Genomic DNA, 129,450 nt, shown 5'->3' on the forward strand with positions numbered 1-129,450 from the left:
GCCTGCGCGGCGGGGACGGGCGGCCGGCTGAGAGGCCTGGCGGAGCGCGGTGCTTCGGTGGCGGAGGTGACGGCGGCCTCCATCCTAAAGGGCTACGGGCGTCCCGGACGACGGCCCCAGGCCCTGCTCACGCTGCTCTCAAGTGAGACCTGGAGGAGGCGCGGGTGGGCCCTCGTAGTCCGCGCCGGTGCCCGCGCTCCACACCGCGGCTTCCCGCGCTGGGCTCCCGCGGATGTCCGCGTGGGGTGTTTTGGGGATTTATTTATTTTTGTACATTAACCGCACTGGAAGCGGCCCCAAAATAGGCTGAAACGTGTAGTGCTGAAGCTGCCACCTAAATTCCCGAGAGAGGCGCCGTTTCTCCTCCCTGGCTTCTCGCCGACGCCCTCGCTGCTCGGTTGATGAAAGGACTAAATGGTGACGGACATTTTTAAGGCGACTTAAGAAATGGCAAAAATACATTTAGAGGCGTGAACCTGAACACAGTCTGCCGCTTTAAGCCCCACGAGAGCCGGGGCCGCCCGCTCCCGTGCGCCCGCAGCTCCTTTCTCGGGTCCGGGATTCTCTGGTGCCAGGGACGGAAACCTCCTGCCTTCTTGGTTCATGACCCTTGTAGATGAACTTCCCCTGTTTTCTGCACTGCTTAGACCAGAAGACGGGAAGCCGTGACTGCCGCACCCTCTGACGGGTTAAATGTACCCTTCCCCGAAACAGGCACTGCCCGTCACCCATCAAACGCTGTGACTGCGCCCACCTCGTAGGAAGGACGCCGCGATCCTGCTAAAAGCCCCTCGGCCTCTGCCTGCCCGAGGGCACCCTTCCCCTGCCTGCTTCCGAGGGCGGACTCCATTCCTCTGGAGTTGGTGTTTCCGGGTGGGCCAGCCTCCAACCACCTTTGAATAAACCCCCCTTACATTAGATTCTGACTCTGTGTGATTTTAGGTTGGGATCTGGGCGCCTGCAGATGGGCCCGAAGCCAGCCTCCTGTGATCCGAGCCACTTCTCTGGCACTCGGAGCGCTGGCACCCGCGGAGCGGCCTTGGCTCACCCGACCGCCTGGGAACTGATCGGGGTCTCTGGCAGCCTCCCAGGGCTGAGGTTCAGACTGTTCCGCCTACCCAGGTCCACACCTGATGGGGCTGGAGTTGAAGCTTGGTTTTAACGCAAAGAGTCAGCTGTTGGCAGGTGTGTGGTTACACTGCCCTTCGACGTTAAGGTTTTGTTCGTCTTGCTAAAGTTTGCAACCTTTTTTCTCCTTCAAATTTGGAGAAGGGGAAAACAGTTTCTCTTTGAAAAGAAGAAACGAATCGTGGCTTAAGCAAAATTTGTAATCTTTAAAACTGGCCAGGCTCTGGAGCTGAGTTCAAGTGACATGTCTAAACTTTCTTCTTGAGTGACCAGATTTTCCCTTACAGGCTTTTGTCACTTAAGAAAACTCATGTTATAGACAATCGTCCATCCAAAACCAAGTCTTTCTCCTTCAGGAGGGACCCATCTTTGGCAACTGCAGCTGGATTCCTGCGCAGTGCTTATGGCGCCACCTCTTGTCATGTTTAGAAAAATGGTCTCACATAACTTGAGAAAAAACAAAATTTCAGTGACCAAAGCCGGGTACCCTTGGAATACCAAGCTCATTTACTTGTTTGCTCAATTGGAAAACGCTGGCTCTAGGATCACACAGAATCTTTGGGAGAGTATTTTTTATGGTATTTGGAAGCATCCAAAAGAAGTTCTAATAAAGGTATTTCTTTATGAGAGAAAAACAAAAATTATCTAAAATAATTTCTGAATTTAAAAAGACTACTGAAATTTCTCCCCCTCCTTCCTCAACTCCTTCTCTTTATCTTTTATTGTCTGAATGCACTACCTTGCCCAGACCCACCTTTCTTCCCCCTCCTCCTTCTCCTGTTCTGAGGCCATTTCTCAAACAGCCAGTGTCTGATAGGGGACAACTACGTGCCCCAGTTAATCAGTTATGGTCAAAGGTAGAACTTAAAAGTATAATCAAGGAATTTCTTGATGCTCACCAGGACCCTACTGGTTTTTCCAGAGAATTTAAATACCTGAGTGTGTGACCCTGGCTCTACTTTGGGAAAAATAATTTTTTTTTTTTTTTTTTTTTGAGACCGAGTCTCACTCTGTTGCCCAGGCTAGAGTGCAATGGTGCAGTCTTGACTTACCGCAACCTCTGCATCCCAGGTTCAAGCGACTCCTCTGCCTCAGCCTCCCAAGCAGCTGGGACCACAGGCACGCACCACCATGCCCGGCTAATTTTTGTATTTTTAGTAGAGACGGGGTCTCACCATATTGGCCAGGCTGGTCTCGAACTCCTGACCTTGTGATCCTCCTGCCTCGGCCTCCCAAAGTGCGGGGATTACAGGCGTGAGCGACTGCGCTGGGCCATAAAAATTACTTTAAATAGTTAACACAAGTTCTCATTGCTGACATAAGCTCTTGCTGATACAGCAGCCGCATTGTCTGTAATAAATTCCACCTTGTTACAAGGTTCCATTCCTTGGAGTCAAAAAAAATTCAAAGGGTAGGTATCACTAATACTCCTGTAATGGCAAGTAAATCTCAGCCTATAACTTTTCAACTAGGTCCTTTACAAGGGACTCACATTTTCCTTCTGGTTCTCTCAGCTACCATCCATCTTATAAAAAGAGACTTCTTAGAATTATAATACCCACATTTTTTTCTCCCGAACGGGGACAACGTATTTAGAATTAGATGAGAAAGCTGAGTTACTAGACATAAAAAAAGTTTCAAAATCTAACCCATTTGCAATCCATATTGCCCTAGAAGACACTGAATTATTGAATAATGAAGAATTACAAAACCTACTAAAGGCAGTACTTAATCAAATATGATCAGAGTCTTCCACTGATACTGGAAGAATCCTCTTGGCTACCCTGATCAAAGTATTTTACTGTAGTGGACTTTTGTAGCACATCCTTTAGTAGTTCTGTGGATGAAAGTATTGATTTCTCTTTACCTTTACTTGGGAAGGCAGACGATACACACAGACAGCTATACCCAGGGCCACACTGAGAGCCCAACTGACACAAAAACTGTTCTTTTAGATACTGACTTGTTCCTTTTTTTTTTTTTTTTTTGATGGAGTTTTGCTCTTGTTGCCCAGGCTGGAGTGCAATGGTGCCACCTCGGCTCACTGCAACCTCTGCCTCCTGGGTTCAAGGGATTCTCCCGCTTCAGCCTCCTGAGTAGCTGGGATTACAGGCATGCGCCACCACACCTGGCTAATTTTGTATTTTTAGTGGAGACAAGAGTTTCTCCATGTTGGTCAGGCTGGTCTTGAACTCCTAACCCCAAGTGATCCGCCCATCTCGGCCTCTCAACATGTTGGAATTACAGGCCTGAGGCACTGGGCCTGGTCTTTTGACTTGTTCTTAAAAAAAAAAAAAGTATTACAATACATGGGCAGTTTACTCCTCTGCTCAGAAGATGAGCAAGCTTTTATAGAAGATGGGATACATTCATTACAACAGCCTAAGGGGACATAAAATTTCTAAAGAAAAACTTCAGTTTTATAAAAAACAAAGTACTTGGGCCACTTATTATCTAAAGAAGGACTTTCTATTAATCTAGATAGACTGAAAGGAATTTTAGCTTTCCACCACCAACAACCAGTAAATAAAAGGGTTTGGGGGACTGGCAGGATATTATAGAAATTGGATTCCAAACTTTTCTTTAAAGCTCAGTCCTTATATGCGCGCTTAAAACAGAACATGCCAGGACTTTGGAGCGGCAGAAGAAAATCCACCAACATTCGAAATGATCAAATGTGACCTTGCTAATGCTCCGCCTTTGGGACGTACAAATTATAACCTTCCATTATTATTTGTATAATACATGAAAGTGGTGGAGATGCTTTAGGGGTTCCTAAAACACCATGTAAAAATGTTTATTTAGGAACAGAATGCTTGTTCCCTGGTGCTGCAAAGAAACAGCATTCGAACATAAATTTAATCCTCTCAGCAAGGCCATTTTTACTTTCTGCAGAAAGGGTGCTCATCGCAGATGGAACAATGGCGAAAGCACACCTGAACAAAAGAGGGAAGCAATTTTTATCCCTGATGTAGTTTGTCCCTGCTACTGTGTTCTGTCTCCATTGGCTGGAGCCAGACCTCACAATCGAAACTAAAATTTGATTGGCTAACAGTTTAAAACTTTTCTCAAAGGTAAAAGTAATGGAAAGACAAAAGAAAGAGGAAGTTGCTTATGCCAAATAGGGAAGGGGCATAGGCTGCGAGCTGGAGCGTGCCTGTGAGCAGGTCCAGCACAGATACCTTGGTTAAGGTTCTGGGACGTAGAATGTACTACATGCCTGTGAGCATGTTTAATAGCCACATAGGACAGGGCTTAAAAAGAGTTATTAGCACAAAGCCAGGAGGCTTGAAGGAAGTTAGTTTTTTGGGGGTTTTTTGTTTTTTTTTGAGACGGAGTCTCGCTCTGTCGCCCAGGCTGGAGTGCAGTGGCCGGATCTCAGCTCACTGCAAGCTCCGCCTCCCGGATTTAGGCCGTTCTCCTGCCTCAGCCTCCCGAGTACCTGGGACTACAGGTGCCTGCCACCTCACCCGGCTAGTTTTTTGTATTTTAGTAGAGACGGGGTTTCACCGTGTTAGCCAGGATGGTCTCGATCTCCTGACCTCGTGATCCGCCCGTCTCGGCCTCCCGAAGTGCTGGGATTACAGGCTTGAGCCACTACACCCAGCCAGGAAGTTAGTTTTTAAAAGAAACTATTATTTTTAACACTTACGATTTATTCTTTAACAAGAAGGGAAACTTTGAAGAGGAACTTTTCACTTTCTACAAACACAAAGATCGAAATAGACAGTCATTGCCACAGTTGCCTAAAATATAATCCAGGAAAACCATTATAAGGACATTTCCCTTTACCTGAGGCCCTTGTGAGGTATGAGCATTAGATTCCATGCTATTGCCAGCCTCAGAAACATGCAAACATGTTCTGGTAATGATTTACGTGTTTTTCTCACTGGGCAGAGGCATTTCCATACAGAAGAGCAGTGGCCTCAGCAGTGAGTAAAATTGCTGTAGAAAAACGTATTGCAATCTGGGGAATTCCTCTGGAACCTGTAGCAACAGAGGAACTCACTTCACGGGGTGGATGATTCAATAGGTATGTAAACTTTGGCCCATCCTCCAGCATTTCCATTGCGCTTATCACACCCAATCATCTGGGTTAGTGAAATGCACCAATGGAATAATCAAAACTCAATTGGCAAAATTAACCAACCCTTTTTAAATTCCTTGGTCAGAAGTTCTTCTGCTGGTTCTGCTTAATCTGAGGTCGACACCTTTAGGTAAACACCAGTTATCTCTGTTCGAAATTAGGCAGACCCATGAAATTATCTCCAAGGAATTGTACATCTATGATATTAAAGGGAGACATATTAAGCTATTGCAGTGCCCTTGCAAAATAATTAACAAAAATTATAATTGACAAAAATAATCTTTTCACAGTGAGCTCCTGGGAAACAAAAATTTGAAGGACCACAGACTTCAGCCAGGAGATTTTGTCTATTGGAAATGACATTTTTTTTTTTTCTTTTTCTTTTTTTTTTTTTTGAGACGGAGTCTCGCTCTGCCGCCCAGGCTGGAGTGCAGTGGCCAGATCTCAGCTCACTGCAAGCTCCGCCTCCCGGGTTTAGGCCATTCTCCTGCCTCAGCCTCCAGAGTAGCTGGGACTACAGGCGCCCGCCACCTCGCCCGGCTAGTTTTTTGTATTTTTAGTAGAGACGGGGTTTCACCGGGTTAGCCAGGATGGTCTCGATCTCCTGACCTCGTGATCCGCCCATCTCGGCCTCCCAAAGTGCTGGGATTACAGGCTTGAGCCACCGCGCCCGGCCGGAAATGACATTTTTTAAAAAGTCTCTGCAACCAGCTATGGAGCTTATCAGGTACTTCTGACCAGCCTTCACCGTAACATTAGAAGATGACTCTTGAATTCACATCTCCCATCTAAAGAAATCTGAGGCTCGGCTGGGCACGGTGGCTCACTCCTGTAATCCCACCACTTTGGGAGGCCAAGGTGGGTGGATCACCTGAGGTCAGGAGTTCAAGACCAGCCTGGCCAACATGGTGAAACCCCATCTCTATTACAAATATAAAAATTAGCCAGGCTTGGTGGTGCACGCCTGTAATCCTAGCTACTCAGAGGCAGGAGAATTGCTTGAACCCGGGAAGCAGAGCTTGCAGTGAGCCGAGACTGCGCCACTGCACTCCAGCCTAGTGACAGAGTGAGACCCCATCTCAAAAAAAAAGAAAGCTGTGCCTCCTAAATGGATTGTTGTACTGGAAGGTGATACCCTGGGACAGCTAGGACAGTGTTCTTTGGGTTGTGCCCAGTCACAAGGTCAAATATGTCATACCGTTTCACACTCCCCAATCTTCCTCATCTACAGTCTTGTCAGATTCATTCTGTATTTCACTGGTATCATCATTTAGCTTCTGTCTTTCTTCCAGAACTGAGTATCGAAGGTGTTACTTGACATGTGAAGGCCCTCACCAGTTATACACAAAAGGCCTTAAGTTATAGCCAGATGGGTATCTCATTATTAAATGACAAACTTACCTGAGAAAATCTGTATTATAAAACCATGTGGCTTTAGACATACTCACTGCAGCTCGAGGGTAACCTGTGCTATCATAAAACTGAAAGCTGTGTCTATATCCCAGATAAGCCAAATGATATCACTAAATTCATAGCTGATAAGAAACCCACATAAACCAACATTTCAGAGCCAAAATCTCCTCTAACCAACTGGCTAAATAGCTGGTTGGGATCTTGGCAAACTTAGCGACAAAAAATGTTAACTTATTCTAGAAATTACAATCATTTTTTATGTTTGTCCTGTTTGCTTGGGCTCAGCATAAAGGGATAAAGTGGCTGCACAGGGTCCTTAGTGACAGCAAACTGTCTCTGACCCACGTCTTCCAGTTTGAAGACTTTACATCTTCATTGGGATCTTCTATTGTATCAAAGATGTTTAAAAATCCATTTGCAGGCCGGGCGCGGTGGCTCAAGCCTGTAATCCCAGCACTTTGGGAGGCCGAGACGGGCGGATCACGAGGTCAGGAGATCGAGACCATCCTGGCTAACACGGTGAAACCCCATCTCTACTAAGAAATACAAAAAATAGCCGGGCGAGGTGGCAGCGCCTGTAGTCCCAGCTACTCGGGAGGCTGAGGCCGGAGAATGGCGTGAACCCGGGAGGCGGAGCTTGCAGTGAGCTGAGATCCGGCCACTGCACTCCAGCCTGGGCTACAGAGCGAGACTCCATCTCAAAAAAAAAAAAAAAAAAAAAATCTATTTGCAGGTCGGGCGTGGTGGCTCATCCTTGTAATCCCAACAGTGCGAGGCCAAGGCAGATGGATCACTTGAGGTCAGGAGACCAGCATGGCCAACATGGTGAAACCCTGTCTCTATTAAAAATCCAAAAATTAGCCGGATATGGTGGTGCACATCTGTAGTCTCAGCTACACGGGAGTCCAAGGCAGGAGAATCTCTTGAACCTGGCAGGCAGAGGTTGCAGTGAGCTGAGATCGCACCACTGCACTCCAGCCTGGGAGACAGAGTGAGACTACGTCTCAAACAAACAAACCAAAAAAAATCAATTTGCAGAAACAGAATAAACAAAAATCTAATTTAGAACTATGCCCCTGAAGCAACTTTTTTTTTCCATCCTTTTTTTTTTTTTTTTTTTTTGAGACGGAGTCTCGCTCTGTCGCCCAGGCTGGAGTGCAGTGGCACAATCTCGGCTCACTACAAGCTCCGCCTCCCGGGTTCACGCCATTCTCCGGCCTCAGCCTCCCGAGTAGCTGGGACTACAGGCGCCCGCCACTGCGCCCGGCTAATTTTTTCTATTTTTAGTAGAGACGGGGTTTCACCATGGTCTCGATCTCCTGACCTTGTGATCCGCCCGCCTCGGCCTTCCAAAGTGCTGGGATTACAGGCGTGAGCCACCGCGCCCGGCCTTTTTTTTTCCATCCTAACAATACAACCACACAAAGCTAATTTAATGGTATTTGAAGGACATTAAACATGTAGGGACATGTAAACATTAACCGAAACTCAGTGAATACCACTACATTTTAAACAGTGCCATCCACAATGGCATTTCAAAATATAGCTAAGTTTTGGGACAATTTAACAATGCAGAAGTTCAAAAAATACGTGGTATAACCCAAGTTCCTGTTTTAACCGCATAGAAGTCAAGATTTAAAAAGAGGAAATGGGGGGCATTGTGTAATTTAACATGTTCGGAATCCAAAGATACATATTCAATTGTCAAAGAGCTTCAAGCTCAGAGGAATGACCCAACGGCACATTGTACAGGAAGTACAACCATAATGATTCTTTTCTTTTTTGAGACGGAGTCTTGCTCTGTAGCCCAGGCTGGAGTGCAGTGGCCGGATCTCAGCTCACTGCAAGCTCCGCCTCCCCGGTTTTAGGCCATTCTCCTGCCTCAGCCTCTGGAATAGCTGGGACTACAGGCGCCCGCCACCACGCCCGGCTAGTTTTTTTTTTGTATTTTTTAGTAGAGACGGGGTTTCACGGTGTTAGCCAGGATGGTCTCGATCTTCTGACCTCGTGATCCCCCCGTCTCGGCCTCCCAAAGTGCTGGGATTACAGGCTTGAGCCACTGCCCCCGGCCAGTACAACCATAATGATTCTTTAGAGAAACAGGATGATTACTTAGAGCAGTCTGGAATTAAAAGTGCATATGTCTTTCCATGAAGAAAGATGGTTACAGAATTAAACTGATAGAATCACAATGGTACCAACTTAGGAGAAATGACAGCTGAGCCCCAGAGCCATGGAAAAGACTGTCCACAGGCACAGACAGCCACAGTGGGCTGGGGCCAGAAAGGGGAAATTCCAGGGCCCCCACCCAATTGTGCATATTGGAGTCACCTGCTGGGGATTTCCACCAGAGTTTTTATTTGGTGGTTAAGTGTCTGTGCAGTTGGATTTTTGCTTTTTTGGTTATTATGAGTACATTCCTTAGTGGGTGAAAGAGTTACTTCCAGAGAGGCTGCATAGAAAGAGTGAACCTTCTGGCAGCACATTAAACCACCAGATGCTTAACACTGGGGAGAACAAGGAGAGCACCTGAAGGTCCCAGACTTTGGACTCACTTTGGAAGGGGCTAGACAGTGTGGAGCCTGGGTCTGTGGGAGCCCTTGGACAGGCAACAGTCAGCAGGGTCTGGGGTGAGGCATCGAGGGAGGGAGAGAGGGCTGTGCTCACAGGCCAGAGCCCATGTCCCATGACGGGACCAAGCAATGATGCGGAACCTGCACTCCTGGTATGTGGGAGGGTTGCACACGGTCGGCAGCTTCACGGCTTCAGAGCTGGTCTGTGCCATGCGGGGTCTCTTGTGCTCAAGAATTTGTCCTTGACCAAGGCACAGACAGTTCCGGTTGCCTATCCCTTGCAAGCAGTTACGATTCTCAAAGCACTTCCTGTGCCAGCCTCTCTGCATCCTACCAGGGCCAGGCTTTAGTGATCCCTCCACCTGTACTTTTGACAAGACAAAACACAGCTTGTTCCAGGTCAGGCAGCCAGTAAGAAGGAGAGCTGGACGTGGACTGGGGGCTCACCCCTGGAGTCCGTGCTTCTTTCCCATGTCTCAGGAGCTCCCCTCAGTTCCCTGGAACAAGGTTGGAATGTCAAAAAGACCTGAAAACTGGCAGGAAGATGTCAGAAAAACCACAGAATGGATTGAGGCATCTGACAGTTTGTCTTGCTAGAGGCACATGGGGGGGGGGGGTGATCCAGGCCCTTGCTGCAATCACCAAGATGGATCTCGAGCAGGGGCACGTGTGTCCTAGGACCCTGGCTCAGGGCCTATTGCCCACTGCGCGGTGATATACCAACCCACCGAAACAGAGGGAGTTGCCGCAGAGAAAGTCTAAGACGCATGGGGCAGCCAAGCGAGGAGATGGGAGGAAACCTCAAACCCACCTACTGAGGGGCTTGGGGATGGTGTTTTTCAGGGATCTGGGCAGGTGATGGGGTCTGAAGCATGGGGATCACTGATTGGTGAGTATGAGGGGTGAAATCACGGGATGGGGGATGAAGAAAGCACATTCCTGAGCTGAGTCGGTTCCTTGGTGGGGGCCTTCAGACCAGTTGGCGTCGGCTGTTTTGCTGGGATTCGGGGTGTGGAAAACACCTTAAGCATTTCTTTGCTTTCAAGGTCCAGGCTCAGAGATTCCACCTCCAGGAACAGGGGAGCAGGTGGTCCATGTGCCGGGTGATTCTTGTTAAGTTAGCAGCTGCAGTGAGGCGGGTGATGGTGCCTGCCACACCCTGGTCAGTGCCCAGCTCCAATTCTGCCCAAAGCCTGACGGAATTCTCAGTAACACTGTGAGGAGGGTTTCATGCAGGGCTGGTATCTGATCTCGGCCGGACGTGCTCCAGGCTAGGCCCTCTGGTTGCCTGGTCACCTGGGGTCACCCTCCCCCATCCCTCCTTCCTGAGAGGGCATCACCACACTGCACACACCCCTGTTGACCATTCCTTGATGTCGACAATTTTTTTTTTTTTTTTTGAGATAGAATCTAGCTTTGTTGTCCAGGTTGGAGTGCAGTGGCGCAGTCTCAGCTCACCACAACCTCTGCCTCCCGGGTTCAAGCGATTCTCCTGCCTCAGCCTCCCGAGTAGCTGGGATTACAGGCATGCGCCGCCGTGCCCAGCTAATTTTTGCGTTTTTAGTGCAGATGGGGTTTCACCATGTTGGCCAGGGTAGTCTTGATCTCCTGACCTCCTGATCTGCTCACCTTAGCCTCCCAAAGTGCTGGGATTACAGGTGTGAGCCACTGCGCCCAGTCAGTGTCAACAATTTGATCTCCATCTCCTAGCTTTGCCCAATCTACAGCGTGCATTGGTATCCCTGGAAGACCCACAAAGCCCAGATTGTTGGGCCCACCCAGAGCGCCGCTGACTAGCTGGTCTGGGGCCAGGCTGAGAATGCGTCTCTGACAGGCTCCTAGATAAGGCTTGTTCTGCTGCCCAGGCCAGCCTTGGGGAACTGAGGCTCGAGGCCAGCGGGTCTCCACCTTGGCTACACAGCAGCCTCCCCAAGGAACACTGAACACCAGCCACGGCAGCCCTTCTCCAGCAGGGAAGGTGCATTTAAAGCCCCAGGCGCAGGCTGGGTAGAGGTCACCTGAGCTGGGAAGTGGGCAGTGATGGAGCATCTGGCCATTTCTAGCTCCTCCCACCTGCCCAGGTAAAGGCTCCCAGGCATGTGCAGTAAAAGGTTATCACGCAGTTAGAAGCTTGTTTTTTGTTTGTTTGTTTGTTTGCTTTTTTTTTTTTAAGCTAGGATCTTTCTCTGTCACCCAGGCTGGAGGGCAGTGGTGCAATCACAGCTCACTGCAACCCCCAACTCCCAGGCCTAAGCCATCCTCCTAACTCAGCCTCCCGAGTAGCTGGAACTACAGGTACATGCCACCACACTACTAATTTTGTTTAATGTTTAGTAGAGATGAAGTCTCAATGTTCACAGCTGGGTCACCAGGTGTGCCGTGTGACTCTTGTTAAGTCAGCAGCTGCTAACTTAACAGCCTCAGGTTCCAGGCTGACCTCGAACTGCTAAGCTCAACCAATCCTCCCACCTTGGCCTCCCAAAGTGCTGGGATTACAGGTGTGAACCACCGTGTCTGGCCACAGTTAGAATTTTAAAGTAGGGGACCTAAAGCAGATGCTGACCACATGTGCCCATTTGCAGGTCTGCAGTGGCCCTGGCAGTGTGGCCAGTTGTGTGGCTTGCCCAGACAAACTGAGGGGTTTCCCAGGACAAGGGCCTTCCTGTGCTAACACCGAGACGTTCACCAACTGCAGCCGTGGCCGGCAGCCTGCTTGTGTCCAGAGCTCTCAGGCAGGGTCTGTGTGGAGCTTGGTGCTGAATTCTGCTCTGGGGCTGTGAGCAGCTTTAGCACAGCCCAGGGTTGTTTCTACACTTCCCCTAAAGCGGTACTGGCTCCCTCCCCTCTGAGTACCCCAGTGGGAGGCAGAGGGGGCTCTGTAGACAGCCAGAGGGCAGGTGTAGACACAGTTGGAGGAGAGGTGTAGACAGCTTGCTGGGGGAGATGTAGACAGCTGGAGGGAAGGAGTAGATGACTGAAGGGAAGGTGTAGACACAGCTGGAGGGGAAGTGTAGACAGAGGGGAGGTGTAGATGGCTGGAGGGGAGGTGTAGACAGCTAGAGGGGAGGTGTAGATGGCTGGAGGGGAGGTGTAGACAGCTAGAGGGGAGGTGTAGATGGCTGGAGGGAAGGTTCAGACAGCTGGAAGGATGGAAGGTATAGGCACAGCTGGAGGGGAAGTGTAGATACAGCCAGAGGGGAGGTGTAGACATAGTTGGAAGGGAGGTATAGATAGCTGGAGGAGAGGTATAGACACAGCCGGAGGGGAGGTGTAGACATAGCTGTAGGGGAGATGTAGACACAGCCAGAGGGGAGGTGTAGATAGCTGGAGAGGAGGTATAGACAGCTGGAAAGGAGGTGTAGATGGGTGGAGGAGGAGGTGTAGACGGCTGGAGAGGAGGTGTAGACAGCTGGAGGGGAGGCGTAGACGGCTGGAGAGGAGGCGTAGACGGCTGGAGGGGAGGTGTAGACCGCTGGAGGGGAGGTGTAGACCGCTGGAGGGGAGGTGTAGACGGCTGGAGGGGAGGTGTAGACCGCTGGAGGGGAGGTGTAGACGGCTGGAGGGGAGGTGTAGACCGCTGGAGGGGAGGTGTAGATGGCTGGAGGGGAGGTGTAGACCGCTGGAGGGGAGGTGTAGACGGCTGGAGGGGAGGTGTAGACCGCTGGAGGGGAGGTGTAGACGGCTGGAGGGGAGGTGTAGACCGCTGGAGGGGAGGTGTAGACGGCTGGAGGGGAGGTGTAGACGGCTGGAGGGGAGGTGTAGACCGCTGGAGGGGAGGTGTAGACCGCTGGAGGGGAGGTGTAGACGGCTGGAGGGGAGGTGTAGACCGCTGGAGGGGAGGTGTAGACCGCTGGAGGGGAGGTGTAGATGGCTGGAGGGGAGGTGTAGACCGCTGGACGGGAGGTGTAGACCACTGGAGGGGAGGTGTAGACCGCTGGAGGGGAGGTGTAGACGGCTGGAGGGGAGGTGTAGACCGCTGGAGGGGAGATGTAGACCGCTGGACGGGAGGGCAGACAGACACTCACTTTCCTGCTTTGCTTCTGCCCTGGCCAGGCTCTGCCACAGGTGCCTCCTTGATGGGGCCACCACACCATTTCTGGAAATGCACCTAGGATTTGGGACGGGGCTCAGGATGGGGCTCTGTACAGACCAGCAGGTGAGGAAGGAAAAGGGGCAAACAGAATCTGCCCATGGTCTGAAGCCAGCCTGTGTGGCCAAGGTCAGCAGGCAGGACAGGGCCCCCGTGCGCCTGGCCACCTTGCCAGTCGGGGGAACACAGCAGACACAGTGGCCAGTTTCCATGGACAGCCTGTGTTGAAGTTTTATTTTTTTTCTATACACATGATTGATTAACAATTTAATGAATGGGATGTCATTTTATACCCTGACAAGTTTAAATGTAAACAAATTGGCACCACCTTTAACCAGACTGTCCTGACTTGAACAGGAGACACGCTCCTCACCTCAGCAGCCTCAAGCCCTCCCTTCTCACGTCTCCATGCAAGGACTGTGCAGGTCAGAGCAGGGCTGGCCCCCCTGATGAGCCCCTCGAAGCACCTGGCTGGCCATGGCTGTCATTTTGAGGGCAGAAAATAACTGGATTTCTGGTTAATTGATGACATCCTCGAGAGCTGTTGCAAGCCACGTCTCGGCCGCGTGACGGGGCAGACGTGGTGGGCCCGATGGCCTTGTCTTCACCAAGTGCTCCTAACTCTCAGCAAACTTGGGGTTCATGACCGTCGTGGTGGCGCTCTTGAAAAGGGGATTATCCTGGTGGGAAACACAAACAGGCTTGTGAGTGTGGGAGGTTTTCAGAGCAGAATCTTTACACCTGAAGATACTCCCCGCATGGAAGCCGTCGCTTTGAGGAAGAGCTGGAGGTGGGGCAGCCCTCCCAGGGTCCCAGCACCGGCGGCCAAGCTCACCCACAGCGGCGGATGCCCAGAGGACAAGCTGCCCGGGGAGGCCGAGGTGCAGCCATGCGTGGGTGTCCATGGCCTCCCGCAGCAGGAGGTCGCAGAGTGTGGGACGTACACGCCCCTCCGCGTGGGACCCCGGAGGATGGCAGCTTACGTTGTTCCACTGGGACTTGAGCTTCTCCTTCTCAAAACGCCTGTACTCCCGGAGGTCGCTCAGGTGGGTCAGGGCCTTCCAGATGACCAGCAGGAGGACGCCAATCAGCACGATGCCTGCCACAGTGCCCCCGACGATGGCGGCGATGTTGGGGCCCGCCACGCACTCTAGGAAGAAGCAGCGCACCGAGCATCAGTCCAGCCCCATCTCACTGGGCCGTGTGTGCCCACAGGTCCGAGGTCACCGCACAACACAGCACTTAGAGAGACGGAGGTTCCCAGGGCCCTGGCTCACCGTCCATCACCACGGCCAGGGGTCAGTGAGAACCTGGCCGAGCCCCTGCCGGATTCAATGCCAGGCCCCATGGTTCCAAATGAAATCTAAGGGCCACTGCCACCACCCCTGCTCACAGAGAAGAAGGCAGGGCCAGGGTACTGGGCAGCCAGGGCAGAGCACTAATACTGGGAGGTAGGAGACAGTGTGAGGGACCCCACTGTTCTACATCAGAGTTCAGAATAAGGCTCAGGGTCCCTGCTGGCGTTCGCTCCCCCTACTGCGAAGGTGATTTATGGTCGTCAAGGACAGGCCCAGATCTGAGCTCAGCAGGTGAGGCTGCTACCAGGATAAGCAGCGTGAGGTCCTGGTTCCCGCAGCAGCTGTGCTCACCTCCTGAGCATGGGGACTGTGGCCATAGTGGACCAGGCCCACAGCTGCTGACCCTGGGACAGATAGGCAGTCCCTGGCCTGACCTGGCACCCTCACTCCCCATGCCCCTTCCTGCCTTCCTGACCTGCACCCTCACTCCTTGGGCCCCCTCCTGCCGTCCCGACCCGCACCCTCACTCCCCGGGTCCCCTCCTGCCGTCCCGACCCGCACCCTCACTCCCCGTGCCCCCTCCTGCCATCCTAACCCGCACCCTCATTCCCCGTGCCCCCTCCTGCCATCCTAACCCGCACCCTCACTCCCCATGCCCCTCCTGCCATCCTGACCCGCACCCTCACTCCCCGGGCCCCCTCCTGCCATCCTGTCTTTCCTGGTGGGGGGGTCTGCCTTCCTTCACCTGTCCTCAAAGGTGAAGTGACTTGACCGGGATTGCACAAACCAGACATGACCCAGGTCTGTCCCTCAAAGTGGCCTGCAGGGGTTCCTGCCCTGGCAGACGGGGGTCTGCAGCCCCAGGCCCACGTGTGGGTTGTGAGCTCCAGGCATGTCAGAGCACTGGGCTCAGAGCACCCCACTGCCTGCCTTGGGTCCCCTCCTGGGGAGGGAGGAGCTCCCAGGTCTCAGTCCTGCAAGAGTTCTGGCTGGCTGCTGGCCATGCCTGATGGAGTCCGCCAGCGGCCCCCCAGTCCCAGCCCCTCTGCCTCTCGGGAGCCTGTGGAACATGAGACCTGAAAAGATAGGGTCAGTGCCACCAAGGTCACCGTGGGGCTGGGCCTGGTTCCGACTGGAGCCAAATGAGTGACGAGCAGAGAGTGTTGGGGGATGGCAGTGCCTGGTGCCCCTGGGCCCTTCCAGGGCTGAAAGCCGAGCACCAGGATCTTTCAATCCCCTCAGGGGAGCTTCACTCAGCAGCCTGACCTCAGGCCACCCCTAGGGACCTGCAACTCCAAGCCTGGCCCCATGAGGCATCCAGTGGGAGATGACCTGGCCCGGGCAGTGTGGCATGCTGGTGGGCCTGCCCGGTGTGGAGCAGCGGTGCCCCAGGGAACAGGCCATCTGCTGCCCAGCTTGATGCGGGGTCAGGTGAGGAGGGGATGGAAAAGGGAGGCTGCTCGGGGTTGGGGGAACTGGCCTCTGGCCTCCTTGCAATGCCACCAAGGGCATCCCGCATGGCTCACCCACCCTCCTAGGCCCACACCACTGGAGGTGAGACCCTGCTTCTGCACCACCCTCGCCTCTGCAGAGACCCCGCAGTCGGAGCTCTGGAGCCGGTCCCCGCTACACCCCAGTGGCCTCACCTCGGCTCTCATCCACATAGATGATGTAGTGATCCCACCCGTCCTGCTGCTCCAGCATGTACGTCACCCAGCAGCCCTCTGAGTCCCTCTCCTTGCAGGTCCTGCCCTTCACGGGGTTGTTCGACAGCTGCAGGCGCCGACACGCCGCGCTGCAGTTCTTCCCGAAAGGGCCTTTGTCGAACTTCAGGCACTCAGCACAGGAGCTGTGGGGAGCCAGGCGTGAGCGTGGGTGCCAGGGCGTGCGGGGGCTCAGGCATCAGGGGCTTGGGCTTGGGTGTGTGTCCACCAGGTGGGGCAGGTGGGGTTGGGGTGTCCTCAGGCCAAGGAGGGGGCCCGAGTGGGGCAGATGCGGGGTGCAGTGGGTGAACTGGGAGCCTGATCCCAGGGCCCATGGCAGGTGCGCACAGGAGGGAGGGGGGCACAGGGGTGCAGCGGCAGCTGAGGGCTCCTCAGTCCAAATGCACCCGCAGAGAACCCTGAGGTGCAGAGGTGCTCACTGGGGACCCTGAGTGAGCCCGGCTGCTGGGGAGGTGGCCGGGGAGCAGGGATCCCTGCCCACCCTGCCTGCTCCACCTGCACTCACATGTGCTCGCCGCAGGGCGAGGGGCAGCCGGGGCACTCCTGGCACAAAGGAGGCTGGTAATTCCTTTCGCACTCACACACGTTGCAGCGGCACCGGCCACGGCCGCTGCACTCGACGCGCCGCGCGTTCAGGCAGCCCTCGGTGGTCCTCTCGCACTGGCACGCTGAGCCTTCGAAGCCCTGGAGGCAGCGGCACTTCCCGCAGAAGCAAAGCCCCCTCGCTGGAAGACGGGGGCAGCACGACTAAGCTCCTGCTTGGCCTGGGGACCGAGACCCGCCCGAAACCCCACTGCTGTCGCTCCCTCCGGCCCACCTGCCTCCTCCAGCTTGGGGGATGTGCCTGAGCAAAAGGCACCGGGCCACTAGCCAGGCCTTCCAGCCCCTGTCAGCCACGTGGCCACCTCCTGGCCAGTCTGGGCCTGCCCCTGCCCTGCTGTGAATGGGACCTCGGTAGGGCTGTGATCGTTCCTCCTGTGGACCCTCCCCACAAGGACCCCTTGCCCTCATGGAGACAGAAACTGAGGCAGGGCGGGGTGCAGGGTTGTCCAAGTTCCTGCTGACGCCCAGTGGCCGGGCGAGACTTGCGCTGTCTGTCCTCAGGATCCCCCCTTTTTGTTCCACTCGTTGCGTGTTCCAGAATGCACCCCCCAACGCCGAGTCTGTGCCGCAGGACGGCTGTTGTACAGCAGGGACCTACGGGCTCACCCGGGCCGCCGCAGACCTGGCCGTTGTAGCGCTCACAGTTGACGGTGTCACATTCGCAGTACTGCCCGTATATCATCTTGCCGGGGACGTCGCTGGTGTGGCACAGACACTGCCCGCAGACGCAGTCCCCCAGCCCTGAGCAGATGACGGAGTTGTTGTCCTTCCGGCAGCTTCCTTCCAGCTCCTGGCTGCTCCGGCCCTGCGTCTGGCACTCACAGGTTTTCCCAATGTAGCCAGTGTCACACCTGGGGACAGGAGGAGCTCCAAGGTCAGGCTCCCCACAGTGATGTGAGACGGCCGCCCCGTCCTCCAGGCCCCTTGCCCTTGGTGGAGAACACCCCTGTGGCACACTGTCTGTGCCTTCCTCGAGGCCTACTGAGGACCTGCCATGTACTAAATGTGCTCAAAACGTGCGGGGGCCCTGGGCTCCCTCCCCAGGATGTCCCGAGGGGAAAGCAGACACCTGGCCTCGGCCTGAGCATGCAGCGGCTCGGCAGGCTCACTGTGCAGCTGTGTTGCTGCCATGCACATGGCCTGTGCTGCGACACCGGTGCCCTGTGAGTGGCTGGTGTCTGCTCCTGCATGCCCCACGTGGTGGCCAGCGGGGACTTGGCACTGCCACCTGCCACAGCCCCGCCCTCTCTCCAGCCAGCTGCCGCCTGCGTTTGTGCACTGACCGGCCAGGTTGTGGGAGAACTCAGGGACAAGTGGTTTTGTCAGATGTGGAAGCTGTCACCAAGACGCGGGCAGACAGGAGCCCCTGAGGCATCCTCAGGGACGGCCCTGCCATGGGCTGTCTTGCTCCCCAGAGGAGGAAGCCACAGGACCGAGCGTCTGATTACCTGCGGCAGGGCACCCCGCGACACCTGCCAAGTGTTTCGACTGAGTCACCCCTACAGTCCCGTGAAGAGGCCGCCCCAGGACTGCACACCCAGGATAGTGGGCAGGGTGGGCACTGAGGCACGGGGACAGCCAGAGACCACCAAGACCACAGAGACCATCACTGTCCTGAGAAATGGGAGGAGGCTGGGGGCAGCAGGGACCTGCAGGTCCACTGCCACCAGGGCGTGGACTGGCACAGCAGTCTGGAGAGGGGAGGAGGTGGCCAGAGCAAACGGGGCAGAGCCCTGGGAGGTCAGCCCAGCAGCTCCGCCAGGCAGGCAAGGAAAGGGGGAGAGCCATCCAGCCCCAGGGTAAGCTTCCTGGCTGAATGCCATGTGAACCTCCCCGCTGGGTCCACCTGTCCCCAGCTTCTCCCTGAGGTGGGGTGCCCACGCCTGGCAGGGGGTGTGCACTCCCGAAGGGAGGCCTATGGGGCCCAGGCTGCCAGAAGCAGTCACCTGTCCCAGGAGGCTCTCTGGCCTCTCATGCCCCAGGGCTGCCAGCCTGATAGCCTTGGGTCCCCAAGGACAGAAAGAAGCCAGCTCCGAGGGTCAAGGAAGGTCAGGCAGAGAAAGTGACCTACTCAAGGCCATGGGCACGCCCAGTGGGGACTCCTTGTGCCCCTGACATGGGCCTCTATCCTCTGGTGAGGGGGTCCTCCTGCCCACCAGTCCCCTGCCTTGGGTCCTCCATGGCCAGAGAGTGTAGAGTACAGGCTGGCATCGCTGGTGCCCTGGCTCAGGAGCACGGGGGAGGGCTTGCCGAGGGTTTCTGGGTTCCAATCCCAAATCTCCCCACCTCCTGCAGAAGGGGGCCCCCAGGACGCCCGATCTGTGGAGTGGGGGTGGGGATGGAGCCACCTGTGCCCACCTTACCTGCTTACACCTGCCCTGTGGGGTGGGGCTGGGGGAGGCTTCATGGGAACCTGCACCCACCTCACCTGCAGACACCTGCCCTGTGGGGTGGGGCTGGGGGAGGCTTCACGGGGACCTGTGCCCGCCTCACCTGCAGACACCTGCCCTGTGGGGTGGGACTGGGGGAGCATTCACAGGGACCAGGGCCCACCTCACCTGCAGACACCTGCCCTGTGGGGTGGGGACCAGGGCCCACCTCACCTGCAGACACCTGCCCTGTGGGGTGGGGACCTGTGCCCGCCTCACCTGCAGACACCTGCCCTGTGGGGTGGGGACCTGTGCCCGCCTCACCTGCAGACACCTGCCCTGTGGGGTGGGGCTGGGGGAGGCTTCACGGGGACCTGTGCCCGCCTCACCTGCAGACACCTGCCCTGTGGGGTGGGACTGGGGGAGCATTCACAGGGACCAGGGCCCACCTTACCTGCAGACACCTGCCCTGTGGGGTGGGGACCTGTGCCCGCCTCACCTGCAGACACCTGCCCTGTGGGGTGGGGCTGAGGGAGGCTTCACGGGGACCTGTGCCTGCCTCACCTGCAGATGCCACACTCCAAGAAGCCCTTGCCATGGCAGAAGCTGCGGTCTCTGCTCTGGTCCCGGCACCGGCACTCACACTGGGGAAGGACCCGTACGGTCACTGTGTCCGTGAAGCCCAGTGCCCGGATGACAAACGACTGCTCCTGGATACACTCTGTGGCCGTGACCTTCACCCGGAAGGTGACCTGCAGGGCAGTGCTGGGCTCAGGTGGGGACCTTCGGCGGCCAGGGTCACAGCCCGGCTTCCAGCCCTCGCCTGCTGGCCTCTGCAGGGGTCGTGGGGGGTTCAGCGTGGGGAGGAGGGGATGACTGGGAGCAGGGAAGAGCTGATGCTCAGATCCGAGAAGCCAAAGTCAGCTGGCAAGGAGGTGCTCTGCCCGCACTCCCGCTCTGACCGGCACCAGGATCTCCCAGGCCGCACATCGGCAGAGACATGTGACACGCAGACAGCAAATCAAGATAAGCTGAGCACACTCCCACTCAGACCACCCAGCATGAGGGAATGTTCTGGTGAGAAGCCACAGGCAGGCCAGGCGCCGGAGCTCACGCCTGTAATCCCAGCACTGTTGTAGGCTAAGGCGGGCAGATCACCTGAGGTCAGGAGTTCGAGACCAGCCTGACCAACATGGTGAAAGTCTGTCTCTACTAAAAATACAAAAAGTCGCTGGGTGTGGTGGCGTACATCTATAGTCCCAGCTACTCGTGCGGCTGAGTCAGGAGAATCACTTGGATTGTAGTGAGCCGAGACAGTGCCACTGCACTCCAGCCTGGGCGACGGAGTGAGACTCCATCTCACAAAAAAAAAAAAAAAAAAAAGGCCGGGCGCGGTGGCTCAAGCCTGTAATCCCAGCACTTTGGGAGGCCGAGGCGGGTGGATCACAAGGTCAGGAGATCGAGACCACAGTGAAACCCCGTCTCTACTAAAAATACAAAAAATTAGCCGGGCGCGGTGGCGGGCGCCTGTAGTCCTAGCTACTCAGGAGGCTGAGGCAGAAGAATGGCGTGAACCCAGGAGGCGGAGCTTGCAGTGAGCTGAGATCGCGCCACTGCACTCCAGCCTGGGCAACAGCGTGAGACTCCGTCTCAAAAAAAAAAAAAAAAAAAAAAAAAAAAATACACGGGCAACATTTAGGGAGAAACGTGTTTGAAGGAATTCCAAAGTCATATTAAAAAAGTGCAATGAAAGCAAGTGTCTTACTGAATATTAGTTCGCAGCTAGCAAAACAAAAACAAAAACAAAAAACAAATGATTGGATAATAAACTTCAACCTGAAAGATTAGGGAAGGAACTCAGTGTCCATTTCTAATCACCTGTATGGCCCATGCCTTAATGTGTCTGTCAAAAAACAAAATGAAACACGCAGAAAATCATGAGAACGAACCCAACCCGGTTTGCCATTTGTGCCTGTTCTGTGCGTCCGGTGTCTGCCCCCAGGGGGTGCAGCCATCACTCCATCCCTCAGTCTACACTGGCCTGACCCAGGGATTTGGGGTTCCAGGTTGATGAGTAGGACTCTTGGGCCAAGGCGTGTGTGAAGCACCCTCTCAGCGCCCTCTCGCTGACATTCATGACACCAGCTCCACAAGGAAAGTGTCTGGCCTCAGCAGAAAGGGGGTGAAGGAAGGAAACGGGGACCTGCCAGTGGATGCCGCCTGCCCCCAGACAGCATCTGATGCCTGTGTGCCCCTCCTTGCCCCCGTCAGAGTGCTGGGATGGGGACCTTGGCTCCTTCTGGCTGTCCCCGGAGCCCCTCCGTGTGCTGGGATAGGGACTCTTGTGGTCAGGCTCACCGGGACATTGATCTGCACGCCGTCACAGTCACCTCTGGACTGGTCCTTGAGGGTCACTCCATTGCTGCAGAAGGAGTCATAGGTGACTTTCAGGGTGTCGGGGAGGGCGTTGTGATCCAGGAAGACCCTGGAGGAGAGTTTCTGCGGGCAGAGAGCGGCCACTCTTAGGGGCGAGTCTTTCTGCTGTCCTGGCCCTGCCTGGCCCAGTGGTTTAGACCCGTCTCCACTTCTCCTCTCCCTGCAAGTCCCCAGTTTCAGCTAATGACACAGAGGAGAGAATGGCAGGATGTGCCGAGGATGGCGGGGCTGCCAGGGCCACAGTCCTGACCCCAAAACAGCCCGACCACAGGAACCAGCATGGAGCCAGGGTGTGAGCCTCAGAAGTGGGAGCTTCTGCTGCTCCTCAGCCTTGAGTCCCCAGGACCTAGCACAGGGCAGGAGCTGGATAAATTGTTCAAGCGATAAGAGAGATGGGGAGAAACAGAGAGGCAGAGACAGACAGAGATGAGCAGAGCCAGAGACAGAGAGACGCAGAAAAACAGAGAGAGGCAGAGACAGAGACAGATGGGGCAGAGACAGAGAGAGACAGAGAAAGACAGAGACAAAGACTGAGAGACAGAAGGAAATTGAGAGGAGGCACAGGGACAGGTTCATAGGGGCATCAGGTTCATAATGGCCAGGGCGGTGGTGTCACCTGCATCCTCTGTATAAGGACAGAAACACCTCGGGCAGTGGCTGGTACCCAGGAGGGTCTGCTCTGGGGGTTTGGGGCTCACAGGAGGCTACAAGAAGCCAATGGCACCTCCTCCACAGACCTTCAGTTTAATTCAATGACCCAACGTTTGTCAGAGGCGCTACCGTATTGGGCTCCCTCAAGCCAGCAGGACCTTTGGCCTAGAAGGATCCAGGCCAGAATTCTGAGAACATCTCTCACCGGGGGGTAGATTTCCAGAGCAGTCTGGGACCTCTGGTACCTGGGGCCCTGAGCGGTGCCTAGTGTGCACTTGTGCCTACCTATGCCCACCAGGGCCCCGGGCTTCCCCGGGGAGCAGCCCAGGGTGCAGCTGGGCCATGCACCAGGAAGAAATTCAGTGGGTGAGGGCTTCTCTGGGGCTTGCCCAGGACAGGTGTACAGAGCAAGAGGAATTCCACCCCCCAGGGTGTCTTCCCAGGGCCCAAGTCCACCGTGGGGGTTTCCTGTGGCCTCCTCCAGCCCCAGGTGCCCTGTCTACCACCAGAGTGTCCACCCCCCTTCCCCATAGAGACCCACAGAGAAGAGTCCTGCATGAAGAGGGCCTGAGCTTGGGTTTCAAGGAGCATCGCCCACACCATCAATGAGAGAGGACATGGAGCTCCCCGTGGAACTGCCAGGCCAGGGTGTCCTGGAGGCTGCAACCAGCCCACAGGGCAGTGGCTCTCCTCTCAGATCACCCTCCTGCTGACCTGCAGCAGGAGCTGACCTGCAGTGGGGAGGTTGCTGGCCACCCCATGGGTCCCGGCTGAGCGGTGTGGGAGACTCACATTGTAAGCGTTCTTAATGAGCTGGACCACATTGCTGGAGTCGTCAGACAGCTCCCCCACCGCTGACTTCGGGATGATCTCAGTGAGTTTCTGTTGGGCAAGAAAACCAGACACGGCATGGCTAGGACCTGTGCCATGGCATCTCCACGCACCGGGCTCACCCTGAGGACCTGTGCCATGGCGTCTCCACGCACCGGGCTCACCCTGAGGACCTGTGCCATGGCGTCTCCACGCACCGGGCTCACCCTGAGGACCTGTGCCATGGCGTCTCCACGCACCGGGCTCACCCTGAGGACCTGTGCCATGGCGTCTCCACGCACCGGGCTCACCCTGAGGACCTGTGCCATGGCGTCTCCACGCACCGGGCTCACCCTGAGGACCTGTGCCATGGCGTCTCCACGCACCGGGCTCACCCTGAGGACCGGTGCCATGGCGTCTCCACGCACCGGGCTCACCCTGAGGACCTGTGCCATGGCGTCTCCACGCACCGGGCTCACCCTGAGGACCTGTGCCATGGCGTCTCCACGCACCGGGCTCACCCTGAGGACCTGTGCCATGGCGTCTCCACGCACCGGGCTCACCCTGAGGACCTGTGCCATGGCGTCTCCACGCACCGGGCTCACCCCAGGGGCTTCTGCACCTGCAAAATGGCTGGGACGGTCCTCAATGCAGTTTCTCGCTTGGTCCCCAGAGTGTGTGGTCAGCGATATGTGGTAAGGGGGGGTAAAAAGCCCTGAGCTGCCCGGGGCCATGCCTGGAATCCCAGCACTCAGGAGGCCTATGTGGGAAGATCCAAAGCCAGTGCTGAATCCCAGGGCTCCATTTGTTTGGTTTGGCTCCTCCCATTTGAGGCATTTATGGAAGGCTTGTCTCCATCAACATATGGCAGAAGGGTGTGTTCTCTGTGTGCACAAGCGGTGGTTTCCCTCAGGAGGTGGCCTGGTTTCTCTCCTGTGCACCTTTGACCTTTAGTGACTTTTGTCTGTATCCTCCCACCTCGGGCAGCGGCTGGCACCCAGGAGGGTTTGCTTCGCAATAAACCGTAACTGTGAGTTTACTGGTTCCTGAGCTCTGCAAGTCCTTCCAGCAAATCACTGACCCTGAGAGTGGTCTTGGGAACCCCGACAGCACCTGAGCGACTTGAACACACGAACCTGCTCAGGCCAGGCTGAACACATGGCACGAGCGGTGGAAATTCGGGATGAACGTATTTCACTGGGGGCTTCTGCTTCTAGGAGCAGAGCTGGTTATCGGCTGTGCTTCCTTTGTAAAACTCATCCCACCCCACGCTCCAAGCTTGTGAACGTTTTTGTGTAATTTTATCTTCGTGGAGAGTGTTGACATTCAAATGTATGTGAGCATAAAATAAGCATGTTTCCATAAAATAAAGAATTGTGCTATATTCCAGAAAAGAACAGAAAATATCACCAATGCCAAGACACGCTGTTAACACAGCTGAGTTTCGGGGATAGGGAGGAATTCCTCCTTCTATCGACACGCAGGTGTCCTGTCCTGGACGGGAAGCCTCAGGCTCCTCACCCACGGGCATCTGTGACCCAGGCCGGCTGGCCCTCACGTGCCCAGCATGTGGAGGTGGCACTCAGACCTGCAGTGGCGCTGGGTGTGGCCTGCGGCTGAAACGTGCCCCTGCCCAACAGATGCTCAGGACCCAACAGCACTCACCTCATACGTCTTCACCATCTTCCTGGTCACCGCGAAGATGGGCTGGATGTTGTTTTCGGCCAGCTTGTGCGCCAGCTGGCCCACCGATGGGTAGTCCTGGAGAAAGGAGGCCCTGCTCAGCTGGCCCCGAGTCTGACACAAGCCTTCCAGGTGCCCGCCCCTGTCTGCCCCACTCAGCCTTAGCCCTGCCTGTGCTTCGGACCCTCTCGGGGGAAGGCTGGAGAGGCAGAGGCTGCCGCGCAGGAGTGCAGTGCAGAGAGCCGCCATGGCCTCTGGGCAACGTGTGCATAGACTTGGGCTTTCAGAGTCCAGGCAAGAGCAGCATTTGAGGCGTCTCACCGTGGGACTGGGGATGTCCACGGGGCAGAATCCCAGCCTGCCCCACACGGTGGACCTGCTTTCGCACTGAGAGGCGCTCAGTTTCAGCAGAGGCCATGAGGGTCAGGTGCGGCTCTCCCTACCCAAGTTCCAGGATCCGACGGCCGTCCCTCCCCTGTCTGTGGCTTCGGCAGAGGACCTGAGTTTTGCATCTCTAAAGTCCTTTGCCGCCCCCAGAGCCTATGATGTCAGGCCGCAAGAGCATTGCACCATGGCCAGCAAGGACAAGCCCCTGTGACCGGTGGTGGCCTCTGGGCCCACGGCTGATCCCAGCCAGAGGTCGTGGCCCCTCTGAGCCATTGAAATGCCTCTGCAGAGACAGGCTCGTCCTAACCCTGTGCATCCTGGGTCCCTCCCCGCATTTTCCTCATGGTCCCCGCAGTCCCTCACCCAGCTCAGGCGCTGGGGACAGGGAGGGGCCGCACTGGAGGAGGCGGACTCAGGGGCAGCAGGGAAACCACAGAGGAGGCCAGGAGGAGGAGGAGGCGGATGCTCCAGGATGGGACTCTGGCCAGCGGCGGGGACAACAGGGCGCGGCTGTAGCCTGGGGGTTACTGTACCTCCACAGCCGCTGACAGCCCAGGTGCGGGGGCAGTGGGGCTGGAGACCAACAGGGCCTGGGAGTGCCACAAGGGCGAGGCCGGGGCTCAGCCTGGCTGCCCCCACCAACCCCACCCTCCCCTGGCCTGAGGCCAGTCCTGGGAGACCCCACACTGCCACTTGGGGCTTCCAGAAGTTTCCTCGGGAATCTGCTCCTTGGGTTGGAAGGAGGCTCTGTAAGGTGGAGACCCCGCCTCGTTCCCTCCGTCAATGGTGTCCTGCCAGGCGGTGCCTGGGTGCCTGGGGTGGGGACTTACGAACTCGTTGCTCCTCTTGTACATGTTGTCCTCCAGGTGACAGCGGCCGTCATTGGGGGTCAGGATGGCACCCAGCTTCCCGTCGCCCGCGAAGTGGAAGCCGTCGTCGGTGGCGAACACCAGCAGCCGTGTGACGTTGCGCCAGCCGATTTCCTCCTGAGAGGAAAGCGTGGGGGGCGGGGTTACCTGCCTCGGTTTCCCAAACTGGGCCCTCTGGAGCAGAGGAGACAACGCAGAGCTGGCGGGGTGGCCCGGAGGCTGGCGCTGGTGCCCCTTTCCCTTGGGTCTCAGGGACCCAGCCGTGTTCCCCCAGACGCCACGCCCAGGAGGAGACAAGGGCCCTCAAATACCCCGTGCGTGTGTGAGGCGCAGGGAGCGCAGGCACGTATGGAAAGGCAAGGAGAGTCACATGGTTGTGGTCCCTGCACTTCAGAGCTGGGAACAAACCCTCAGGAAACCATCCCCAAGGGGGAAAACCCTGGTAGACACGTGAACCACGTGCAGAACCAGCGCAACACAGAGGAAGACGAGCCCGAGGGGCCTGGCAGGCCTTGAGCCCACTATGGACAGCCTCTGGCAGGCGCGTTTGTGGGCTGTGCATGTCCTAGGCCGTGACCCCACACCTGTGAGCAGTGTGTCTACGCTGGGCCTGCAGGGAAGCTGGAGAGCTAAGGTGGGTTGTGAGAGGAGGACGGTGCACAGCCTCAACACAGCCCAGGGACCGTGGCTGCTCCGTTAGGCTCACAGTCACAGACTGGGTGGGCAGGACGTGGAGAGACATGCACTGGGCAGCCAGGGCCCACCCGGCCTGGAGGGAGGAGGGAGGTTCCACCCCAGGAACCACGGGACCAGCTGCCTAGCGGCCCTGTTCTACCCTTGGCCACTCGCAAAATGTTTAGGCTTCAAAAGATTTGCCCAGGGTCACAAATTTAGTTCACAGCAAACAATGAAATCTGCGCATGGTTTTTAAGCCCCCATGGCCACTCCCTTCCTCCTGCCCTTTCCTGCATGGGCAGCAGCAGGGTGAGGCGCTGCCCTCCCCAGGCCCAGGCTGGAGTCCCTTAGATGACCTGCCAGCCAGGGTACCCCACTGCTCCCCCACAGTGACTGACAGAGCCCCCAACACTGGGGGAAGCCGGGGACCCAAGCAGGGGCAGCGGCCTCACCAGGCAGGCGGCGACCTGCATCATGGCGTCCAGCCCACCCTCGGGTGCATCCAGGTTTCCTGAAATCAGCTGCTTCCCGACCTCTCTCTGAAACTGGTTGGAGTTGCTGGTCAACTTCAGCACGTGCCTGAAGGCAAACGGGGCCTGGCACTCTTTCTCCTTGTCAGGACATGGGTTTCGCAGCTTATCGGGGTGTGTGTTCACGAACGGCAGCACGGTCTTGTCCACGAAGGACCCGAAGCCTGCAGGGCACACGGAGGGGCTAGGGAGGCGGCAGGCTGGCCCCAGGTGGGAGGGCCAGCTTCAAAGGGGCACGAGGGCGAGCCTGTTTCCTCTGTCCTAGCAGGGAAGGGGAGAAAGCAAGATGGCACATGTGGAGTGTGTGTGAGCATGTGTGTTGTGCAAGCGTGCATGTGAATGTCTGTGGGTGTGTGTGTGCAATCATGTACATGTGTGAGCACAAGTGTATGCATGTGAGTTCCTGCATGTATGTGTGTGACCAGGTATAAGTGTGGGCATGTGGACATGTGCGTATGTGTATCTGTGCGTGTGCAGCCATCTGCATATGTGAACATGAGTGTGTACATGTGTAGCACAACTGTGTGTGCACATATTCCTGTATGCATGTGAGCATGTTCAGGTGTGGACACACCTAGTTCACATAGGTGACCAGGTACATATGTGGACATGTGTGTTTGCATATGATTTGTATATGTGAGTGAAGACATACATGGGTGATCAGGAGTGTGCATGTGAGCATGTCTGTGTGTGCATGTGTGTGCACATGTAAGTGTGTGAGCATGCATTTGCATGTCTGAGTGTGCATTTTTACGTGAGCATACATTCGCGTGTGTAAGCATGCAATGGCGTGTAAGCATACATTCGTGTGTGAGCATACATTCACATGTGAGAGCATGCATTTGTGTGAGTATGCATGTGTGTGAGCATGTATTGCGTGAGCATGCATTCACATGTGTGAGCATCCATTTGTGCGTGTGAGGATACATTCATGTGCGAGTGTGCATTTGCATGTGTGAGCGTGCATTTGCATGTTTGAGCATGCATTTGTGTGTGTGCATTTGCATGTGTGAGCATGCATTTGTGTGTGAGCATGCATTCACATGTGTGAGAGTGCATTTGCATGTGTGAATGTGCATTTGTGTTTGTGTGTTGCATGTTTGAGCATGCATTCACGTGCGTGAGCGTGTATTTGCTTGTATGAGCGTCCATTTGTGTGTGAGCATGTATTTTTGTGAGCATGCATTTGTGTGTGTGCATGTGTGTGTGTGTGTAAGCATGCGTGTGTGCATCCCTGCATGTAGGGAAGTTGGCAGAGTGCTGATGGGAGGAGACACGCCTGGCGGGGAAGACATGTGCTGTGACTGACACACACGTGTGCTGGAGACTTGCTCTGTGGCGAGGCAGTGCTGGTGGAGAGTGGAGCCCCTGGCCCAGCAGAGCTTGCTGTGTGGTTTCTTCAGTGGTGCTGTTGCTGTACCATCTATGTGCGTTGTGGTCTTTAATGTCTAATAATTGGCACTGTCAGACTTTTGTCTTTTAAACATACCGAGAAATAAATAAAGGAAGTAGAAGGTGGAAGGGGAAGTGGAGGACTGGACGATGTCTACAAGTCTTGGGGAGCCAGGGACTGGGTGTGGCTCCTGGCAGGGAGGAAGGCCGACTGCAGCTCTGTGGATGCCCTGGGGGGACCTGCATCTGGGGCCCCCTGATCTGCCCTGGGGACCTGTGCATGAGGAGGTGCGTGGGCCACAGGCAGGAGTGGCCAGGGTCTGGGAAAGGACTGTGTCTCATCCTGCAGCGCCTGAGCCTCACCAATGCGGCCGGACTCGGTGATCTCGTTGAGGGCCTGGAGCAGGTCGCCACCCAGCTTCTTGACGTTCCTGAGGTCGTCGAGCATGGAGTAGGAGAGGTCCATCAGGTAGTACAGGTCGATGGGGTAGCCCTTGGCCCGCCGGAAGGTCACGGTGAACTCTGCTGCCTGGCCTGCCGGTAGGGACAGAACACCATGAGCCACACCTCACGTCTCACACAGGGTGTCTGGGGGCGTGTGGCCCCGAGCGGGCTGTGCACTGGCACCCTTTTCTCCAGCCCCTAAATCCTCCTGATCTCTCCTCTCCCCACCTGGCAGGAGAGCTGAGGACCAGACACAGGACGTCCAGGCAGGTGTCCATGTCCTTTCAGAGGAAGGACATGGCTCTAGGACGCAGGCACGTGCCACGCAGTGACACTGAAACCCTTGCCTGGGGTGCATAGAGTTGACGTCAGTGACATCGGGGACACCTTTCATTGAGAGTGCCAGTGGCTCACCTGGGCTCACACGTAACCCGGCCCCGTGCCTGCAGTCTCACGGGCACCCTCATCAGCGGCCACGTAGACAGGCATCACACAAACCTGGCACTTTCCAGCAAGGCCCACGCAGGCCGTCCCCAGGATGCCCCTTTCTCCATCCCAGCCCTGGACTTCCGCTCGCCTGCATCTCAGTCACACCTGCGGTTGTGTTTATGTGTCACCGCAACCAGCCTGTGTCCCCGCCTCCCAGAACCGTGCCTAGCACAAGTCAGCTTTCCATAAACACACATCACGTTAATGATTGAGCAAGGCGGGAGGGTAACCAGACCTGTCCCCTCTGCCCAACCCTCCAGCCTTCAGCCCTGGGACAAGTGCAGGGCCTACCCCATCCCCAACATGCCTGCTGCCACGAGAGAAAGGGTATGTGCGCCCCCCCCCAAACACACACACACACCTACACATAAATACACCACATGCACACACAGTCACACATGGCATACACACCCACATATATGCACACAGACAATACTCACACACAAATATACCTCATGTACACACAGTCACATATAGCACACACACACACCCACAAATACACGCACATAGCACCCGCACACAGCAAACACACCACAGACAAATATGCATACACACACCACAAATACCAAACACCACACATGCACACATACACACACACCACACACTCATACACAACACCAGACACATAGCACACATACTACATGTACGTGCTCATATACACAAATACACCACATGCACACACACGCACTCACACACACATACACCAAACACACACACATGCATGCCACACACATATACACACACCACACACACATGCACTCACACCCATACACACACGCACTCACACCCATACACACACGTGCCACACATATACACACACACTCCACACAGAATGCTAAACACACACACACAACACACACCATACATACACACACACCCCACACACATGCACTCTCACACACACACACACACTCACCCACATTCACACCCAGCGATCCTGGCCCTGGCCCTGCTGTGCCTTTTAGCCCTCGGAGGCGTCACTTGGCCTCTGGGCCGGGGACCAGCAAACACTCTCTGCGGAGGGCAGACAGTAAATGTGTGCGGCTTCGGGGACCTTGCGGCGTCTGCAGCGACATGGAGGAGGCAGCCAAGACCATGCGCCCACAAGCGTTGTGGCTGTGCTGCAGTCAAAGGGCACAGACATAGGCCTTTGGTGGCTGACCAAGGGGCCCCGTCCCTTCCCTTCCAGAGTGCCAGGCTCAGCGAAGGGCCGCGGGCTGCGGGGGTAGGGCCGGGACCCCGAGAGAGGACGTTCCCCTCCCAGATCCTACCGCCTTGCTCTGGGAGCCTATGGCCCCGGGGTGCTGTAGGATCTGTCCCTGGTGCTCACCTGAGCCTGCCTAAGCTCACCTGTGCCCACCTGAGCTCACCTGTGCCCCCCCAGAGGCAACAGCATTTGCCGCCTGCACAGTGGAGATGCATGCCAGGCCGTGGTCAGCCACTCCCTGACCCTTCCCCACGGCACAAGGATGCCCCCGTTCAGGCGCACCCCCACCCTCCAGGACGATCCTTCCTGACACCTCCAGCACCACAGAGCTGCACAAACTCTGGCCACAGGCAACACCCCTGCCAGCCTGTTCCTCACTGTGAGGTGGGACACGGGGAAAACACATCAGAGCTGCCTCCAGGGGCCACAGGGCCAGGCCCTCGAGTTTGAGGTCAGAGGTGGAGGTTCCAAGGCGAAGGGGCTGTGCCTGCTCACGGGGCAATGAGGGGCCGGCCTGATCCCCCCACCAAGGTGGGGTTTTGTCCGCTGCTGCCCCCAGGGACACCTGGCCCCTGCTCGTGTAGGACCTCCCCACTGGTTTGGCCCCGTCCCTCACTGTCTCCCAGCCACCTCTCACCTGGCTGCTGCTGGCTCTCACCTGGCCGCCTGCACCCTGGGCCACTCTGCCCCAAGGCTAACTCAGTGGCCGCTGACCTGGGCTTCCCTTGAGGGCAGAGCTCTGAGTCCCAGCCTGTACAACACCAGTTGGTTCCTCTAAAGTCACCCCGGCTCTGTCTGCACCCCCTCCCTGGGAGATGGCTTCCCCTTCCTTCCCTGGCCTCACTGTGGCCTGGGAGGTCACAGGTTGGTGGCCACACTAGGCCTTCTTCTCCCATCTGCTGCACCACCACACACCCGCCTTCCTGGAGCAAGGAGGGCGCTCTCTTCCCCTTCCCCTTTCCCTCCCCTCCTCTCCCTTCCTCTTCCCCTTCCCCTTCCCCTTCCCCTTCCCCTCCCCTCCTTCCTTCCTTTTCATTTTGAGACAGAGTCTTGCCCTGTCGCCCAGGCTAAAGTGCAGTAGCACAATCTTGGCTCACTGCAACTTCTGCCTCCCGGGTTCAAGTGATTCTCCTGCCAGCTGAGATTACAAGTGCACATCACCACGCCCGGCTCATCTTTTTTTTTTTTGTATTTTTAGTAGATGGGGTTTCACCATGTTGGCCAGACTGGTCTCAAACCCCCGACCTCAAATGATCCACTGCCTTGGCCTCCCAAAGTGCTGGGATTACAGGTGTGAGCCACCGATAAGGAGGACGTTTCTAAAGTGCTGACAGGGGACTGTGTTCTGAAACTGTGCTCTGGTCAAGTCAGTTTGGACAACACTCATTTAAACAGTGACTCAGGTCTCTTGGCTGCAAGACTTATCAGACCCTCTACTCTTCTAAGAGTACTGTGGCCTTCTGAGTGTGTAATGGAATAGTGTTTTCCAAATGGCTTGGTCTCCCTTTAAAAAAAAAAAAAGATGCAGAATGTCGGGTTGTGAGAGAGCCGATGGTGAGGGCTGGGGCAGCTCCACCTGGGGACGGAGCGGAAGGGCGCTGAGGAGCTCAGCTTTCCAGCAGCCTTGGAGCTTCACTGGCCCACCCAGCCGTCCAACCTGGACATATGCCCCTTCTGGGCAGCCCTGACACCCCAGAGCAGGGCCAGGCTCCTAGCCAGAGCCAATAACCAGCACAGAGGGTGCCTGGCACCCCCACCGAGGCCAAGCCTACCTGGTCGCAGGTAAAGAGTCACTTTTTGTGGGGACAGCTGCGTCTGGCCCCCATCGTGGTCTTCCTGGGTTTCGGCGAGGCTCCTGGGGTCCATGATGTCGTCCGCGGGACAGCCCCTCATGAGCAGCTGTGGCCGGGTGTCACAGCGAATGGAGTCAGGATCCCCTGGCCCTGTGAAGTTCTGGGGAGGGGGAGTCAGGGGTCAGGAGGGGGCCACACTGCAGGACCTGCAGGAGGCTGACTGGCCATCAGGGACTGAGGACCCACCCTGTCCCCTCCTCCTCTGTACCTGGAATTTGGGACAGAAGTCCCTGTGGACAGAGACAGGGAGCTCCTCCGGCCTCCCAGACAGCCCCTCGCTGAAGGCTCCCGGCCGCAGCAGAGCCCTGGGGGGCGGGGTATCCCCTCGTCCTCTGCCTCTAGCAGCAGAAAGGACTCAGGACCCGCTCTCCAGCCCAAGGCTGACCCGAGAGGAGAGGCCTCCGCGTCCTCCAGCAGCTGGCCCAGGGGCTTCAAGCCCTTCATCAGCAGAACCTTTGTCCAACGGAGTTGTTCTGTCCCGAAGGAATGTGGCAGTCCCTAGGCCCCCAAGGAACCCAGAACATGGGCAGGGTTCTGGGCCAAGCCCCTCAAAGTTTAGAAGAACGGAAGCTGGAGGGGAGCCTGGGAGGCCTGGGCCCTGGGTGCTTTCCTCTCAGCCACCTTGTCCCTGCAAAGCCCCTGGATTCTGAGGAGGGCTGTGTTTGGTGGGTCCCGTCACTGGCCCCGAGCCTGCTGCCTCTACGGGAAAGCGTGCTGGCGATGCGGGGCCAGAAGCGCACGTGTTTCTCTACTTGCTTTCACAGAGGGAAGCTCAGGAGGATAAGCCCGCCCCCACCTCAGGGCTGGTGAGTCCCGCGGGCAGGGGGGCAGGTGGGAGGGGAGGGCGACAGTCCCCAGGCTGCCTCTTTGTATGGCTCTGACTTTTGAAACCACAGAAGTTTTAAAGTCCTCCAGAAATTAAACTACATCAGAAACAAACAAATCCCACTGGAGGGTATTTATTTCAGATGAGCTGACAACCTCCAGAAAGGGGAGGGAGAAAAACCCAACCTAAGCAAGGTGGTGTCACCTGGGGCCTGGCCACCCTGCTCAGTCCGAGGACAGACAGGAGCCACCCAGCTTCTCATCCGCGGGCTGCTCGCCGCAGTGGCGTGGGCTGGAGGCCCCGAAGCCACTCCCCGTGGGCCGCAAACTTGAGAAACGAGGAAGCCGCTGACGGTAAGAAATGAGACACCACTTCTCCTGCTGCCCTTCCCTTCTTCTCCTCCCGCTCCCCTTCCCCAGTTCATAAGACAGGAGAGATGGGAGAAAGCGAAAAGTTGGAAAGAAACAGGAGTAAGATAAATAGCCAGAGCACCTTGGCATCACCTCCTGGCCCTGGTGGTTAAAATAATAACAATAATATTAACCCCTGACCAAAACTACTTGTGCTAGCTGTAAATTCCAGACATGGCATGAAAAAGCATTGTAAAACTTTCTGTTCTGTCAGCTGATGCGTGTAGCCCCCAGTCACGTTCCCCACGCTTGCTTGATTTATCACAACCCTTTCACGTGGACCCCTTAGAGCTGTAAACCCTTAAAAGGGCCAGGAATTTCTTTTCTGGGGAACTTGGCTCTTAAGACGCAAGTCTGCCGATGCGCCGGGCCAAATAAAGCCCTTCCTTCTTTAACTGGGTGTCTGAGGAATTCTGTCTGTGGCTTGTCCTGCTACAACAGTGCTGGAACTCGGACTCGCAGGGAAAAGAACCAGAGCCCTCAGAAAAACATCCGATTCCAGGCTAGGGCAAGGGACACGAAGATGGGCCTGTGGTGTCATGTTGCTCCAGAAAGCAAGAAAGTGCTCAGAAAAATAGGATGGGGACCCATGGACAGGACGCGGAGCCAAACCCAGTGGATTTGGGCATCTCGGGGAAGAAAGGACAGTCACAGATGATGCACTACTGAACAAAATAAAACTGTGGAGAAGGAGAGACCCTTCCTCAGGTTGGGAGCCGTGAGAGGAAGGCAGGGACCAGCACCGCACCCAGCCGCAGCCATTGTAGTGATGGCGGCTTCAGGTGGGGACATCCGCGGACGCTGAGCCTGCCCGTGTGATTTGATGGGAGCGGAACGTCACCAGCCCACAGGGGACTGTGCAGCGGGGTGGGGAGGCCGGGCGGATGCCATCTCAGCAGAGCCGTCCACACTGACCTCACCAGGACTGGGACGGGGCAACAGCAGTGCCTCTCACGGGCATTTAGGACACCGTCACTGAGGGGCTCCTGCCAAAGCGCACCTGAGTCCAGGAAGAGGAAACTCCAGACAAGACCCCCGAGTCATGCTACAAAGCTGCTCCCCGAACTCCTCGGAAATGCCCAAGGACAGGAAAGACAAAGAAAGCTGAGGACCGGTCCAGATTCAAGAAGCCCAAGGAGACGGCTGAGTGTAGGGTGAGCCTGGGTTAGGAGGTTCGGGGCCTGAGATGGCTGAGTGTAGGGTGAGCCTGGGTTAGGAGGTTCGGGGCCTGAGACGGCTGAGCACAGAGTGAGCCTGAGTTACAAGATCCACCAGGAAAATATGCTCGCGAAGACATCACTGGGACAACCCATAAAATATGTGTACAGTGTGTCGGTTTGATCATAATGAGATACCAATGCTGAATTTCCTGGTTTTGGTACATGTATTTGTCAAATATAGATATACATGTATCAAAACACATTCACACATTTACATCAAAATACATTTCCTCTCGGCCACCTTGTCCCTGCAAAGCCCCTGGATTCTGATGAGGGCTGTTTGGTGGGTCCCGTCGCTGGCCCCGAGCCTGCTGCCTCTACAGGAAAGCGTGCTGGCGATGCCGGCCAGAAGCGCGTGTGTTTCTGCACTTGCTTACACGGTTTTGTAAGTGAAAACCTGGTTCTTAAGAAAGACCTCCCTTGAAGTACTACGAAACAAAGGGCTCCATGTCTACAACCTACTCTGAAATGGCTGAGAAAAACTAAAAGTATGTGTTCTGTGTGTGTTTCCAAATACACCACACATCAGAACCTCAGGGGCCCCTTGAGGGGAGGGCGAGGCCAGGGTCTAGGGACCCCTCAAGAGGAATGGAGTTGTTGGTCCTCTGGGTGCCACTGGCTTCAGGGGCAGGAAAGGGCCCCCACCCAGGAGCTGGGCAAGTGGGGAGGGGCCCAGGAGGCACTTACCAGCTTCTGGCACCAGGTGCAGCCGGGCCCCGACTCGATGCACTCCCGGCAGCTGCTGACCTTGAACTTCGTGCACTCCTGAGAGAGGACTGAGGGATGAGGCCGGCAGGTGAGTGGGTGCTCTGGGCCGCCCTGGCCCACACCCAAGGGGGCCTGTGAGTGACCACAGGTCCGCACCCAAGGGGGAGTAGAGCAGGAGGGTCAGAGGAGGCCCAGAGAGACAGGGAGGCAGCCTCCAGGAGACCCCGCATCAGCCACCACCCCCAGGTGCAGAGGGGGGCCCTGGGGAAACAGCACAGCCACAGCTTCCTGGCGTGTGGGGGGACGAGGCCTGAGTCCCCGACCTGCCCCCAGGGGCATGATCCTTCCCCAGCCTCCCGGGAACTTCTATCTGTGGGAACACGAGGGCAGGCCCTGCTCTCCCTGACCGGAATGTCACGCATGGAGTCCCCTCCGTGGAACACAGTACTCACCGCACCCGAGGGAGAGCAGCCCCACCAGGGCGAGCAGAGGGGGGCGCAGGCCCAGCATGTCCTGTGGAGGGAAGGGGTCTTGGTGACGGTCTCAGGCCCAGCCCCTGGGGCTGACCACCCACAAAGCCCGCCTCCAGCTGGCCTGAGACAAGGAGCTGGGGCCCTGTCCCTCCTGCAGGGGGTGGGTTAGAGTCAGGCCAGCACAGCTGCGCTGGGCCCAGCTTCCAATAGCCAGGGAGGGAGGGAGGTCGGGCCCGGCAGTGCGGGCAGCACACCTGCTCAGCAGCCAGGCACCCAGGACAGCTGCAGCGGGTCCCTGCAGAGACACACAACACAGGCACACACACATGCAGACAATACACACACCACACACCACACATGCACGTGTACACGCATACAGATGCATGCCTGACCGCATGTACATACCACATGCACGCACACACCACACATACACATGTATGTATCACGCCACACATACGTACACAGAGAGATGTATACACCCCTTACCCACACCGTACTCCCCACAAGACACTACACACCACACACAAATATACATGCACACGTACACACACGCACACACCACACAGGCACACACACCACACACACATACCATACACACGTGCAAATGTGCACGCACACGCACACCACAACCCCACACACCCAGTGTGTGCACTCTGCCCTTGTGCACCCCAAGTCCTCCGTGAGCAGAGCCTGTGCTTGGAGCAGAGCTGGGCTTGGCCCTGTCTCTCTGTGGCAGAAACAGGGCCAGGAAAAGAAAGCTGGCTTGATGCCCACGAGTGCCAGGCTGTGTGCAAGGCCTGCCCAGGAGCCCTGCGGTCCCTGCCAGGTGGGAAAAAAAGTCACCTGACTTGCCCAAGCCACCAGCTGCCAGGCTCCTGCCCTTTGTTTCCAGATACACACCCACCCCGTCCTTAACCCAGTCATCCACAGCCAGGGCAGCTCTGTGGTCACTCACAGGCCCTCGGCCCCAGAGGCAAAATGACAGAACCAGGCCTCAGCCTGGTGCTGGAGGCTGGCAGCACCTTCTAGCAGGTGGCAGGGCCGTCCCACCCCTGGGTTCCCTTCCCTCCATCCTGGAGGTGCCCCAAGCAGTCCTAGGTCGGCTCCTTGGGGGGTCCTAGGGCTTCCTAGGTGGGGTGGGCCTCTGGGTCTGACCTCCAGGACCTGAGAATGTTGGGTCCTGGCTGGGACCCTTTTATCTGGCACCAAGAGGTGGAGAGGTTCTGGGAAGGGGGACCCAGGAGCCTTCCTGCCATAGTGGGCAGGAAGACGCTTCTGTTACCCTGGGGCTGTTATCAGAAGCAAAGATGAACACACCTCCCCCAGCAAACGCCGGTTCCTCTCGCGGCCTCCCAGGCGCCTGGGGCGTTTCTGTCCCACCCACTGCCCTCAGGTGGTGCTGGCAGGGTCACCCAAGGTTCAGTGGGCAGACCCAAGCCAGCAGAACCCCAAACTAGGGCCTGCTCACTTTGAAGACAGTGCTGGGTGCTGTGCTGTGGCCGGGGAGGCTTGGGTGCCCTCAGCCACAGGCCCTGGTTCCCCTCCATCCCCCAAAACCCCTGCACCTGTGCCGGGGGCTCTGAGGCCAACGGAACACCCACCCGGGCCCATCTGAGCATCCCACAGCTTAGAGGCCCCAACCAGCCCCAAGGTCCTGTCGTTTTGGAGGTGACCTCGTTTCCTGGTTCCCAGCAAAATTACAGTCAGAATTCCAAAATGTCAAAAGGGAACCCTTGATCCTTCCCATTCTGGGGTCAAAAACAGAACCTGCACCTGCTGTAACTTCCTGGAGGAGGTGGTTTGGGTTCATATCGGGCCCACCCTGTGTCTGAAAGCCCCTGTGTCTCTGATCCTTGGGGGTTGTGGTTCAGGCAAAGGCCAGTTCCAGCTCTCCATCTGCGCCCCCCCAAAGTCTCGCGCCTGGACAGACCTCGGTGCCATGAGTGCCCACCAACCCCTCAGCTGACCGGAGACCCTGTGCATGCTGGAGCCACCCCAGGGTGCAGGGTCCAGCTGGCTTCAGGACACCCCCAGTTCGCAGCTGTGCCAAGTGGGGAGGGGGTGCAGCCTTCCCCCTGGCAGCCCCAGCCAGGCTGGTAAGGACCCACACCCCAGCTCCACACTCTCCCTGGGGCCGCAGACTTGACGTCTCCGCCCCTAACACAGTCATGACCAGCGGCATGCAGACACTTCGTACCCTCAAATGGGGAAACTGAGGCCCCCAGCAGCAGCAAGATATGGACCTGGAGCCCAGTTACCCTAAGCAAAACCCCTGCCCCTAGGGAGAGGGGGTGCACATTGATTCCAGCAGGATTGGCTCAGAGACCACAGTGCCCTGACCATGACCACAGCAAGGGGGCGGGCGGGGAGCCAACCTCTCCCCACTGTTGCTCCTCCATGAACAGCCCTGGGGGGCTCAGAGCTGGGGGCATAAGAGAAGCCAGGCCCTGCCCCACCCCCTGATGCCAGTGGCTGAGCCCAGATAAACAGCTGGGGACGAAGGTCGGCTCCGGGAGGTAAGGCAGTGCACTGAGCCTGGCAGCCAGCCTCCCTTCTGTGGGAGAACAGGGCAGGGCAGCCCCTCCACCCAGTAGCCAGGATGGCCCACGGAGGTCCAGGGCCTCACCTGAGGCCTAAGAAACCAAGACCGAATCTGGCCTCTCTGCGTCCGTTTCCTCCGTGTGCCTGGAGGTGGTCGAAGGGCCTGTGCCAGCTCCCTGGGGGACGGGAATGGGTAAGGCACAGATGTAGGACAGCATTCAGGCAAACAGGCAGGTACCTGGGCCACTGTCACCTCTGGTGCCCTGAAGCTAAGCCGGCAGAGCTGCAGGGCAAGCAGGGAGGAAGAGCACAGAACCCCCCGTCCTGCACCCCCCCCCGAGCAGGCCCCAGAGCTCCAGCCTGGAGCCTGATCACCCTGCCGCCCTCCCTGCTGCCCCACACTGGGGGCGGGCGCCCTCCTCGTCCTCCAGCTCCTGGACTTCCCACGTCTAAGGGCAGGCGGGTCCCCTTACCAAGACCTAAGGTGCAAAACCCAAAGCTGAGGCTGCTCAGGAATCCACAGCCCCACGGGCCTCTCAGAACCTTGCATCAGAGTCGCCCTTGACCTCAACTCTGCCCGAGAGGGAAGTGCTGGTGCAACCCCAGCCCAGCTGCAGGAAGTGGTATCTGTCACCAAGTCCCCTGCACAGGGGAAGCGGGGGGCTGAGGGGCGGGACCCGGGGGATGGGGTCATCTTTCCCCGGAGAACCCCTCGGGGGCCGGGCGCCCTTCCCTCCCGGGCACCAGATGAACCCTACTTCACGGCGAGCAAAGCTCTGAGCATTCAGGCTCTGAGACACGAAAGCGGCGTCGAAAGAGACCTGCAGCAGATCCAGGCCAAATCACACGCACTCTTCCACAGAAGTCAAAGACAGGAGAACAGGAGCAAACACGGGAAACGAACAGGCCGGCGTGGTGGCTGATGCCTGCAATCCCAGTGTTTTGGGAGGCCAAGGCAGGAGGATCACTTGAGGCCAGGAGTTTGAGAGCAGCCTGGGCAACATAGTGAGACCCCTATCTCTACGAAAAATAAAAATAGAAAATAAGCTAGCCGTACATGGTGGTATGCATCTCTAGTCCTAGCTACTCGGGAGGCTGAGGCGCGAGGATCACTGGAGCCCAGGAGGGGGAGGCTGCAGTGAGCTTAATGGCACTACTGAACTCCAGCTTGGGTGACAGAAGGAGGCTCTGTCTCAAAAAGAAAAGAAAAGAAAAGAAAAGAAAAGAAAAGAAACTTTAAAGTGAGACAGCAGAGAGAGGGCAGAGCCTATGCTGGGAGAGGAATCAGCAGGGTCAGGCTTCCTTTTTGCAACCCCGTAAAACCCTAAGATGAGACTGCCTGAGAAGCCAGAGGCCCCACAGACCCATTAGAACTTTGCATCAGAGCTTGCTCCTGCCTGTGCTGGGGTCAGGGAATAAAACCCACCTTATGCTTCTTAGAGGAGACACGCTCACATCAAAGTGACTCGGAGGTGCACGGGAAGCGATGGACGATGCCGGTGGGGGACGAGGTTGGACGGAAGAGGAGGTGGGAGGGAACTGAAGGCTCAAGGGATGATTATAAACTAGGCATCCACCTTCTAAGCCAAAACGCCAGAGCATCAAGATGGACTCATTTCTGCTTCGTAGGAACATGATAAAGAACTGGAGAGAAGTGCCATTCAGGTGCGGGCTGGAACGCTGTTCTTGGATCACAGACGCTCCAGGAAATCCAGGGACAAAGACAGGTCAAATCAGATCGGAACAAGTCGGAGCGGAGAGGATGCAGGAACCCCCAGCCCATGTCTCCTCTGACCCTCCAACCCTGCAAACGTGTATTTCCCCAAGGGTCAGGGAGATGCGTTCCGACCATTCGTTTTACTATCTGTGAAGTTTGATAGCACTGGTTTGTTTTTTTTTTTTTTTTTTTTGGAGACGGAATCTCGCTCTGTTGCCCAGGCTGGAGTGCAGTGGTGCGATCTCAGCTCATTGCAACCTCCGCCTCCCAGGTTCAAGGAATTCTTCTGCCTCAGCCTCCTGAGTAGCTGGGACTATAGGTGCGCACCACTAGGCCCAGCTAATTTCTGTATCTTTAGTAGAGATGGAGTTTCACCATATCGGCCAGGCTGGTCTTGAACTCCTGACGTCGTGATCCACCCACCTCGGCCTCCCAAAGTGCTGGGATTACAGGCATGAGCCACTGCGCCCGGCCTGATAGCACAACTTTTAAAGGCCACAATTTCTGGCCAAATGAAATAAAACAAGACACCCCGTCCCGCACACACACACATATTAATAAAGAATGCTAAAGTACTCCGCTAAATACCTCAAGTCAAAGGGAAATCCAATGATATTTACAGCATTTTAGACCAGGGGACACCACTCTTCCGTCTAACACGAAGGAGACTGTCTGTTCCCGGGTGGCAACGTGAGGCTGAGGCCCTGGACGCTCTTGTTGTGGACGTAAAAGAATGGCCACAAATGTGTAGGACTTCGGTTTTAGGGAATAAAACAATAAAGGAAATAGAAGAATAGGTATCTAAGAGTAAGGAAACCTCAGCATGAAAGCTAAGGGGAGGCCGGGCGTGGTGGCTCACGCCTGTAATCCCAGCACTTTGGGAGGCTAAGGCAGGTGGATCACCTGAGGTCAGGAGTTTGAGACCAGCCTGGGCAACATAGTGAAACCCCGTCTCTACTAAAAATACAAAAATTAGCTGGGCCTGATGGCTGGCACCTGTAATCCCAGCTACTCGGGAGGCTGAGGCAGGAGAATCACTTGAGCCCGGGAGGCGGAGGGTGCAGTGAGCTGAGATCACACCTCTGTGCTCCAGCCTGGGCAGCAAGAGTGAAACTCTGTCTCAAAAGAAAAAAAAAAAAAAAAAGAAAAGCTAAGGGGGAAAATAACAAGAAGACAGACTCTAAAAATGACACATGTTGTACATAACAAATTGCATAGAGAAAATACCTAATATCTCTCTAGTGCAAAAGGTAACTGGTAATCTTCCCCTCTAAAGATATCTTAGAAATTAATAACAAAAAGGTAAATACTCCATTCAAGGATGTTTCAAGGCTGTAGCACCCTGAACAGGTAATTCACAAAAGAAGAAAGAAAACTGAAGAAAGAAAACTGCCTAAGAAACATACGAGTCACGCTAGGAAAGAACCAGGGATTTCAGCCAAAATATCTTGATTCCCTGTGCAGCCATCAACCTGGAAGACGCTTTGGCAGTTTTGATGCCCGCACTGTGGAGTCCCACACAGCAACAAAAACATGCGAATGGCTACTCAGGGCAGCTTGGCTTTGTGGTGAAAGTGAATTTGTGGGAAAGAGGAAGAGAGACAGTACCAAAATATTCTGTGTTTCTCTGGGTGGTGGCACTATGAGTATTTTCAATTTTCATTATTCCTGTTTGTATTTTCCACCCTTTCTGTGATAAATGAAAAAAGGACATTTTAAAAACTGAATTTCGGCCGGGTGCGGTGGCTCAAGCCTGTAATCCCAGCACTTTGGGAGGCCAAGACGGGCGGATCACGAGGTCAGGAGATCGAGAGACGATCCCGGCTAACACGGTGAAACCCCATCTCTACTAAAAAATACAAAAAAATAGCCGGGCGAGGTGGTGGGCGCCTGTAGTCCCAGCTACTCGGGAGGCTGAGGCAGGAGAATGGCGTAAACCCGGGAGGCGGAGCTTGCAGTGAGCTGAGATCCGGCCACTGCACTCCAGCCTGGGAGACAGAGCAAGATTCCGTCTCAAAAAAAAAAAAAAAAAAAAAAAAAAAACCAAAACAAAACAAAAAAAAAAACCTGAATTTCATGGTGGCCGATGCATTGTGCTGAAATTGCTCCTCCAGATTCCAAAGCCACTGGCTTTCTTGTTCCCACCGTGACGTTGCTGAGGACACTGCTTCACGGCGGTGGGACCTCCCTGCTGGCATGGGCTTGTCGCCACTGTCACTCACCCATTCACCCATCCATGGGATGGGCTTGCCAGCCTCTCCTCTGGGCACGGCACATGGGCTCCAAGCTGCGTTCCAGAACTCCTGGACTCTGCCCTCTGCTGAGACTCTCAGCACCTCTTTCTCCCCAACCCCTACCCCAAGTTTCCATCACTCACAGAAACCTCCACCACTCCTAACACCAACATGTGTTCCCAGCAAGGCTGTTTACCAATCAGCGAGGCAGGAAGCTGTTCCCCTGCGGCTAACTCTTCTGCACTCTCGGTCCCTGGATGGCCAGAGAGAACACGCAGCCCCGGGTGGGCAGGGGGTGGGCAGGAGCCTCTGCTCAGGATAGCACCAGGGCCCTCTGTGCTCACTCAGGGCCTGGGTTCCACACACATGGGCTCAGAGTCGAGGAGTGCAACCACCTAATCAATGTCCCATGTTAGTGCCAGTTTGTGCCAAGTAGGATATGAGGGATCATTGCTGGCACCAGGTCCGCCTTGGGGTGGGTGTCACCCACATCACCATAATTGCCAGGCGCCCACTGCAGAGCCCCCTGAGTTGGGGCTTCCCAGCGACCTGGTCTGTACCCGCTGGTGAATGCCTGTGTTACTGATCCCTGTGGCTGCTGGCATTCTCCTCCGGGAACAGGAGCCAGCCTCCGGTGACATGGCCTCAGGCAGAACCATGGTTCTCTAACACAGGACAGGAGTGCAGCAATGGGGGCCACACAGGACCTGTTCCATGGAACCACCACAGGCGCCATGCTGCTCCATCCACACAGGCAAATGCCCCACAGCCCTGGTACCTGGTGGGGCCTGGCCTGGGCCGGAGTGGACAGAGCTGGGCCTGGCAGGAGCCCTGGGGGAGTGAGTTCAAATTACATGATTGACTATAGAGACAGCTGGAGTGTGCACAATTGGCCAGACCACCCCTCCTGTTTCACAGATGGGGAAACTGAGTCCCAGGGGACCAAATAGCCTGCTCACCCCACGTCCCTTCCAGACAGGGTGCAGACAGGGTCCCTCCCATCTCCTGGGTGGCGGTGGTCCCTTCATGGGCACCTCGCAGTGTGGGGGCCTCTTCCCCAGGGAGTCCCCCGGTGGTGACCGTATTGCCTCAGGCTCACTGTGCACTAGGCAGGTCACACTGATGCTGCCTGAGGGGCAGGGGTTACCACCCGGTGGTTCAGGTGAGAAGCCCGAGGCCCAGGGGAGGACTGTCCAGCTGCCTGTGCAGTATTTGGATCTCATGCCAGCCCCTGCCAGGAGGCCCAGCTTCTCCAGCCCAGCCCATGCCCACCAGGAAATGCCCGGATTTATTCCCCTGGGGCAAAGGCCCTTGGGTGGCTGAGCGTCTCCTCTCCCAGCACTGGAGGCGCCTTCAGTTGCTCGTCTGTTCATTTACTGCTGGGAGTGGAAACTCATATGCTGAGTGGCAATGACGCTGTGGAGCTGAAACCAAACCCCACGCCCGCCCGGTCACCTGCTTCACTGAGGGCCTCAGCCCTCCGGGGTCAGGCGGCCACAGGGGTCCTGGCCATTTGGGGAATCTGCCCTGTGACCCTGCTCAGGATGGCACACCCGGTGGGGACTGGCCCTGGGGCCAAGGCTCAGCCACCGCCTGCAGGGGTCCAGCTAGGGACCTCTTCCCAGCAAAGGGACTCCCCCACTCATCCCCGAATACCAAGGGGAACACTGGGTGCCAGGCCGGCAGGGACCCGGGGACTCTGCAGTCAACTGGGTGGGGTGGGAGTTCCTTCCTAAAATGTGGAGTCTGGAGGCCACTCTCAGTGAGGCGCTGGCCCCCGGGATTCTGCAGTGAACTGGGCGTGGAGTTGCGAAGCCGCTCATGGTGAAGTGCTACAGTGACGGTGGACGGCCCAGAGCTTCTAGCAGCTCGTTTCTGTGAAGCCTCCAGAATCCAGCCTCAGCCCCCAAACCCGTGGGCGTCGCGCCACCGTCACGGGGAAGTTGAGTGACAGTGAGTGTCCCCTGTGTCCCCACAGCTTGCTCCCAGGCTGTGCTCTCAGGCCATCTCCCGCTTCCCCATTGCAGCCGTGCCATCCCTCCTTCTCCCCACCCAGGAACTGACAGAGGAGAGGGGCCCCAGATGGACGGACGGGGACAGCAGGGCAGGATCCCGGCCCCCAGATCCGGGGGAGAGGGGATTGTGTGTGGGTGTGGTGGTGTAAGGGGTGACAGGGCGGAGGATGCGTAGGGAGGGCTGGCCCCAAGAGTGCAGTATTGGGAGAAGGGGATCAGGTGGGCCCGGGACCCAGGGGCATGGCTTCAATCTCCCTCCCACCAGGACCTTGGGAACGGCCTCCAGGAGCCTGTCGTGGGGAGGCCAGGGTCACCAGCTGAAACATCTGGACTAGAATCGCACAGCAGCGCCCGCTCCCCTACAGCAAGACCTCACCCAGGGGTCCCCACAGAGGAGGCAGGGAAGCTTGAGGGTCCCAGAGGAGCATGGAGCATGTGCCACACCACACCATGCTACACTACACACATGTGCATCACACATGTACATACAACAGACACCACACCACATCACACACACACTCGCACACCATACATACACACACACACACCACACTACGCTATGCTACACACAAGAACCACACATGAACACACGTACATGCACGCCATGCCACACTACACACCACACACCACAAACCACACCACACACTGCGAGTTGATCTGGAGATGGAATCACTGTAGCCTGGCGGGGCGGCAGGCAGACAGGAGGGCCTAACACAGGCAGGCGCAGCAGGTTCACAGAGGAGGCCCCAGGAACCCTCTTCCTGCCCAGCCCGGAGCGCCAGGACCCCCCAGCCACCCCCTAGGCGCTTGTGGGCCCAGCCTTCTCCTGGCCTTGCCGGCCTCACAGTCCCTTGTCCTCCCATGCCGGCGCCACCCTCAGTCACAATCGCTCCCAGCACCCCGTGTGACTCTGCGCGTAGTGGCAGGCACTTCCCTTTGCTGGGTCTTAAAGGGGACCATGGAGCAGATGGTCTGGAGACCCCTTCCTGCCAGACACCCCTGGGCCGGGGCCATGAGCAGGGTCACCAGGGTCACTCCAGGCCAGGGCAGGAAAGTGCTTCCCTCCAAAAATCACCGTGGACATGGCGGGGCCTCTGCACACTCACCCTCGGTGCGCTGGAGGCCTCGGCGGTGCTCCTAGCTGGGCGTGGGGGCTTCACTATCAGTCTGCCCTGGATCACGTCTAAAAACCTCAGCTGGAGGCGTGGGTCCTAAAGTCCCGACACTTCCTGTTCCTCTCAGCTCCTCGCTGGAGGAAGTGGTGGGTTGCACCACCGTGGCCCTTCACCCCTGCCCCTCTCTGCTCTACAGCTGCTCCAATGTCAGAGAACAACCCGTCGAGACAGGTGGGACATGTCATTTCTCACATGAGGTCCCCGTAAGAAGGACCTGCCTCCATCAGATTCGCACTTGGGAGAGGGGCCTGGCCTCCAGGAGCGCCAGGCAGAGGAGAGGGCATGCATCAGGAAGAAGAACACAGAGGCCATGGGAGTGAAAAGTTTGATGATGGAAAGCAACAGTAACACATTCTGCTAAAGAGCAGAATGAAAAACCCTGGAGAGCAAATTCCTGAGCCAGAGAACAGAGCAGAGGAACCAGCCAAGGAGGATAAAGAGATGGGAACAGGCAAGAAAACGTGGCTGCGTGCACGCACTGACATCCACCTGCACGCGGGGGTGGGAGGGGAGGGAACAGGGACAGTGAGGAGGAGACGCTCAGGTCACAGGAGGAAGGCTGCAGATCTGGGCGGGGACATGGATTGCGAGGCCACTGAACCCCTCAGGGATGGATCAATGAGGTCCCGTAACTAGGAACATGAGGATGATACCACAGAACACTAAAATACTACAGGCTCAGAGAGAGAAGGGAGAGAAGGAGGAAGAGGAAGAGGAGGGAAAGAGATTATACCTAGAAAAAAACCCCCAAATCAGACATCTTCAGAGCAAGGACTCAGACACATTACTACCCTAAGCTCTGTTTTATTTATGTATTTATTTTTTGTTTTCAATTTTTTTTGAGACGGAGTTTTGCTCTTGTCACCCAGGCTGGAGGGCAGCAGCATAATCTCGGCTCACTGCAACCTCCACCTCCCGGGTTCAAGCAATTCTCCTGCCTCAGCCTCCCAAGTAGCTGGGATTACAGGCACGTGTACCATCACACCCAGCTAATTTTTGTATTCTTAGTAGAGACAGGGTTTTACCATGTTGGCCAGTCTGGTCTCAACTCCTGGCCTTAAGCGATCCATCCACCTCTGCTTTCCAAAGTGCTGGGATTACTGGCATGAGCCACGGCGCCTGGCCCCCAAACTCTGTTTTAAAGATGTCTTGCAGAAATAGACATGAAGAAATCCATGAGAAATACAAGAGCAGATGATACAAAGTTGGGCAAAGAAATAAGTAAAAATTATGATATCATAACCCATTGATTTAAAAATAGTGGTAAAAATATTAACACTATGAAACAAAATGCCTAGAGGGCTGGGTTGGGAGGGGCCAGAGAGCACACTGTCATTCCATCCTATCTGGGGAGGAATACAGATGCTCGTCAGTGGGCATTTTGCTAAAAAAAATTCCAAGTATATATGATAACAATTCAAGAGTCTCCTTAGGAATAAAAATAAAATGTATATACCTGAAAAAAATATGACAAATCTTTATTTTGGTCGTGGTGGCTCACACCTGTAATCCTAGCACTTTGGGAGGCCAAGGTGGGAGGATCACTTGAGCCCGGGAGTTCGAGACCAGCCTAGGCAACATTTGGAGACCCAGACCCTCATCTCTACAAAAAAATGCTCTGAAAATTAGCTAGGCATGGTGGCACCCAATATGGTCCCAGGGAGGCTGAGGTGGGAGAATCTCTTGAACCCAAGAGGTTGAGGGTACAGTGAACCATGATTGCACCACTGCACTCCAGCCTGGGCAACTGAGCAAAAAAAAAAAAAAAAAAAAAAAAAAGAGACAAATCCTTTAAAAGAAAAAAGTAAGGGAAAATAGAACAAACAAGAAAGGTAAATAAAAACCAAACAATTAGACATTGGGAATAATTTCAAACCCAGCAGGAATCACAGCACCTATGAATGGGTTACATTTTCTCATTTTAAATCAACAAGGTCTTGCATTGGGTTTTAGAAATAAAGAGACAAAACAAGTTCCAATTAAATGTTCTCTGTCAAGGGCATCTTCTCATTACAGACTTAGTCTAGAAAATAATGAAGAAGGACAGAAAGAGAGTATCATTCTACTACACCCGCTGATGACTTCAAGTCGTCAATGACCATCGCTGGGAACATCACAGATGCACCAGACGTTATGCACACACCTTTAATGAGTTAGTCTTAATGAAATAACAATAGAAATTAAGATAAATAGAAAGAACAATGGTGACTATTGAGGCTGAATCAGGTCGAGGCTTTTAGATCTACAAAGAAGCGTCAGGGGGGATGTGTGAGATGACATCGTAGGGATGCAGTTAGCAAAATCCAAGCTGAAGAAACCCCCATGAGGCAAACGGCAAAGTACAAGAGGAGAGAGGAAGGGAGAGAGACCCTTTGGATTAGGAGATTTAATCTCAATATGAACCAATTGCCATGCAAGGAGCATGTTTTGAAATAATTGTTAATCGTTTTAGGTGTGACAATGGTTTGTGGTTATGTTTAAAAGTCCCCATCTTTTAGAGTTACATGTTGAAATATTTGCAGATGGTGCAGTAGGATGTTTCAGATTTATTTCCAAATAAAGAGTGGTGGGTTGGGTGCGGGGAGAGAGGTGTTGATACAACAAGGTCACCTGTGAGTTGATTATTATCGAAGCCACTGTTGGGGACATGGGGCTTCACTAAACTGTTCTCTCTACTTTTGTAGATGTGTGAAATTTTTTGTAGTAAGATTAAAAAAAACATTTCAAGGAAGTGCAAAGTTATTATTTCACGGGTATAAAGTTTCCGTTTTGTAAGACGAAATGGTTTTGGAGACAGTTGGTGGTGATGGTCACACAGTAATAAGTGTCCTTAATGCCACAGAAATGCATACTTCTAATGGTTAAAATGGTGAATTTTATGTTATGTATATTTTATCCCAATTAAAAAGTAAAAAGTGTAAAAAAGGCTCTCTATCAGATACATGGTTAAAAGAGAACAACACTGAAGGCTGAAAATAAAGAAATGGAAAATACACATATGTGCTAGAAAATACTAACGAAGATATCACATAACGTCAAAAAGATATAAATCAAAGCAAAATGCATCCAATGAACAAAGGAAGATGTAACGAACAAGAGTTACCATCCACAAAGACAGTTCAGCAGTCATAAACCTTTATGTACCGAACTTCAAAATACATAAAACAAAGACTGACAAATATATGAGCAAACCAACACAGCCCCAAACGGCAAATATCTTTAACACATCTCTCTCAGAAATAAACACATCAGGCCAGTCGCGGTGGCTCACACCTGCAATCCCAGCACTTTGGGAGGCTGAGGTGGGTGGATCACCTGAGGTCAGGAGTTCGAGACCAGCCTGGCCAACATGGTGAAACCCTGTCTCTACTAAAAATACAGAAATTAGCTGGGCGTGGTGGTGGGTGCCTGTAATCCCAGCTACTTGGGAGGCTGAGGCAGGAGAATCACTTGAACCTGGGACAGTGGTTACCTCTGAAGACAGAGAAGGTTACAGGCCTGGGAGATGGAAGCAGAGGGCTTCAGTGTTCTATTAAAGAGTTTTCTTTACTAAAAAGGAAGAAAAAGTTATGGGCAAAGTCAGGCAACATGTTAAGATTTGACAAGATGAGAGGTAGGAGTCTAGGCATTGGTACTAGTGCTCTCCATGCTTTTCTGTGTTCTTAAAATAGTTTATATCTTTTTTTTTTTTTTAAAGGAACTAGAAGGAAGTGACTGCAAATGAGCAGAAGGATCTTTTAGGGGGTGGAGATGCTCTGAAATTAGATTGTGGTGATGATTGCACAACTCCGTAAATTTTCTTTTTGTTGTTGTTTCTTTCTCTCTCTCTTTTTTTTTTTTTTTAACAGAGACTAGGTCTCGCTATGTTGCCTGGGCTAAGCTCAAACAATCCTTTCCCCTGAGCCTCCCAAAGTGCTGGGATTATAGGCGTGAGCCACCACCCCCAGCCCACAGCTCTGTAAATTTTCTAAAAATCATAAAATTGTACACTGAAAAAGAGTGAGTATTGGCATGTAACTTCTACTTTGATGATGCTGTTAAACAATAAAATTAAATTCAAGATATTTAGAAGAACAAAAAGCTCCAGTAGCTTCTAGTCCCAGCTAAGACAGAGTAAGTGGAGTGCACTCTATGTCTGTCACCAAGCACAGCTAAGACACCACACGGAATAAAATAATAGCAGACAGACTGTGGAGAGAAATCAAAATGTGAGGGCGGACTGACAGCGTGGTCGTGATCAGTGTCCTGCCTCTTGCCCTTCCCTGTCTCCTGGCTTTGATGTGCAGCAGTCTGAACCTCAAAGTAGCACAGTGAGTACGGCCAAGAGAAACCCTCCTTTCTGGTCAGTGGTCTGGAAAGGGGTTGCCCCAGAGGAATGAAGAGAGTTGGGGGAGATGTGCTGTTTTCCTTCTCCTGCTCTTGTCCCAGAAGCAAACCCCTGTCCTGAAACTGCACTCCCAAAGTGGCGATAGCAGCAGCCACAGCAGCAGAAGCAACTGCAGGAGCCAGCAGGAAGCATATGACAGTGTCCAGAGGAAGCATGTGACATGCCTGGAGGCGAGGACCAGGAAAGGGGGCTCCTGGAAAGCCACAGAGTATGAGAAACCAATAAGGAGGGGCTCAAGAGAGGCATCCCATAAAGCTGTGTACAAAGTTCCAGACTCAGCCCTGAACCAAACCTGTGTGGAAATGACCCCAAAGAGCAAGTCGAAGGCTTTGAGAATTGAACCATGGGGTAGACCACTGACTGCCAAGGTCGCAGACTGGCCTCGGGGATGCGAGTGTGAGCCAGATGCAAATATGACACACAGACTTTGAAAACTGAACTCATGGCTCACGTCTGTAACTCAACACTTTGGGAGGCTGAGGTGGGCAGATTGCTTGAGCTCAGGAGTTCAAGACCAGCCTCGAAAACATGGCAAAATCCCATCTCTACAAAAAATACAAAAATTAGTCAGGTGTGGTGGTGCATGCCTGTGGTCCCAGCTACTCGGGAGGCTGATGTGGGAGGATAACTTGAGCCCAGGAGTTCAGGGTATGGTGAGCCAAGATCATGCCACTGCACTCCAGCCTGGGTGACAGAGTAAGATCCTGTCGAAAGAAGAAAGAAAGGAAGAAAGGAAGAAAGGAAGAAAGGAAGGAAGGAAGGAAGGAAGGAAGGAAGGAAGGAAGGATGGAAGAAAGAAAGAAAGAAAGAAAGAAAGAAAGAAAGAAAGAAAGAAAGAAAGAAAGAAAGAAAGAAAAGAAAGAAAAGAAAGAAAAGAAAGGAAAGAAAGGAAAGAAAAGAAAGAAAAGAAGGAGAGAAGGAGAGAAGGAGAGAAAGAGAGAAAGAGAGAAAGAGAGAGAGAGAAAGAGAGAGAGGAAGAGAGAAAGAGAGAGATAGAAGGAAGGACGGAGGGAGAGAGGGAGGGAGGAAGGAAGGAATGAAGGAAGGAAGGAAGGAAGGAAGGAAGGAAGGAAGGAAGGAAGGAAAAATAAAAAAATAAAAACTGAACTCACATGGGAACCACAGCCCACAAGAGGCAGGTCTGGACTTGTCGTCTAACTCTAACCAGACTGACTGCTAGCAAAACAAAAAGATCATTGCTGTCCAGAGGATTTTAGTAGAATCCAGAGTCTTATTAAATAATATTCAAAATGTCCATGATACAACCGAAAAGTACTCAAACAGCAACAAAGAAAACCTTGAGAACTTGTAAGAGAAAAGATAACTAACAGATGCCAACTCTGAGATAATCCCAATGCTGAAATGATCACATGGAGCATTTAAAACAGCTGTTATAAACATGTTCCATGAAGTAAAGGCAACAACTCTTGAAACAAATGCAAAGGTAAAAATGTTTAGTAAAACTATAGAAGCTACAAAAAATTAAAAATGATAAATACAGTAACAGAAATTAAACAAAAATTCAGTGAATGGGATGGGCTCAATAGGAGAACGGTGAAGACAGAGGAAAGGGTGAGTGAACTTGAAGACCAATAGAAATTATTCAATATACATGACAGAGAGGGAAAAAATAGACAAACAAATAAGAACAGCACCTCAGAGACCTGTGGAATCATATCAAAAGGTATAACATTTGTTCACTGGAGTCCCAGAAGAGGAAGAGTAAAAGATTGGCACAGAAAGAAGTATTCAAAGAAATAATGACCGAAAACTTCCCAAATTTGGTAAAAACATGAATTTATAGATTCAAGACGCTCAGTGAATTTCCAAAAGATAAACTCAAAATAAACCAAGCCTATATGCACCATGTTAAAACTGCTGAAAACCAAAAGTAAAACACCTGAAAAGCTTCAACAAAAAATGATATTCCATAGAGAGAAACACCCATTTGAACTGCACATTTCCCATCAGAAACCATGGTGGCCAGAATACAATAGAACAACATTTTAAAGTGCTTAAGGACAAGAAATGCCCACCCATAATTCTATATCCAGTGAAAGTGTTCCTCACGAATTAAGGAAAAATAAAGACATTCTCAAATGAAGAGAAACTAAGAACATTAGACCCCAGGAAACATGCTCTAAAAGGAATCTGAGGCAGAAGGGAAATAATACCAGAGGGCAACCTGGAAATTCAGAAATGAAGAAAGAGCAACAGAAATGGTAAATATCTGGGTAAATAGAACAGATTACTTTCCTCCTCTTGTATTCTTTAAAATATGTTGAGAACAAAAATTATATCGTTGGTGGGGTTTTCAATGTACATAAATGCAAAATATGTGACAGCTACAGCAGAAAGCAACGGCGGTTGGAATTTCTACAGTTGTGACGTTTCTCTACGTTTTACTTGGAGTGGTAAAATACTAATTTTATTATAAGTAGACAATGAAGTGTTTCATATGTCTATTGTAATTCCCAGAGCAATCGCTGAAGCCCGACATAAAAACAGGCCGGTGGAGGGAGGCCGGGCGTGGTGGCTCATGCCTGTAATCCCAGCACTTTGGGAGGCCGAGGCGGGTGGATCATGAGGTCAGGAGTTCGAGACCATACTGGCTAACACAGTGAAACGCTGTCTCTACTAAAAATACAACAACAACAAAAAAATAAGTAAAAATTAATAAATAAGTATAAATAAATAAGTAAAAAAAAATAAGTAAACATAAATAAGTAAAAATAAATAAGTAAAAAAAAAAAGGTGCCAGTAGTCCCAGCTACTCCGAAGGCTGAGGCAGGAGAATGGCGTGAACCCGGGAGGCGGAGCTTGCAGTGAGCCGAGATGGCACCACTGCACCCCATCCTGGGCGACAGAGTGAGACTCCATCTCAAAATATAATAAATAAATAAATAAATGAAAAGAGGCTGGTGGAGGGAGTGGAGGGGAGGGGTAGGGACTCTGGGGCTTCCCAGAGCCGTGACCTTGCTGTGGGAGGACCAGGCCTCCATTCTGGGGACTCAGCACTCCTCTCACTGTCACCCATCTGATGTGCCTATCGCACAAGGCTGGAAGTCAGAGGCCGTGCACGTTCTTCTTTGTGGAGACAAGGGAGTAATTGGTGCATTTACTGTAAAAATATCAGGTGTGGCTGCACGGAGTGAAAATCACAGGCTCCAAGGAGCCGGGAGGCCTGCTGCCCTGCCCTCTTGCTTTGATGAGGAAATGGCGACTGCAGAAGGAAGCGTAGCAGCACCGGCACTGGTGGGGCCATGCCGGGCTGCTTCCCAGGGCCCTGCCAGCTGAGCGGCTGCAGGAGAGGGTGGATGCTGATCCCAAGCTAGGAATGAGGAGCCCAGCCCTAAGGGCCGAGGAAGTCAGGTGGGTGAAACTAGCCACATGTCCGGGTACAACTGCTCAGGGTTTCTCATCTGCTCAACCACTGAACGAGGTTCTGAAGCCGGGTGTGAGTGAGCAGAACTGGAGCAGGATTCTGAGAACAATCTTTTCCCTCGAGTCAGCCCAGAAATTCCATTTGCAGTCGCTTTCACTTACATCTTTCAGAAAACCACCTGATGTCATCAGAGGTTGGTTGAGCCGTTCCCTGTGCTGGCCTGGCAGAGCTGCGTGCTCTGAGGCTGCCAACCCTGCACTCCAGACAGTCCATTGAGTTCAGGAGACAAGCACGTCAGCCATGACACAGGGTGGATGAGAGGGACCCCCAGTGTCCACGCGTGGAGGCAGCGGGGGCAGCTGGCAAGCACAGGCGGGGAAGGAGATTCAGAACCTGAGGGTTGCTCTCTTGCCCTCCCACCCTGGACGCTGGCCTGGGCCCCCAGCTTCCCTTCACCCAGCTTCCATCCCCATAACACGTAGCCCCAGAGCTTGGGAAGGAGGTCTCTTTGTGACAGGTGGGATTCTGGAAGTTTCCACGGAGGAGACCCCATAGGAGCAGGGTTTGAAGGTTAAGAAAGATGCTAAGGATGGAGAGGGCCAGTGGGGAGGGGGTGGTTCCAGGCTCACTTCACAGAGGTGCTAGGGGAGCTGCAGTATTTTGACAACACCGAGGGAAGAGGGTCAGGTCAGTGGAGTTCATAACTGAGATGATGAGAATGGGGTCTACACCAGCCGCGAAGACCCCTGGGGTCTGGCCCCAGCAGATGTCCAAGTGGCAGAAAGCGCCTTCCTGCCTGGAGAGCACCCCCGTGAGGACCCTGGGCACCACTGGGCTGCAGCTGCTCCCTCCCAGTCACTCACCACACTTCTCTCTCCCGCCCACCCTCCAACCTGTCTGCAAATTCCCCTGCAACCCAACTCTGGTCTCCTCCCAACCCTGCCCCCATGTAGGCCTATTTTTTCTTTTTTACTTCTTCCCCCCAGTGACTTCCTTCTACAGTGTTGATTCAGCTCCCTTTGCAGGCGAGTGAGGCCCTTTGCAGGCAAGTGAGGCCCTTTGCAGGCGGGGGCCGGGGGCGGGGGCGGGGGGAGGGCTGCAGGCAGTGCTGGCGGAGGGGAGGAGGTGACACACACTCCCTGGAGGCGAGTGGGGAGGGCATGGGGCAGGAAATGGAGTTGGGTGCCCCAGGTGGGGTGCTCCAACGAGCTCTTTCTCACGGGATCCGCCACGGATTCATACAAACAAGCTGACAACCAGGGCTGGTCTCAGGCCACCCGTCTGGGTTCACTGCAGAAATGGAGATCTGCCCTGGGCAGCCAGGTGAGTGTAGGAAGGAGGCAGGGGTGCGAGAAGCTGGGGGCAGCCTCCATCCCCCTGTGGCCTGGGTGGGCCTGTGCTCCCCCTGATGCAGCTTCCCACGCTGGGAGCACAGTTCCTCCCTCCTCTGCCTTCCTCTGCGTGGCGTGGCTCCTCCTTGAGAGAGGGAGATGAGGATGTGGCATTCTTGCTTCCCTGACTCACCCAAAGGAAGATTTCACAGCCCCTGGCAAGGGCTGCCAGACAGGCTCACCTGTCATCCCCTGCCCAGGGACAGACTGACTGGTAGCCTTGGCTTCGGGGGGGGGAGTTATGCTGGGGGAGGAGTTATGCTGGGGCAGGGGGAGTTATGCTGGGGGGGAGTTATGCTGGGGGGGAGTTATGCTGGGGGGGGAGTTATGGTGGGGGAGGAGTTATGCTGGGGGGGAGTTATGCTGGGGCAGGGGGAGTTATGCTGGGGGGGAGTTATGCTTGGGGGGGAGTTATGCTGGGGGGAGTTATGCTGGGGGGAGTTATGCTAGGGAGGAGTTATGCTGGGGGGGAGTTATACTGGGGGGGAGTTATGCTTGGGGGGGAGTTATGCTGGGGTGGGGGAGTTATGCTGGGGCGGGGGAGTTATGCTGGGGGGGAGTTATGCTGGGGGGGAGTTATGCTGGGGGGGAGTTATGCTGGGGGGGGAGTTATGCTGGGGGCGGAGTTATGCTGGGGAGGGAGTTATGCTGGGGGGGAAGTTATGCTCGGGGGGGAGTTATGCTGGGGGGGAGTTATGCTGGGGTGGGGGAGTTATGCTGGGGGGGGAGTTATGCTGGGAAGGGTCTTCCAGGCCCCCTGGGTGTGGGAAGATGCTCGTTGTTCAAAAGAGATGGAGCAAGGAAAACAGTTAAGCAATGATGGACTCTGGGGGAAAACCAGAGGAGAAGAAACTGTAATTCCAGTCCGTCCACATGGCCTAGCAGTGAACGACAGTTCCATGGTCAGAGCAAAAGCACCAAGCCGATTGAAAGCAGCTCGAATGCGGTGGGGCAATGGGAGGTAATGCCATCATCTACCAAAACAAGGTCTGCCACCTTCACAGACCACTAAACCTCATTCCTCCACCCACCTCCCCATCCCATGAAGGCTGGCTGACCAGAGAGCAGGGCTCCCGAGGGTCAGGTTGGGTCAGATCGGGTGGGTGCCCTTTACCCTAACCAAGGCTCTGCCCCGGACTGGGGGTCCACTTGCCCTCAAAGCATGCCACTCTTCTTTCTGATACTTGACATTTTTCCTTTCCTGTTCAATTTATGGTTTCCGCCCAAATGGAGCCACGAGAGGACGTCTTTGGGGATGTATCTCCTAGAAAAGTCTGGGCAGTCTTCATTACCCTGGATTCCTGTGACTTGGTTTCCATGGGGGCTTTCTAAGCTCAGGGACCCCAAGCCTCCATCAAATCTAATGACCCGCCCTGTCTCTGAACACATCTGTGTTGTTCCTGAGCCCCTTACCAACCCCCTCCGCAACCCCGCCCACACATTTCCCATCCTGAAGGGTCCAGCCCTTAGGCCAGCCCATGCGTTCCCTTCACCCCTGCTTTGTCCCTACCTGGTGGGGAGCTGTCCCTTTTGGGCCCTAGTGTGGCACTTCACACACGAATGTGTCCCGTGGGTGGTATCTGGGGCCTCCCCCTGCAGTGAGGGGGATGACCAATGCACAGAGCTCACTGGGCCTGGGTATGGGCTTGGGTGGCACAGAACACAGAGAAAGTGCTCCGTAAAGGTGAGCTGCGATGAACCCACTAGGGAGGAGGTGGGCAAGCTCTTCCCTGGGGAAGGAAGAGCTCTCAATCCAGAGGGATCTGACCAGAAAGGTTCACCCCCCTCCACCCAGGAAGCCCCTGCAGACAGTATGTGTTTTACGCTTCGCTGGCCAAATGGTCTCTGCCACGACTGCTCAGCTCTGCCATTGTGGCTGCAGAGTGGCCATAGACCTTCTGAAAGTGAATGAGTATGACTGTTTTCCAATAAAACTTCATTGACAAAATCAGGTGGAGGGCCAGCCTAAGGGCCCAAGTTTGTAGGTCTCTATTCTAGACCAGTGATTCTCTGGAGAGGAATGAGGCATGGGGAGTGGAGACAGTGTGTGGGAGAAGGGGTGGGACACAGGCACATGGGAATGGTGTGGACATGGAGGACAGTGGAGGCAGGGAAGAGCCAGAGAACCTAAACACTGATGCTGGACCCTGGGCGACCCTAGGTCTCCCCACAGCCTCCTCTCTTAGCCTCTCCCTCCAGTTTCAAAATGACTCCTCCTCTGAGGGGACTCAGGCTCCCCACCCGGCTCCCCAGTTCCCACCGGAAACCCCGAGTGGGTGTTTCAGCCTCTGCCCCACCAGGCCCCACTGGAAGGCAGCACTGCCAGGCAGGGACCTTTCCTCCCTGCCCCTCCCTCCTCCAGTTCTGGCTCCTGGCCCAGAGATGACCTCTCAACCCAGAGGGACCTGACCAGAAAGGTCCGGCCCCTTCCACTGAGAAAGTCCCTGCGGGCTGGAGGGCAGCCCTCCCTCCTCCCTCCTCCCCCCTCCCTCCCCTGTGAGTTTTTCTTTCTGATAGAAACAGCAGCAATTCTTTCCACTGTTTCTTGGCCCCAGGGGCCAAGCTGGCCTCTCACACACACAGGAGCTGGGCAGGCAGGTGGCCCGCATGGCTGGGCCCCACCGAGCTGGCCTCTCACACACACAGGAGCTGGGCAGGCAGGTGGCCCGCATGGCTGGGCCCCACCGAGTTGGCCTCTCACACACAGAGGAGCTGGGCAGGCAAGTGGCCTGCATGGCTGGGCCCCAGAAAGCCTGGGGTGCAGCCCAAGGCACCTGCTAGGCAGGGGGCTGCACAGCCTCAGGTCAGTTCCTGAAAGGCACCTTTTTCCATTTGTAAATGGGGCGACAGGTCTGCCTCCCAGGGATGAGCAGACAAAGGGTTGGGACTGCAGAGCTTGAGTACATGGAGTGGCAGTGGGGACCGGGGCCCAGAGGTTGCTGAGTGAGGGAAAGCATACGGGCAGCGAGGCTGGTGAAAGTGGCAGGGGCAGAGGGCGGGGTATGGGAACATGCCCATCGAGGCTGGTGAATGTGGCACCGCAGGGGTGGGGAGGGAGAACATGCCCATCGAGGCTGGTGAATGTGGCACCGCAGGGGCGGGGAGGGGGAACATGCCCATCGAGGCTGGTGAATGTGGCACCGCAGGGGCGGGGTGGGTGGATGCAATGATGAGCATTTCCTCCCTGGGGCCAGCAGAGCAGGGGTGAGGCTGAGTGGGTCTATTACGCAGATTTGGGTGGGACCCCATGCAGTCACACGTGGGGGATGCAAGGCTGACAGCCTTGCCTGACCCTTTCACACTTTAGCCACAGCAATGCCAAGCCCAGAAAGGCTGCAAGTCCCCAGGGAGAACAGAGGCCCCCGGAAGGGGTGGCCGGCTGGGCTTCCCTGCAGTCCCCACAAGACAGGATCCAGGAGATTTTAACGTGTTAACTTGTTTTCTGACTTTGCCAAATTGCTTACGGTAGCCATGCATTAATTTTATAATCAGAAAAGCATGTTATTATAAATCAAGTTAAATGGCTCCAAAACAAAAGCACCCAGACCCCAGAAGCCTGCCTCTCTCTAGCTGGAGAGAGGGACGAAGTGTAAGGAAAACGAACGGAAAGCTGAAAGGACCCCCGGGCTCTGGAATCCGACCCAAGGGTGATGCCGCCAGGGCTATCAGGAAGCGGCTCCGTGCTGGGCGCAGCCGGTCTCCCACCCACCCCAGCACAGCGCTTGCTGAAATCTAGACTTGGCAACCGCAGCCCCCAGCCGCTTCCTCCCGCCCCTCCCCCGCCCTCACCACTTCCTCTCAATGGTCCCTGGGGATTACAGCACGATTATTTTTATCGCAAAAGTTTCCCAATGCGGGAACTCCACAGCCCCAAAGAGTTTGCATCTGAGCTTCCTGCAGCATCCTGGGGCACGGACAGGCGGAACCGGGCCGTCTGCCGTCCCTACACACAGAGGTGCACAGGGGGGGTCCAGCCTCGCCGTCCCAGTTCTCGGTAACCGTTCTCGGAAATTCATTATGGGAATGTGCGGGTTCTGGAGATGCTCAGACCGCGAACAGTACTGCAGGAACCCAAACGATCATTTTTAACCCCAGACATCCCTGAACCAAAGCCAAAGTCTACAATCACTGGGGCAGAGGCCGCCCGAAACCAGCTGTCCCCTCCCGGCCTAGGCGCGCCAGGTCCCCGCCCGGCCGGGGCGATCCCTTGGTCGGACGGTGAGGTTGGGAGTCAACCGCACCCAAGTGCCACCGCGTCCACCCGGTGCAGGCGACCCCCGACGCCCGACAGGCAGCCGCTCACCTTCTCCTGGCCCCGGGCTTCAGGAAAACTGCCCGGAGGTGGCCGGGGTCTCAGGGCTGGCAGAGGCTGGGCGGTGGGCTTCGCGCCTGCTTCAGTCTCCCAATCCGTGGCCCGGGGGATGGAGCCCGCTGCGTGCAGAGGCTGCGGCAGGTCCCAGCCCAGTGCACTGGAGCGTGGCGCCTCCTTCCCTGAAGTGCCCCCCGGGCACGAGGGTGAGTCTCCAAGGAGGAAGCCGCCTCCCCTCCCCCGCTGCCCGGAGCTGCTCGGCTGGTGCTCGGAGCCTCCCCCGCCGCGGACACCGTGATCCTTCCCCCACCCTGACCCCGACCCCGGCCGTATTCTGTTGCATTTGCTCCCTGCCAGCTCCGGGGCCACCGCTGAGCAAGTGCTGTGAGTAGGCGCTTCCTGGAGCTTTTCCTGTGGGTCCTCAAAAAAACCCCATGGCGTCCCCATTGTAGAGACGGGGAAACTGAGGCTCAGAAAGACCAGAGCTTGCCTAAAACCTGCGGCCCGAGGCGGGCAGGGTTTCCACGCTCCGAGCCTGGCCGCTCCCTGGGGCGCGTGAAGGGAGCTTTCCTTCCCCGGGAAAGGCCGGGGCCAGAGACCCGCACGCAGACCCGTCGGGGGTTGCGGGGCGATAGTGGGCTGGGGAGGGCTGGGAGGGCGTCTGGGGCCGGGTCCTTCAGGCTGGGGGCCGCGAGCTCCGGGAAGGCAGTCCTGGCCTGTGGATGGGGCCACGCGTGGGACCCGGCTGGGCGGCCTCGGAAGGCGTCCATGCTGCGGGAGCCGAAGGAGCGGCCGTGCGGGCGCCAGCGCCGTGGGTGCCGGTCGCCGCCCCTCCTAAGGGGCAGCCGGTGCGTTTGGTACCCGGGAGCAGAGCCCGCGCCTCCCCGGGGTCTCACTGGGTCTCCCGGGCGCGGAGTCTGAAGCCCCGGCTCCGCAGAAACCAGGGGCGGCCGCGGGGAAGCAGCGCCCTCAGGCGACTCGAGAAAGGGTCTGAGGAGCCCCGAGAAGGACCTCGCGCATCCCCGCTGGGCTCCGACCGTCTGCGTTCGGTGCGGGACGGCCCAGGCCACCAGGACCCCCACGCACAGCTCAGTCTGCGGGCGCGACCCAGAGGCCAGCAGCAGAGGACGGGGCCGGGGTCAGGGGAGGACAGAGAGGGAGGGGAGGGCGCTCAGGGGAGGCCAAGACCACCGCTAGCCTTTCAGGGTCATGGCCTGGCCCCCCATCCCAGGGGAAGCGAGGGGGCTTGGTGAGCAGAGGGGCCGGGTGGAGAAGGCGCTGACAGCCAGGGGAGGGGCAGGAGCCCAGGTGGGGACTTGGGGGTGGCTGAAGGGACCCTTGGGCTGCAGGGATAGGGAGGGGAGCTAGGAGTGTGGCTTGGGCAGGTGCTGGGGGACCATGGGCGCCCTTTATTCTGAAGGGGAATGTGCTGCCCGAGTCCCCAGGGACCTAGAAATCCATTTCAAGATTTTCAGGAGTTTCAGGTGGAGACAAAGGCCAGGCCCAGGTGAAAATGTGGCAGTGACAGAGCGTGGGGAGAGAACCAGGAGAGAGGAGGTCCCCGAGGCGGATGATGGGACAGAGAGAGGGGGCCAGGATTTTTAAAACGCATCTGAGATGCGTTTGGTAGCCTCAGTGTTGTTCTTCTTTCAAGGAGAAAGTGTGGGCAGAAGCGAGCTGTAAAGCCCAGGCTGCCCAGCCTACACTGGCGGAGCTGACGGAAGGAAGGCCGGCCGGGCAGAGCCTTCCCTCCCTGTCGCAGAGGTGAGCATGGGAGATCTGGAAGGAGGCAGATGTGCCGGCAAAGTTGAGCCACCCGGACGCTAGGGCCCCCAGGTGCGTCTTTGAGCCTGGAATCTTTGCCAGGTCATGGCTCCCTGCTACCAAGCACTGGACATGGGCCATGTGCTGGCACTTGGCAGTTGCATGACTGACACCGCAATGCCTCACAGGTGACAACTGTCTTCTGGAGGCCTGGCTGGCTGACATTTTGCATGGCTCCTGGAGAAGAGGGATTGAGTGGAGTCCACGGGTCATCGCCATGTCCTGGGTGTCGCCTTTGAGGCAGGGCCAGGCTGGGGCGAGGAGGGGCTAGAGACAGGCTCCTGCCAGTTCAGCCTCTAACCGCTGGTCTTCATGCCTAGGAACCCACTGGAGGTTTGTGAAACCACAGGTGGCTGAGTCCTGCCATGGGGTCTCTCACTCAGCAGATCTGGGTGGGGCCCGAGACTGTACCCCACGCAGGGTCCCAGGTGAGGCAGATGTGGCCCGGCGCTGTGTGGCTCTGACCTAGTCCTCCAGCTCAGGCTGGAGCCCAGAGCCTGGGCTTGAGTCAGAGCTGTGACACAGGCAGGCCATTCACCATTACATCTTCCTAGCTCAGAATATGCAGGCAGCCAGGGTTATTATCCACATGCCTCCTCCATGTTCTTCTTTTTGAGAACTTTCACCAGGTATGTCAGGAGCTGGACTCCACCAGGGAGGCTCAAGTGGAAAGCCCTCATCCTTGTCCTCCAGGATACAGGAAAACCTGTGGTTATAATTCCAGTGACAAGAGCGAGCATGTGAGGTGTGGCAAGTCTCACTGTTCAACTGGAGAAATCAGAGACAGCTTCCTGGAGGCGGTGATACCTGGACAGGCTTCTCCACAGGTGGGAAGCGAGTGGGAGGAGCCAAGTGGGATAGACCCATCACGTAGGGGAACAGCGTGTGCAGAACCCACAACCACCCCCACCCTAGGCCCAGAGCTCAGGAAGAGAGCCCGGCCTCTCAGGGGTGACTGCATAGTTCCCTGTTAGATCCCAGGTCTTGCTCTTGGGCAGCTCTGCTGAGACCTCTACGCCTGTCCCAGGCTGCACCAAGGTTTTCTGACTATTGACCCTTGACTCTGAGTTAGGAGTTGCTGTATTTTTACTCAGGGATGGAGGGACACAGCCCCCAACCCCCAGGGAACTGGGCTGGCTCTCCCATGGCTCAGCCCACAGCCCCAGCCCCAGGGATATCCAGAGGATCAGAAAACTCCCTCCCTCCTTTAAAGCAGCTATTGGCAGAGTCCGTGGAGCTCTTGGGGGCCGGGAGACAGGCAGGGAGCCCACCTGGCAGGCAGAGGCCCATGGGGGAGGGTTGATCTTTGATCTTCCTCTGATGGCCTAACAGGAACTGTGAGCACCCAGCCGCTCTCTGGGACATCTCGGGGCAGGGAAAGGGCTGAAACTGATGCAGCCACGGCAGCATCCCCTCTCGTAGAAGTGGTCCTGAAACAGAGATGTGGTCGGGGGGCAAGCTGAAAGCCATTTCTGAATGACGCCTCCTACTGACCTAGAGCCAGCACACACCGCTCCAGGGACAGAGAGGAGAGAGCAGGAGACAGTCCAGGGTAGAGGCAGGCTCGGAGTCCATGGAGAGCCTCCCTGGGGCAACCCCTGCATCTGCAGGGTCCAAGCCCAGCACTGGCTCTGCAAGGATCTGGCCACTCATACTGTGCCCCTCCAGCATGGGGCATCTGTGGGTCTCCCTGAAGGTGGGCACCTGGGCGGCCTTCCTGAGGGGTCCGAGCATCCCTGCAGGTGTCAGTGATTCCCTCTGTCCCTTTCACCACTGGCCATGGCTGGGGCAAAGCAGCACCATGTGCTTTGGTTCTGGACAGCTGAGGTACCACGAGGCCCAGCATGTCTGCAGGGGCCTCTCCTAGCCCCCTCTCTGCGTGCTGAGGCTTCACCTTGATCAGAAAGAGGCAACAGAATCCAGAATGAGAATGCAACGTGTCACCTACCAGCCCCAGCCCCTGGGGTTAGAGTGTGGACTCGGAGCTTCTGTCCAGCAGAGGCCCCTGATGTTCAGCTGCACCGGGACAGCCGGGCAGGGTGTCTCCTGCAAGGTCAGCTGCAAGGCTGGGGCCGGGGTTTGTAATCGCTGTCATCTCTTGGCCCGCAGGGTTCTCGCACATGCTGCTTTGGTCCTGATGCGCAGGACCCAGGTCTCTCATGAGACCAGTGTTTCCCCCATGAGGCCTGGAGAGAGGCTTCTGGCCACTCCTGGGTACAACAGGAAGGGAGCAGCAGGCCTGAGCTTTTTATATACACCAACTGCCAAACATTTCACCGTGAATTTCCTGAGACTTCTCTCTTTGGAAAGCTTCTGTTTGTATGTATTAGGCAATGCGCATGCCACCATGTCAGCTACAGCAGGAGACAGGGAACAAGCCACATGGGAACTGATGGAGCCACGGCCACATCCAGTGTCCTCTGCAGCCGCTATGGAGTGCCAGGGGGAGTGAGGGGCAAACAGTAAGATCTTTATGATGTGAGAGAAGCCAGGTGTGGATCAGGGAAGTTGGTTTAATTGGTATGAAGAACAGGATCACTATAAAATATTTTCTCATAGATAAAACTCTCTTTGTATAAAAGTCTCTAGAATGGCAGCAGGAAACCCGTAATCATGATTTCAAGTGGGCAGGGAACTAGGGTCTGGGGTCAGGGGAGGAAGGGAAACTGTTCGCTGTAAACAGCTTTTAGGACGTTTCCATTGGGATCGAAGGGTGGCTGACTCTGTGACTTTGACGTGAGAATCACTTCTACCTCAGGCACTTGAAAGACGGCACTGGCAAGAGCATCATTGAATCTCTCCTTTTCCTCCTGAAGACAGGAGATAAAAATGCCCATGTGAAAGATGCCTTCCCGGCCAGGTGCAGTGGCTCACACCTGTAATCCCAGCACTTTGGGAGACCGAGGCGGGTGGATCATGAGGTCAGGAGTTCAAGACCAGCCTGACCAATATGGTAAAACCCTGTCTCTACTAAAAATACAAAAATTAGCCGAGCGCGCTGGCAGGTGCCTGTAATCTCAAGCGATTCTCCTGAGGCACGAGAATCGCTTGAACCTGGGCAGCAGAGGTTGCAGTGAGCCGAGATTGCGTCACTGCACTCAAGCCTGGGTGACAGAGTGAGACTGTCTTTAAAAAAAAAAAAAAGAAAGAAAAGAAAAGAAAGATTCCTTTCCCGTACCGGGCAAAGAAATATTCCTTTACAGGGAAGCACATCATAGCCGACAGAATTCTGTACAGACATTGAAGTAATTAAAGTAATTCCTGTTGTTCTCAAGCCTCCCCACACGGTTTACTTTTCCACAACTGCCTCTTTGTTCAACCTCCTGCAAAAACACACAGGTTTCGTCGCTTCTCTGGGTCTCTGCTTCTTTAGGAGGGTTCTGTGTCACATGAAGGCGACATTAAATTTGTATACATTTCTCCTGTTAATCCATCTGATTTCAACTTAGTTCCCAGGCCCAGCCAGGACCCTAAGAGGAGGAAGTAGATATTTCCCTCCCCTACAGTATCATACACATGTTGCTTTTTTAAAAAAGAAAATCTGGGGCCAGATGCAGTGGCTCATGCCTGTCATCTCAGCATTTTGGGAGGCTGAAGTGGGAGGACTGCTTGAGCCCAGGAGTTTAAGACCAGCCTGGGCAACATAGGGAGACTGTCTCTGCAAAAAATAATAATAATAATAATAAGTAAATAAATAAATAAATTAGCCAGGTGTGGTGGCACATGCCTGTGTTCCCAGCTATTCAGGAGGCTGAGGTGGGAGGATCACTTGAGCCCAGGAGGTCACCGTTAGTGAGCTATGATTGCACCACTGTTCCAGCCTGGGCAATAGAGTGAGACCCTGTCTCTTAAAAAACTTTTTTAAAATTAATTAGTTACCTGATTAACACAGTTCCTTACTGGTGAGGGATTCTCTACAGTGGTCCTTCCGCAGCGCCACCCCATACATGAATGGCTTCCTTTGAAGCTTCCACCTTTGTACAGGTGAGTCTTCGCCTCTGTCTTACCCTGCTTTGTGCTGCTATAACAGAATACCACAGACTAGGTAATTTATATAATGAACAGAAATGTATTGGCTCATGGTTCTGGAGACTGGGAAGTCCAAGACTGAAGGGCTGACAACTGGCAAGGGCCTTCTTGCTGTGTCATCCCCTGGTGGAACAGCAAAGAGAGGGCAAGAGCGTGCCAAAAGGGGGACAGACTAGTCCTTTTATAAAAAATACTTTAATAACAAACCCAGTCCCATGATAACAACATTAACCCATTCCTGACGGTAGAGTCCTCATGGCCTAATCACCTCTTAAAGGTGCTACATCTTAATACTGGTATGACGGCAATTAAATTTCAACATGAGTTTCAGAGGGGACCGGCATTCAAACCATAGCAGTCTCAAATACTGGGCTGGCCATGGAAGAGGAGGCTGATCTTTAAATCACATAGATTTTTTCTTTTTTTTTTTTTTTTGAGACAGAGTTTTGCTCTTGTTGCCCAGGCTAGAGTGCAATGGTGCAATCTCAGGTCACCGCAATCTCCGCCTTCCGGGTTCAAGTGACTCTCCTGCCTCAGCCTCCGAGTAGCTGGCATTACAGTCATGCGCCACCACACCTGGCTAATTTTGCATTTTTAATAGACAGGGTTTCTCCACATTGGTCAGGCTGGTCTCAGACTCCCGACCTCAGGTGATCCGCCCGCCTCGGCCTCCCAAAGTGCTGGGATTACAGGTGTGAGCCACCATGCCTGGCCAGAATGTTCTTTAAAAACAGGGACAATCCCATGAAGTAAACTCACATTGGAATAGTTAACAGGTAAAGTGATCCAGGTGGCTAAAACAATAGACATTCGCTGGCATCCAAAGTACATAAAGATGAGTACTTTGAGATCGCGCCACTGCACTCCAGCCCGGGCGACAGAGCGAGACTGTCTCACAAAAAAAAAAAAAAAAAAAAAAAGGATGAGCACTTTCACCTCAAGAGTTGCTGGGCCCAGATGCTGAAAGCACCCTGATGGAACTCTAAAGACACCAGCCTCTGGAGTTTTCATCTCTGGAGTTTTCACAGCCAATAGCATTCCTAGGTAGACTGGCTGTGAACACATCCAGTTGGAGGGTAAAAAGAACAACTTGTGAATGCTCCATAGATCTTCCAATATGTTAGTAGACACGACTTCAAGCCAGTTGCACAGCCTTGAATATATCCTAGTCTATCACCTTGGGCTGCGAGTGGCTTGTGCGGTCATCTGTCCATCTCTCAGTTGGGCGAGAAACTTGAGGTCCTTTCTGAGAGGTGGCCCTGGCTCTGCCTGGGACCCGCTACTCTTCTTCAAAGTGCATTTTGTATGGGTGGGTTTTCACTGTGGGTCCTGGGCAGGCAAGTGCTGGTGCCCAGTGTTGGGGAGCAGGGTAGAGGTGTGGCCGCTACCTGGCTGGGCCCAGACTTGGCAGCCTTCCTTCATGGCCCCCAACCACAGCCAATTCCATAGTTTGTTCCTGATGTGTCAGCTTTGTGTCCCCGTGAGAACAATGGGCTCCTTGAGGACAGGCATTGCATCTTCAGGTCTCTTCCCTAATGCACCCCACGGCGCCCAGCATAGACAGCAGGAGGTGCAAGCAGTCAGACAAGCAGGGCTCCCATTACCAGCACGGGACCCAGCCCGTTACCTGGATGCTATGTTTCCCATGTAAACTGGGCAATACCCAATTCTAAGGAACTGTTCTGAGGACTAAATTGAATAGTAAAAATAAATTTAAATTTATTTTTTAATAGTTTTAAATATAAATATTAAATTATTTTTATATTAATATATAATTATAATATATTAATATATAATTAAATTAAGTTTATAAATAAAAATAAATTTAGTAAAAAAAACAAATTGAAAAGTAAAAAATAAATTGACATGAAGTGAAGGTCAATCAAAATGGACTAGCTTGGCCAGGCGCAGTGTGGCTCATGCTCTCAATCCCAGCGCTTTGGGGGCCGAGGAGGGAGGATCGCTGAAGTCCAGGAGTTCAAGACCAGTCTGGACTACACAGCAAGATCCTGGCTCTAGCAAAACATTAATAAAAATTAGTCGGGCGTGGCGGTGCCCACCGGTGGTCCCACCTTCTCGAGACGCTGAGGCGGGAGGATCGCTCGAGTCCTGGCGGTCGAGGCTGCAGTGAGTCGATTTCGCGCCATTGCGCTCCACCCTGGGCGACAGCGGGAGACTCTTTCTCAAACATAGAATTTTAAAAAGGCCAGCTCGACTGCCGCGGGGGTCGCGTCCTCTCCATCCCCGACCTCGGACCCACCCCCCTGGGTACCCCACGATCTAGACAGAAACTCACTGTTTCTAGTGCTCCGCGCCATCCCTGTCCTCAGAGCGCCGCAACCCTACACCCCCGACCCTGCGCCCGCCCGAGCTGCTTCCGGGTACTTCCGGCGCCCGCCCGGATCCCGGCAGCCGCCGCTCCTGTTTCCGTCGGACGGCGAGAGCGCAGGACCAGCTTCCGGGAGGTGCTCCGCGCGTTCGCCGATCTCTGCGGGGAAGATGGGGAAAGTGAGGGGGCTGCGCGCCAGAGTGCACCAGGCTGCCGTGAGGCCCAAGGGGGAGACCGCCCCCGGCCCCGCGCCCCCTGCTCCGGAGGCGGCCCCTCCGCCGGCCTCGGCCGCGGGGAAGGTGAGTAGGGGAGGCGCAGGCCGGGGGCCGCCGCGTGGGTCCGAGGGCGGGTGAGCTGCGGGGCTTCGCCTCCGGCAGGGATCCGCGACCCAGGCCCACCCTCGGGCCCTGCGGGCGTTTGCTGCGCGACAGACGCGACCTTCTTGCTTCGCAAAGCGTCGCGACTTCCGAGGCTCCGCTCTGCGCTGCAGTCCTGGGCACACGGCCTCGCGCCGCTCCCGGGGCGGGGAGAGAGCCGGGACCCTCCCGCTGCGGTCCAGGGTTGCCACGCCGACCCCAGAGGTTCCTGAATCGCACTGAGCTCCTAGCAAAGGAAAGGACGTTCCCAGGGTTAGAGAAGGACGGAGAGCAGACTCAAGAGAGACCCCGTTCCCTTTAGCAGTCAGCTGCCTGTTTCCCCATCCCACTCAGCCCTAGGCAAGCACGAATCTACCTTCTGTCTTTGTTCCAGACACTGCACGTGAAAGGAATTACTGCTTTCAGGATTTCTTTTCTTAACTTTTGCCTTAAATATTTTGACCGATGTGTCTTGGTGTAGATCTCTTTGTTTTGCGTGGAGTTTACTGAGCTTCTTGCATGTGTACGTTAATGTTTTTCATTACATTGACAAGTTTTCAACCATTATTTCCTTGAGAATTTTTTCTGCCCTTTTCTGTCACTCCTCTCAGATGCTTCCATTAGAAATACGTACGTCGTGCTTGACGGTGTCCCACAGTGCTCTAAGGCGCTGTTCATTCAGTTTTTCTCTTTTCTTCAGATGGCATAATCTCTCTCTTAATTCAAGTTTACATGTTCTCCCAACCCAGAGCTACTTTTGAACCTCTCCAGTGAAATTTTTCATTTTTTTTGGACCCCAGAATTTACTTTATTTCTCTCCTCCTGTTCCTCCTCCTTTTAAAAATAGTTTCTCTTTACTGATGTTTTCTTTTTGATGTGAGAATGTCATTATACCTTCTTTTAGTTTTTTAGACAATGGTCTCTTTTAGTGCTTGGAAATATTTATAATGGCTACTCTGAATTGTTTACATGTGGGCTCCTCAAAGCAGTTTCTGTTGCCTGGCTCATGCTTTCCTAGTTCTTTGAATGTATCACTTTTTGTGGAAAATTGGGCGTTTTGGATAGTCTTGTAGCAACCAGGGATTAGTATTTGCTTGATTACTTTGTTTATTGATCTGGCACTGAGCTATGTGACCTCTCTCCTTGTCCCCTTCCAGCTGTGTATAGCCTCTGATGTGCCCCCTTGTTGTTGTTGTTGTTTTTCTCCTTCCTCTGTTTATCTTTTAGCCTGGCTACTTGGATCTGCTTAAGCTCCTTACTGGTCAGCAATTGTTCTTAACACCTCCTTGGCCAGTGGGTTTTTGCCCTTTACCACTGGATACCTCTGGCTTGGAGGGGCTGTCAGGTTCAGCGTGTTCGTATTTTTGACCTCCCTTCTGCCCTCAGAGAGGCACAGCCAAGGCCTGGTAGCTTACGGAGTCCCTCTGCTCACTCCTGGGAGGGCGCATCGGTGAACACGCGCACAGCCTCCAGACTGCCAGGGATGCGACTTCCTGGGAGTTGTTCCTGGGTCAGAGGGGCTTACCGTCTACCCAGGAGCCTTGGGCACCCTGCCCTCTGCACCCGTCACCACCCAGAGCTCCTTCCTGGTCAACAACACCCTTAGGCGTGAGGGCCCTCACACGAGCTGCAGACAAAATGAGTCCCCTCTGGCAGAGCTGTGGAGTTCTTCCTTTTTGCGGTCCACCTCTCCTGGGCAGGAGCTCCATATCCGGACACCAGAGATGGTGCAGGAGCAGCTTCAGCTTCTCAGGTGACATCTCTCTCTACTAGCAGGAGAGGGGCGTGCCCCTAGTCGTCTTGGCTCATTGAAACCTGCACCGTGCTGGTGGCTGAGGTGGGGCTGATCGGGACCCAGTGTTCTGATGTCCCTGCCTGGGGTGGAAATTAGAAAATAGAATTATCAGACAGAAACTAAAAAACAAGTGTGTCTGAAAATGTGGAAGACATAATTCAGGAATCATAGAAAGGAACAAAGAGCCGTTCAAAAGACTTGGCAAATTTGAAGATAAAAGCAACAGATAGAACTTGTATATATGGAAAATACAGTCATTGAACTTGCATATGGAATAGACAGGTAAAAAGGATTTGTAGTGTCTAATCAGACAATGACATTGTAATCTTTGAAAGACGTTCAAATGATGTAACAGCGTTTTTTATATGAAGCTCCAGAAATATGCATTAATGAGGTATAAAGTGCCACCATGGAGAATGTCCCGGGTACGGTGGGAAAAGCAGTCGTATGCCATATACCAGCGTACATTCATGATCTGGAAGGCTGCACGCTCCAACCCTTGCCCCCACCTGGGCCTTGTTTGCCTGTGAGGCCTCAGCCTACCTGTGCTGCCTCAGCCACCTGCCCACCCATTTGAAGGCTGCCCTGGTCTCCAGCACTGTTGCCCTTTGAGTCTGATATTTTCCCATGTACCGACTTTTCTGTCCCTGCCACGTGACCCCCCAAGACCAAGGGCTTTTCCCTCAGGTGCTGTGGGTGAGGGCGCCTGGGAGATGCAGTCCAGCCCGGCACCTCTTGGTGCCCTAGCTGCCTTCTGCCTCACCTGCACCCTGTCTCCTCTGTAATGTGAGGGAGGCCACATTTTACCTCTACCTTCAGGGTTTTCAGGTTGGGCCTGAGATTTAGACTCACGTAAAACAGGTAAACAGGAGAAAAGCATACACATTTGTCGAAGTTTTATGTGACATGGGAGCCTCATAAGGAAATGAAGACAAGGAAGTGGGAGACCTTTGTGCTTCTGTGAGAGGGTGAGAGGTTGAATGGAGGTGGTTGTGGAAAACTAAACCACGCGGGGAGGCAGGCTGCAGGACGGGAGGGGTTGTGTTCACCAGGTGTGTCTGTACAGAGTGCTTTTGGCTCCTCTCATCCGTCCCCGATGATAAGAATGTCGCTTTCCTTCTGGTGTAGGAGGGCATTTTCCACATGGGGATTTTATCTTCTTTCAGGAAAAACGGAGGGGGTTAATGTGCCCTCTTGGTACCTGCTATATTTTTGAGTGCCTTTAGCTCAAAATAATTCTTTTGCCAAAGTGACATGTTTTGGGGTGGCGTATTCTTTTTTTTTTTTTTTTTTTTTGGAGACAGAGTCTCGCTCTGTCGCCCAGGCTGGAGTGCAGTGGCACAATCTCGGCTCACTGCAAGCTCCGCCTCCCGGGTTCATGCCATTCTCCTGCCTCAGCCTCCTGAGTAGCTGGGACTACAGGCGCCCGCCACCGCGCCCGGCTAATTTTTTTTGTATTTTTAGTAGAAACGGGGTTTCACCGTGGTCTCTATCTCCTGACCTTGTGATCCGCCCGCCTCGGCCTCCCAGAGTGCTGGGATTACAGGCGTGAGCCACCGCGCCCGGCATGGGGGTGGCGTATTCTGACGCCCTTCAGAAACCTCTCTTGAGGTCGGTGCTGCCTTCCCTGCCAAGGTCAGTGAGGCTTGCACGTGAATGGGCCAGGCAGCACGGGGGTCAGGGACTGGGGGTTCTGTCTTCTCACAGTGTGGTCGACAGCTGACTTGGAGGAGCTGAAATCTTCATGTAGGGATGAGTGTGGCTCAGAAACAGACCTGGCAGAGAGGCCGCTGAGATGACTGGTTCTGATGGGGTGTGGTCATTCTGAGCTGAAGGGGCTGGCAGGCTGGGAGCTGCCTATCCTTCATCTGCTCAGCTGCAGGTTTCTTCTGCGACACAGGAGGATGTTGTAGAAAGAGTAAGACGAAACGGTTGGGCAAGAAATTTGGTTCTTGAGATACTGGTCCTGACTCCTGAAGCCCATCTGGTGATTTCAGGCAGGGAGCAGGTGGGCCTGGGCGCTGCGGGTCTGCCCTGGAGCTCTGGGGCCGGAGGCTCCTGCTCTGGGAGGTGAGGGCTGTTTCCCCCAGGTCCTCCCAGGCAGAAGCTGGGGAATCCGGGTTCTTGTCCTCCGTCTTCTCCTCACCTTTAACTTCCCTCTGAAACCACAGAGCAAGTCTCACACCGTTTTTTTCCTTCCTTTTTTGTTGGGGACATTAGGACTGGGCGTTCATCAACACCAACATCTTTGCCAGGACCAAGATAGACCCCAGTGCCTTGGTGCAGAAGCTGGAGCTGGACGTGAGGAGTGTCACTTCCGTCAGGAGAGGTGAGCAGTCTTAAGTGCGTGGGTTGCCATGCTGATGCCCAGCAGATCTGGGATCACTCACTCACACACCCGAGGTCTCAGCAGCTTTCCAGCTAACCTGTACCTGACAATGTCCTTGAGCAAGGGATGCCCCTGGCTGTTTGTTGGGCTGATTCCCCAGAGTAGATTGCAGCGGTGGTTTTGCCCCTGGGCTGCATCTTGTCCCCCCAGCTACGCAGGGACTGCCCTGCATCCTGGCAGCAGCGCTAAAGCCACAGGAACTTGGGCTTCTTTGGTGACCAACAGGGTTTGAACTCTTTTCTCCGTGTGTGCTGATTCTCATGGTCTGTCTCTATGTTTGGGGCAGTTTTGATCCCTTTTCTTAAACAAGTGCTTTATGTGTTGCAGAGGTTAGCTGTTTATCATTTTGTACAAATAACTCGTTAGGGTTTAGATCCTGAAGCCCAAGTGGGGTCTTGTCAGTTTCATCAGAGCCACGCGCAGCCCTTCCCTGTCTCCTGATTATACTCCTTGCAGCCCTGCAGCACACACGTCAGCCTGGCCAGGGAGAGGCCCGGGAATTCGCACTCACTCCAATGTCTGGAGCTTAGCAGGGAATGCAGTCCCCTGCACCTCCTACTGAGCCTGAGGTGTTCTAGAGAGTTCCAGGCCTCCATGCTCAACGCCAGGAGTGTTGACTTTCTGGCTGGAGGATGGTGACACAGTGTCACTCCCAGGGATAAATCCAGGAAAGAGCTTCCTTCGCTCATCTAAGGGAGTCCATGAGGGCCACAAGGAATACTTTTTACATCTTGACAGCCTCAGAGAGCCATGGGTTGGGGAGGGAGAGGGCCTGGCTGTGGGTGCAGAGCTCAACTTTTTACTTCTTGACAGCCTCGGAGAGCCACGGGTTGGGGAGGGAGAGGGCCTGGCTGTGGGTGCAGAGCTGGGGACACCAGTGTGACAGTGAAGACTGCACTTGACTTCACAGTCTGCAGAGCTGGGAGTGCCAGGACAGGGCACGAGCCAGGTCTGGGGCCTGTAGGCAGCCCCTTGAGAGCGTGGCTCTGGGCCTCTGCTCCTCACCGCCTGGTAGCCTCTGGCTGCACACTTGATCACTCTGGGCCTGGGTTTTGCATCTGTCAAAGGTGGTAACAATATTTATCTCCTAAGTTCTGGCAGTTTTGAGGTTGAGATGAGTTAGTTGGTGTGAAACGTTTAAAACAGTGCAGTGAAGGCCGTGGAGGTGTCCGCTCCGCATCTGTTGAGTGAGGCTGGTCTGGTGGCAAGGCTGGGGATGAGTGGGTTTTGCAGCTGCCCAGAGGTGGCCAGCCTTAATTCCTTGGGCGTGTCCTGTGATTGTGGTTGCTCTCTGACCCTTAGCTCCATTGTCCACAAAGCGGCGACAGACATAGCTCATGGGTGCTGAGGGCTTCACTGTGCCTCTGGAAAGATCCAGGTACATTTAGCCAGTGCTGGTTTCCTGCGCCTTCTCTCCGAGGAGGACCTGGTGAGGTGACCAGGCCAGGTAACTCCAGAGAGAAGCTGTCCTTCCAGCCAGAAGCCTCGATGTTGTGGGTGGTCCGCCCGAGCTGTGCGCTCCCTGATTGCCGATGAGGCCACTGAGGCTGTCCCCAAGGGGAGGGGAGTCATGGGTCTCACTGACCTGGCTCTGGCCTGAGCTTCTCAGAGGAAGCTTCTCTTTCACACAGCGGCCTCTTTCTTCTGCCTTTTCTTGGCCCTCTCCCTTCAACCCCTGTGACTCATCTGGTCCCCAAGGCCACCTGCTGCACTGACCCTCACGTCCCCTCTTCCCCTCCTAATTGAGGGAGGTGTCACGCTCACGACCCCTCTTGCCTACCAGGGAAACTCCTCATTAGCAGCATCTGGCCTCGCAGTGTTCTTGGGCTGAGGTCACGCCCAGCAGCCCTGTGGCCTCTCCTTTGAGCCACCCTGGATCTTCTGGTTTTGTTTGTTTGTTTGTTTGTTTGGAGACGGAGATTTGCTCTGTCACCAGGCTGGAGTGCAGTGGCGTGATCTTGGCTCACTGCAACCTCCGCCTCCTGGGTTCTAGTGATTCCCCTGCCTCAGCCTCCCGAGTAGTTGGGACTACAGGCACATGCCACCACGCCCAGCTGATTTTTGTATTTTTAGTAGAGATGGGGTTGCACCACGTTGGCTGGGATGATCTCGATCTCTTGACCTCGTGATCTGCCCGCCTTGGCCTCTAGGTGCTGGGATTACAGGCGTGAGCTACCACGCCTGGCCAGGTCTTTGTTTTCTGTAAGCTCAAACCTCATTAATTTAGAGTAACTGGTGGGAGAGGGTAGAAGCTTGAACTTTATGGTGTCAAAGATTGATTTCAAATTTCAGAACCACCTTATGAGAGTAGAGCATAGAAATGTTTTCTTGAAGTAATTGAACCATAAGTTGAAAAAATTTGAAGATTCTGTTGATTGCGAGTTCATTGGGTAATTAATTTTTTTCTTAATTCATATACCCTTATTTGTGCATAAAAACCTTAAAGCTTGTGCCGACCGGACTGTAGCGTGGCCCGTTCTGGTGCTCCCCAGCCCTGAGCTTGTGCCGACTGGAGCGTGGCCCGTTCTGCGCTCCCCAGCCCTGAGCTCGTGTTGTTTGGACTGTAGCTTGGTCCATGCTGGCGCTTCCTGCTTGTGTGCAGTGTCTCCCATAGCTCTCCTGGAGGGGCACAAGGATGGGAATTATTTGAGCTGTGTGGCAGGGTCAGGGTTTTGGGTGTTGGGGCCTTGGCCTGGGGATGCACTTAGTGGCTCTGGCCAGGAGCTGGTGGTTTCGTGCACTGCCCATGGCTGTGATTTCTGCCTCGGTGCCCCAGGGGGATTCAGGAGAAGGTGCTCCAAAATGGTCCCTTGGAGGTTGTCCTTGAGGTGCGTTCCAGGTGGCCATCCTGTGGAAGGGGGTGTTCTGAGCTCATCGCCGCGGGCCCCCATCACAGCCTTCCTGGAGCGAGGCCTCTGGCCAGCCATCTTTGTCTGTGGCTCTCGGCCCAGGGTTCTGGTGCATGTTCCTTCCACCGCCTGCTGTGGGTTCTCTGCACTGAAGAGTCCTGGGCTGGATGAAGGGGACCATTGGACCTCACAGAGGGCTCAGACGGAGGGACAAGCCTCCACTTCCCCTGGGATGTGAAGTGCCAGCTTGGCAGGGTGGCAGGGGTGCCTGGCCCCATGGGTGGGGCCCGCAGACCCTCAGAGGAGCAGCCCCACAGGCGGAGGGGCTTGCCCTGGTCTGGGGGCCCCAGCCCCTTTTCTTCGGGCTTCCGAGGTATCCAGGCGCCTCACTGGGCTCCTTTGCATCTTGGCTGCTCCTCACCATGTTCCTCCCTCTCTCCAGGAACAGTTCTGTTTTTTTGGTGTGGTCTCCTCAGCTCCTCATTGGCTGGTGCCCTGGGTCCCTACCGCCCCACCCCCACCCCACCCTGGGCTTGTGCTGGGGCCTGGGCCCAGGGCAGGCCCATGTCGTGCAGATACTGCATCCTGTGACTTGGCCGCCACCCCTCAGTGACCCTCCTGGCTATGGAGGTGAGGTGGCGGCCTGTGGGTGCCTGTCTGTCTGGATTAGTGCAACACCAACTTCCCAAGATGTGTCTCATCGTCCTTGCCCTGGCCTGAGTTGGAAATAGCACTGCATGCCGCATCTCTGGCCAAGGAGCCGGGTGGCCCAGGGGAGGGGTCTAGGCTGTGGCCCATCACTTGGTGGACATCCATGTGCCCACCTGCGCCCCTCCTCTATGTTTTTTTGAAATTGGGATCCCAGCTTGCCCGGAAGCCATATCTGCCCCCAGTTCCCTTCCTATGCCCTGGGGCCTGCCTTACCATTACAGGTGGGCCCTGCATCCTGAGAGGGACCCTCTGAGCTCTGCAGCCTCCTGCCATGAGAGGAGGAGGGCATGGGTGCAAGGCTGAGGCCGGCCCCGAGTCCCCTCCCGCCCCAGCTCTCTTAAGACCCTCTGCACCTCCCCAGCAGGACTCCGCTTTGCCTGTGGGCCAGGTTGTGTATGCGGGGGCTTTGTGGCAGCCCGTGGACCCCATATCGAGGCTACAGCTCCTCCGTGTCTGCTCTGGGGGTGGCGAGGGACCTGTGGCAGAGCTGGGGTGAGCACCCGTCTCCTGAGCCTCCCCCCACACAGTGCCACCTGCTGTGCGTGCTGTGCAGCCCGCTCTAGCTGGCGCAGTGAGCTTGTGCAACACCAGAGCCTGGCAACCGGCCGGGTGTCCAGTGGTGGCTGCATCCTCCAGCCTTGGGCATGGCGCCAGTCCTTGGCATCAGGCAGTCCGGGGAGCTGGTTGTGCAGCCTTGGACACAGTGCCAATCCTTGGCATCAGGTGGTCCGGGGGAGCTGGTCATGCAGCGTCATGTGGTCCAGGGAGCTTGTCGTGGAGCATGCTTAGAATTGGATTTCTAGTTCTGTGTTCCTTCATACCAGAAAATGAACCCACCTGTTTTCAGACAGGCACTCGGGACTCAAGCCCAGAGACACAGGCAGGGTGGGGCGAGGCCTGGCGTGGACTCAGAGCCAGGTGGGCCTGGGGGCCCCTGGAGCAGAGGGTGGAGGGAGGCCTGTCACCATTGCTGGAGAGGGAGCTCAAAGCACGGTGGACGGCTTGGGGGCGTGACGGCCATGAGAGGTGCCGGTGGGGTTACAGGATTTTGGAGGTGTTGCTTTTCTGGCCAGATACCTGTGGCCGGTGGCACCTTTGCTCGAGTTTTGCCCAGGGCCGCTGGGCTCGTTTCACCCACTTGGCCTGGCAGGCTGTGCTAAGCTCGTGCTACTGGCCTGGATCCCATGGCTCCAAGGGAGACTGGAGTCGGGCGTGGAGTGGCAAAGGGTGTGTGTGAGCAAGCATAGGGTCCGGCCGTTGCAGGCCAGCGCCAAGCCACCCTCAGCCCCTGCCTTGGCTTCCTCCCAGAGCTTGTTGGTGCCCAAGGTCCAGAGGAGCCCGAGGTGGCAGGGCCTGGGTGTGTGCACACCCAGCCGGGCCGTGACAGCGCCTGGGCTCGGCCCCAACCCCATTTTGAGATTGGAGTGGGTGTTGGAAGCAGGGAGAGGCCAGGCAGCAGGAGCAGGCATCTCTGAGCCTGCAAGAGTGAGAGTGCAGAGAGGCTGGGTCCCCAGCCCCGAGGTGGGCTGCTGCTTGCTCCCGCTCCTGCTGGCTCTGGAGCATGCAGCTCTGGCTCCCCTTGCACGGCCTGTGGTCCTGCCCAGGGCTGCTCCTGATCTGGGAGCAGATTGTGGGCCGTGGGCCGTGGGCCCTGGACCTAGCTGTCGGGAGTGTCAGGCCTGGCAGTCACTCCGATGTGGGGTGGACCCTAGGGACACAGCCCAGGCGGTCCTGCACGTAGGCTCCTCCAGAGGAACCCGGCACCCTTGGCCGGGTGGACACACTGCTGTCCGGGTCCCCAAAGTGTGGCCCCAGCCCCACCTACTCCCCAGAACCTGTGCAGCAGCAGCAGGGCCAGAGCGCACCGCGGGGCCAGACCTGAGGCCGCAGAGGCCTGCTCTTAGATGCCGGGCACAGGACACCCACCACCACTGCTGCTCTGGCAGCCACTCCTGCCACCTCCGCCTGCGCCTCCCCGCTGTGTACAGCTGCTCCTGTGGTCAGTGGAACATCTGCAGGCGTGTTGGACTGGGTGACGAGGCCACCAGGCTGTGGTGCAAGGACACCCGGAGCTCCTGCACCCGGCCCTCGGGCAGGGCTGGCTCTCCAGTCAGCACAGAGTGATGCCCAGGCGATCATACCGGCTTAGACCCCACTCCACCTCCAGGCACCTGCGGTGGAGGGAGCCACCTTGGCTTCCTGGGCGTCCCTCTGCACTGGTGATCTGCCCAGCAGAGGGCAGCAGAGCTGTGTCCTTGTCAGGTCAGCCCAGGTGTGGGTCGGTCCCGGGATAGAGATGCAGGCTCTCCCTCCTGCCTTGCACAGTGGAGACTTGGGAAGTCCCAGCTCCTCATCAGACAGTGCAGAGTGCCTTAGACTCTGGGGTTACAGGGGTGTCTTCAGGGATTTTTTTTTTTTTTAAAGATAACTGGAAAATGGCAGGAAATGAACCTTGCCCCACCCTGCCTGTGTCTCTGAGCTTGAGTCCCAGGTGCCTGTCTGACAACAGGATGGGCTCGTTTTCTGCTATTTTCCAGTATCTAAAAAAAAAAAAAAAATTCCTTTTTTTTTTTTTTTTTTTTTTGAGACGGAGTCTCGCTCTGTCACCCAGGCTGGAGTGCAGTGGCCGGATTTCAGCTCACTGCAAGCTCCGCCTCCCGGGTTCACGCCATTCTCCTGCCTCAGCCTCCGGAGTAGCTGGGACTACAGGCGCCGCCACCTCGCCCGGCTAGTTTTTTTTTTTGTATTTTTTAGTAGAGATGGGGTTTCACCGTGTTAGCCAGGATGGTCTCGATCTTCTGACCTCGTGATCCCCCCGTCTCGGCCTCCCAAAGTGCTGGGATTACAGGCTTGAGCCACCGCGCCCGGCCAAAAAAATTCCTTTTTTTAAGACCTTTTTCTACAATTGTGAAGTCAAGGGTATGACAGAAACCATGCAGAACATACTTGTTCCTTATATCTACTCCCAAGTTAAAATAAGAACAAACCGACGGGGAGGTTACGTTGGAGATGGCTCCGTCGAAGTGAGGCTTGGGGTCGGATGGCCTCGGCTCGGCCGCAGCTCCCTGTGTGTCGTCTGCCTTGGCTGCGCGGTGCGGTGGCTGGGAGTGGGGTGGGTGCGGTGGCTGGGAGTGGGGTGGGTGCGGTGGCTGGGAGTGGGGCACCTTCTTTCCTGCGCTCCTGTGGAGGGTGTGGCCGTGCCGACCAGTATGTTGGGAGCCCAGTGACTTGTTTCTTAAGCCGGGCATCCTCGTGAGCCACGTGTTGTTGAGATGCTAGATCAGGGGTTGGAGGCGTGGCCCACGCCAGTCCAGCCGGGAGTGTGGCCCTGTTGGTGGCGCTTCTCAGGCCCACGGTCACGCAGCCACATGGTGCCATGCTGAGGCGTTTGACTTGGACCAGACATAGTGCTGTTTCCTCCCATCTTAGTGGGAGTCAGGAGCCAGCCAGGGCCTCGGGGGTTCCAGCCTCCTGCGCCTCCTTGCCGGTGTCCTCAGGGTTTCTGCGATCAGCTCCTTCACCTGCGGAAGGAAGGTGTTGGGGACTACTATAGAACTGCGATGGGTTTATCCTCGTAGAACTTGGGGCACAGAGACCGTCCCAGGCAAGTGTGGGTGGCACCTGCCCGAGGATCACAGGGACTCCAGCTGGTGCCTGTCCTGGAGCACGTGACGGCGACTGGGCACACGTGTCATGGGCACGGTGCAGCCGGCTAAGCCTTTGTCGGATTAAAGTTGCCAGTTGGATTTAAAGGCCTTAAAAATGGTTTAAACACACAGCAGCAGCAGAACACACAGGAGAAGATGCCCCTGGGCTCGGCCAGTCTCTCCTGTACCTGTGTCTCGTGGCCTGGCTCCTGTTCACTCAGCTTGAGATGAAACCGTGGCCACTGCCATACTGGGCGCAGAGGAGCTCCCATTGCCTGGTGGCACTGAAGCTCACAGCCATCCACGGGGCTAGAACCTCATGGCATCGCGCAGGGAGACAGGAGAGAGGCAGGGAGAGTGGGCATGGGTGGCCCTGGCTTGCCGCACAGCCCCGGAAGAAGCAAAGGGACAGGCTGTGGATGTGGCCCCTTGCCCGTCGTGTTCAAGTCCTGGCTCTACCATCTGGATCCAGGGGCTGAGTCCTCAATGCACAGGGTGAACAGCCGTGTCCTTGCCCACCGTGCCCCACTCACCGTCATGCCTGTGGCTGAGATTTAAAGGTTAGGGATCAATCTTTATCTAAAATTACTTTTGTAGAAAATAACATTTCATCATTGAAAAAGTAGCGCATACGCACACATTGCAGAATAGGCAAATTCGCACCATTGGGAGATAAAAGCCAGGCCCTGCCCCTAGAGCTGCCCGAGCGCGCCGTGTGGGCACCATCTCTCGCCGCCCGAGGGCGCTGTGTGGGCACCATCTCGTGTTCTTGCCCAGGCCTGCTGCCCGTGCTGATCACTAACTGGGGCAGGGCGTCTCAGGAAAGGCCCTTGCCTTAGCTAGCAGCATCTTCAGGAGCCCTTGCTGCCCTGTGTCCGAGCAGGGTTCGCCGGCCGTGTGTGGCCGTTGTGGGCCGGGCCCGTCTGGATCTCACTGACTCACCGAGGTCCCTGGGCCGCCGTCTTGGGCTTGCGCTGCTCGCCACCCGGGAAGCTCGGCCACTGCCTTTTTCTGTTTGCTAGACAGCAATCGGCAGCTTTCCTGGCCACTCAGGGAGTGACTCCTCTCATCAGAGCTGTCTGCTGTCAGGGCTAATGTTTAAGTTGTTTCTGGAACTTTCACATCAGAGTGTGTGACCTGATCACCTTGGACCTGGCTGGGGGTTCCCAGAAGCCGCCTTCCATCACTAGAAGGTTGGCCCCAGGGCCCTCCTTCTCCCCTGCAGGTCTGGCCCCAGCTGCTTCAGGACCGCCCTCCCAAGGGGGATGCTGTGCCCAGCAAAGGTCTTTTGTCTGGGTGGACAGTTGGGGTTATGTGGCCCCGTGGGACCCTCCCTCATTTGGGGTGCTGCTATGTGGGTGTCTGTGTCATGTGCTCCGGGCGCCCTCCTGCTAGGAGACGACGGGGTGGTGTCTGAGCATGTGGGTTGCTATTTCTAAACCTGGCACTTGGAGCTTGGTGGCTGGAGCTATTTAAGGCTCTCGACATGTTCTGTTGGTGGGGCCTGGCGGCAGCATCCTGCTAAGGCATCCTGCGCATCACTGTCCTCCTCGACAGCTGGGGTGGGAGGCAGCTGAGTGTTTTCAAATGGAAACTTAGGAGTGAGCAGAGAAGGGCTGGGGCCCTGGATGCCACTGTAATCTGGGCATGGCACTCATTCTGACTTGCAGGCACTGTCCTGAGGCTAGGAGGTCCCCAGGGCCCTGCCTCTGGCAGCCTCCCCCTTGGTACCCCACCTGGTGTGTTTTCCAAACCCCACCTGGGAAGGCCCAAGCCGAGCCCGTGCAGCAGGCTCTCCTGGTTCACTTCTCAGACCCTACTCCTAATGGGAGGTGGCAGTGAATGCCCTCCTGGCTACAGTGCTATCCCTTCCCCTTTGGGCGTGTGGCCGGCCTGTCACGGTCAGGGGCCCTGTGCAGCTGTGGGTAGGACCCGTGGGCAGCCGAGGCCTGGGCACTGTGGTTTTCTGATGTGCTTGTCTGAGGAATAGGCAGATCGTGGAGGCTCTCTTGTGAGATTCCCTAGGTGGGGCCCCCAAACCAGCTGAACCTACCAAATGCTACGAGTGGCTGTACCTCCTGGGGCAGGACGCCTCTAGGTGAGCAGGACAGCCACTCCTTCGGGCACCATCCCCGGCGGTGGGGCCCTGTGTCCTCGGGAGCCTGTCGTGTGTTGACTTAGGACTGAAGCAGTCCTCTGGGGCTCCATCCTTTCCAGGTGGGACGGGTAGTTTGGGCAGATGCCGAGGACACAGGCCAAGTGTGGCTGCAGGAGGCCAAGAGAGCCCTCTGGCCCCGCAGCCCAGGTTCCTCAATGCAGTCGCGTGACCTTGGCACTCTGCGTTTCAGTGTCCCTGGGTAGCGCCACCCCTCAGGGAACTCTTGGCCGTGACTGCTCTTCCCTGCAGCGCTGTTGGTACTTTCCTCGCTGCAAACCTCGGCCGCACCCCAAGGCCTTGCTGAAGCCCTCAGTCCCAGTAGCTGTGGATCCTTTGGCATTTTCTGCATCACGACCGTGCCATGTATGGGGACGGTGGTAGTTCTGTCTCTGGCTTCTCCGTTCTTAGGCCTTTGACATGTTTCTCTTGCCTGGTTACCCTGGCTGGGAGCTCACAAGACAGCAAGAAGCCACACTGCTCCCGGAGTGCACGCTGCATCCATCGTTGGCTGCGCTGCCTGTGGGGAGTTCTGGAGGGTCCTTGTGGGGTGAGCTGACATTGGGGGTGGGTATGGAGTGTGCCGGGAGCCTGCTGCCGTGTCTGTGGAGAGAATCCTGTGGGGTTTGGAGCCCACGTTTCTTATTTGTATCAGCTCCGTGACACTTGCAAGACCAGATCCATAGACTCCGCATCTTGTGGTCGGTGGGTTGCTGAGAGGATCAGAGGGGCCGAGCGTTCTGTGGGCGCCGTGCACAGGCTGTCTCCGGTGCTCCTGAGGACCCTTCTCTCAGAGGCCCTGTCTCCCAGGCCACCTTCTCTCGGGGGGAGTGTGTGGCTGGGGTGGATGGTGTTGGCTGGAGGGTGGGGGCTGCCCGACACGGTACTTGGGGAACTCTGGCCGTCGACAGATTTGTCTGTGGTTTTGAATGCCCACCCTCAGGTCCTGGGAGAAGGGAGTTGAGGTGAGCCATTTGCCTTTCCTCAGAACAGCAGAGGGGGGCACAGGGACCAGCGGTGGAAGCATACTCCGGCCCTGCAGCCTGGGTTCCTCAGTGCAGCAGCATGACCTTGGTGCTGTGCATTTCAATGTCCATGGGTAGCGCCACCCCCTAGGCGCTCTTGGCTGTGACTGCTCTTCCCTGCTGTGCTGCCGCTACTTTCCTCGCTGCAAACCTCGGCCGGGGGTGTCTGCGGATGCGGACCCTGGATGGCAGTGCCTGGTTTGTTCCAGTTTTGTTCCAGGACGCTGTCTTTGACCGGGACAATTTGTCACCAATATTTAAAAAGATCTTTGAGTTTTTCTTTAAAATGGACACCTGATGACAAACGTGTAGTATAAAGAAGGAAGAGGCCGGGGACGGTGGCTCACACCTGTAATCCTAGCACTTTGGGAGGCAGAGACAGGTGACAGGTAGATCACTTGAGGTCAGGGGTTCGAGACCGGCCTGGCCAACGTCGTGAAAAACCCCGTCTCTAGTAAAAATACAAAAATTATCTTGGTGTGGTGGTGCGTGCCTGTAATTCCAGCTGCTCCGGAGGCTGAGGCAGGAGAATGGCTTGAACCTGGGAGGCGGAGATTGCAAGATTGTGCCACTGCCCTCCAGCCTGGGTGACAGAGTAAGACTTCGTCTCAAAAAAAAAAAGGAAGAAAGCTGGAAAACAGAGAGGCAGGGGAACCCGGCCCTCCCACTGCCCCGCTCCCGGTCCCCTGTGCTCCTGCCGCTTCTCCCCGCTGCCGCGGTGCTGGGTGCATGCACCCCCTTGGATGCTTGCCCACCAGTGCTCCCAGGGAAAGCTGTGCTTTCTCCAGCGTATTCCGGCAGCACCGCCTCTTCGTGAAGTTGTGCAAAGTGGCGAATGATAGATATTGTGAAAAACTCAATGCACACTACCATTGAGTGACAGCCTCCCCGCTGCAGACGTCTTGGTCTATCTGCTCCTCTCCTTTTTTTTTTTTTTTTCTTTTCAGAGGCGGGGGTCAGTGTCTTGCTCTGTGGTGCAATCTGGGCTCACTACAGGTTTGACCTCCTGGGCTCAGGCAGTCCTCCCCACCACTTCGGCCTCCGGAGCAGCTGGGACCACAGGCACACGCTGCCGCTCCCAGCCCCCTATGTTTTTACAAGTGGGTGTGTGTCTGCCCCTGCTGCTTCCCTGGGCTGTGTTCTGGGGCAGCCTCACGTCACGGCTGCTGAGGTTTTGTTGTCCGGTGCACCCAGCTCTGTAGGGAGTGTGGCCGTCCTTGTGAATGTGAGTCAAGACATTTGTAGATCAGACCGCAGCGGTGGAGTTGCTGATCCAGCTTGATGAACATCTGACACTTGACAGGGGTTGCCAGGCTGCCTACTGCAGACACCGCCGGGAGCAGAACCCAAGTCGGCCTCCACCTGCAGCCGGTACCTGTGGAGGATACGGACGAGGTGTCTGCGACGCGGACCCAGCCGGCGGTGCCTGCCTCGTGGAACGTGCGGCTCTTCGTCAGCAAGGCTGCATTCAGCCTTCATTGCTGTGAGCTGTCTGTATGTGCCTTTTCCTGTTTTTCTTTTCGGCTGTTTATTGGTTTGAGAAAGCTGTGTAGGAAGGAAGCAATCTCTTTTGTTAACTGCACACATCTCCCCCTCATTGGTAGTTCTTTTGAATTTGTTCATGTTATTTTTTTCTCGGCGGAGGTTTAAAGTTTCTCTGTAGCAAATTCTGTGTTTTCTGTGTGTTTTGTGGCCCCTTTGTGTTCTCTGCAGTGCTTTTGTAGTGCCTTTTTAATGTATTTAGCCCATCAGGACTTTATTTTTGTGTCTAGAGTGAGACGGATGATTCCCACTTCATTTTTCTCCAAACGGCCTGTCCCGCAATGCATTTCAGCTTGCATTCACCCAGAAGGCGTGGTGAGGAGAACCTCAGCACCATGAGATGCTGCTGGCACGTGCTGCTTCATCTTGTGACCTGGGTGGTGGTGGCAGCATCTGAGCGGCTCTGTAGGCCACAGCATCTCCCGGCACCCGAGCCCGAGATGAAGCAGCACGTGCCAGCAGCATCGCGTCTTGTGTTCTGTGCCTGAGCCTCATACAGATCTTTGTGGGGTGAGAACCATGGCTTGTTGATGTCGTGCACGGAAAAGCCAGTCTCATGCTGATTTTCCTTAGGGTCCGTCAGAACACATGCCCCGTGAACCGCGTCACCCTACAGCCCAACTCTGGTGAGCCTGGTTCTGTGTCTGCTGACCTGGTGAGGGCTGGGAACCAGGTGAGCTGCCTGCAGCACAGGCTTGCTGTGTGGCTGCCACATGTGGCGTCCTCCCCTGTGCCTGGTTTACTGCATCTGTTCCCGGGACCCCGTTTTCAGATGAGAGAGCGCAGGCAGCACCGTGGCAGCTGAGAAGGCGTGGTCTGGCGGGGCGGCTGGCTGGCCCGGGGTCCCCAGAATTGCACTTCCAGAGCACGTGTCCTGGCTCCTTCATGGCAGCACCTCACCTTCCCTTTTCTTGTCATGGTTTTTAGGCAGCCTGTGCCTGAGTGTGTGCCCATCCCTCTCTCTCTGCGGAGCCATTCAGCTCATGCTGCAGGTTTCTGAGGGGCTGGCCAGCGCTAGGGGACCAAAGCCACCCCCAGGGCTCCGTGGCGAGTCAGCTCAGGGCTGGTTTCTAGTCACTCCCCAAGGGCAGGGCCCAGGCGGGATCTTCCAGAGTCAAGGGTTAGAGAGGCTGTTCCTCGAATGGCCCTCAAGTCCTCCTCAGAGTGCCTCCCACTGGACTGGAGGGGCTGTCCCGCACGGTCCGTCCCCGCACGCTGCGTGTGAGCCGGGCTCCTCTTTGCAGGTCGGCTCCGTGGCAGCTGCATCCTGGGCTCCTGAAGACTCAGGCGAGGGCATGGCTTCTCATCCTCCTCGTCTTCATCTCCACCATCCATCTGCCTTGCAGTCCAGCTCAGGTACAGGCGCTATGGCAGCCAGGAGCACCCTGGGTACCACTGGGTGGCCCCAGGACCCAGATCGCAGGAGCCACCCCGTGCCCTGAGGCCTTGTCTTTCACCCTTTGGGCTTGTTCACTGCCAGTAGCAACGGGTGGCCCCAGAGGGTTCTGCCGAGTGTGAGGGGGAGTGGGTGGCACCTGCAGCATATTTCCCCACAAGGAGGCCTGGGCTCTGTCTTGGGGGGATCCCGTCTCGGCTTTGGGGGGAATGAGGGTTTGAGCACCTCCTCTAGCCTTGCCTCAGCCACTGGCTGGGGTTCTTTGAGTTTCAGTTTAATGGGGACTTGCCCATCTTCCCTGACGCGTTTGAGTCAGGGACTGAGCGGGACAGAAGGAGTGGCAGTGTCTGAGCCGCCCGTGCAGCAGGCGGCCTAGTGTGTGAAGCAGACAGGGCACAGGGCGCGGAGGAAGAAGCCTCTCTGCCCAGAGCGGGAAGCCAAGGTCACAGCCCTTCCAAGGGTGCACCGTTCTGCAGCCTCAGCTCGGCTGGCCGGTTGATTCTGTGAAGTCGCATTTTACCGTCAGCTCTGCCTTGGTATTCCTGGTGCCCGCTCAGACTGCTAGGCCCCATGTGAGAAGCTCAGGCTGCTAGGCCCCATGTGAGAAGCTCAGGCTGGGATGACGTGCCTCAGGGGTGGCCCCTGCTGCTGTCATTTTGTCACTAATCAGACGTATTTGGTGACCTTCCCCTCCGCATAGCCACTGGGGCTGTACTGCTGGCGCTGCTGGGATCTGGGTTTGGGGGCGAGGCCCAGGACAGCGGTGGCTCCAGACACCCTTGCTTGAGGCCCAGCATCTGCACTCCCAGCCCGGCCCTCCTCCGAGCTGGCATTTCTGCTGTACCCACAGGACACTCCTGTGCTTCTGCAGACCTGTGGGAGCTGTGGTGTGCTGGCCTTGTCGTGGGTAAATTTAGAAATCGGAGCAGCTCGAGCTGACTTCACACTGTCCCCTTCACAGGTGGGGGTGCACCCACCTGCCCTGTCCTTGTGGCCCTGGGCCCACGGAGGAGAGAGAAGCGGGACTCACAGGGCGAGCCCCCTCCGTAGCTCGTGAACACCCGTCAGCCCGTCCAGAGGCTGGAAGGGGAGGAGGCATGAACCTGTGCCAGGGCACTTCAGTGAGGGCGCCTTGGGCCCAGAAAGCAGGGGGAGCTGGGGGTCGTGGGGCCGCCGCCAGCAGTTCCAGGCAGCCTCTGCTCCGGCTGCAGCATTCCAGGCCCTCTCCTCCTGCAGGAGTAGCGTGTTTGGTTCCTGTTTTTGTGGTGCCATGGCAATGGGGCTGGGGAGCTCCCTGGGGCCAGAGCCGGGAAGGGTCACTGTGCTGCGTTCCCGACCTGGCCTGCGCCCGGGCCTCGTTTTCTTCATTCCGACACAACACAGGTCACTGTCCGGGTCAGTTTCCACTGGTCTTAGATTCATTTTTCTTTTGAAACAATTTCAGAACTACAGAAAAGCTGCAGAATCAGCCCCTCCCCTTTGTGGTCGGGAGCGAGAGGTCGGGGATGCAGTGGAGGAAAGTAGGTCAGCCCAGGCACACCGGGAAGCTGTGGGAGGGGATCAGATCCTGCAGGAAGGAGCCCTGGGCCTTGGAGGTTTCACACCAGCTCCCAAAGTGAAGTCTGAAATGCTGAGCGCAGTGACTGCCTTTCTCCAGGCAGGGCTTGCTTCTGCTTTGTTTTTCCTTCGACGTGGTGGATTTGTTGCGTGGCGGATTTGTTGCGTGGCGGATGTGTTGCGTGGCGGATTTGTTGCGTGGCGGATTTGTTGCGTGGCGGATTTGTTGCGTGGCGGATTTGTTGCGTGGCGGATTTGTTGCGTGGCGGATTTGTTGGACAAGCCGGGAAGGTCTGCATGCATTAGAAGAGAAATTGGGAGGTGTGTTCTGGGGAGAATGCGGCGGAGGCTGAACCGTCCTGGAAATCAGTTCTGGCCGAGGAAACGGGGATGCCCTTGAGTCCCCTCTATTTTAGAGCAGACTAGAGTCAGAGACACAGCGGCCAGAGCCCTCTCCAGCTGTCCCCACCTGCATGGCCCTGCAGGCTCGTCCCGCCCCTGCCCCGTTCCCCGAGCAAATGAGGCTCCTTTCCCCGCCTGCCGGGCAGGTGCCTGAGCTCCGTGTGGACCAAGCACAGGGGCACCTGTGGAGTTCACTTTTGGGGGCTCCCTGAGAGGGCCGCTTTGTGGGGTTCAGGGATGGAGCCTCTGGTCCACTGAGCACGTCATCGGGCCTGGCAGGGGGCAGGGAGCAGGTACATCGCTGGGCCTCACGTGACCGTGCAGGATCTTGGGGATGTCCCCGTAGGGGCCTCTGCCCTGTTCGTGGCCCCCTTCATGAGCCGTTGGGTGTTCCTGCATGGCTTTGCTGTGGCCTGCCCTGACAGTCATTCGGGGCATGGGTGGGGAGGAGGCCTCCGTGTTGGGACACCTGCTTTCCGGGGCAGGTCAGGAGTAAGTGGCCAGGCCATCGCTGCGGGGGGCCACTGCTGAGAGAGCCTCCCAAGGCCGAGTTGAGGCTGCAGGTGCCCCTGGTGCTGCCCAGAGCTCTGGAGCCTGAGAGGCTGGCACAGGCCAGACCAGTTGCAGTGACTGCAGTGGCTCCACCGTCAGAACCTTCCCCAGCCCATTCTCAGGTCATGGGGGTGCCACCTGGACACATTTTCTCACTCCCATGTTCTCTTTCCTCAGGTGCAGAGGCCAAGACCGTTTTGCCCAAGAAGGAGAAAATGAAGCTAAGGCGTGAGCAATGGTTACAGAGTAAGTCCATGCCTGCATCTCAGGGCAGCTGCCGGCCCAGGTCCCATCCCGTGGGCCCTCCTGTTCCCACAGCCGCACCGTCTGGCCTACACCAGCCACACTCCCTCCAGGGTGCCCAAGGGCATCTCCCAAGACCCTTTAGAGGCGGCTGTGGGGGTCAAAGGACAGTGGAGGCACAGAGAGGGTGCCATGGAGACTGGGCAGCACAGCCAAACTGGTCTGGCCTGTTACGGGTGGCACTGCCACCCCATCCCTGTGGGTACCTGCGGAGCTGGGCTGCCTCCCTTTGGAGGACGGCCTTGGGAAGCTGCTGCTCTCGGCTCCTTGTTTGTAAAAATTACCTATTTTTGTTCCCCACTGTGAAATTTTTTGTTATGGAAGTAACCTGTGCTTGTGGAGTCTTTATGGTTCAGAAGTGCCTGTGGTGGTGTGTGAAATCCTTTCAGGCCTTGCCCGCGGTGAAAACCAGTGTCTGCGCATAGCGATGTGGGTGTGGGCAGGGCTCCTGGGGTCCCCAGACCCTTTCAGGCCTGTGGCTCCCTCTTTTCTGAGGCTCCACGTAGGAGGTCAGCCTTGCCACGTGCTCGCAGCCGCATGTCTCTGAGGGCTGAAAGCCACACTTCCCACTCAGGTTGTTTTGAATATCTCCTTATTTTTCATGATGCTGGATATTTGCCAGTGTTGTTCTAAGATTGTTTCTCGTCAAAATTATTTTGTATTTTTTGGTTATTTTTTTGTGTGTGATTCTGCTGACTTTGTGAAATTAATTTGAAATATTTTCTTTTTTATGTTCTTATACGTTAGTGTATGATCTGCTTTATTTTTTCTTTGGAGGTTATGTTTTTCAGAGGTAGGACCTAGAAAACTTTGTCGGTTTATTTCGTGATTATTAGTTTTATGATTTCTGTCCCTTTTTGGATATTTCTTAGGGAAATGATTCATTCTTCCATTTTCTTTTTCACAGTTCCTAGCATAGCTGTGAAAGTGGATTTGGATGGACTCCTGGACTGTGGCCATTTGGACCCTGATTTTCTAGGCCATAATTCTTTGATGATGTGTAAATTTTATTCCACGGCTCTTGGTCCTTTTTTTTCTTTTTTCACGACTTGAGTCAATTTTGGCCACTCAGGAAATGATCGAATTTGTCTGGGGATGGTGCCTTATGCCTGTAATCGCAGCACCTTGGGAGGTTGAGGTGGAAGGATCACCTACGCCCAGGAGTTTCAGACTAGCCTGGGCAACATAGCGAGACCTTGTCTCTACAGAAAATGTAAAAATTAGGCAGATTAGGTGGTGCGTGCCTCTGAGCCTCTAGTCCTAGTGACTTAGGAGACTGAGGTGGGAGGATCGCGTGAGCCCAGGAGTTTGAGGCTGCAGGGAGCCATAATTGCACTAGTGCACTCCAGCCTGGGCGGCAGAGTGGGTCCCTGTCTGTAAGTAATATTAATAATCAAATTTAGTCAGAGCTCAGTCTTTATGTGTTAGTTGCTTTCTTATTAAATATTCTATTTATCGTTCTTTATTTGTATCCCCCTTTCATTTCTGATTAAGAAGTTATGTCTCTTCCGTTTAATAATTAATGTTTAATGGTCAGTTCTACTCTTTTGTCTTCAAAATTACTTGTTTTTATTTTGATCATTCTCCCATTCTAGCTTTTTTTGGGTTTCAGTTGCTCTGCTCATCTGTTTGTATATGTTTTGTTCAGGAATGAAAGGCTGTAAGTTGTCTTTAAATACAGCTTTAGCTACATTTCCCGAGTTACTTTTACTTTGTATTTTATTATGAAAAATTTTATTTAGGAAAGTGGGAAGAATTTTATAGTGAATACCCTGTACCCACCATACAGATTTTACAATCTTTATTACATAACTGTTCATCTAGCAATTTCTGTCCATGTACCAACATGGGTTTTTTAAAATGCGTTTCAAAGTAAATTGCAGACATCAGTACACTCCACCCCAAATAATTCTGCTAGAATTTATGGTGCTTTTTTTTCTTTTTATTTTGAAGATTGTATTTACATAAAATGAAATGCAGATCTTAAGTGTGCCATTCAGTGATTTCTGACAAATGTTGTAGACACTTGTGCAGCTGAAATCCCGTTCAGGTTACGGACCGTCACCACCATTCCTTGGCAGTCCCGCGCCCTCCCAGTCAGTTACCTCTTCCGCCTGCCCCAGAGGTAATAACCACTGTGTCGTCCTTTCTCGTCCACAGTTGAGTTTCTCTTGCCTTAGACTTCATATAAGTGGAATCATGTAGGATGCACTCTTTCTGGGTCTGGCTGCTTTTGCTCAGCGTGATGGTTTTGAAAGCCATCCAGGCTGCGTGTAGCAGCAGTCCATGCCTTTTGATTGCTGAGAAGTATTTCATTGTGTGAATACACCATTGGTTATTCACTTTCCTACTGATGGGCACCTGGGCTTTTTTCCATTTTTAGCTACTATGAATAAGGCTGCTCTGAACATTCTTCACAAGTCTTTTTGTGGACATGTTTTCGTTTCTCTTGGGTAAATGCTGAGGAATGGAATGCTGGGTCATAGGGTAGGTGTATGTTTAGTTTTATAAGCAGCTGCCAGACGCTTTTCTAGAGCGGTTGTACGTTCACGCTCCCACCAGAAGCCTGTGAGAGTCCGTGCCCTGCAGCTTTGCCAACACGTGGCACGCCGTCTCCTCAGCCTTGGCCGTCTGGTGACCGTGAAATGGTGTCTCACGGTGGTGTGTGGCGCGCCGTCTCCTCAGCCTTGGCCGTCTGGTGACCGTGAAATGGTGTCTCACGGTGGTGCGTGGCGCGCCGTCTCCTCAGCCTTGGCCGTCTGGTGACCGTGAAATGGTGTCTCACGGTGGTGCTCGTTTTCATTGCCGCCAAAAGAGCATTTTCATGTACTCCCTGCCCGTTTGTGTTTCAGCGTCAGTGAAATTCATTTTTCATGAGGCTTTTTGCCTTTTTATTATTGAGCTCTAAGAATTCTTTGTGCTAGAGTCCAGTCTTTGGTTGGATATGTGTTTTACAGATGTTTTCTCCCAGATTCTGACTTGCCTGTTCATTTTCTTAACTTTTTTTTTTTTTTTTTTTTTTTTTAAGACAGAGTCGTGCTCTGTTGCCCAGGCTGGAGTGCAGTGGTGCGATCTCAGCTCACTGCAACCTCTGCCTCCCGGGTTCAAGAGATTCTCCTGCCTCAGCCTCCTGAGCAGCTGGGACCACAGGCACACACCACCACACCTGGCTTTTTTTTTTTTTGTATTTTTAGTAGAGATGGGGTTTCACTGTGTTAGCCAGGATGGTCTCGATCTCTTGACCTCGTGATCTGCCCACCTCAGCCTCCCTAAGTGCTGGGATTACAGGCGTGAGAACTTTCTTTTTTTAATAAACGGGGGTTTAATTTTGAGAAGTTTAATTTATATTAGTTACTGTGTGTGTGTATGTATGTGTATGTGTGTCCTGTTTGAGAAAACTTTGGCTAATCCCAAGCCATGAAGATATTTTTCCTCTTTTAAAACTTTATACTTTGAACTTTCATATTTAGAGTTTTTTCTTTTTTTTTCTATGTTGAATTGTTTGTCTGTGTGATGTTAGTGGTTAAGCTCCTTTGTCTCCCCTAATGTGGATATTCAGTTGTTCCAGCACCATTTGTTATAAATACTTTTTTTCCTTATTGGATTGTTTTGGTGCCTTTTTGAAAAATCAGGAAGTCTCCTGAGTGTGGATCTGCTTCTGGGCTGTTTCTGTTCCACTGATCTGTTTGTTGCACCTTAGCAAATACCAGGCTGTCTTGATTACTAGAGCTTTAGTGTTAGTCTGGAAGTCAGATAACACAAGTCCTTTCTGTTGGTTTGTCTGTCTTAAGGTTGCTTTGGATATTCTAGGTCCTTGGCATTTCCACATAAATTATTATTAGCTTGTCTATTTCTTTAAAAACAAAAACCTAGTGGGGCTGTGATTGGGATTTCATTGAATGTATAGATCAGTTCAGAATTACCATCTTAGCAAAGCAGATCTTCAGGTTCGTGAACGTGGGTATCTCTCTGTTTAATTTTCATCATCAGTGTTACATAGTTGCAGTGTCGAGGTCTTACATCTTGTAATAAGCTTATTGCTAAGTATTTTTATCGTTTTTTATGCTATCATAAATGCAGTTTTTTGTCAGCTGTCTGCTAGTATATTAAAACACAATTGTTTTTTTAAAATATTGATCTTGTATCCTATGAATTTACTAATGTCATGATTAGGTCTGGTAGTCATTTGGTAGATTCCTTAGGATCTTTAGAAATGCAGAGTTTCTCTATGTGTGGATTTTTTCATTCAGTTTGCTTTTTTTTCCCCAACATATGTTGAAATTTTTGCTGTAGATCTGCACGTGCCACCCCCCGTTGTCTTTGTGAGGACAAGCTCGCAAACTATCCTTGCTGTTCCTCCGCCTTGCAGGGCCTTCCCATTCCTGGAGGCCTCCCCTAGTCACTCTGTGTCCCTTGTTTTGTCTTGTCCACACACCTGCCCGGTGCCCGGGTAGTGCCTCCATGCTTCACCACACAGCCTGTGCCCCAACCATGCCGCAGGCAGTGGCTCCCCACGTCCCGTGGGCGGGAGGGTGGGTAGTTGGAATCACACACATGTCCCAGTTGACTTTCCCAACCCTTGGTTGTCCTCCTAGGCGGCATCATTTGCTTTAATATCCGATAGTCCTACTTTCTTATTGCTTGTTCTTTTTAAAAAATGTCTTTACTATTCTTATGCATTTAATTGTTTTTAAAAAATAAAATTTAGAATTAGCTGCACAGTTTTGACTAAAAATCCTGTTGAAATTTTAATTGAGGCAGCATCAGATTTTTCTGGAGTAGCTGACAGAGAAGAACTGCACTCTCCCGTGGGTTCTCCTGGCTGCATGGAAGCTGGTGTTTGTGTGGGGCCTCCCCTCCCCCAGGTGCCGCAGATGAGAGCAGTGCTGAGTGTTCCCAGGGCGTGGGTCCCGCCCGCCACTGCCTCGCTCCCTCCCTCCCCTCTCAGAATGGAGCGGGCCAGGTGGGACTGTCGATATTGTGGTCGTCCTTTCCTTGCTCTGATTTATCATTGAGTGTCTAATGTTTTGCCCTGAAGTGCGATACTCACTGTGGGTTTCTAGCAGCTCATCTCTGTCAAGGAGCTTCCTTCCGTTTGTGGTTTCGTTGTAATTTTTCTCATTCGTGGGCAGTGAATTGTGCAGAATCCTCTGGACACTGGTGGTGGTGACCATAGGCTTTCTCGCCTCTTGAGTGGCCACTGTGGAGGGTCACCCTGAGGCATTTCCCGGGAGAACCATCCTTGCATGCCTGAGGCTCACCCTGCTTGGGCACAAGTATCATTCTTTTGAAAGGCTTCTGGCTTTGACTTGCAGAGGTGCAGGCCTTTGTGTCTGTCCTCATGGGAGCCACACGCATCTGCTTTACTTTCCCTGGCCTGGGTCTGCAGCCTGTGAAGGAGCCACCTGGCCTGGCCCGCCCCTCCCTACCCCAGGTTTCCAGGGTGCCCTGGCTCTTTTGGATGAGGTGCCGTGTAACGTGTCTGCCACAGTCCCGGCAGGATTGAGAAGTGCTGGATTCTTACTTTATGTTTATGATTCCCGAGGCTGTGGAGAGCTGGTGTACACCTTCCAAGCTCTCAAGCTGCACTGGGGGCTGAGGGCCCAGAGGAAGGGCGGTCTTTGTCCCAGGTTCTTGTCAGCGATTTGGAGCCAGGTAAACACTCCCTGCTACAGGGACCCAGGGCAGGGTGGCATCCCTGACTTTGGGTTGGTCAGGGTGGGCCCTTTAGTCCTTGCTCCGTGAGTCACCTGCCCTGGGGGCTGAGAGGGGGCACCGCCGTCCCAGACAGCGGGATTGGAGAGGAGCTGGCTCTTGGCACCTCTGGAAACCTGGGCACTCCTCCCGGGGGGCACAGGTGCTGCCATGCCCGGGCCTGTGTCACGAGCTGGCAGTGTTTGAGCTGCAGGCCTGTCCCACTGGGTTGCCCTGAAGAGAGCAGGCTTTGTCCGCACTCCACAGCCTCCAGGAGCCACGTGCAGCGAGCAGCATGTCCGAGCATGTGTTCTCTTAGCAATTTTGAAATAAATAAATTTTTAAATTAAATCAAATCCCAAGGCCATGCCCCTTCTCTCCAGACCCTGCCCAAATCCCTTCTGTAGTGTGGAGGCCTCAGCCCTGCCTGCCACCCCCCATGGCCCCAAGCCCTCAGGTCTGTCCTGGGGCTCCTCCCCTTCCCTCTGAGGAGCCCTCTTCCTCCTGGGAACAAAGCTGAGCCTCCCAGGCTGTGACTTGCCATCTTAAGTTGAGGACCCCTTTCCTCATTTTCCCCTCTGCTCGGTAGCTGTGTGCACTCCCCCATGCGTGCTCCGGCCTCGGCTGCCAGCGTCCCTTTGCAGGAGAAATCCTCAGTGGCTGCAGCTCCACCTCATTGTCAGCCCTGCGATTAAAAAGCACAGCTCTGTCATTAAGGGGAAAAAAAATAACTCAAGCCTGCCCACCCTGCAGGTTCCCGGGGCGGAATGGGGGCGACAGCGGGAAGGAGAGAGGCAGCAGGGCTGGGCACCCCGCCAGGTCTCTCGTGGGCCAGGGGCTCCGGGCCTGGGCTCCTCCCTCCGCCTCTTGCTTGCCTCTAACGTCGTTTCTCCTTCCTTAGAAATCGAAGCTATAAAACTGGCTGAGCAGAAGCACAGGGAGGAGCGGAGGCGGAGGGCCACGGTGGTGGTGGGGGACCTGCACCCGCTCAGGGACGCCCTGCCCGAGCTGCTGGGGCTCAAGGCTAGCAGCCGACGCCAAGCCCACAGGTGAGTGTCTGGGAGGGGTGGCCTTGTCTGAGCTGTGGGGCTGACCCGGGTCCAAAGGTGGAGGGATATGAGCCGGACCTGTGGGCCACGGTGGCTCCTGACCCTGCAGAGGCCAGGAGCTGGGGCTTCAGCTGGTGCTCCACGCAGGTACCCCGTTCCCAGGGCGTGAGTTCGTGAGGCTGGCGGGGGCTGTGGGGGATGTTTCGGGGGCACCCAGGCCCACCCTTGTGAGGAGCCTGGTGACTCTGCTGATGCCGAGCTCCCTCGAGTGCCCCTCCCCCCACACTGGCCACAGCTCCTGCCAGGCCCCACTGGGGGTCCCCGCAGCTCCCTGTTCTGCCACAGCCTCCGTCCTGCAGAAACCCCGCTGTGCTCAGCCGAGGCGCCTGAGCACCTACCATGCTCTTCCCGTGCCTCTAACGGGGGCTCCCGTCTCCCCTCTGGAGTGGACCTTTCCCTGACGCCCGCCTAATGCTGCACACCCTACCCTGCCCCTTACTCCGTCCCACAGAGGGTGGCCCGTGGGGATGGCTCAGGCCTGCTGTCAGGCGTGTTGAGGGTGTGGGACCCACACATGCAGGCCCCTGGGACACACATCCCTGGAGCTTGTCCCCTTGGGGTGGGAGCTGCCTCGTGCATCCTCCCCAGGAGGGCCGGGGCCTGGTGTGAGTGCGGCTGCTCTCCCGAGCTGTACCTACTTGTGTGGGAGGCACATGCCGCCCAGCCTCACCACGGGTCTGGATGTGGTTTGTTCTTCAGGGAAGAGGCAGGCCCCTGCCCCACCCTTGGCTGCTGGCATCACAGTGCCCCTCCCCTGCCCCCTGCTGAGAGCTGGGGTGGTGGATTCTGGACCCTTAGTGCGTGAACGGCTGAGCCAGCAGGCCTGGGCCTCAGTGAGGCCCCTCCGCCCTCCTGCCCTGGGCAAGGCCTGGTCCCCAGCATGAGCCCTCCTGACGCACTGAGATGCTCCCTCCAGAACCCTGTCACCCAGTGAGCCATTTGCCAGTGGCAGGTTCCTTGTGCCCTGGCAATGTGGATGTGGCCCTGCCAGCCTGCTGTGGTGTGTGCGACCCAGGACAGCTCAACCAGGAGGGCGGCGGCTGCATGACCCTCGCTGTCACCTGTGGCGCCTCTCTCCCGGCAGCTTTTCTTTCCGGCTCTTTGTGCCTGGGTGACATGCCGGCAAAAGGAGAGCAGCCTCCGCCCTTCCCCAGGGGGTGGGAGGCACCGCCCAGGTGTGGGTACTGAGGCTTCGGGCTCAGGCAGGAGCTGTGTAGTCACAGCCCAGCTTTCAGAGCTGGCTGGAAAGAGGCCGGGCTGCTCTGTTCTGTCTCAGCTTCCGGGCCTTCCTCATTCATTTGTGCATCTCTAATTTTGCCTTTTCTTTCTTTCTTTTCTTTTTTCTTTTTTCTTTTCTTTTCTTTTCTTTTTCTTTTTCTTTTTCTTTCTTCCTTTCTTCCTTTCTTCCTTTCTTCCTTTCCTTCTTTCCTTTTCCTTTCCTTTTCTTTTCTTTTCTTTTCTTTTCCTTTCTTTTCCTTTTTTTTCTTTTTTTCTTTTGACAGAGTCTTGCTCTTTTGCCCAGGCTGGAGTGCAGTGGCTCGATCTCAGCTCACTGCAAGCTCCGCCTCCCAGGTTCACGCCATTCTCCCGCCTCAGCCTCCCAAGTAGCTGGGACTACAGGCGCCCGCCACCGTGCCCGGCTAATTTTTTGTGTTTTGAGTAGAGATGGGGTTTCACCGTGTTAGCCAGGATGGTCTCGATCTCTTGACCTTATGATCTGCCTGCCTCAGCCTCCCAAAGTGCTGGGATTACAGGCGTGAGCCCCCGCACCTGGTCTTATTTTGCCTTTTTAAAAATAATTTTCTTTCTCCTACTAACTTTCCATCTGAGAAGAAAGCAGGGGCTGTGTGCAATGTCAAACCTGGGGTCCATCCTTTCATGGCCCAGCTGCCCAGGCCCGGGGGTGGTAGGTCATGCGCTGCAGGCCCAGGCAGCTCCAGCCGGCATCCCACGGTGGAGCACTGGGTCCAGACTAGGAGCGGCCGCCCGAAGTGGAGATGTGACGACCGAACATTCCTGGTTCTTGGACAAAAATGTGACCCTGGTCAAGTATCGTTTCCCTGTTTTCAGTTTTCTCATCTGAAAAATGTGCTTGGGGCTCGCAGAAGGGAGAGAGCTGTGTAAACACCCAGCCCCCAGGCCGAGGAGGATGTGCCCCTGCCTCAGGGCTGTCTGCGGCTCTGTGCGGGGCTGCTCTCAGCCCTGAGAGCCTCCTGTCGCCGGAAGTCCCTGTCCCTCCTCAGATGCGGCTCAGGAAGCAGTGCCTCCTGACCCTGGTGGAGCTCATGGAATGGGCCCTGTTTTAGACAGGCTTTAGACTCGTAGAAAATGGCAAGGATGGTACCGAGAGCTCCGTGGAGCTCCGGCATCCCCGCGTGCTTTTCCTGTGACGTGAGTGTGGTGTGTTTGTCACGTAAGGAACCAGTATCAAAAGAGAAACAGTGAGCTGTAAGTAATTAATAGTTAACTAAAGCCCATACCTTAGGTTTCCTTCATTTTTCCCTAATGACCCCTTTCTGCCTCAGGATCTGTCCAGGATCCCAGGTGACAGTCAGACGTCACGGCTCCTAGGCCCCTCTTGGCTGTGAGTTTCTCAGACTCCTCTTGGTTTGGTGACCTTGACTGTTCTGAGGCAGCTGTCCCTCAGCTGGGAGCTGTCTGATGTTTTTCTCACGGTACAGGAAGGGACTGAGTGTGGGGACGAAGCCCCCAGAGGTGAAGGCCCACTGTCACTCCACTGTATCGGGCACACCCTGTCACCGTGACTGACCACTGTGAGGCTGAGCTGACCCCTGGTGGGTTGAGGCCCCCCCTCCATGCTGTCCTCTCTGGAAGGAAGTCACTCTGCAGCCTGGGCTTGGAGTGGGGGTTGTGCTCCACCTCCTGGAAGACAGAGCAGTGACAAAGATTGCTTGGAATTCTGCTGGGAAAGGACCTTTGTCTGTCCTCCCCGAATATGTATCGGTCATGCCTTGGTGTTGGTCTGGACAGATGGATGTTTAGTTTACACTCGGGGTTGTCATCCAGCACTACTTGATTTCGGTGCTGAAACTGTTCCAGCGTTGGCCGCTGGGAGTTCTTGCAGTTGCCTCCGGCTCCCTTTAGCCCCATTGAGGTGGGGATTGTGTTTTCAGCTCTTTCCCACTGCCCAGCACCAACAGGTACGCCAGGTGCATCTTGGACATCTCCTGCCAGTCCTGCTGCTTCTCTAGGGAGCTCTGATCCTGGTATTGCAGGAGGTGTGAGACCCTGGGATCTGGGGCGCGGCGTGCCTGGGCGGTGGGCCATGTCTCTGGGAACCGCACCTAGGTCCCAGCAGGCAGATCTCTGCCCCACTGACCACCACTCATGGACTCTGATGTGCTCTGGGCTTGAGGGGTCAGCAGGCGAGCACCAGTGGCCTGGGAGGCTGGAGGGTGGACAGCCCTTCCTTCGCAGCCTGGAGCCCTGTCTCCCACTTCTCCCCTTCCCACCTAGCGGGGAGAATATCTGGCTTGGGCTGGCAGAGCCGTCCTTGTGGAACCCAAGCATTGGGTCCTTGCCCCGCGGCCCCTCCCAACCCTCAGTCCTCTCAATCCCCTGTCCTGGCACCCTGCCCTGAGGGCCTCATGCTCCTGGGGTGCGGGGTGCAGAGCTGGAATCTCAGAGGCCAGGGCAGGGCCCGTGTTTGGGGATCACGTCGCTCCTGGCTGGGAAGCAGGCATCGAGCGACACTTGACCCCAGTGACCCCCCAAGCTCTGGACCTCGGCCTCCTGTGTGCGCTTTGTGGGCGATTGTCAGGAGGGGGATGGTGGTGATGTCGCTGCTCCTGCCTGGAGGGAGTGCTGTGGGGACTGGCGAGGGTCCACACTGGGCAGAGCTAGGCTGGAATTCCTCCACGGCTTCCTGCTGTTAGGCCTCTCGGAGTCGCGTCACTGCCGGTGCTGCCCTACGGGTCACCTTGGCCCGTGACAGTGACTGCCCAGCACTCTGTTCCCAGGACCCTGAACTCGGGAAACCCCACTGGGAGGCTGTGTGTCCCGCCTGGGAGGATAGCGTGTGGGACGTGTGGATGGGGGGCGGTCCCTGCAGTGGGGAGAAGGAGGTGCTGCGCCTGGCCCTGTGGGCACTGCAGCCACCCTGGGTGCAGCTCCTCTGCTTTGCGACCTTGGGAGGCATTGGTCCTGCCCCCACTGCTATTTCATCTCTTAAAGTGAGGGTGCAGCTCCGGGGCCCAAGGTTTCCCCAACCAGGAAGGCTGCCCTGGGCCTGAGCTCAGGTCTCCTGACGCCCGCACGTGGCTGCCCCCACTGAGGGCTCTGTCCTGGCACCAGGGGTGCACCTAGAGGAGGGGGCCCCACGCTGATGGCTTCTGCAAGGGTGGGGACCCAGGACAGCTCTGGGCAGTCGCTGAGGGAGCTGCTGCTCAGGGGTGGACTCAGGGAGGGGGTCAGCCGGCCAGAGGGGCAGAGCTTCCGCATCGGGGCAAGGCTGGCCCAGGAGAGGCCGTGGGGAGATGTCATTGGCCCTGGCAGAGCCCCTGGGATGAATGGAGCTGTGGCTTTGAGCGGGAGGAGGGGACGGGAGACGCGAGGGGCTGTCATCTGCTGGTGTGAGCAGGAAGGGATGGGGACTGAGTCCTTCCCCAAGTCAGCACAGAGCCAGGGTTAAAAGAAAGCGGGCGCTGAGGGCTATTTTGGGCAGACACAAAATGTCTGTCATTCATATTTTAAGAGATCCATGAATAAAAGATCAAGTCTCCTGGCCTGAGGACTCCGCGGCTCCACCTTCCCGCCGTCCTCTGGGTCCCACCTCACTGTGTGGACGGCAGGTCTGGGAAGGCACCTGGTGTGGCCCTGAAGGTTTTCTCTTCCTTTCAAGGCCCAGGTCGCTGTCCCATCTGAACGTTCAGCCAGGTGGGCAGCTGCCTTGGCCAGCTGACCACAGGGAGTGCAAGTGAGCTCCCAGAGATTCCCACGGTTACCTGAGGGTGAGAATTTCCGCAGGGAGCCAGAGCCTGCCTGGGGTAGACGTCAGAGATGAGAGTGTCCTGGCCCGCCTGCGCCCTGAGTCAGGGCCCAGCTTGGTGGTTTGGAGATCCCAGAACTAAAGGGAATAACCAGCAGCACTCAGGAAACCTCAGTTCCTCCACCTGTCCATGGGGGACCGCAGCGCTCGCTGGTACCCCCTCCCCATAGATGCAGGCAGGGCAGAATCTATGGGGCGTCTGTGTCCCTGTCCCCAAGTTCAGTCATCAGGAGGGCAGGTGCAGCTCCCCACTGTAGAATAGCATGTGCTTTCTAGAGAGAGGACTTGGGGACATGTCGGCATGGGTGGGTGACTCAGCCTTCCTGGGAAGTGGCCTGTGCTGTGGGAGTGGGACCAGCTCCGCCTGCCAGGGTCATCTGGCCCGAAGCGTGAGGTGTCTGTGCAGCCTGCCCTGGCCAGGCAGGTGGGGTGGAGATGCTGTGTGTCGTGAGACGTGTTCCTGGCTGACCACTCCCTCCATGCCTCACAGAGCCAGGAGGAGCTGCAGGAGTCACCAGGTTCCATGCACAGCAGCTTGGGGCCGGCAGTCACAGGACTGTCAGGCAGCTGTACTGCTTGTCCGGGTCCAGCCTCCACAGCCACAGTGCAGCATGGAACTTGTGGTTCTGCAGCGGTTTGGTCACCTCGGCCACCACGATGTCTGCTCCAGGGAGGAGCCAACCTCTGCCCACGGGAAGGTGTTCAGGGGATGCTGGGTGCTGACTGACGTGGCTTCTCTGTGTCCACAGCAGGGAGAGCAATAAGCCCCGGCCCTCAGAGCTCAGCCGGATGAGCACAGCCCAGAGACAGCAGCTTCTGTGAGTGCCCCCACCCCGCCCACCTCCCCGGGGTTCAGCTCCCGAGTGCCCCCACCCCGCCCACCTCCCCACCCCGCCCACCTCCCCGGGGTTCAGCTCCTGTGTGCCCCCACCCCACCCACCTCCCCGGGGTTCAGCTCCCGAGTGCTCCCACCCCACCCACCTCCCCGGGGTTCAGCTCCCGAGTGCTCCCACCCCACCCACCTCCCCGGGGTTCAGCTCCTATGTGCCCCCACCCCACCCACCTCCCCGGGGTTCAGCTCCCGCGTGCCCCCACCCCACCCACCTCCCCGGGGTTCAGCTCCCGCGTGCCCCCACCCCACCCACCTCCCCGGGGTTCAGCTCCCGCGTGCCCCCACCCCACCCACCTCCCCGGGGTTCAGCTCCCGCGTGCCCCCACCCCACCCACCTCCCCGGGGTTCAGCTCCCGCGTGCCCCCACCCCACCCACCTCCCCGGGGTTCAGCTCCCGCGTGCCCCCACCCCACCCACCTCCCCGGGGTTCAGCTCCCGCGTGCCCCCACCCCACCCACCTCCCCGGGGTTCAGCTCCCGCGTGCCCCCACCCCACCCACCTCCCCGGGGTTCAGCTCCCGCGTGCCCCCACCCCACCCACCTCCCCGGGGTTCAGCTCCCGAGTGCCCCCACCCCATCCACCTCCCCGGGGTTCAGCTCCTGAGTGCCCTCACCCTGCCCACCATCTCCAGGGGTTCAGCTCCTGTGTGCCCCCATCCTGCCCTCTCCAAGGGTCCTGAGTGCCTTCGGCCTGCCCTCTCAGGGGTTCAGCGGCTGAGAACCCCGCCCCCGTCCCCCCCAGTCCCCTCCATGCTGCTCCACTAGCTCCTGCCTATCCACTCCAGGGGGGCTCTTGAGTGCAGTCAGTTCCTGTGGCCCTGGGGCAAGGCCCGCCTCCCAGGAAGGCTTCCAAGGAGAGTCATGGATCTAAAATGACGGGTGGACGCAGCCCCCGCTCCGCCCCTCCCCTCCCCTGGCTGGTTGAACCCCGGATGGTCATGTTTGGTTCTGTGACTGGGCACTGTGGCCCCCAGTTAGCAGGGCTAGGACCCTGTAATTGGCAGAAATTTGTACTTAGTTGTCCTCTTGGGGTACAGAAACCTGCAGACCACGCTCTTGCCTCTTTGTAGACTCAGCTCCAGTTTCCACTGAGGGACGTTTTACGCCCTTATAAGATGGTTTTAGTTAAGCTACTGGAATGATTTTTTTCTTTGTTTTTGAACTAACTTTGCTAAGATAGTTCTCAGTAGGGAACATTCCGTGTCAGTTTCTACTGAGGCCCATTGTGCCCTTCCAGTGTAGAATCTGAAGTCTGTTTCGTGAGTACGGTTGTGTTTAGAAGCTGGTGTCGAATGGTAGCTCCAAAGATTTCTTTATTGTCTTGGCTTTTCTTCAGGGGCACCAATTACGAATTTACTGCATCTCTCTAATCTGTCTTCCATCTCGTGTTCTCTAATCCATTTTAACTCTAGACACTTCGTCGTGTCTAGAGTGAAGTATAGACAGTATAGTAAACTGTCTTTTTAGTTTTTTAAAATGTTTTTGTATTTATTTTTTAGAGACAGTTACTTGCTCTGTGGCCCAGGCTGGAGTGCAGAGGTGTGATCAAGGCTCACTGAAGCCTCCGCCTCCTGGGCTGCAGTGATCCTCCTGCCTCGGCCTCCTCAGGAGCGGGGTCTTCCTGTAGATCTTTATGTTTGTCCTCTTTGGTTTGTGCTTCTCTGTTTATGAACTGAGTTCTTCCCAGGTCAGTCTTGTCTGGAGACAGTTTGGAAACGGCAGAGCCCTCTCCCTGTGGCCATCCTCCTGCCTGGCCTCCCTCTCCACCTCTCCCCAGTGTACAGCCTGGTCCAGGGAGCCCCTCCCGGCCCGGACAGGGCGACAGGTTTTCCTCTCGCAGAGTATCTGTGGCCCGCACCCCTTGGTGCCCCCACGTCCTTGGGGTCGCTGCATTTCGAAGCAGCTCAGGTTAACAGGTCTCCTGGTTTCATGAGAGATTGAGTTTGGTTTCTTGTTGCTTCTGAGAGGAGAGCGGGAGGCCCCTTGATCACTCCGTGTTCTGTGTCCGTGGTGCTTTCTGGCATGTGTGGACAGGGCTCAGGTGTTTGAGTGGCTTTGGATCCTTCAATCCCAAGATTCCAGTGGGAAGCAACAGTGGCCCCTCCCTGGGTCGTGCTCCCCTGGGGGCTCCGTGTTGGGCGTGAGCCTTGTAGCTCCTGGGGCTGGTGGTCTGTGCCCCACGGCTGCTCCCATGTGTACCAAACCAAGGAAAGGGCTGTTCTCTCAGGTGGGAGGGCCCTGTCTGTGAGTCTGTGTTTACGGTTGTCCAGGATGGCACCTGGAGGCCTGGCCCAGCGTGGCAGTCACACAGTGCCAGGGGCTCTGAGCCCGTGTCCCATACCGTGTCCAAACTCGGGCACAGGCACAGGCTCCCCCTGCAACCCCTCCCCGTGCAGCTTCGCTTCCAAGCGTCACTGTCATGGCTCCTTTCCCCCCCAGCTCTGACCCAGGACTCTGCCTGATGGACCATAGTGCTAAGAACCTGGCCTGGGCCTTCCCTGGCCTCGGCTCCTCATTTGCCCCTGGTGGGGCCTTGTTGGGTCCTGATAGCCCCAGAGCTCACTAGTGATGTCCAGGCTGTGACTGAGGCATTTCACCCTGACTTTACAGGGAGTGTCCCAGCTGCCATGCTGGGGCCAGGGTGGCAGTGGCAGGAGGAGGCGGTGGTCAGTGACTAGCAGAGCCCCGACCGCCTCCTGCTGTGGAGATGGCCCCAGCCCCGCTGTCCTCGGTGGCTCTGGTGTGTGGGCACCCTGCCCAGGCGGTCATCCAGTGGGGTGTGAAGGAGCCTTGTTAGCTGCCCCTGAGGCTTCTGTGCCTGAGATGGGACCCATGTCACCTTTGTGTTCCACCGGGCACCCCTCTGGGATGCCGGCAGCTGCTCTGTGTTTAGAGCAGGAGCTGAGTGGCTGCCAGGCTGGGTGGTGGCTGGGGTGAGCTGGTGCTGTGCTGAGTCGTCGCCGTGGCACCCATCTGGGGCTGCCGTGCCCCCCTCTGCTGCAGGCCTGTGCCAGCTCAGGCTGTCCAGCTCTCGGCTCTCCTCCGTGTGCGTCTATTTTGGTCGCCCGTGGAGGGAGCCGTCTCTTATGTAAGGTGTGGTCTGCAGGGCTTGTGAGTTGCCGTCCCGTTTCTCAGCCTTCACAGCAGCCCCATCAGCCCCAGACTTGCTGCCGGGGCCGGGTGACACCTCCACGGCACACTCCACAGTGGGCACTGCCAGGGCTCTGGGACGCATGTGGCTCCACGGCACACTCCACAGTGGGCACTGCCAGGGCCGGGTGACACCTCCACGGCACACCCCACAGTGGGCACTGCCAGGGCTCTGGGACGCATGTGGCTCCACGGCACACTCCACAGTGGGCACTGCCAGGGCCGGGTGACACCTCCACGGCACACCCCACAGTGGGTACTGCCAGGGCTCTGGGACGCATGTGGCTCCACGGCACACTCCACAGTGGGCACTGCCAGGGCCGGGTGACACCTCCACGGCACACCCCACAGTGGGCACTGCCAGGGCTCTGGGACGCATGTGGCTCCACGGCACACCCCACAGTGGGCACTGCCAGGGCTCTGGGATGCATGTGGCCCTGCGGGCCCGGGGCAGCCTCTCCCCTCCTGCTGGAAGTTTCCAAGGCCCCGACATTCAGTCCAGCGGTGGCCCCAGGCCTCTGCCATTCATTCCGGTGTCCGACGTGCCTGGGTGTTGAGGGGCTGAGCTGTGTCGGATCCTGGGGGTGCTGAGGGGCCTGGGGGTTCCTGCCTGCTGATCTGTGGTCTCCATTCTTTCAGTGAAGAAGAAAGGACCCGGTTTCGGGAGCTGCTGGCTAGTCCGGCCTACAGAGCCAGACCCCTGGTGGCGATTGGGCAGACGCTGGCCCGGCAGATGCAGCTGGAAGGTGGCGGCCAGCTCTGATCAGGGCAGTGGGCGTGCCCCAACTCCTCAGGACACACGTGTGGGCCAGGTAGAGAGCGCCAGCCCCTCGAGGACCATGATCTGAGCCTGGTGGACGCCCTTCCCTCTGGTCGGTTGTGGGACTCAATAAAGGGCTCTGTGAACTTACCCTGCACCCCCAGGGCCGTTCCCATGAGCTGCTCCCTGATTCACAGGGCTGGGCCCACCCTGGGACAGCTGCCCCTGCTCTGCTCAGGACGACAAGCCACATCCCTCCGCTGGCAGCTGCGGCCCCCACGCTGAGTCAGGGCGGGCCGTGCACAGGGTTTGTGGGGACTGTAGTTGTGGAGGCCCTAAATCCGTCCCTGAACTGGCACCGGTGCCCCCAAGCTAGCCCCCTGGGAGGGAATTGTGCCTGGGTGTGGCCCCAGCTGTGCCACCAGCCACCCTGATTTGCTTCAGCCTCGGTTCCTGCTGCGGCCCTGGTGGGATCCAGGAGCACTGAGGCCTGCAGGGGCTGCCATGGGGGCTGGCTTGGGGCCCTCCCCACCTGGGGGTCTGTTTCCCTTCCAGTCTCCCTTGCCACCCTCAGTGACCAGGGACACAGATGGCCCTGGCAAGGCCCCAGCCTGCTCTTTGCCTGTGTATGCACCCCCTGGGCTGTGCCCCCAACCCCAACCATTGCCCTCGCCCTTCCCAGCTGCTCCAAACCCAGGCAGCCCACTGCCTTGCTCTGGGGGCGGAGAGCAGAGGGTCCTTCTGCAGGGAGGAGACGCGGAGTGGGCCCAGCCCTGAAGCTCTTGCTGACCCAGAAGCAGGAGAGGGCCTCTTTTGTTGCTGGAAGCCCTGGTATTTGAAGGTTTATTGGACTGTGAATCAGTGACTGATCAGTCCTTGTTTTCAGGGTGTGGAAAGCAAGGGGGTGGTGCGTCCCCAGGCCCCTGAGGCCCAGCTGGGCTCCCCCTGCCCCTGCTCCCCCACCCCAGTGCTCTGTGGGACCTCGCTGGCCCATGTCCTGCAGCAGGGCTGGGCAGGCTGGGCGTGGTGGTGTACCCCACTCGGGGTGTCTGGGAAGTACAGAGCAGGACCACTCTCAGCTCCCAGGCAGGGGCCCCGCACCCTTAGCCTTCCCAGGCTGCCTGGGGTGGGGGTAGTCCCAGGGGCTCCATGGCCTTCTGGCTCCAGGGCATGTGGGTGGCCCCTGTGTGCATGGCCCCTCTTGTCGTGAGCGCCCGTGGTCCAACCTCCCCGGCCCTGCCGCCTGCTCAGGGTTCAGAGCCCCAGCAGCCCCACCAAAGGCTTCCTGGCGAGTGGGTGGCCGAGACGACTTGGAGCCTGCATCCCTTCTGTTCAGTGTCCTGGCCCTTCCCTGACACGAGCAGACACGGCATCCACAGACACAGCCTGGACACCCTCCAAGGCCCCGATGATGGGACAGACGGGCGTACAGGAGCCACAGGCAGCGGATCCCACACTCCCTCGGGTGGGGCCGGCTTGGCTGCCCAGCCCCAGCCCCAGCTCCTTAGAGAACGGGCTTCTCGCTTCAGAGGAGCTGGTCACAAACCAGTGCTTGCAACAAAACCATTTTTGTGGTAGAGCGAGTGCTGGGAACAACGTCTGTGGGATGCAGGCAGGGCAGCGTGGTGGGGAGGCGGGCGGGGGCGGCTTCCACTTTCTCCAACATCCTCATCCCATGGTCTGGGTTTCTTGTGAAAAACCTGGCCGGGCGCAGTGACATACACCTGCAGTCCCAGCACTTTGGGAGGCCAAGGCAGGTGTATCACTTGAGGCCAGGAGTTCAAGACCAGCCAACATAGTGAGACCCCATCTCGACGAAAAAAATACAAAAATTAGCCAGGCGTGGTGGTGCGTGCCTGTGGTTCTAGCTACTGGGGAGGCTGAGGTGGGAGGATTGCTTGAGCCTAGGAAGCCATGGCTATAGTGAGCCAAGATTGCGCCACGGCACTCCAGCCTGGGTGACAGAGCGATCCTGTCTCTAAAAAATAAAAATTTAAAAACCTTCTTGCTTCCTGGTTTTGAAATTACTCCTGTCTGGTTGTGGCTCGCAGCCCCTCTTCTAGGGATCCTTGCGGGCTCAGGGGCCTCTAACTCCTCCCTGGGCGAGCAGCCCCTGGCGGTGCCTGAGAGTCGCGTGGAGGAGGGTGCTGTGGAAGGACAGCGACGGGCAGGAGTGGCAGCAGGTGTCCCATCGGCTGAGATGGACGCAGATTGTCCAGCATTCTTTGCAGGTGCAGAGAGCCCGACCCTCAGCCGTGGCGGCAGCTGGGACGGCGTCGTCCCGTGACAGAAGAGCGTCCAAGTGTGGGGTTCGCCGTGGCTGTCAGCTGAGTTCTCCCGGCCACCATTGAGAGGGAGGCTCGAGGCAGAGGATGGGGCATGTGTGTTCTCTGGACAGACACCTGGGGTAGAGCCCCTGCATCAGCAGGTCAGAGAGGATGACTGTGGGAGCTTCAGGAGAAGGAACATGAATCCCCCAGTCATCGATTTAAACAAGTTCTACAGTTGACTGGGCTTTCATGCCTTTTAGACCCTGGGGCCCTCGGTGCGTTTTTCGGAGTTAAAGGGTTAACACAGCAGGTCAAAGCCTCCTGGGGCCTGGAGGTGCCTGACGCTGGCCTGCATGACCCTTTGAGAAGCTCTGGGCTGGGACGGTGGATGCCGGGCTCGAGGCCCACAGACCCAGCCTGGGCACATCCTGGGTGCCTCAGCCCCAGACCCAGTGTTGGCATATGGGGGGCTGTGGGGCACAGTGGGAGACAGGAGAGGCAGTGGGAGTAGTGCCCCTCCCCCCACCGCCGCCAGTCCCGCAGGAAGGGCAGTGTCTGGTTGCCCGGGGTGTGGGGTGTTGGCCAAAGGAACAGCAAATGCCAGGTCCAGGGTGAAGGGCTCCTGGCTGGGACAGCAGCAGGCCCTGGGGGGTCACCCTCCCTCAGCCCCGGGCAGGCCCGGGTCTTCCTTCCAGACGCCTGGGATCTCCTTTGTCCCTGGCTGTCCTCAGTCCTCAGCCCCGGGCAGGCCCAGGTCCTCCTTCCAGGGGCCCAGGGTCTCCTTTGTCCCTGGCTGCCCTCAGTCTGCACTTAGTGTGGCCACTCCAAGGGGGGCTGAGGAAACCCCTCGCAGCACCCACCAGGCTTCTGCAATGCCCACACCCAGCAGCTGTTGGATCCGCCTTTCCCCAAGAAAGCCCCCGGCCCTCCTCCCGTTCCTCTCGGGCCCCTCGCTGAGTGAGCAGTCCCTATTCCCGGGAGCTGTGTGTCTGTCACCAGCTGCCGCCCTGGTCCTCATGCAAGCAGGGACCATCCCCACTGCTCCGGGCCAGGCTCCGCACACCCTGACCAGCCTCGCTGGCTGAACAGTTCCTTTCCTGGAGCTGCCGTGACAAACTGGCACACAGTGGGGTCGTCAGACAGCAGCACGTTGTGTGTGTCCCACAGGCCGGTGGTCTGCACTCGGTGTCGAGAGCTGCGCTCCCTCGGGCTGCAGGGCAGGGTCCTCTTTGCCTGTCCGGCTGCTGGTGATTACTTGTGTTTCTGATTCCAGACACTTCCTCCTGGTGCCACAAATGCCAGCAGCCCTTGGCGTCCTGGCTTGTGGCCACGTCGCTCCCGTCCCTGTGTCTGTGACGTCCTATAAGGACACAGGCCACGTTGGGCTAGGGCCCTCTCTACTCTGATGTGGCCTTACCTTGACTGGCTCCAAATACTCTGAGGTTCTGGGGGACGTGAGTTTTGGGAAATCTCCGATCTAGGGGGTGGACTAAACCCTCGGGCACCAGGGTTTTAGATGCCCCTGCTGCAGGTGGGAGGGGGCCTGCAGCTGGAGCTGGAGCTGAGCACCGTGGGTGTGATGGGGGCTGCAGAGGTGGTGTGGGCCTCATGGCCAGAAGCGGAGGCCTGGGCGGCCGTAGGGTAGCTGCTGATGGCCACGAGTGGGCTGAGGCTGGGATGGGACCATGAGGGAAGGAAGGTGGAGGCTGTTCCAGGGCCCTTGGGGGCATCCACACCGGCTCCCCTTGCCCAGCCAGACCTCTGGCCCCTTCTCAGGGTCTGATCTCCCAGTTCAAAGAGAAGTACCCGGCCCGTGCCTTTCTTTGTCCGCACCCTCCTGGCCTGGCCACGATGCTCCTGGACACTTTGGGGCCCTGGTTTTCCTTCTTTCCTCATCAGAAGGAAAGCTCCTGAGAGCAGGGTCTTTGCTCTGTACGGTGTGGTCAGCTCCAGGACTGTGCACAGATGAGTGTCACCGAACGAATGGGAGGCAGGAGACAGCGGGGCCTGGACGGGCCCTGCACACAGAGCCTGCATGTGGTGTCCACAGGAGACAGCGGGGCCTGGACGGGCCCTGCACACAGAGCCGACTCCAGCGTGCTGGTGGGCCTCTCCCTGAACTGTCCATCTCAGCCTGCCCATTCCACCTTCCCCTGCGGGCAAGCGCGATGGGGTCCACCCGGATCACCCCAGACGTGTGGGTGGGTCAGCTCCCGGCAAGGGGTGTGTCCGTGCGGCATTGCTGTGGGAGGCGGCGGGACCCTGTGCTGGCCCTGAGGGCTGGCTTGCATTCGGGTCCTTTGCTCCACTGCCCGGATCGCTGGGCTCTGAGAGCGTCCCACAGGAGGGATTTGTCTAGATGAGGCCTGCACCTGGCTTGTCCAGGCCCCACAGCGCCCTTGCGCTAGCCTGAGTTTGTCCATGAAGGTTACATCAGGTCTTTGACCTTTGTCTTGCGTGGGGAGGGAGGGTGGTGGCTGGGGCCGCATCGGGCAGAGGCAAGGCACAGCCGCGGCCCCCAAGCTGGTGAGTCAGGGTTCTGTGCTGCTTGGAAGCCAAGTGTTGTACAAACACCAGGCGTGTTGCTTCTGGAATGTTCCCTGTGTGGCGATAAAGCCGGTGACGGCAGCCACTGTCATTGCGAGACGCTGGTGGGTGCTGGCTGCCGCCCAGGCCTTGTCTGCCTGCAGCCCCTGGCGGCCCCTCCAGCCTGGTGGGTTCTCAGCTGCCACCGTGACCAGGGTTTTCCAGGGGCGCCACTATCAGCCAGTGCTTCCAGGATGCCAGGGTGGCCCCTGGCGGGCGGGGAGGCAGGATGCTGGTCTTGCCTTTTCCCCTTTGAAGTTGCCGTCCTGGGGCTTCCATGCCAGGTCCTGCCTCCTGGCGCTGAGACCCTCGGGTCTGTACGGAAAGCTCCGTTTTTTTAAAGTCAAACAGACCGAATTAAAGCGTTTTTTCCAGAGATGTTAAAATACTGTGGGCCAGGATGATAACGACAGGCCTGTTTCAGTCTTCCTGAAGATTAAGGAGTTTTCATTTAAAAATGTTTGGTGGGATGTTACTTAGAGAAAACCGGTGATGACATGTTTTCTGATTCCAAATACTTCTTCCTGGTGACACAGATGCAGAGGCGCCTGGGGCCTGAGAGTCCCTGCAAGGCCGTGGAGCACAGGCCTCATCTCCCGGTGGCCCGAGCCACTTAGGACAAAAAGCCCTGGAGCCCTGAGTGGGGAAACTGAGGCCTGAGAGGAGAGAGCCTCCCTCCCCAGCCAGCCAGGTGATGGGCGCTGACATTTAGGAGCACGGAGCTTCCGGCTCTCCCCTCCATTCTCAAGGTCAGCGTCCACCCGAGACCCCATCTTACTTGCTGAACCTCCCACCGTGCTCCGGTCTGTGTGAGGGGGACTGTGGCACACACTCCGGTGTCCCAGGAGGAGCAGCACCCCAGGCGTCACGGGGCCGGAGGCAGGGTCCGAGACCGGATGTTTTCCATTTGAGCCCCTCCCTCCCAAACTCCCAAGTTCAGGGGTGGAATTCGCACACTCACACCCCCCCTTCACATACCCCACACATCACCCCACACACCCCTCACACCCCCCACACACACACCCCACACTCACACCCCCCTTCACACACCCCACACATCCCCCCACACACACACCCCACACACACATCCCCCACACCCCCTACACACCCCCCCACACACCCACACCCCTCATACACCCCACATACACCCCTACACACACCCCCATACCCCACACAACCCCACACACACCCCTCCACACCCCACACACCCCACACACACACCCCACACTCACATCCCCCACACCACTCCCTACACCCCCCACATACCCACACCCCCCATACACCCCACATACACCCCTACACACACCCCCATACCCCACACACCCCACACACACACCCCTCCACACACCCCCCACACACACCCCTCCCCACATCCCACACACCCGCCCACACACCCACACCCCTCATATACCCCTCATATACCCCTACACACACCCCCATACCCCACACAACCCCCCACACACACCCCTCACACACACCCCACACACACCCCCCACACCCCTCCCTACACCCCCCCACACACCCACACCCCCCATACACCCCACATACACCCCTACACACACCCCCATACCCCACACAGCCCCACACACACACCCCTCACACACACCCCACACACCCCCTCAAACACCCCACCCTGCTGTCTCAGGAGAAGCCGCCATGCTGAGCCTGTGGCCTCTCGGGCTCTGGCATCCCCCACCGGCCCCGATGGTGGTGGTGACCACACACAGTCGTGAGGACAGGTGGCTTGAGGGCCCCGCTGAGCCGAGTGTGACCTGTGTGTGCTCCAGCCCAGAGCTGGCGTGGCCGGAGCACCCCTCGTGGGTGGCAGAGCCCTGGCTTTCCCGCCTTCCCAGTGGGCAGCATGCTCCCTGCTTCCCCCAGCCTTAGCTCTGGATTTCCTGGCACAGCCGTGATTACTCCATCTCGGTCCCCTCCCCTGGGCCCGGAAGACTCTAATTAACCCTGATGTTTAATTGGAGAAGGCGGCCGGGCCTGTCTGTGCAGCTCCTATGGGATGGGGGCAGCCTCCTGTCTCTCCCCTCTGGGACTCTGCATGGCTCCTGGGTGGCCTGGGGTTTGACTGGACCTGGCCTTTGCCCCACGACCCCTCCATCCCCGGCGAAACTACCCCCGCCCACACAGGGCCTGGCTCCCGCTGCCTGAAGCCTGTCCCTGGCAGGGCCCACGAGCTCTGTCTCATTTGTGCGACAGCTGTGATCCCTGCTCCAGCCCGCCCCCTCGGAGCTCAGCCACGGGGGCATAGGACGGCCACAGGAAGTTCGGTTCCCTGTCCCCTGTCCCCTGTCCCCTGTCCCCTTGGGCGGGCCCTGAAGTCTCCCGGGAGGGAAAGGGGCACCTCTGGGAGGTGGGAGAGTTCCAAGTGGAGGGTGGTCAGGCCTGGGCCCTGGAGAGACAGCCCCAATGGGGACTGAGGAGGGTGGAGGCCAGGCTGGGCAGGCAGCAGGCAGCTTCCGGCCAGGAGGTGCTCGGGGACCAGGCTCCCCACTCCCGACTCTGCTGCTTTAGGACGAGCTCTGCCAGGTGGGGCCCAGGGGTAGGCAGAACTCAGGCCCATGTGGAACAGGCGGGGACGGGCTCACCGGTCCTGGGAATAAGCAGGGCCTGCTGGCCTCCTAGTCTCATGGCAGGCTGCTTGTTAAGAAAAGACCCAAGTCCTGGCAGGTTGTGTTTAAAACGCGGTGGGCCTTTCCGTCTCAAAGTGAGAAGTCTGGGCACGGCAGTCCCAGCCTCTGCAATGCCATCGGTAGCCCAGGGGCCACCACCCTTCCCTCGTTCTCATGCCAGAGCAGCTGCCAGAGCTCCAGCTATCACGTCTGCATCCCAGTCTCCCAGATGAGGCTGTGGGCCCCACAAGGCTGGCGCTTTTGCTTACAGCTACTGAGCGTGGAGGCAGCAGGGAAGCTGGCAGGAAGCTCCCTGCCGTCCGGGGAAAGTATCTGTCCTGTTACCCAGACCGTGGACAGGGACAGGAAAGCAGCTTGCAAATCCTCTGGGGCTGGCTGGGCTCGGGCAGGGGCCCCATGTCACAGACGAGCCCAGCCCTGCAGGTAGCAGCTCGCGTTTTCCAGAGAGAGACAAAGTCCAGAGCGGGTGGGGGGTGAAAGGCGTACCAGGGCTGATCCTGTGTCAGGCCCTTGTGGTCTGGTGCTGCTGGAGCACTCTAGAGCGAGAGAGTGCCTGTCCCAAGGAGCAGGGATGGTGCCCTGTTTACTGCAGAAACACAGGCACACCCTGGTGTCTGTTAGAAGACAGCTGCTCACCTGCACCCCATTGTGCCCCTGGGAGATGCCCCCACCCCTCTGGGAGAGAGTGGGCACCTCAGCCAGGGGCCCAGGCCAGCCTGGGCAGGGGTGGCCAAAACCCATGCCAGCAGGACATCCCTGGCCTCTGGGGACACCATCAAAGCCTCAGGAAGGCCTGGACTCAGGGGAGCCCTCCACAGAGCTGGGAGGGAGCCCTGGGACCTCTCTGTTCCCGTTGGCAGCTCTGCAGCCTGCGGTCCTGGGTTCCTGTGTCCGCCGACCACATGCCACGATCGCAGCCTGCTGGAGAGAGGACCCAGGGCGAGGTCTCTGCCCCCAGCATGAGGCCCGGTGAGTGATTTGCTCTTGGCTTGGCCTCAGACTTGGTGGCTGAGGCTTTGGGGAGGTCGTGCTCCCTCTATGGGCCTCAGTCGACCCTATAAGACAGGGGAGCTGGAGTGGACCCCTGAGCCCCTCCCGGCAGCTCTGTTCTGGGGCTTCTGTGCCCCTGTAATGGATGGGCTGCCTTGGCCCCACCCCCAACCTTTGGTGGCTGCTGCTCCCCACCTGTTTCCACTGGACCCTTCCGCTGCCAGCCAGCCTGGGCCTCCCTGCCCTGGGCAGTGGGCCCATGGCCAAGCCCAGCCAGACTGACCCTCAGGGCACTGCTGAAAGTGCCACCAGGAGGTATCTGTGCATGGGTGTCTCGAAAACCCAAAATCCTTTCCAACGGGCACTGCTGCTGGTCAGTGTCAGCCAACCTCTGTGACCTGGTGCGCGGGGAGGGTTGGGACTCCAGACCTGCAGCCACGAGGCAGCGCCCGCCTCTGCTCGGGGTGGCACAGAGCTCTGGGATCCCTAGGACCCAGCCTGTGGACCCCAGGCTCCGGGGCGCCATGCTGGGTCATGTTCCTCCTCCCCAGAAGCATCCTGGCTGCCCTGGGCTCAGTGAGAAGTGGCCAAGGACTCAGGCCAGGGGACAGCTGAGCCCAGTGGGCACTTGGGTCCACTCAGACAAGGCCCTGCCTGGGGGTGATTCCAGGGGCCGGGGCAGTGACCGTGCTGACCACTGTCTGCCTAGGCCGGGGGGCCCCATACTTCCCACTCAAGCTTCGGGGGTGGGGTGGCATCCAGATTTAGATGAGGCAGGTGGGACCCAGGGGAGGTGCTGCAGCTGCAGAGGATGGGCACACGCCACTGACCCCTGCCGAGGGGGCACCCGAGGGGCCTAGTCCTTCTTGCAGCCCAACAGAGGAAGCCCCATGGTGTCCTGAAGTCCTCAGGGGAAAGCCGGCTGACAAGCACCATTGCACCTGGAAAGTCAAGACACACGGCCTCGCCCTGGCTCTCCGGGGTGGAGCTGGGGGTGTGTGCGCGCACTTGAGCGTGTGCACACGTGTGTGTGTGTGTGTGTGTGGTTTTAGGGGCAAACCCAAGCATTCTCAACAAGTACGTAGGCATTTGCTTTTATATGCTCACTTGTGTCAAGTAGGAATGAAACCTGTCATTGCAACACTTTTATCAGGAGCTTTTACTGACTTCCCTCTCGGTGCCCTTTGAGAAAACTGGGTGTTGGTTTTCCTGGGGGCAGGTGTGCCGCACGGCCTTGTGTTTCTGAAGTCTGAACTCAGGCACGGGAATTCCTGGGCCGGGCTGTATTTTGCCTGCCAGGGCCTCGTTTTGGAGTTGTCCTCTGCCCATGAGTGAGCTGGCCCGTAACCTTCTGTTCCAGTTTCGTATTTCGGGGCAGCAGAGGTTTCCTCCTGGCTGGTGTCCAGCCTGGCTGAACAGAGGCCCGTCCTGCAGGTCGTGTCTCTGAGGCCTTGGGGTTGCGGTTTTCAGCAGCGTTACCCCAAGCTGCAGCTGGTAGGGAGGGGGACGTGCTTGCCGGCCACCTCCCTGCCCCTGCCTCGTCCTTGGCAGGTGGTCCTCCAAGGTGGGACCCCACCCTGCCTGCCCTGCTGCTCCCCGACCTGGTGCCGCATAGAGGTCAAGACCCCTAACTTCCCTCCCCGCACTGCAAACCTTGCTGGGGGCTCAGAGCCAGGCAGCCCAGGCCTGAGGGAGGCCTGTCTGAGAGCAAGGCTTCTGTGTGGCTTCTCAGGACTGACCAGGTGTCCTGTCTGTCCTTGTCCCCACCCGGAACTGCCCCCTGGGTGGGGGTCCTGGGGTTCTTTGAGGCTGCTGCCCACTACTACCTGCTACTCCCGGGAGTTCCAGCACTGGTCTGGCCCTTGGATGTCCTGATGTTCGGGCCACTGTCCTGCTCCTGACATTCCAGGATGAGCCCAGTCCCTGTGCTCTCTGGGTTTGTGGGCCTCTGGCAAGGTTGTTCCCTTGAGTTTCTCACTAGACAGGCCCCTCCCATACTACCGTGGGGTCTACTCATGTCTCCTTGTCACTGTTTGACGAAACCCTGTTCGTGGGATTCCACGCCCTGGTGGGCGAGCGTGCAGCCGAGGTCGGCCCCCCGGGAACAGCGCACTGCAGCTGTGATATGCACACGTGAGGCACCCCTAGGCACGCAGGAAGGCTGGAAACAGACCCTGTGTTGCACTGAGGTGAGAGGTGCTTGGACACTCAACCGATGCCCTCCAGAGCCACTGTGAGGTCAGAGAGGAGCTGATGCTGCCGTGGCTTCAGAAGGTGGCCAGAAACACACTTACTGGGAGGAAAACTTCTCATCTAAAATGTTTTTAATATAAACAAGAGAGAATACAAAATAGATGAACTAAACATTCAGTCCCAGACAGGAGAAAAAGAAAACCACGATCAGCCCAGAGCCTGAGGAAGCAGAGGGTTGTGCAATGGGAGATGAAAGCTGGGCTTGGCCTGGCAGACGGAGAACAGCCGCCGTGATAAATCCAAGGCTGAAAACTGTCCCCGGGGAGCGGCTCGCGTGGCACCTGGGTGACCTGGCAGCTTTCTGACCTGGAGCCACCGTCCGGAATGTGATTCATCCTGTCTCTGCCCGGAGGATTCGTCCCAGGAGGGTCAGGAGCAGCCCTGGGGCCGGGTGACCCTGGCATCCCCGGACCGTTCTCTGGAGCTGGCAGCCCGGGGCAAGGCACGTGGCCTCTCTGTGCAGCACCTGTCCCTTGTGCAACACGGATGGTGGCAGGCTCTGCACGGAGGAGGCTGGAGAGGCCTGAAGTGCCCATGCTGCTGTGTATGTAGGACGGTGAGGCCCGGCCTTCACCCTGCGAGCAGGAGCGGAGCCCTGGGCCTGCGGGTTCCGTGGTGTGTGGGTGCAGTGCTCAGCATCAGCCGTGACGGTCACACTGGCACTCGCTGTCTGTCACGCATTCGTGTCCACTGTCAGCGCATCACAGCGGCGTTTGTGGTGAGGATGGGGCATTGCTGTTGGCCGGTGTCTGGGAGCACTGGCTGTTGGACTGGTCCCCCTGGGCTCACTGCTGGCGACACCGTTCACATCCTTTCTGTCCCGCACCGGCCTTTGCTGTTTTCTCCACACGGGTGTTACGGACACTGGCCGAGAGGCGGAGCATCTGCCCTCCTGCAGCTCGGGCTGTGCCCTGGAGGAGCGAGGGCAACGTTAGTTGAGCGCCTGGGGACTTGAGGCCTCTGCTGCACTTCCCCTGAGGCCGAGGTCCCTGGGGACCACTGACCCGCCCTGTGGGCCTTCACAGCGCTGCTGGTGCCGGAGGGCAGAGCTCAGAGCCAACTCTTGCCTCATCTGCCCTCTGTTCTAAGGAGAACCTTCCGGACTGGGCCACAGGGAGTCCAGCTGAGGGTCGGAGGGTAGTCAGGGCCCCGGCTGCCCCAAGGGGGCGCGTCTCAGAGCTTTTGGAAGACACCGGAGCCCAAGGGTCTGGATGGCCGTGGCTGAGCTGGGCCTGAGAGGCCAAGGCCAGGAGGTGTCACGTATACCCATGTCAGGGCCAGCTGGGGTGGGAGCCTGAGGCCGGGGCGGGTGTCCGGGGTGCCCTCCACAGCGGTGCTGGGGCAAGTCTGGGGACATCACCTCCTCAGCCCTGTCCAGGAGTGTGGACCCCAGATATCAATTGTCCAAGGGCCTGGGGCATCCATGGGCTGCACAGTAGCGCTGAAAACACAGGTCCCTTGCACCTGGGGCAGACCTCAGCACCGTCGGAGACGTCGCTCCTGCCCTCCTTGCACTCGGCCCGAGAGCTAAAGCTTGCTCAGCTCAGCCCCAGGAGGAAGCAGAGCCACAGCCTCCAGTACGTTGGGGTGACCCCGTCGCTGAGGGTCCCCTGGCCCGAGGCCAACGTATGTCTTCCAGGGGAGGAGTGACCTCTGGAGCCCCCATCCCAGCCTCAGCCGCAGGGGCTGCAGGGGCCGGGAGCTGAAACTCAGCAGCTGCTGCGTGTGCAGGGAAAGTTGTTTAGATAAAATCCAAACAAGCACCTCATATGTTACAGGATGCTGTAAAACAAACTTAGCCTTGTGCTAATATTTTGGTTTTGTTCCACTATCCACACCTAGAAGAATGTGAGCGCCATCCCAGCCCGGCCGTCAGTAACATTCCAGGAGCTTTAGGAGAGCGTCTCCCTTGCCAGTCAAGAGCCAGGCTCCACACACCTCAGTCCGGAAGGACCGCTCAGCCTTGGGCTAAAAAAGGGAAAAACCGCAAGCAGACAGCGTCCACAGCCGCGTCTCCAGGCCACGGCAGGCACCAGCAAGGCAGCTGTGAATGGGAAGGGCAGAGGCGGCCAGAAGCTCATGCCCTCACTGATGCCAGCCCTGGCTGTGCTTTCCAAAAATTATCCCACTCAGCTGCCTGAGTCCCACGGATCAGGCGTCCTTAGCCTGATGTGCGGAGGGTTAGGGGAGACTGAGACACAGAAGGCCAGGCCCCCCAGGCATGGAGCACGGCCCACGACCCGGAGCCATGGAGTCACCCAGGCTGCACGGCTGGCGAGAGCAGCCCCAGATGTGGCGGAGCCTCTGGGTTCAAGGCCACAGTTCCTGCTGCACCCCCGACCCTGGGCCTGCCATGGAAGGTGTGGTCCCTGGGGAATGGGCAGAGCAGGGTCTGTGTACAGGGTTCCTTGCCGGGCACGTGGCCAGCACTGCAGGAGCCGGCGTTGTGGCAGCCCGGACGCCCTGACCCCGTGTAGACATTTTTGGTGCAGCCCCGCCCATGTGGTCTTAGGGTGACCGTGTGACCACAGCCCACGGCAGGCACAAGGGAGGCCACTTCCAGACCTGGGGGTTAGACTGTGGCTTCTGGCACCTGGAGGAGACTTGGCAGCCTGGGGGTGCCACGTGGTCAGGGGCCGCGGCCTCCCCACAGCCCTGTGAGCCCCGTCCTGGACGTGGGACTGCCTGTGGCTGCCACCTGAGCCGCAGCCATCAGCCACGCTGCCCCAGAAATGGGGGAGCTAACACGTGGAGGCCTTTTTAAGCTGCTAAGTTTTGGGGTTATTTGCTACACAGCTATAGATGTCTGATACGCCATGGGGTGTGCCCTGAATGTGGGGTCTGGTTGGCCCTAGGTTAGTGTCAAGCTTTGGGCAGCCAGGGCACCAAAGCCCCCACCCCTGCCGACTGTGGCCGTGCACCTGCAGGACCAGTTCCACTGCTGTGTGGGCCTCGCCTCTGGACACGGGCCCCAGGACCCCGCCACTGAGGCTGGCCTGGCTCCGTGTCCTCCCACCCACTCCCGTTCAGTGCTGCCGGGCGCCGTGCCGTCTGCTGCCCACCAGGACCTGGCTCCTGGCAGGCCTGAGCCCCCTCCCCATCTCCCTTCCCCCTCCTTGATCCCCCCTGGGCCCATGGGCCCAGCCTGCTGAGGGTGACTTCACACCCAGACTCTGGGCTCCGGTTCCTCACCCCGTCCCTGGGACTTCCTCCTGGTCACACCGTCCTTCCAGCAGTGCCCCCAACACATATGACCATTCCTGGGGAGTCTTCCAGGGAGCCCTGCCCACCATCTCCACCTACCTCCTTCCCACCTGCTCACCACAAGGTCCTGTTCCCAGCATATGGCCCTGCTGCTGGCCTGGGAGGAGACCTGACGCCTCCAGGGCCACTGTCAGCCTCCCGGGACACACTGCTGCCGGGACACACTGCTGCTGGCCTCCCTTTGGAGTCCACCCTTGTCCTGTCCCCACCTGCCCTGTCCCCACCTGTCCTGTCCCCACCTGCCCCGTCCCCACCTGTCCTGTCCCCACCTGCACCATCCCCCCACCTGTCCTGATTCTGGTGAGCCTGTCAGGTGACAAACCCTGGCTGTCTCCTCCATGGGGCACCTGGTGAAGCTGAGGGAGGACTCTGGAGCTGGGACTTAGTTTCCCCTCCTAGGGGCCACGAACTGGTCTGGATGTTACAGTCATGGGGCTGCTGAGGGAGGACAGGTCAAGGGCACCATCTAGGGTGAGTCTTGGTCGGCTGGCAGAGGGCTGGCCCAGGGAGCCCCGTCCTTCCCTGAGGGCCCCACCTGCCCAGTACCGTGGCCCGTGGCCCGGGTTTGGCCTGCCCACCAGATCCAGTCCTTTGGCACCCGTGTCCCTAGGGCCCTGGGCTGTGAGGAGGCGTGAAGGGGAAGGAAGGACATTTGGCGGGGGGGGGGGCTGTCACACACGGGAGCATCGCTGTTGGAGAAGGTTTCCTATAAATGCAGCTGTGTTCATGGATGTTCTAAATGGAACTGCCAGCTGGCTTTTGGTTTGTGAGTCTTCATTAAAGATTACATTTCTGTTCAGTTATTTGTTAGGTGTTTAGCCAATATTTCTAAATAGAGGACATGATGCTGAGACTGGGGTTACATGACCATGGGGGTGTGTGTGTGCATGTGAATTTGTGAGCGTGTGTGTGAGCACGTGTGTGTCATGTGAGCACGTGTGCATGAGTGCGTGAGCGTGCGTGTGTGCATGTGTCGTGTGTGAGCGCGTGTGTGCGTGCAATGTATGAGTGTGTGTGTGAGCGCGTGTGTATGCGCGTGTGTGAGCGTGTGTGTGTGCGCATGTATGAGTGCATGTGTGAGCAGGTGTGTGTGTGAGAGCAGGTGTGCGTGTGTGAGCGTGTGTGCGCGCATGTATGAGTGCATGTGTGAGCAGGTGTGTGTGTGAGAGCAGGTGTGCGTGTGTGAGCGTGTGTGTGCGCATGTATGAGTGCATGTGTGAGCAGGTGTGTGTGTGAGAGCAGGTGTGCGTGTGTGAGCGTGTGTGTGCGCGCATGTATGAGTGCATGTGTGAGCAGGTGTGTGTGTGAGAGCAGGTGTGTGTGTGAGAGCAGGTGTGCGTGTGTGAGCGTGTGTGTGCGCGCATGTATGAGTGCATGTGTGAGCAGGTGTGTGTGTGAGAGCAGGTGTGCGTGTGTGAGCGTGTGCGCGCATGTATGAGTGCATGTGTGAGCAGGTGTGTGTGAGAGCAGGTGTGCGTGTGTGAGCGTGTGTGTGTGCGCATGTATGAGTGCATGTGTGAGCAGGTGTGTGTGAGAGCAGGTGTGCGTGTGTGAGCGTGTGTGTGCGCGCATGTATGAGTGCATGTGTGAGCAGGTGTGTGTGTGAGAGCAGGTGTGCGTGTGTGAGCGTGTGTGCGCGCATGTATGAGTGCATGTGTGAGCAGGTGTGTGTGAGAGCAGGTGTGCGTGTGTGAGCGTGTGTGCGCGCATGTATGAGTGCATGTGTGAGCAGGTGTGTGTGAGAGCAGGTGTGCGTGTGTGAGCGTGTGTGCGCGCATGTATGAGTGCATGTGTGAGCAGGTGTGTGTGTGAGAGCAGGTGTGCGTGTGTGAGCGTGTGTGTGTGCGCATGTATGAGTGCATGTGAGAGCAGGTGTGCGTGTGTGAGCGTGTGTGCGCGCATGTATGAGTGCATGTGTGAGCAGGTGTGTGTGTGAGAGCAGGTGTGCGTGTGTGAGCGTGTGTGCGCGCATGTATGAGTGCATGTGTGAGCAGGTGTGTGTGTGAGAGCAGGTGTGCGTGTGTGAGCGTGTGTGTGTGCGCATGTATGAGTGCATGTGTGAGCAGGTGTGTGTGTGAGAGCAGGTGTGCGTGTGTGAGCGTGTGTGTGTGCGCATGTATGAGTGCATGTGTGAGCAGGTGTGTGTGTGAGCAGGTGTGTGTGTGAGAGCAGGTGTGCGTGTGTGAGCGTGTGTGTGTGCGCATGTATGAGTGCATGTGTGAGCAGGTGTGTGTGTGAGAGCAGGTGTGCGTGTGTGAGCGTGTGTGTGTGCGCATGTATGAGTGCATGTGTGAGCAGGTGTGTGTGTGTGAGCAGGTGTGTGTGTGAGAGCAGGTGTGCGTGTGTGAGCGTGTGTGTGTGCGCATGTATGAGTGCATGTGTGAGCAGGTGTGTGTGTGAGAGCAGGTGTGCGTGTGTGAGCGTGTGTGTGCGTGTGTATGAGTGCATGTGAGAGCAGGTGTGCGTGTGTGAGCGTGTGTGTGCGCGCATGTATGAGTGAATGTGTGAGCAGGTGTGTGTGTGAGAGCAGGTGTGCGTGTGTGAGCGTGTGTGCGCGCATGTATGAGTGCATGTGTGAGCAGGTGTGTGTGTGAGCAGGTGTGCGTGTGTGAGCGTGTGTGTGCGTGCATGTATGAGTGCATGTGTGAGCAGGTGTGTGTGTGAGCAGGTGTGCGTGTGTGAACGTGTGTGTGCGCATGTATGAGTGCATGTGTGAGCAGGTGTGTGTGTGAGAGCAGGTGTGCGTGTGTGAGCGTGTGTGTGCGCGCATGTATGAGTGCATGTGTGAGCAGGTGTGTGTGTGAGAGCAGGTGTGCGTGTGTGAGCGTGTGTGTGCGCATGTATGAGTGCATGTGTGAGCAGGTGTGTGTGTGAGAGCAGGTGTGCGTGTGTGAGCGTGTGTGTGCGCGCATGTATGAGTGCATGTGTGAGCAGGTGTGTGTGTGAGAGCAGGTGTGCGTGTGTGAGCGTGTGTGTGTGCGCATGTATGAGTGCATGTGTGAGCAGGTGTGTGTGTGTGAGCAGGTGTGTGTGTGAGAGCAGGTGTGCGTGTGTGAGCGTGTGTGTGTGCGCATGTATGAGTGCATCTGTGAGCAGGTGTGTGTGTGAGAGCAGGTGTGCGTGTGTGAGCGTGTGTGTGCGCGTGTATGAGTGCATGTGAGAGCAGGTGTGCGTGTGTGAGCGTGTGTGTGCGCGCATGTATGAGTGAATGTGTGAGCAGGTGTGTGTGTGAGAGCAGGTGTGCGTGTGTGAGCGTGTGTGCGCGCATGTATGAGTGCATGTGTGAGCAGGTGTGTGTGTGAGCAGGTGTGCGTGTGTGAGCGTGTGTGTGCGTGCATGTATGAGTGCATGTGTGAGCAGGTGTGTGTGTGAGAGCAGGTGTGCGTGTGTGAGCGTGTGTGTGCGCATGTATGAGTGCATGTGTGAGCAGGTGTGTGTGTGGGAGCAGGTGTGCGTGTGTGAGCGTGTGTGTGTGCGCATGTATGAGTGCATGTGTGAGCAGGTGTGTGTGTGGGAGCAGGTGTGCGTGTGTGAGCGTGTGTGTGTGCGCATGTATGAGTGCATGTGTGAGCAGGTGTGTGTGTGAGAGCAGGTGTGCGTGTGTGAGCGTGTGTGTGCGCATGTATGAGTGCATGTGTGAGCAGGTGTGTGTGTGAGAGCAGGTGTGCGTGTGTGAGCGTGTGTGTGCGCATGTGTGAGTGCATGTGTGAGCAGGTGTGTGTGGGAGCAGGTGTGCGTGTGTGAGCGTGTGTGTGCGCATGTATGAGTGCATGTGTGAGCAGGTGTGTGTGTGTGGGAGCAGGTGTGCGTTTGTGAGTGTGTGTGTGCGCATGTATGAGTGCATGTGTGAGCAGGTGTGTGTGTGAGAGCAGGTGTGCGTGTGTGAGCGTGTGTGTGCACATGTATGAGTGCATGTGTGAGCAGGTGTGTGTGGGAGCAGGTGTGCGTGTGTGAGCGTGTGTGTGTGCGCATGTATGAGTGCATGTGGGAGCAGGTGTGTGTGTGAGAGCAGGTGTGCGTGTGTGAGCGTGTGTGTGTGCGCATGTATGAGTGCATGTGTGAGCAGGTGTGTGTGGGAGCAGGTGTGCGTGTGTGAGCGTGTGTGTGTGCGCATGTATGAGTGAATGTGGGAGCAGGTGTGTGTGTGAGAGCAGGTGTGCGTGTGTGAGCGTGTGTGTGTGCGCATGTATGAGTGCATGTGGGAGCAGGTGTGTGTGTGAGAGCAGGTGTGCGTGTGTGAGCGTGTGTGTGTGCGCATGTATGAGTGCATGTGTGAGCAGGTGTGTGTGGGAGCAGGTGTGCGTGTGTGAGCGTGTGTGTGTGCGCATGTATGAGTGAATGTGGGAGCAGGTGTGTGTGTGAGAGCAGGTGTGCGTGTGTGAGCGTGTGTGTGTGCGCATGTATGAGTGCATGTGTGAGCAGGTGTGCGTGTGTGAGAGCAGGTGTGTGTGTGTGAGCGTGTGTGTGCGCGCATGTATGAGTGCATGTGAGAGCAGGTGTGCGTGTGTGAGCGTGTGTGTGTGCGCATGTATGAGTGCATGTGTGAGCAGGTGTGTGTGTGAGAGCAGGTGTGCGTGTGTGAGCGTGTGTGTGCGCGCATGTATGAGTGCATGTGTGAGCAGGTGTGTGTGTGAGAGCAGGTGTGCGTGTGTGAGCGTGTGTGTGTGCGCATGTATGAGTGCATGTGTGAGCAGGTGTGTGTGTGAGCAGGTGTGTGTGTGAGAGCAGGTGTGCGTGTGTGAGCGTGTGTGTGTGCGCATGTATGAGTGCATGTGTGAGCAGGTGTGTGTGTGAGAGCAGGTGTGCGTGTGTGAGCGTGTGTGTGTGCGCATGTATGAGTGCATGTGTGAGCAGGTGTGTGTGTGTGAGCAGGTGTGTGTGTGAGAGCAGGTGTGCGTGTGTGAGCGTGTGTGTGTGCGCATGTATGAGTGCATGTGTGAGCAGGTGTGTGTGTGAGAGCAGGTGTGCGTGTGTGAGCGTGTGTGTGCGTGTGTATGAGTGCATGTGAGAGCAGGTGTGCGTGTGTGAGCGTGTGTGTGCGCGCATGTATGAGTGAATGTGTGAGCAGGTGTGTGTGTGAGAGCAGGTGTGCGTGTGTGAGCGTGTGTGCGCGCATGTATGAGTGCATGTGTGAGCAGGTGTGTGTGTGAGCAGGTGTGCGTGTGTGAGCGTGTGTGTGCGTGCATGTATGAGTGCATGTGTGAGCAGGTGTGTGTGTGAGCAGGTGTGCGTGTGTGAACGTGTGTGTGCGCATGTATGAGTGCATGTGTGAGCAGGTGTGTGTGTGAGAGCAGGTGTGCGTGTGTGAGCGTGTGTGTGCGCGCATGTATGAGTGCATGTGTGAGCAGGTGTGTGTGTGAGAGCAGGTGTGCGTGTGTGAGCGTGTGTGTGCGCATGTATGAGTGCATGTGTGAGCAGGTGTGTGTGTGAGAGCAGGTGTGCGTGTGTGAGCGTGTGTGTGCGCGCATGTATGAGTGCATGTGTGAGCAGGTGTGTGTGTGAGAGCAGGTGTGCGTGTGTGAGCGTGTGTGTGTGCGCATGTATGAGTGCATGTGTGAGCAGGTGTGTGTGTGTGAGCAGGTGTGTGTGTGAGAGCAGGTGTGCGTGTGTGAGCGTGTGTGTGTGCGCATGTATGAGTGCATCTGTGAGCAGGTGTGTGTGTGAGAGCAGGTGTGCGTGTGTGAGCGTGTGTGTGCGCGTGTATGAGTGCATGTGAGAGCAGGTGTGCGTGTGTGAGCGTGTGTGTGCGCGCATGTATGAGTGAATGTGTGAGCAGGTGTGTGTGTGAGAGCAGGTGTGCGTGTGTGAGCGTGTGTGCGCGCATGTATGAGTGCATGTGTGAGCAGGTGTGTGTGTGAGCAGGTGTGCGTGTGTGAGCGTGTGTGTGCGTGCATGTATGAGTGCATGTGTGAGCAGGTGTGTGTGTGAGCAGGTGTGCGTGTGTGAACGTGTGTGTGCGCATGTATGAGTGCATGTGTGAGCAGGTGTGTGTGTGAGAGCAGGTGTGCGTGTGTGAGCGTGTGTGTGCGCATGTATGAGTGCATGTGTGAGCAGGTGTGTGTGTGGGAGCAGGTGTGCGTGTGTGAGCGTGTGTGTGCGCATGTATGAGTGCATGTGTGAGCAGGTGTGTGTGTGAGAGCAGGTGTGCGTGTGTGAGCGTGTGTGTGCGCGCATGTATGAGTGCATGTGTGAGCAGGTGTGTGTGTGTGAGCAGGTGTGTGTGTGAGAGCAGGTGTGCGTGTGTGAGCGTGTGTGTGTGCGCATGTATGAGTGCATGTGTGAGCACGTGTGTGTGTGAGAGCAGGTGTGCGTGTGTGAGCGTGTGTGTGCGCGTGTATGAGTGCATGTGAGAGCAGGTGTGCGTGTGTGAGCGTGTGTGTGCGCGCATGTATGAGTGAATGTGTGAGCAGGTGTGTGTGTGAGAGCAGGTGTGCGTGTGTGAGCGTGTGTGCGCGCATGTATGAGTGCATGTGTGAGCAGGTGTGTGTGTGAGCAGGTGTGCGTGTGTGAGCGTGTGTGTGCGTGCATGTATGAGTGCATGTGTGAGCAGGTGTGTGTGTGAGCAGGTGTGCGTGTGTGAACGTGTGTGTGCGCATGTATGAGTGCATGTGTGAGCAGGTGTGTGTGTGAGAGCAGGTGTGCGTGTGTGAGCGTGTGTGTGCGCATGTATGAGTGCATGTGTGAGCAGGTGTGTGTGTGGGAGCAGGTGTGCGTGTGTGAGCGTGTGTTTGCGCATGTATGAGTGCATGTGTGAGCAGGTGTGTGTGTGAGAGCAGGTGTGCGTGTGTGAGCGTGTGTGTGCGCATGTATGAGTGCATGTGTGAGCAGGTGTGTGTGTGAGAGCAGGTGTGCGTGTGTGAGCGTGTGTGTGCGCGTGTATGAGTGCATGTGAGAGCAGGTGTGCGTGTGTGAGCGTGTGTGTGCGCGCATGTATGAGTGAATGTGTGAGCAGGTGTGTGTGTGAGAGCAGGTGTGCGTGTGTGAGCGTGTGTGCGCGCATGTATGAGTGCATGTGTGAGCAGGTGTGTGTGTGAGCAGGTGTGCGTGTGTGAGCGTGTGTGTGCGTGCATGTATGAGTGCATGTGTGAGCAGGTGTGTGTGTGAGCAGGTGTGCATGTGTGAACGTGTGTGTGCGCATGTATGAGTGCATGTGTGAGCAGGTGTGTGTGTGAGAGCAGGTGTGCGTGTGTGAGCGTGTGTGTGCGCATGTATGAGTGCATGTGTGAGCAGGTGTGTGTGTGGGAGCAGGTGTGCGTGTGTGAGCGTGTGTGTGCGCATGTATGAGTGCATGTGTGAGCAGGTGTGTGTGTGAGAGCAGGTGTGCGTGTGTGAGCGTGTGTGTGCGCATGTATGAGTGCATGTGTGAGCAGGTGTGTGTGTGGGAGCAGGTGTGCGTGTGTGAGCGTGTGTGTGCGCATGTATGAGTGCATGTGTGAGCAGGTGTGTGTGTGAGAGCAGGTGTGCGTGTGTGAGCGTGTGTGTGCGCATGTATGAGTGCATGTGTGAGCAGGTGTGTGTGTGAGAGCAGGTGTGCGTGTGTGAGCGTGTGTGTGCGCATGTGTGAGTGCATGTGTGAGCAGGTGTGTGTGGGAGCAGGTGTGCGTGTGTGAGCGTGTGTGTGCGCATGTATGAGTGCATGTGTGAGCAGGTGTGTGTGTGAGAGCAGGTGTGCGTGTGTGAGCGTGTGTGTGCGCATGTATGAGTGCATGTGTGAGCAGGTGTGTGTGTGGGAGCAGGTGTGCGTGTGTGAGCGTGTGTGTGCGCATGTATGAGTGCATGTGTGAGCAGGTGTGTGTGTGAGAGCAGGTGTGCGTGTGTGAGCGTGTGTGTGCGCATGTATGAGTGCATGTGTGAGCAGGTGTGTGTGTGGGAGCAGGTGTGCGTGTGTGAGCGTGTGTGTGCGCATGTATGAGTGCATGTGTGAGCAGGTGTGTGTGTGAGAGCAGGTGTGCGTGTGTGAGCGTGTGTGTGCGCATGTATGAGTGCATGTGTGAGCAGGTGTGTGTGTGGGAGCAGGTGTGCGTGTGTGAGCGTGTGTGTGTGCGCATGTATGAGTGCATGTGTGAGCAGGTGTGTGTGTGGGAGCAGGTGTGCGTGTGTGAGCGTGTGTGTGTGCGCATGTATGAGTGCATGTGTGAGCAGGTGTGTGTGTGAGAGCAGGTGTGCGTGTGTGAGCGTGTGTGTGCGCATGTATGAGTGCATGTGTGAGCAGGTGTGTGTGTGAGAGCAGGTGTGCGTGTGTGAGCGTGTGTGTGCGCATGTGTGAGTGCATGTGTGAGCAGGTGTGTGTGGGAGCAGGTGTGCGTGTGTGAGCGTGTGTGTGCGCATGTATGAGTGCATGTGTGAGCAGGTGTGTGTGTGTGGGAGCAGGTGTGCGTTTGTGAGTGTGTGTGTGCGCATGTATGAGTGCATGTGTGAGCAGGTGTGTGTGTGAGAGCAGGTGTGCGTGTGTGAGCGTGTGTGTGCACATGTATGAGTGCATGTGTGAGCAGGTGTGTGTGGGAGCAGGTGTGCGTGTGTGAGCGTGTGTGTGTGCGCATGTATGAGTGCATGTGGGAGCAGGTGTGTGTGTGAGAGCAGGTGTGCGTGTGTGAGCGTGTGTGTGTGCCCATGTATGAGTGCATGTGTGAGCAGGTGTGTGTGGGAGCAGGTGTGCGTGTGTGAGCGTGTGTGTGTGCGCATGTATGAGTGAATGTGGGAGCAGGTGTGTGTGTGAGAGCAGGTGTGCGTGTGTGAGCGTGTGTGTGTGCGCATGTATGAGTGCATGTGGGAGCAGGTGTGTGTGTGAGAGCAGGTGTGCGTGTGTGAGCGTGTGTGTGTGCGCATGTATGAGTGCATGTGTGAGCAGGTGTGTGTGGGAGCAGGTGTGCGTGTGTGAGCGTGTGTGTGTGCGCATGTATGAGTGAATGTGGGAGCAGGTGTGTGTGTGAGAGCAGGTGTGCGTGTGTGAGCGTGTGTGTGTGCGCATGTATGAGTGCATGTGTGAGCAGGTGTGCGTGTGTGAGAGCAGGTGTGTGTGTGTGAGCGTGTGTGTGCGCGCATGTATGAGTGCATGTGAGAGCAGGTGTGCGTGTGTGAGCGTGTGTGTGTGCGCATGTATGAGTGCATGTGTGAGCAGGTGTGTGTGTGAGAGCAGGTGTGCGTGTGTGAGCGTGTGTGTGCGCGCATGTATGAGTGCATGTGTGAGCAGGTGTGTGTGTGAGAGCAGGTGTGCGTGTGTGAGCGTGTCTGCATGAAACAGAGCTTTCTTGTTCTTGAATTTCTGGGGCCCGAGGCATCCGAATGCTCAAAAAACGATGACCGCAAAGCAGGATTCCGCAGCAAGTTGGTGCCCGTGGAAGCTGAGCATCAATTTGCTCTCGGGGAATTTTCCACGTTCTTCCGTCTCCCCGTTTAGGTGCCAGGTCCCAGCTTTCAGGGTGGGGCCGTCGGGTCTCTGCCGCCTGCTTTGTGGTGGGACTCCTGGGCGCCCACAGCCTCTGCCTGGCAGGCCAGCCCAACAGAGCCTGTTTCATCAGATGGTGTTTCCAGGAGCCAGATAACAAACACACTTTCCGGAAACAGCCGGGAGGAGCAGCCATCTCCCAAGAGGGGAAGGAAAACGAGGCCGCTGCAGCCCCACTCCCCACGACCTCCTGGGCCTGCAGCCGGCTTGTGCAAAGGCCCTGGAGCAGTGGCCACTGCTGTCTGCACACCAGGGCCCAGCCCGTGGCCAGACCTGGGGCCGGTGGGTGTGGGCTGGAGCCTGGCTCAGCTTGGGGCTCTGCCATCCCCTCTTCTGGTGCCAGGCTGGTCTCCTGAGGCCCAGAGCAGGTAAAAACAGAGTATTTAATGACACCAAGAGCCATCAGCCTTTAACCACTGCCTCCACGGTCTGGGCACCCCAGCCAGCAGCTTGAGGGCCTGGCCCAGGCAGAGACTGGGGCAATGTGGGATGCCATGAGGGCTGCAGGCTCTGGTGGGGGCGAAGCTGCCGCCTGCCCAGAGGCCATGGCCTCTGCCTTGGGCACCTGCTCCCAGAACCCCCGGCTGCAGGGGATCCTGCCTCCATCGCCCCTCAAACCCGGGCCCAGAGGCGGGTGAGGGGGAAACCTCCCGGAGGAAGATGCAGGCTTGCAGGCAGCTGGAGGTCGTGGCCTGAGCTCTCTTGGGACTCGCGTAGGACGTTGTGTAGAAAATCTGCTTTTTAAACTCGGCCCTGCTGTGGAGATGAAAGGAGGCTCCGTGCCTGCGGCGCTTTGCTGCCCATCAGAGTTGGGTGTTGGCTTTGCACGGGACCAGTGGTTCTGGCAAGCTTGGTCTGTCAGCTCAGTCTGCAGCCCTTGCCGGCTCGGGCGAGCTGTGGAACAGGAGCCGAAGACAGGGTCCCAGCCCACCCTCCGCTGGGGCCCCATGCTGGGAAAGACGCATGGGGGTGGCCACATGGGGTTCCTGGTGTGACCTGGGGACGCAGCGGCAAAGCAGCTG

General features: G+C 56.5%; 2 protein-coding genes and 1 pseudogene across 10 annotated transcripts; 1 reads left to right on the top strand and 2 right to left on the bottom strand.

The window, feature by feature from the left end:
• Nucleotides 1-13,496: 13,496 nt before the first annotated feature.
• Nucleotides 13,497-59,634, bottom strand: LOC105472505 (integrin subunit beta 2). 5 transcript variants are annotated; one of them, XM_011725819.2, is made up of 17 exons: nt 39,363-39,462; nt 38,975-39,065; nt 36,328-36,388; nt 35,855-35,943; nt 32,631-32,811; nt 29,082-29,252; nt 27,249-27,490; nt 26,083-26,238; nt 24,848-24,943; nt 23,165-23,254; nt 21,644-21,784; nt 19,850-20,037; nt 17,523-17,767; nt 16,819-17,038; nt 16,236-16,438; nt 14,275-14,441; nt 13,497-13,971 (listed from the first exon to the last, which is right to left on the bottom strand). In XM_011725819.2, exons 1-17 carry the CDS (start codon nt 39,437-39,439, stop codon nt 13,909-13,911), a joined length of 2,481 nt encoding a protein of 826 aa, XP_011724121.1. In that variant the 5' UTR covers nt 39,440-39,462; the 3' UTR covers nt 13,497-13,908. The 5 variants fall into 5 exon arrangements, with proteins under 5 accessions (XP_011724121.1, XP_011724120.1, XP_011724122.1 ...); XM_011725818.2 differs by lacking the exons at nt 38,975-39,065; nt 39,363-39,462 and adding an exon at nt 59,497-59,634; XM_011725820.2 differs by lacking the exons at nt 38,975-39,065; nt 39,363-39,462 and adding an exon at nt 45,962-46,070.
• On the top strand, nt 54,965-106,979 carry SLX9 (SLX9 ribosome biogenesis factor). Of its 5 annotated transcripts, none has more exons than XM_024789994.2 (8): nt 54,965-55,125; nt 72,056-72,164; nt 83,915-84,105; nt 85,398-85,509; nt 88,238-88,306; nt 94,959-95,106; nt 100,924-100,992; nt 104,855-106,979. In XM_024789994.2, exons 4-8 carry the CDS (start codon nt 85,449-85,451, stop codon nt 104,976-104,978), a joined length of 471 nt encoding a protein of 156 aa, XP_024645762.1. In that variant the 5' UTR covers nt 54,965-55,125; nt 72,056-72,164; nt 83,915-84,105; nt 85,398-85,448; the 3' UTR covers nt 104,979-106,979. The 5 variants fall into 5 exon arrangements, with proteins under 5 accessions (XP_024645762.1, XP_011724126.1, XP_011724125.1 ...); XM_011725824.3 differs by lacking the exon at nt 54,965-55,125 and adding an exon at nt 67,786-67,983 and having other exon boundaries at nt 100,927-100,992; XM_011725823.2 differs by lacking the exon at nt 54,965-55,125 and adding an exon at nt 67,790-67,983.
• Nucleotides 62,391-67,434, bottom strand: LOC105472507 (uncharacterized protein encoded by LINC01547-like; annotated as a pseudogene).
• Nucleotides 106,980-129,450: the final 22,471 nt, after the last annotated feature.

This window comes from Macaca nemestrina, chromosome 4 (assembly GCF_043159975.1).
Source record: "Macaca nemestrina isolate mMacNem1 chromosome 4, mMacNem.hap1, whole genome shotgun sequence".
NCBI lineage: Eukaryota > Metazoa > Chordata > Mammalia > Primates > Cercopithecidae > Macaca > Macaca nemestrina.

What these genes read in the sequence shown, in the direction of transcription:
- SLX9 (XM_011725823.2), top strand. Translation starts at nt 67,855, where the DNA reads ATGGGGAAAGTGAGGGGGCTGCGCGCCAGAGTGCACCAGGCTGCCGTG. An exon ending in TGTCACTTCCGTCAGGAGAG is followed by an intron (nt 72,165 to 83,914) that starts GTGAGCAGTCTT and finishes GACACTTGACAG; the next exon opens with GGGTTGCCAGGCTGCCTACT. An exon ending in GCGTGAGCAATGGTTACAGA is followed by an intron (nt 88,307 to 94,958) that starts GTAAGTCCATGC and finishes CTCCTTCCTTAG; the next exon opens with AAATCGAAGCTATAAAACTG.
- LOC105472505 (XM_011725819.2), bottom strand. Translation starts at nt 39,439, where the DNA reads ATGCAAGGTTCTGAGAGGCCCGTGGGGCTGTGGATTCCTGAGCAGCCT. An exon ending in TCATTAAGAACGCTTACAAT is followed by an intron (nt 21,785 to 23,164) that starts GTGAGTCTCCCA and finishes CTCTGCCCGCAG; the next exon opens with AAACTCTCCTCCAGGGTCTT. An exon ending in TTGGAGTGTGGCATCTGCAG is followed by an intron (nt 17,768 to 19,849) that starts GTGAGGCAGGCA and finishes TCCTGTCCCCAG; the next exon opens with GTGTGACACTGGCTACATTG.